The sequence below is a fragment of the Cetorhinus maximus genome, chromosome 11, assembly GCF_964194155.1.
Source record: "Cetorhinus maximus chromosome 11, sCetMax3.hap1.1, whole genome shotgun sequence".
NCBI lineage: Eukaryota > Metazoa > Chordata > Chondrichthyes > Lamniformes > Cetorhinidae > Cetorhinus > Cetorhinus maximus.
Window position 1 is genome coordinate 84,487,867 of NC_135889.1, and position 141,123 is coordinate 84,628,989.

The window sequence follows — 141,123 nt, forward strand, 5'->3', positions numbered from 1 at the left end:
AATCATCTGGGCAAATGGAACGTATTCCATTACACTTCTGACTTAGCTTTTGTGATATCAGGAGTTTGGAGAAGTCACTTGCCGCAGTATACCCAGCCTCAATATAACAAAAATTCTTGTAAAAACATAACTGGTACACTTCTGTCCATTAGGGAAGCGAAGTTGTCACTTATATCTTGGCTGGCATCCATTCCCATATTACATGGTTGACATTTAATGTCCTCTAAATTGGCCTAGCAAGCCATTCAGTTGTGAACATTCACTGCAAAATACAGCAAGAAAATCAGACACGTCTATGATCAATAATAGAGGCATTTTGAGGATAATCTCAGCCCAGTTGACCCTGCTAAGTTTTCTTCTTGATACCTAAATTGGGTTAGCTGTCCCACAGACTTGGCAGCCTGACATAGAATCATAGATTGGTTACAGCACAGAAGGCCTTTTGACCTGCTATCTCCATGCCAGCTCTGTGTAACAGTTTCTGAGCTTGTGCCACTCCCCTGCCTTTTCCCTGTAGCCCTGCAAATATTTTTCTTCACAGATAATTATCCAATTCCTTTTTGAAAGCCACGATTTGATCTGTCTCCACCATATTCTCAGGCAGTGCATTCAATCCTAATTGTTGCATCAAACAGTTGTTCCTCATGTCGCCATTGGTTCTTTAGGTAATCAGTTTACATCGTGTGTCCTCTGGCTCTCGACCCTTGTGCCAATGGTAACAATTTCTCCCTATCTAGTCTGTCCAGACCCCTCATGATTTTGAACACCTCTATTAAATCTCTTCTCAACCTTCTCTTTTCTAAACAGCCCCAGCTTCACCAATCTATTTTCGCAATTGAAGTCTCTCATTCCTAGAACCATTCTCATAAATATTTTCTACACCCTCTTTAATGTCTTCACATTCTTCCTAACTGTGCTGCTCAGAACTGGAGACATACTCCAGTTGAGCCAAAAGGGTTTTTTTTTAAAATAAGGTTCACCATAACTTACTTGCTTTTACACTCTATGGGCTGAATAATACATTCAGGCACGTGGGTGGGAGCCGCACCCGGAAGTGGGTGGCCTTCTGACTTCCGGGCTCGCCATCCTAACAGATAAAACGGCAAGTAGGCCAATTGGGAGTGGAGGGCGAGTTGAGGCCCCAAGGAAGTGAGGATTTCGCCCCATCAACCCGGGAGAGTGGGATGCCCGGCGTCAGAGCTTGTTGGGTCACGGCCACTCATTTAAAGGCTCACCTGGCACAGGAAAGAATCAGGTGATGCAGAAAATGTATTCCACCAGCACAGTTCTTCAGCATTTGTGACTTGGAGATATTTGCAGGCCTTTAAGGTAATTGTGCATCAGTTTAGGCTTTCTCTGACATGTTCATGGTTTGCCACTGATCGCAGGTGGCATTCAACTTGAACATTGACAAGTTTTCCTGACCTAAGCATAGAGAAGTTGTCCAGTTATTGCCTCCAGTTTCCCTCCAGAGATGTCCGAGGCAAGAGAGTGAGGGGAGAGGCAGGGGAGAAGGGTCAAATCAGCCCCTACGTTTGATGGCAAGACGCATAGCCTGGAAGGAGGTTGCTACAGAGGTCAGCAGCGTTGGGCTAGTGCGGCATACTTGAACGCAATGCCAGAGGAGGCTCAGTGACCTGAGGTCGGCCAGAGTGAGTAAGTCCTCAGTTTGTGTATGATTGTGACAAGAAGCTACAGGGTAGCGTTGCGAATGCTGGAGGCATGTGAATTTGTCAAAAGGTCCAAGGTAGCATGATGCAGCAAAGACATTGGTGTTTGCGCTGATGTCTGTGTGCACTTATTGCTTTGATACAGGTGGAGGGTGTGGGGTCGGGAGCCTGTGCAGATGAAGACAGTATCTTGGCAGCCAAGCATTGTGCTAATAATGCAGAGGTGGGATGACGTGAAATAACCTAACAATGTTAATGATTGCAATGTTACACCAATTTTCAAGAGAAGTGTGCCCACAATGCACAAGAGAGAGGCCAAACTGGAGGGGGTGTGCCAGACCTGGTGATACTGTTTGAGGCCATTCGAGGAGGTTCTCATGCTCTCCGTGTCTGAATCCTCCAGGTTGATTGGCAGAGGTGAGATTGAAGGAAGGCATGGGTCTGGTGAGTTTACATATGACTGAAATCAGAAGAACGGGGGATAGGTTAAGTGGGAGGTGGATTGATGTTTTGCAGGATTCAAAGAAAGATATGAATCTTAGTCCGAGGCTAAAACCCAGGGTAACTTCATAGCCAAAAGCGTAAGTGTGTATAGTGTTTGCATTGTCACATCATGGCACACATGACTGTAAAGTTGCTCAGCACTGTGACCTTGCACAACAGTGGAAAGGTTTTTGTAGACTGCTAATGCCATTTCTTCTGTCTCCGGTGCAGGTGAAATCTCTTCTGCTGACCTGAATATCATTGACAGGCTGTCATTCCCCTCCAAGGATGAGGAAGAACCCTCAGACGAAGCACCATCACATCCTCTCTCTAGCCCAAGCAGCAGTGCAGATACCGGCATGCTGGCAGGAATTAGTGTGTCAGGACAAAGACAGGCACAATCTGGTGAGGCCACTTCACATTCGCATGTGCAGCTGCCAGAGAATATGGTGGAACAAGCCTTGGACAGCTGGAGGAATGCCCGGGGTGATCCAGAGACTGATTTTGAGTTGAATGATGAGCTTCTGGAGTCAGCCATGAGGCAGCAGATGCTGGATGTCCAGCACGAGGTCTGTGGGGATTTGGCGGATATACCAGAGGGGTTGCATGCTCTGGCCTGGACTGTGGAGGTGCCCATCCAGGCCATGTGCGCTGTGATCATCCACTCTTCAGAGTGCCAAGCTTCCTTCATGGGCAGACTGGCAACTGTCCTGGAGGGGCAAACCAAACATACTGCAGACACAATCATGGGTATGCACTTCAACTTGCACTTTATCTCATCTTAGGGGCCCATAGCCAGGACAACAGGGGGACTAGGAGCATGGGCACCAAGCCAGCTCCTGGGACCTCATGAGAAGGCAGGGAGGACCACATGGACCCAGTGGCAAAGGATGAGCAGCAGCTTCCACCCTCTGGAAACACCTCTCAGGACACTTCTGATGGGGGCCGCGTCTCCTCCATCCATCTGCTGTTGACACAATCCTTGGCCAGTGCTGCAGTGACAGAAGCTCCTCCTGCCACTCAGCAGTACTTCTCGAGCGTGGCAGGCTGCTCAAGGCCTCTGACACATAGAGGACACCTGCCAAAGTCATCCAGGGTGAGGAAAGTGGATCAGTGCAACTGCAAGCAAGGTGGGGGAGCACTACACCAGAGCACGAGGAAATGCATCAAGAAAACTCCGCAGTAGTCACCAGGTGAGTCACGTGAGTCTGTTTTTTAAGGTTGTTAATATAATGTCTCATAGTTATTATGTAAGTAAACCCTAACCTCGCTGTCCCTCATGCAGAGATTATTTTAATATGTTATGCTGTTGAACCTCTTTAGGGAGATAGGCATTAGCTTTAATAATTTGAAGCAGGGCAGGATGCATTCAATGTCAATAACTGGATAGAGTGAGTGTGTTGACAGGACAGTGACATGAGTTTCCCATTCCACGTGGAGCAAGGTTTGGACACATGCCACGAGGCGAGAACTTCATAAACTATTGAAACCTCTGCCTTATCAAGGCGTCCCTGATGTCCCAGCCATCCAAGCAATCAAGTCCAGACCCTTCCACCTGATCGTCATCACGTACCCTCACCTCATCCTCATATGAATGGCCCCTATCTACCGTCCCCTCTTCCTCAAGGACATCCTCTCTCTGAATAGCGAGGTTATGGAGGGCGCAGCACACCACGACACGTGATGGAGCATGCTGAAAGGTGTCTCCTTATCTGTTAAGGGATCTGGAGCTCCTTTTCAATAGCCCGATGATCTGTTCAACAATGGCCCTGGTGCTTCTGTGACTTTCATTGTGGTTTGGCACATGTGAGTTAAACAGAATGAAGGACTCAAATCTGCTGCCCAGGTACCTGGCACATACTTGCATGACCCATCGATGATCACGGACAAGATGAACATTCAACAAGTGAAAGCCCTTCCTGTTAATAAAAGTGTAGGGCTGTCTAGCTGGAGCCTTTATGGTGATGTGCATGCAGTCAATGGCTCCCTGAACCCTGGGGAAACCTGCAATCGCCGTGAACCCTCTGGTTCTTTTCAGTTGTCTCTGGCCATCCATTGTGAATGAGGTGTAATTTCCTGCCCTTCTGAACATAGCATCAGTGATGATACAGTGATGTGTAGCAGGCTGCGTTATGCCACTGAGGTCTCCATATGCTGCCTGAAAGGATCATGTCACAAAGAAATTGAGTGCAACAGTGACCTTGACAGCTACAAGCATTGGGTGACCCCCAATGCAGCTGGACGAAATTTCCCCTGCCAGCATGTCATAAAGGGATGTGACTGTGGCTCTTGGCAGCCTGAGCTACCTCTTGCATTGTGTCTTGGATATCTGCAGATAGCTCAGTCTCTGCCCATATACTCAAGGGCCTACATAAGTCCTTCAACGCCTCCCTTGGGGATTCATGGTGGTTTCCACCCTCATGCATCATCAGTGCATCCTGGACCTCCTGATGTGCCCCTCTTCCTCTCGCTCTCCTCCTCCTCACTGGAGGTTGTGTCTCCCACAGAGACCACAATCCTCATGTTTAGTCCAATTTGAAGGCTAAGATGATGAACAAGGTTTGAATGGACCTCTCTGCAGGAGGAATAAGACCTCTACATAAGGTCAGTTGGAAATACAAACTTTGCTTCTTGTATGAAGTACTTCTAGCAGTCACAAAACTCCGAACTGCTAAGCTGAAACTCAGGGCTCAGCTGAACCCTTTAAACCTGCCCTAACAACCTGCCTAATAATAAAAATATAAACGGGAAACGCACCTGGCGTGAGATACATTCTACAAGTGTTTTATTGCTCACGACATTTTACTCCAGTCATTTGCCCAATTAATGATCTTAAATACCCCATTTAATTTGAATAAAGCAGACTGGCTCCTGATTTTTAGCCCCACCCAACTGCCATATTATCCAGAACTGGCGTGATGATGTTGGGAACTTGACCTAATGTCATTGCACCCAATAATACGTTGGCCACGGGCGCATAACACTCCTGTTTTCGGAGCATATTATTCTGCATATATTTCACCTACCAAGTGTCTGCCCATTCCACCAGCCTGTCACTGTCCTCTTGAAGTGTACCACTATCCTCTTTGCAGTTCACAATACTTCCAAGTTTTTTGTCACTTGCAATTTATAAAATTGTGCCCTGCATACCCAAATCTAGGTCATTCATGCTCATCAAGAAAAACAATGGTCCTAATACTGACCCCTGGGATATCGTACTCACGGAATCATATCTATTAGCTAACATCCAAGACTCTTCCATCACCAGGCCTGGTTAGGTCCTACTCCATCACTGAGATAGACCCACCAGAGGTGGGGGCATAACAGCAGTAGCGCTGGGAGACCTCAACATTCACTCTCCATGAAGTCGCGGCTTGCAGATCAAACCTTGTGATCACTACCTACCACATATTCTGCCATTCAATGAGGCCAAGGCTGATCAGATACCTAACTCCATATGATCACCTTTACTCCATATTCTTAAATACATAATCTATCAATATCAGATATAATATTAACAATTATTCTAAGTATCAATTGCTATTTGCAAAAGAGTTCCAAACTTCTACCCCTATTTGTGTATGGAAATGTTTCCTAACTTCATTCCTGAAGTGCCTGGTTCTAATTTTTAGGCTATGTCCCCTAGTCCTAGACTCCACAATGAGTAAAAATAGTTTCTCTCTGTTGAATTTCCATCCCTGATTGAATATTAATTTCCCTGGGATGTCTGGCATGCTATCCTCTTCCTTTACCCTAAATACTTACACCAAGTAATTATTCAACATGCCCACCATTTCCTTACTTACATTTATAATACCACCGTTACCAGTTTACAAGGCACCCACATTGCTCATTACCACCCTCTTTTTTTTCTAATGGTAAAGAATTTTTGTGTGATTTTAATATGCCTTGAAAGTTTCTTTTCACACTCCCTTCTTGTAACTCAAACTGTTCATCAACTTTTGTTGTTTTCTGCATAACTTAATATCAGGATCTACGCTTGTATTTTGGCATTTTTGTATGCTTTACCTTTTAGTTTTATGTTGCCCTTACTTCCTTTTTTTGTCCATGGCTGCTTTTTTGGCTAGTAGAGATCTTGTCTCTTAGGGTATAAACTAGTCCTGTAACATTAAATTACTTGTGAACACCTCTTCTGTCTATTTTTACCCATTAATAGCTTTGTCCAGTTCACTTTGGACAGTCCCTGTCTCGACACACTGAAGTCAGAATTGCCTAAATCTTGAATTTTGGATTCTAGAACTGTAGCACACTGAGCCTTTAACAAGATCACCTTAATCAACCCAAATAAAGAATTGAATCTAGGACTGTTTTGGTTTGTACTCAGTATGGTGCATTTATCACATACTTGACGATGAAGGGAATTGTACCAAAGAAAATTTCTTCAAATTTCTAACTACATGGGGGCAAACTGAGCTACACAGCAATATTCAGATGAAAGTGCTTTAGATCATATATGCATCCACCAACCAGTTGTAAAACATATGCTACGATTCTTGGCCAGACCCCAAGTTGTTGGTGAGGCTCGGTTCAGGACTAATAACGTTTTTTTTTAAAGTAGGCAAAGTTTGAGATTCAAGATACTTACTGAGTGAAGAAAGCCACAGGATTCCATGGGTTTAGAACAAACAAAGATAAACTTTACTATACAAGTTCAGAAAGGTAAACACTTTACAATATCTATCTTACACTCCAACATTCAGGGTAAGTGTGAAGTATGTGTGAATTAACAGGCAAACTGTGGTTGAACACACCCCACTACAGAATAAATGCCAAATGCTACCAAAATAGATTCCATCAATTTCTCAACAACCTGCCCAGACATTCGTCACACTGAGTCAAACAATCTCACTGAAACTTCGTCTCTCTCATGAGGGTTCCCAATCTTCACTTCGAAGATCTTGCTTTGAAGTCTCTCCAACTCAGACAGTTTCAACAACGGCCCATCTCACAGGATTTCAATCTCACCCTCTGAGATTACATTCCCCTGGATTTCCGAGTTCACTCAAGCATCAATTTACAATTCAGATCTTTGGCGGTGTCAAGCAGGACACCATTGCTCCAAAGGAGTACCTTTACCCCAGTGGCCCGCAGCACGGAGTCACCAACCTTCGGCTGCCTTCTCGGATCTTCAGGTCTTCTTATGAGCCCCCTTAGATTATCAGGGCTTCTCCCAAGCCCACTTCACTTAAAGTCTGCTCCCCACAGCCCTTTATTTAACTTGTAGCCTGTTTCTCTGATCCTTTCCTTTTACTTAACTGGTACCCGTTTCTGTCCCCTGTGTTTGTACCTTACCTGGGACTTCCTTTTGGGACCTGTCCCTGTCCCTCTCCCTGGGATACTTATTTTCTGATTAAAACTGAATGACTGACTCAAATTGACTGTTCATTGACCCTTGAACTGATCTGGTGACCTTTCAAAACACTCAAAGAGGGTCCCACCCTTGTTACTAGGCAGAAATAAATGTAACAAACAGTGGAACATCCTGTACCTTAAATGTTACAATCTCTACAGACTATAAGCTTACATAGCACTCAGAGACACAGAATGAATGGATTTCATAACGTATAATACATGTATGTTAGGTGAAAAACACAAAACATGGCAGAGAATACAACATTTCCCCACCCCTCATACTAAATATTCCCATTTCTGAGAACGTTACATAATTTCTTCCAAAAGCAAATCTGGCTAACTTAATAAATAATATTTGAATATTGCAATTTGAAATGAAACATCCAAATTTTTTCAGCATTTAGAAATATCAGTCTGACAATTCTAATTATCAATGTGCTGCATGTTGCGTTTACAGTCTTCAAAATAGTCAGAAGAAAACATAATTACTGCTCTCAACTATATCACACCAAGGCATTGATTTAGTTAATGTTTTATTTCATATCCATGAAAATTCAACAAATAGTAAATTGCCTGATCAGGTTACTGTAAGTGTTATACTCATCATTCTCCATTTTACGATGTTTTTTAAAAACAGGTTATTTGTCTACTCTTAGCAATTGCTACATTTGTAATCCAAATATTGAGCTATGAAGGTCAGTTATTTCTTCTAGACCTAACTGCTAAGAGCATAATGATAATCTACATCATTCCTTCAATTTATATAAATATAAAAAGCACATTTGAACATTCTAATAAATGAAGTGCAACAGTAGCTAGCCCCCTGTGTTTGTACAGTGAATTTCCTAATATACAATTATTGGGAAAAAAAATCTGGAAAAAAAACATTGGATATATTGCACATGGTTTTATCTTCATCAGATTCACGCTAGCAAGTGATATAGTTGACTAGAAAGTGCCTGATAAGTTAACAGCATAATGAACAGAGAAGATTTTTATCCAGAATATTTTAAGTATTGAAACATGAGTTTAGCCATGCTAATAATTCATAACCTGAGATAAATTGATTACATTCTTGAGACCTACATTCAAAACACTCTCACAACAAAATTTAATCTGCATGAAAATTCTCTCTAACAAGATTCAAGTAACTGTTAAACAGTAAAACAGTAATATATTTTATGTCTACATAGACTGCCTCCCTAAAACTGAACCAACAAATACACAAAGCATATCTATGAACAGGATGCACTGCACCAGAGTAAAGCCATGGTCACTTTTTATTCATAGGGTCAAATAAAATTATTTGGTCTACATTATCATCTTGTGAAATCCGTGGCATGGTGCCAAATGAACCACAGAGAAGTCTGAAAGATTACAGTTGACAGTAGTTTTGTGTCACAAACATTTTTGCTTTTTTTTTGATAGAATGTACAACTGCAATGCAACATGAAAACTGTTATCTTAACAGCAGTAATTCTCAAGGTCTAATAATTCTTCACATAGCTAATCTGACCTATCTGCTCTGTAATAGAACAGTTTTTGATTTGGCCCCCCAAATAATTTCTGACCTATTAGAAAAAGAAACCATAACTGACTAACACTAATATGTGCCCGCAAAACATGTATTGCACAATCATAGTTCTTTAATATTCACACTCTATCACAAAGACGAAGAGATACCTAATTGGAAACTTGTTCTCCCTGTTCAGGATGGTTATCTGACCAGTATAATCTTAGTAATTTTATGGTTAAATGATCACAGATAAAATTAACTTACATAGACTGCTTTGGCTTCTATAGGTCCACTGTAAAAGGGAGCTATCTGGTTTAATTTTACCTTAAATAAGCTTTTAAAAAACTGACAAAAATAAATGTTTTTAATTCAGCTTTTCCTCCACCTGTTCTCAAAGTGCCAATGTCTTGTTGGGTCACAGGTGTTAGGCAGCCATCAATAACTCACACAAATGACAACTCTTCATTTACAAGCCTTGCCTGTTAGTATTCACAATAATTCAATCTTGTGGAGCATCGCAACTGAGCCTGATCCAACTTGGGACCTTTTTTCCCCCAGCGATTCAATTGAGCCATTAAGGGATCCAAGTGGAAAAGTTATCCACTAGTCTTTAATATTTTATTTTAATCCCTTGTCAATTTTTTTCTTTTAAGTAATGTTGTATACCCAACTTCTATGGTACCCAGAATTATGGGCAATTTTACATCTGATTACAGACTATACAGTGCAAGGAAAACAGAAAAGGGTTACAAAATGGGCAACATTACTTATTGTTAAACATGACATCCAAGGTAAACTTTTTTACTTAGAACAATAATCAAATTTCTGATGTTCACAGAATTATTAATACAGAAATTCTACCAATCATTAACAATTGTGCAGGATTTTTTGATAAAACTGAGGCACTAAAAGTAAAACAAGCAACACAAGTGCAAATAGTGACGGTAGGATTGACATGCTCGTGAAGTCTACTCGACAATTTGTGCCAGTCAGTACCATTGATGTATGACGTTCAAACACTGAAAATCACTGAGCATATTCAGGGAATCAGAGGAGAGATTACATTTAGCTCATTTCACTATGAAGAGGTGTAGAGGTAGTTCAGTTCTGTTCAATACACAAAGTACAGTATTAGCACCCTTGTCATTTAACATAGTCATGGTTTCTTGGAGTGTTTAATCAACTGAGATTAAAAGTTGCAATCAGGCCTTGTACCTACCATGAAGACAGAATTCAGACCTTTTGGTAAAAGCACCTTGTAGATTCCTTTGCAGAATGATGCTTAACTGTGGCAGTGTTCAAACTGTACCACTTTAGTACATCCTTTAATGGGATAGTGCACTGAAGTTAATTCCACACACAAAGGAAGAAGCCAACCACCAGAGGGAGGAAGTTAGTCACTAGCAACCAAAGAGTAACCACCAATCCTGATGAGCTGGAGCAGGGATCTAAAAGGGTTGATGAAAAAAATCAAATTGAACAAAATCTCTAAATTACTGAATTAATTTTGATTTTCTGTACCATAGAAAATATCTATTCATTATATTTCTGTGAAGATTCAAACATCGTAACAATATCACTGTTAGAATGCCATGCTGCATTTAAATTGGTGGACATTTCTAATGAAGTCCTGCACAGAATTTTCCTTCCTCACCAAAACAAAATATCTCCTTTAGAGGTGGCAACACATTACCACGATAAGCTGAATGTTAAAATCTTTTAGATGAAAGTCCTAAGAACACAAACTACCAGAAAGTTTATTAGAAATGTGGAAATTTGTTACATGCGAACATACAAACATACAACATACAAACATGAAGGGGGAGTAGGCCACTCGGCCCCTCGGGCTTGCTCTGCAATTCAGTAAGATCATGGCTGATCTTATTGTAGTCGCCTGCCTACCCCTGATAACCTTTCACCCCTTGTTAATCAGGAATCTATCTCGTTCTGCCTTAAAAATATGCGAAAATCCTGCTTCCACTCTTTTATGAGGAAGAGAGTTCCAAAGACTCATGACCCACAGAGAAAAAAATGTCTTATCTCTGTCTTAAATGAGCGACCCTTTATTTTTAAACCATGACTCCTAGTTCTAGATTCTCCCACAAAAGGAAACATCCTCTTCACATCCACTCGTGTCAAGATCCATCAGGATCTTTAAGTTTTTAATCAAGTCACTTCTTACTCTTCTAAACGCCAGTGGATACAAGCCAAACCCGTCCACCTTTTCCTCATAAGAGGACCCACCCATCACTGGTTTTGGTCCATCAATCAATCAAGGTGTTCTCTTTAGAAAGAGTTTTGTTACATAATTACAAAAGCAGCTACATGGTTTTTAAATTATTTTAATAAGTGTTATATGACCATTGCTGGATCAGCATTCATCAGTTTTCTACTTTTAAACATGGATGAATCCTTTGTAGTTTTGTACAAGTGTACCTGTAGTACAGAACTTGAGTACTACTGAAAAAAGAGACATGCTGTAAAAGCTTTTCATCTTGAACTCATTAGGACAAACACAAGAATGCCAAATTTCAAAGGGAGCAACAATTTATTTAACAATTTAAGGTCATCAGTCAAGCTCACAATGTGGCTCACTTACGCTTGCTGGAAGCTACATATATTCATGCACAGGGACCTGTCCTCTGTAGGCAAAATGGAACATGTTCAGGCATTGTGTCTTTCTTAAATTAAAAAGCATGGTAGAACAATAATCCCCCGGTGTATTTCCCATGGCAACATCTTGACCAGAGCTGACTTGCCAAAAAATCAACATTGTTTTCTCTTGCAGTAAAAATTGTTGCTCCCTTTGAAATTTGACATTTTTGAATCTGTCCTAATGAGAGCAAGACAAAAAGTTTTGACAGCATGTCTATTTTTTCAGCAATGTATATTTCCAACTGACAGGTAAGTAAAGAGAACAGTGAAATTATTGTACAGAAGTGTTAGTTTCAATTTGAATATTATCTGCCACTCTTCATTGTTGAAGCCCTCCCCTGTTGGAAGGTCAGTGGTTAACAACAAAAACTTGCATTTAATAGTGCCTTTAATGTAGTAAAATGTTCCAAGGGGCTTCAGAGGAATATTATCAAACAAAATTTTGCACCAAACAAAAAGATCTAGATAGATCACCAGAAGCTTGGTCAAAGAGGTGAAGAAGTTTAGGTAGGAATTTCAGAGCTTAGAACGAAGGCAGCTGAAGGCAAGGGTACCAATGACAGTGATTAATATTGGGGATGCGTAAGAGGTCAGAATTCAAGGAGCACTAAGAGATTTGTAGATTATAAATATAGAATGGGACTAGGCCATGGAGAGATTGAAATCAAGAAAGAGGTTTTTTAAATCAATGCATTGCTGGACTAAAAGCCAATGTAGGTCAGAATGCACAGGCCATCCATCAATAATAAAATTATTAAATTAATAGTTCTTACTGCAAAATAAGTACATCAAGGGCAACAAAGAATTTAACAGTGCAGAAGGAGGCCAACCAGCCTATTGTATTTGTGCCAGTTCTTTGGTGGAGCTATTCAATTAGTCCCACTCCCCTGCTCTTTCCCCATGGCTCTGCATTTTTTTTTCAAATAATTATCCGGTTGTCTTTTGAAAGTTACTGTTGAATCTTCTTTCGCTACCCTTTCAGGCTGTGGAATGCAGATCAATGTGCAACTCGATGTGCAATCAACTTCTGACCACTAGTAAACCTTTCTCACGGTCCGTGCAAGCCAAACATGAATATTAATCTCTTTATTTTAAAAAAACTGTTATATGTTAGTGATAGGCAAGAACTGGAGATAGTATTCATGTTTTACAGTCGTAATGGGAGATATAAATTCTAATGGCAACATTTTGTAAAGACTCATTACTGTAAAGAATAAAAGAAATTGGAAGTGTTTCATGGTGTGGCACAACTGTAGAATACTTGAGGCTATTCATAAGACACATGACAGAATATTTAAATCTATCAGGTATGATCCATATTTCAAATACTCTAAATGCTTTTTCTACTGATGCTGATGATGTAATTTATTATGCAGGAGAGCTTCTCATAACAGTTAACAACAATCACAAAATCAATACATGCTTCAAGGCAATTTTTCATTTGGGCCTTCTGTAGTTTGAGAAATGTATGGTATGCCATATGTAGAATTATGCTGAGATACATGAGAGCTACAATGCTGATATCATCCAAGTTAAAATGACAAAATTAACATTCAATTACATTTTGTTAATTTTATATTCACTGTGACTCCTGACAGTGCTTGGAAGCCTTATTTGCACATGCACAATGAAAGAGGTGACATCATCAAAACAGTGTCAGGAGTTAGGAGTTAACCCTTCATCTCGAAGTTTGCCCAATACTATTATCTTACAAAATTCTAAGGCAAATTTGGAGATTATAAGGATATGCAGAGAGCCAAAGTTATACTCCAAAACTCAGATGTTTGTCATTCACTTCAATAAAAACAGAAAATGCTGGAAAAACTCAGCAGGTCTGGCAGCATCCGTAGAGAGAGAAACAGAGTTAACATTTCAAGTCCATATGACTTCTTCAGAACTGGAGGCTTATGGACTTGAAACGTTAACTCTGTTTCTCTCTCCACAGGCGCTGCCAGACCTGCCGAGTTTTTCTAGCTTTGGGCCTGAGGAGAGGTGGGGGGCGGGGTTGGGAGGAATTGGGGGGTGTAGGGAGGCCCATGCCAGGGGGTGTGGTGTGGGTTTGTGCAATAGTTACCAAGAGGTTAGAAAAGGTTTTGATTCTTCAAACCTTTTTTGGGTAACTATTGGTGTAACACAGTCAGAACCATCAAAAGTTTGCGATTTAAATCGCATTTTCAGATGGTTTCCAGTGCAGAGTAATTGCCCAAGGGAAATTTGCACTTCCAGGCAATTCCGTGCAAACCTTATCTGTGAACCTCCAAAGGGAATACCTCAGCTCTGAGGTTATGGCCATTATGACTATTTTAAAGTTTGTTTACACCATGCCAGCAAACTGGAGAACAATGCCAAAAATCTTACTGAGGTGCAGACTATGGTGAATATGCTCATGAGCCACAGGAAACACAACATGCTTTTATATTTGATGTTTCAGTATTCAGATTGCAAGAGTGCAACATGCATAAATTAGTTCCTTTATCCCAACTCCTAAATTAGAGCCCACAAAAAACGGGGAATCTATGCTTTTTCATGGGGGCTAGAAAAAATTACAACTATTCAACACTATATATTTCATTTAAAATACAGGATTGTATTAAAACACAGATTGATTTAGTTACGTCACATAAATTAAAACTATCACACAGATGCCAACACAGTATACCTAATAATTTACCAGGTATATCTTAATTTTTAACCAGAGTTGGAAATCCTAATAATATTGATGGATGGTGAACATAAGAACATAGTTCTGAATTAAATTTATTATTATTTTTGGTCCAGACAGTGAGTGGTCTTTTAACAAAGTATCTTAGACGCTCAAAAAACATACTGCAAGAAAAAATATATATTACCTATCGGAATTGTCCTTGTGAAATTACTTAATGGTGGATCCCGCTCTGGTGAACAAGTACTGCAGAAGTCAAAACAAGATGGACATACCAGGCTTCCCGTGTAGACCCAGTCATTCTTCATAACATTAATAGACAGTACCTGCCCTGCTCGACTACATAAATAGGACTTATCAGAAACCCAAATGATTAGTCCCTCAGTTGTACAGGAAACCTAAAGAACAAAACAGAAAGTACTACATAGATCAATTTATCCTCCAAATTACAAAACGTAGTCTGGAAATGTACTTGTTTTGCAAACACAAAAAATAAAATCAAACTTTCTTTGCTTCCCTTTCCTCCTCCTGTTTTTGAAGTGTACTTTTATTTCGCCACAGATGTTACAAAATTATTACTGCACATTTTTTTTATTCGTTCATGGGATGTGGGTGTTGCTGGCTAGGCCAGCATTTATTGCTCATCCCTAATTGCCCTTGAGAAAGCAGTGACAAGCTGCCTTCTTGAATTGCTGCAGTCATGTTGTGTAGGTACATCCACAATGCCGTTAGGGAGTTGAAATGACAAATAAATAGAGGAAAGGTACAAATCACAATTCAACATTTTAAAATCATAAATGCAGGTCTTCCAACCTCAGTGGGCAACGCAAATCACCAATTTCCATTTCCTTCGCTAATTTTCAAATTTACAATGTTAAAACTCCATGATTAATGTGCGTTGAACAGTGTTCCATGCCTTAAATTGCCAGGGGTAAGGACAACAATGGATGTTAGTCAGTGTCGTAATGCTGAATGGCTCAGAAAAAGTTTCCATTTCAAATTTTATAAGGTTTATTTTTTAAATTAGATACTGACTAATCTATGGTGTATTTTCTGCAATGTTCTGTCTTATTTTAGATTTCCATAATTTTTTAAAAACTCTAACAGAAAAGGCTGTTTTAATCACATGCTCAGTCCAGGATAAGTGCCAATCATTTCTTCCTAATAAGAAAAATGTTTTGCAAGGGTTGATCTGTAATCTTCATCTGTAGTTTATAATATTACTTGAGATGTACACTGGGATAGTACAATTTCTATTAACTACTGTGGAATCCATAATAGCACCCTTATAGAATACAGATTTCATTAAAGATAAACTTTACACAATATTCTTACTCTGTTCATTTCAGACACATTATGGCAAGTGTTAATGGAAGCCTCGTTCTTGCTTGAGGGAAAAAAAACTTTATTAAAAACACTCACTCTATAACACCCACTACCCCAATCTGGAGAGCCTGGGCCCTTGTTGCACTGCTGCATAACAAAACGAGATTTCTGAGTTAGGCAGACAGAGTCTGGTCCATATTCTTCAGCACCATAGTTTCGAGAAGGTTCTGAAATGAAAAAAGATTAACATTTTTACCAGCCACTCAAATCTCAACATATGTAGCTACATTATGTTTATTTGCAAGTTAAATCAAAATACAGAGAGTACATTGTACAATAGCTATCTGTTGCTCCAACTATTGCACCTCACTGGGAGTCTATCAGTTAATCTCATGAAATGAAGTAAGTTATGTTCTTGAGCTGCGTTTTTTTTACAAACTATTAATAAAGCCAAATGAACAGCAACTTGCATTTGTATGGTGTTCTTAACATAGGAAAACATTCCAAGGTGTTTCAAAGAAAGATTTTCAATCAAGGCACTGACACATGCCCCATAGAGAAACGAATTAATGAAATAATTACACATTAAATGCCCATACCTGTTAGAGGGATTAAAAATAAAATGAATCTGGATTTACAAAATTCACGGTTAGGTTCACAGAATCACACAGTGCAGAAGTGGCCCTTTGGCCTATCGAGTCTGCACCAACACATGAGAAACACCTGACCTACCTACCTAATCCCATTTACCAGCACTTGGCCCATAGCCTTGAATGTTATGACGTGCCAAGTGCTCATCCAAGTACTTTTTAAAGGATGTGAGGCAACCCCCCTCCACCACCCCCCTTTGAGTTAACAGTGAATTTGGGACAATTGAGGTCTAAAGAGATAACACTTAGCAAAGATTATCTACAAGATGGATATAGGTAAAGGGAGATTTGAAAATATTTTAAGTCCATGTTTTTTTGATAATATAGTAAGTGCACTGTAGCATTTTGCACAACTCATTATGATTTTACCAGCCTTTCAAGGGTATAGTATTAGCTTACAGAAATCTAGACTAGTTATCACATATGTATTGCGCAGACAAAATATCATCAAATTGTAAAGAAAAAAAGAACACTGTCCCAGGTACAGAGGAAGTCACTGATAATCATCAATAAATGAAGTAAGACCAAAGGAACTGCTGCAGCAACACGTATATGTTATGTGTGCTTATGTAAATGTAGCATTAATTGACTATGAACTAGAAAATGATCCAAGGTAATTCCAGAAAAAAAGTTAATGAGTAAAGTGAAAATTGACTTTTTCCACTCAGGTTCAAAAGGAAGGTATCTGAGAATATATTAAAGTGGTTTAAATGGTCAAGTATCCCAGAGTGTGAATGTGAAGAGAAGTAAGATGTTTGTACAGGAACAAAATGACATTTGGAAGCTAGAGCACAGAGAATGCTCAAGTTTCAAAACTATGATAAACAGCCATTACAAGAGAGTGCCCATATCTAGATCAGGTACTAGTTGCTAGAAGACACTAACATGCCACAGTAACTCATAGTACCGAGAGACCACTAAGGTAGTTAGGATTATCAAGGCCTGTAAGGCCATAATTAGATAAAGATTAGCCTACTCATTACAGTACAAAGACAAAGCTCAGAACAAATGCAGCAAGACCTGGACAATATCCAGGCTTGGGCTGTCAAGTGGCAAGTAAAATTCACGCCACACAAGTGCCAGGCAATGACCATCTCCAACAAGACAGAATCTAACCATCGCCCTTTGATGTTCAATGGCATTACCATCACTGAATCCCCAACTATCAATGTCCTGACCAGAAACTGAACTGGACTAGCTATATAAATACTGTGGCTACAAGAGCAGGTCAGAGGCTAGGAATCCTGCAGTGAGTAACTCACCTCCTGACTCCTCAAAGGCTGTCCACCATCTACAGGACACAAATCAGGAGTGTGACAGAATACTCCCCACTTGCCTGGGTGACTGTAGCTCCCACAACATTGAAGGGGCTTGACACTGTCCAGGACAAAGCAGCCTGCTTGATTGGTACCACACCCACAAACATTCACTCCCTCCACCACTGTCACTCAGTAGCAGCAGTGTGTACCATCTACAAGATACACTGCAGGAATTCACCAAGGCTCTTTAGACAGCACCTTCCAAACCAACAACCACTACCAGCTAGAAGGACAAGGGCAGCAGATAGATGGGAACACCACCACCTGGAAGATTCCCTCCAAGTCACTCACAATCCTGACTTGGAAATGTATCGCTGTTCCTTCACTGTCACTGTGTCAAAATCCTGGAACTCCCTTCCTAGCACTGTGGGTGTACCTACACCACATGGACTGCAGCAGTTCAAGGTGGCAGCTCACCACCTTCTCAAGGGCAACTAGGGATGGGCAATACATGCTGGCCTAGCCAGCAAAGCCCACATCCAGTGAATGAATTTTTAAAAATCCTGTAAATATGTCAAGCATGACATCAGCTTGGTGGGATACTTTTGCAAATATGTGCAGCACAAGTTAGCCAAATATTGTAAGGGTAGAGCCTGGTTCCTCACGAAGTTAAAGTGCTCTTATAATAGCCAGAAGTCCCTTCATCTTAATGGCAGCCAAAAAACTGCAAAGTACGGACTTTGTAAAGCAACGCGTTACATGGCACTACCACCATGCTAAACAGATCTAGCAACTCAAGACCTGGCATCCATGAGGCACTATGGGCCATCAGCAGCAGCAAAATTGTACTCAACCACAATCTGTAAACCTCATGGTCCAGCATATCCTCCACCCTACCATTACCACCAAGCCAGGGGATCAACCCTGGTTCAGTGAAGAGTGCAGGAAGGCATGCCAGGAGCAGCACCAGTCATACCTAAAATTGAGGTGTCAACCTAGTGAAGCTACTACACAGGGCTACTTGCGTGCCAAACAGCATAAGCATAAGACACAGCCAAGCAATTCCACAACCAACAGATCAGATCTAAGCTCTGCAATGCTGCCACATCCAGTCATGAATGGTGGTGGACAATTAAACAACTCACTGGAGGAGGGGGCTCCACAAATATCCCTATCCTCAATGATGTATGAGCCCAGCACATCAATGCAAAAGATAAGGCTGAAGCATTTGCTACAATCTTCAGCCAGAAGTGCTGAGTGGATGATCCATCTCGGCATCCTCCAGAGGTCCCCAGCATCACAGATGCCAGTGTTCAGCCAGTTTGATTCACTCCACGTGATATCAAGAAAAGGCTGAAGGCACTGGGTAGTATAAAGGCTATGGGCCGTAACAATATTCCGGCAATAGTACTGAAGATGTGTGCTGCGCCCCTAGCCATGTTGTTCCAATGCAGCATCAACACTAGCATCTACCCGGCAATGTGGAAAATTGCCCAGGTATGTCCTGTACACAAAATGCAGGACAAATCCAACTCAGCCAATTACTACCCCATCATTCTACTCTCAATCATCAGTAAAGTGATGGAAGGACTCATCAACAGTGTTCTCAAGTGGCACCTGCTTAGCAATAATCCGCTCACAGGTGATCAGTTTGGGTTCTGCCAGGGCCACTCAGCTCCTGACCTCAAAACAGCCTTGGTTCAAACATGGACAAAAGAGCTGAACTCCAAAGGTGAGGTGAAAGGGACTGCCCCTGACATCAAGGCAGCATTTGACTGAATGTGGCATCAAGGAGCCCTAGCAAAACTGGAGTCAATGGGAAAATGTGAGGTGATGCACTTTGGCAGGAAGAATAGAGGAGCTGAATATTATTTAAATGGAGAAAGACTGCAGAAAGCTGCAGCACAAAAGGATTTGGGGGTCCTGGTGCATGAATCATAAAAAGCTAGCATACAAGTTCAGCAGGTAATAGGCAAGGCAAATGGAATGTTGGCCTTTATTTTAAAGGGAATGGAATATAAAAATAAGGAAGTCTAACTAAAACTATACAAGGCACTAGTTAGACCATACATAGAATACTGTGAACAGTTTTGGTCCCCTTATCTAAGGAAAGATATACTGGCATTGGAGGCAGTCCAGAGAAGATTCACTAGGTTGATCCCAGGTATGGAGGGGTTTTCTTATGAGAGAGGTTGAGTAGGTTGGGACTGTACTCACTGGAGTTCAGAAGAATCAGAGGTGACCTTATTGAAACATATAAGATTCTTAGGGGGCTTGACAGGGTAGATGCTGAGAGGGTGTTTCCCATTCTGGGAGAGTCCAGGACCAGAGGGCATAATCTCAGAGCCCATTTAAGACAGAGATGAGGAGGAATTTCTTCTCTCAGAGGGTAGTGAATCTGTGGAATTCTTTACCACAGAGGGGTGTAGAGGCTGAGTCGTTTAGTATATTCAAGGCTGAGATAGACAGATTTTTAATCAGTAAGGGAATCAAGGGTTATGGGGAAAAGGCAGGAAAGTGGAGTTGAGGATTATCAGATCAGCCATGATCTCATTGAATGGCAGAGCAGACTCAATGGACCGAATGTCCTACTTCTGCTCCTACGTCTTATGGTCTTATGAATCAGGGGGAAAAGTCTCCGCTGGCTGAAGTCATGCCTAGCAAAAAGGGAGATGATTGTGGTTATAGGAGGTCAATCATCTCAGTTCCAGGAAATCACTGCAGGAGTTCCTCAGGATAGTGTCCTGGGCCCAACCATCTTCATCAATGACCTTCTTTCCATCATAAGGTCAGAACTGGGGATGCTCGCTGATGATTCCACAATGTCCAGCACCATTTGCAACTCCTCAGATACTAAAACAGTCCATGTACAAACACAGCAGGTCCTGGATAATACCCAGCTTGGGCTGACAAGTAACAAGTAATACTTGCGCCAAATAAGTGTCAGGTAATGACCATCTTCAACAGGAGAACATAACCATTGCCCCTTGACATTCAATTGTACTGCCATCGCTGAATCCCCTCCTATCAACATCCTGGGGGTTACCATTGACCAGAAACTGAACTGGACTGGTTACAAGAGCAGGTCAGAGGGTAGGAATCCTGTGGCGAGTAACTCACCTCCCGACTCCCAAAGCCTGTCCACCATTTACAAGACACAAGTCAGGAGTGTGATGGAATGCTCTCCACTTGCCTGGATGATGCCTCCAACAACACTCAAGAAGCTTGACACCGTCCAGGACAAAGCAGCCCACTTGATTGGCACCCCATCTACAAACATTCACTCTCCCCATCACTGATGCACAGTGGCAGCAGTGTGCACCATCTACAAGAGGCACTACAGGAACTCACCACGCTTCCTTAGCCAGCACCTTCCAAACCCATGACCACTACCATCTAGAACAACAAGGGCCGGAGACACATGGGAACACCACCACCTGGAAGCTCTCCTCCAAGCCACACACCATCCTGAGTTGAAAATATATCGCCATTCCTTCACTGTTGCTGGGGTAAAATCCTGTAACTCCCTCCCTAACTTAATTGTGGGTGTATCTACACCACATGTACTGCAGCGGTTCAAGGTGGCAGCTCATCACCACCTTTTCAAGGGCAATTAGGAATGGGCAATAATGCTGGCCTAGCCAGCAACGTCCACATCCCATAAATGAATTAAAAAACAGCTTGTATTTAGTGCTTAAATAAAAACAGAAAATGTTCAAAGTAACCAGCAGGTCAGGCAGCGTCTGTGGCGAGAGAAACAGTTGACGTTTCAGGTCGATGGCGTCATCAGAACTTCTGTATTGCTTGATCCTCGAGATATAATTTTCAGAACCATTTTGGGTCACATGTGACTTTATGTCATTAGCTGCAACATTTCTCAAACGTATATGGAGCATGCTTGAGATAGTTTTCCTCTTTTTTTCAAAGAAATTAAGCAAACACAAAAGCAGACAGGTCAATCCAGTCTGCAATAAAAGCAAAATACTGTGGATGCTGGAAATCTAAAACAAAAATAGAAAATGCTGGAAAAACTCAGCAGTTCTGAAGAAGTCATACGGACTCGAAATGTTAAATCTGTTTCTCTCTCCACAGATGCTGTCAGATCTGCTGATTTTTTCTAGCATTTTCTCTTTTTATTTCAATCCAGTCTGCCTCCAAATTGTACCTTTCACATTGTTCCAGTTTTTGGTGACAATAAAGAAGAAAAACACAAGCTTTGGTTTGAATCAGTTATCCAATGAATCAAAGGTGTGATAAAATTTCCTGCAAAGTTTAACCACGATAGCTGCATACATGAAGAACAAGAAAACGACACTGAAATTATCACAACCAATACATTAATTTGACATCGGTAAAAAATAAGTACTAAATGATCATTGCCAAGATAAAGTTCCAGATATACAAATACAGACGCACACAGTTCTTCATTATTGCTTCAAAATGCTTTCACAACTTGTGCAATAATAAAATGTACGAAGGACAATGTTTCTAACGAGGCACTTGGACAGCTTAACAATGTAAATACAAAGGCTCTAGAAGTATATCAGAAATTTCACAACCCTGCAACAGCAAACACAGTGTTATTATTGATCTGACCATGGCTCAAAGCCTATTAAATAAATTGTGATACGTAACCAACCTGGTTGATTCTGAGAAATCCTGCAATCAGAGCCACGTTGGAATTCTCCACTTATGTACCAGCTGAACTCTTGGCTAAAAGGGCAGTAGTCAGCTATCTCCACTGATCCGCCATAGTACTGCAGCTCTCCCTCTCGTACACCATCAAGGTAGTCAAAATACTGTAGAAAATAAATGTAAGTCATTATTAACTAAATGATCACAATTTTTGCTTTGATGATGAAATTAAGAGCTGAAAGAAATGCAGAACAATATAGTAGATGATGCAAAGGCAGAATACAGCAGTTGTTGGAAAAATTAAATATAAACAGCAAATGCTTTCAAGGACGAGTTAACATTTAGGCAGTGGCCTTTCGTCAGAACTAGAAAATATTACAATTATAAGGTGTTACAAAGAGGGGAGAGAGGCAAATGGAACTCCTTTATTTTTCTTGCCGTCTGTCCATAAGCAGAGGTGTTTTAATTTTTGAAATAGGCTGTGGCGTGTTGGTGATGACGCAGCAAGACGAGATTGGTATAGAGAGACTTGGTCCACTCAACAGGTGATGGTAGGAATGTTCAGGTTTAGACTTGAGGCAGGCTTTGTTGTCAGCCTGGAGCCCTGCTTTGGTGTTGACAGGCTGGATATTAATAGTCGACTTACTTGGAGTCCAGGAATGTAACATTAAAAGTTTTCAAAGGAGCTTAGGTCATGTGATGTTGCCCACTGATATGTCAGTTTCAGATAAACAATCAATCAGTTTCTATTGAACTCCTTTCAAGTGAAGCAGCATTTCACTTGCACTTCCCTCAATTTAGTCTACTGCATTCGCTACTCCCAATGCGGTTTCCTCTAACTTGGAGAGACCAAACGCAGACTGGGTGACCGCTTTGTGGAACACTTTCGGTCTGTCCGCAAGCATGACCCAGACCTCCCTGTTGCTTGTCAATTCAACACACCACCCTGCTCTCATGCCCACATGTCCGTCCTTGGCCTGCTGCAATGTTCCAGTGAAGCTCAATGCAAACTGGAGGAACAGCACCTCATCTTCCGATTAGGCATTTTACAGCCTTCTGGACTTAACATCGAGTTCAACAACTTCAGATCATGAACTCTCTCCTCCATCCCCACCCCCCTTCTAGTAATTTATAATTAAAAAAAAATTTTTTTAATATATTTTTCTTTTCCCATCTATTTCTATTATTTTTAAATTTATTTCCATCCACTGTTTTATCTCCACCTTTTAGTCCATTTCGATCCTTTCCCCCCACCCCACCCCCACTAGGGCCGTCTGTCACTTGCTCATCCTGCTTTCTACCCTTAATGTCACCATTAGCACATTCCTTAGTTAATATCACCACTGTCAACACCCCTTTGTCCTTTTGTCTATGACATCTTTGGCCATCTCTTCCTTGCCTCCATCTATCACTGGCCCTCTATCCAGCTCTACCTGTCCCACCCACCTCAAACAGCTTATATTTCATCTCATTTCTATTTTTCTTTAGTTCTGATGAAGAGTCATACGGTCTCGAAACGTTAACTGTATTCCTCTCCGCAGATGCTGTCAGACCTGATGAATTTTTCAGCTATTTTTGTTTTTGTTTCAGATTTCCAGCATCCGCAGTATTTTGCTTTTAAATCAGTTTCTATGTCTCGGGTCAAAATCCATTGTTCACCTTAGGATGCAGAAGGTGGCTATTAGTGCTCCACAGTTATCACAAGTTTAGATGGCTCTCACTTTGTTATAACTCCAGGCTGAGGAATCAGATTGCTGTCCCCTTGTTTCGTTGATTGTAATGGGTCCACAGTGATAGGTGTGAGATTCCACAAAGTTGAGGGTTGAGCTTTTTCCTGTAATTATTGTTGGGAGTTTCCAGAACTGTAGCCAACTTGAAAATCATGTGACCTATAGCAGCCATGTTTTTGGTCCAGCAAAGTCTATTTTTTAAAATAAGCTGAAAGTAAGGTTTGATTTAAACAGTTTATGATCTCTTTCATGTCTTATGGATATGACAAAGGTTTTAAGCAAGTATAGAGGCAGGTAAAAGATGGAGGGAAGAAAAGCACAAATGGGTAAGTCTGTAATAGGGTGAAAGGCAGAACTGCAGAACTGATTAAATTACAAAAGGGATGATGGTGCAAGGCAAAAGATGATAATGGGACAAGTAAAGAAACAGAAGATGGATCTTGAGCAGCTGTAAATTGCAACAGTAGAATCATTATCTGCACCTGTTCTCCAAAAAAATAGAACCAGTTATGATGATCTGAAATTGTGGAACTCAATGTTGAGTTTGGAAGATTGTAAAGCGTATAAGTAGATTTATGTTGTCTTTTGTCGGGGAAAGAAGAGACATTTGCTTCAGGAAATAGAAGTACCCTGATAGAAGCCAACTGCATTATGAGTTCATAATTTGGAAGATGTTTTATTCAACGGCAATTAGGCTTCAAATATAACATATCTCATTTTACAATGATTTTTTAAAAAGTTATATTCATTTACAAGATCTGGGCATTGCTGGCTTACCATCATTTATTGCCCATTTCTAGTTGCCCTTGAAAAGATGGTGGCGAAATGCCTGCTGTTCCATTGCAGTCTGTTATGATCACAGCCAGTGTTAATTGCTGCATAAACTAAATCCCAGAGGGAAGCTTGGCTTGCGGGCTATAACCTTTTTTCTGTATTCTGAAAACTAGAAGACGACGCACCGATCTCAGCAGTAAGAGGTCTAATACACTTTGGGATTTATAACATTAAAAGTAAAAGGTTTATTAACAACAATAAAAGAAAACTTAAGCACACATGGTTACAGTTACGTAATTAAGGTTAGTCTTATAAAACATTCCCCCAAAAACTCTCTACTTGGCCAAACCCATAAGTAAACACTTTGCAGACAACGCTCCCTTACAGATGTCTACTATGAAATCCAGTAATATTACACAAGGCAAACTCCTGTAGCTTCAATAAAGGCATACCACATGAACTTTACCCTGACCCACTCTGCCAGGGAATCCACTTCGGAATAAAACCACTTGCTGCAGCCCAAGACTTTTCTGACTTGACTAGATAGGTGATTCAAACTGCATCCTCTTTCAGTCCAGAGCTCCAGCTACAGCTCAAACAAGTGGAGATAGGTGGAGAAATACCTTTCTCCCGCCCCCCCCCCGCCATCCCGGCCACCTTTCATTTCAGTTCCATTGTTCTCACACCTCTTTGAAACTCAAACCTTTCCAAATATAAGATATTTCACGTTTCTACCTTGTCCTTGCTTTCGGGTCAATAAAATATAATCACCCCATTATGGTTTACTTATGGAACTCCTGTAAGATGCAAACATGTTTTTTGCACCTCTGACTCCCCTTTCAAGCAAACTCAACTTATCTAAAAATGCAAATATTAGATCTAACCTATTTACTTGTACCTCAAACTTAATACCTCCATCCCTTTTCATGTTTCAAACCCCCCAGACAACCTGACTCCTATCAAACTCTGCCCAGTTTAATTAAATCACACACATACACAGACACCCAGACTTCTTTACAGAATAACACAATATTCCCCAAAATATTTTTAAAAAATTGATCCATTCTCACAAGTCCAAGTGGTAAAGCCCACAATGTTGTTAGGAAGGAAGTTCCAGGGTTTTGACCTAGCAAGGGTGAAGATCAGCCATATAGTTCTAAGTCAGGATGGTGTGAGGGGAACTTGCAGGTGGTGGTGGTCCCATGCGTCAATTGCTCTTGTCCTTCTAGGTGGTAGAGGTTGCAGGTTTGAGAGATGCTGTTGAAGAAGCCTTGGCGAGTTATTGCAGTGCATTTTGTACATACACACTGCTGCCAACGTGTGCTCGTGTTGGAGGCTGTGAACATTTAAAATAGTGTTGGGATGCCAATCAAGCAGACTGCTTTGTCTCAGATGGTGCCAAGTTTCTTGAGTGTTGTTGGAGCTGCAGTCATCCAGACAATTGGGGGGTATTTCATCACACTTCCGATTTGAGGCTCTGGGGAGTCAGGAGGTGATTTACTCGCCAGCCAATTCCCAACCTCTCAACTGCTCTTATAGTCAAATTATTTACGGCGCTGGTCCAATTAAGTTACCCAAGGATGTTGATGGTGGTGTATTTGACTAAGGTAATGTCATTGAATATTCTGAGGTGGTGGTTATCTTGATGGAGATGGTCATTTAAATGGCCAAATAAGTCATGTGACACATCAGCCCAAAGCTGAATATTGTCCACGTGTTCTGCATGGGGGAATGGACTGCTCCATTACCTAAGCAATTGTGAATGAAGATATTCACTGCACAATCATCAGCAAGCATCCTCACTTTTGACCATATTCTGTTTATTCTGCATCTTTTTCCTTTTGCGGAATAGGAGGAAGTGTTGGAAGGATTAGCTGGCTGATTATCAACCCGTTTGAACTGTATCATGAACATTCTTTCTGTGGTCGACAAGTCCTGGAGTGGGACTTGAACCAGAAGCTTCTGGCTCAGAGGCTAGGGTGCTACCTACAGAGTTTCAGGACTTCATTTTGACTATATGATGGAGGTAAGATCATTGATGAAGCAGGTGAAGATAGTTGGGTCTAGGACACTGCCCTGAGGGTTTCTGCAGAGATGTCCTGGTCTGATATGATTGGCCTCCAATAACAGCAACCAACTTCCTCTGCACTCAATATGACTCCAGTCGTGATTCTCCATTGACTTCAAGTAAACTAGAGCTCTTCGGTGCACACTCAAACGCTGCTTTGATGTCAAGGGCAGTGACTTTCACCTCACCGCTGGAATTCAGCTTGTTTGTCCATGTTCTAACAAGGCTGTAATGAGATCTGGATCAAGTAATCCCGGCAGAACCTAAATTGAGCATCGCTGAATCGGGTATTGGTAAGCGTTGCTTAAAAGCACCACAGACAAAATCTCTAAACACATTGCTGATGACGGACTCAATTGGATTGCTCCTGCTTTCTGTGGGCAAGTTCGGTTTTTGTCAGTGTTGTAGCTGTACTGGAGATGTAAGGGAGGGGCAGCACCTCTCACAGGCAGGCTCGCCATACTCTTTGAAGTGGCTCTTCCTGTATTGGTCCTCACCTTCACCCAGCTCGCACCTTTGGCTCTATGCAGCTGTTAGCATACGACAGCTGCCATATTCCACTAAATCGTTTCGATGAGTGAGCCAAAGCAGGTAAGGGTGGTTGTCAGGGCTCCTACCCTCAATGACTTAGGAATTTGCCTACCCTCGTATGTGAAGGCTAATTCCGGTGGACTGGATGGTGAGACCAATCCAAGGTCCAACAGTCTTGAAGGCAGGCCAGCACCATGTTATGGAACGTGTGGAGACCATCAAGATACAGAAGATGCTCTGGCCACCACTGCATCTGGATCTATCACCAGCTGTATAGACTCATCTTGCCACTGGACCAAGACAGGTCAGGATGAGAGAGTGAGAATGACGATGTGAAACTCTCCCTCACCATAATCCAATTCACACACAAGTCATGTTCATCATCTGTCATCCATCAGCTATCTGTCACAAGTCCCATGGTGACGGACGAGTGACAAAACAGCAGGTTTGGGTTCACTGGGAGCTGTAGCCACAAACCTGCACACAGGCAGATAAGGCCATAGGGTCATTTTTCACTGGAATGAAGCAGAAGTGGAACTCAGCAGCCACCAGAGTGACTGGGCAACCCTTTCAGGACCACACTGCTCACCTCCTTAGTCTGAGGAAGGGGCTAAAAAAAGGTGCCCTAAGCATTGTCCGCCTCACCTCCCTTGCCAGCAGGCTGCTGCTGGCAGGGAGCCCATCAACATAGTCATAAGCCAATCTCAAAAAAGAAAGTAAAAGTGACACTGGTCACCATTGGTGCATGAAAAGTGCGCACCCTCTTAGGCAACGCCACAGCCAATAGACCGGAGAGAACTGCTTTTGTCGAGAGAGAGCTGGCTAGGTACAATGTCCAGATCACCTCCCCGGTCACTGAGCCTTGCCTACCAATGGAAAGTCAGTCAAGGAAATTGGTGGTTACACATTCTTTTGGAGTGGCGGAATGGTCAAGGAAAAGGGGAAGGTGCAAAGCTGGTCTTGGCCCTACCTCTCATAAGCATCAAGATTGGTTCAATGAAAATAATGAGGTAATCCAGAACCTATTAGAGGAGAAATATTGCCTTATCAGAGTTTTTCTCAAGTGACAAGTCATCATTATACAAGGACGACACCTACTGAAATATCTACAGGATTGACCAATGCAAGTTCAGAGAGAAGCAAAACACTTTGCTGAATCAGAAAGCAGGCAAATTTCAGTCATGTGCAAACCTCAAAGCCTGGAAGAGATTCTACAATACTCTGAAATCTGTCTACGGGCCCCAGTTTACTTGTTCATCACCAATCCTTGGTGCTGACAGGTCGAGAATGGTTACAGAAAAAGCCCAAATTCTAGAAAGGTGAGCAGAGTACTTTAACCACATCCTTAATCGGCCTTAATCCATCAAAAAAGAAGCAATCAACAGGCTGCCACAGGTTGCCATCAACTGCTCTCTTGATGACTCTTCCACATAGTTAGAAATGATGAACACAATCAAACTCCTGTCTAGCAGCAAAGTTCCAGAAGCTGATGCTATCCCAGCTGAAGTCTACAAGACTGGAGGTCAATGCCTGATCAAGAAGCTCACTGATCTCTTTCAGTGTATATGGGAGCAAGGAACCATCCTACATGAATACAGAGATGCCTCCATTGTCTAAGCAGAAAGGAACTCGCCAATCTTGTGACTATTGTAGAGGAATCTCACTCCTCTCCATCGCCAGCAAAATGTTCGCCAGAATCCTTCTGTATCACTTACTGCAACATCTCGAGGATCTGCTGCCAGAGTCAGTGCGGTTTCAGAAAAGGTCGATGAACCACTGATACAGTGTTTGCAGCTAGACAATTCCAGGAGAAATGCCAAGAACAGAATATGGACCTCTACACCACATTTATTGAACTGACCAAGGCCATGATACAGTGAGTGGAAAGGGGTTTTGGAAGGTAATGGAGAAATTCAGCTCTCCTGAGAAATTCATCACAATGGTTCAACAACTCCATGAGGGCATGTTCACGCGTGTCCCGGACGATGGCAAGTCTTCTGACCCATTCCCACTCATTAATGGAGTTAAACAGGGCTGTGTGCTAGCTCCAAGCCTCTTCTGCCCGTTTTTCTCTTCCATGGTCTCCAATATCTTCCATGATGTGATCCTGGCATTGAAGTCAGGTATTGCGTGAAGGGGAAGCTGCTCAATCTGAGGCAACTCCAGGCAAAGACCAAGGCCTCTTCATGGTTTCCCATTTGCTGATGACTGTGCATGAGCTGCTGGTTCAAAGTTGGACATGCAACATAGTAAGGGCTTGTTCTCCAATATATGCGACAACATAGCGTTGGGAACAGCCAGAAGAAAGCTGAAGTAATGTACCAGTCTGCTCCAGGAAAGCCCTATCTCAAGCCCAAAGTTTCAGCCCATGACCAGAACCTGTCAGCAGTTCACTCATCTCAGCAGCACTCTCTCTCAAACTGGCTATATTAACAAGACACATGCAAGAATTGCCAAAGCAATTCAGCAGACTATGAACATCAGTTTAAGAATGAAGAGGAGTAGGTTTGCCTACCATGCCAAGAAGCCCAACCACTTTCACTTGAGCTGTCTTCAGAAGCTTCTGAAGATCAGATGGCAGGACAAAATATCAGACACAGAGCCATAGTGAGACAGCTGAGCTGGTCATGTGGCAAGAATGACACTCACTTATCAAAGCAAATTTTCTGTGAACAGCTTGAATCTGGGGTGCGCTCTCATGCCCGTCAACAGAAGCACTACAAGGACACTCTGAAGGAGTTTTGATATTGACTTTGAGGCCTGGAAGAAGCTCATCCAGGATCACTGCAACTAAATAAAAAAAATGGTGCGGCCTCCTTCAAAAGCAAGTGCCTATCAGAGGCAGAGAGAAAACGCAAGCAGAGGAAATCCTGAGCCAGCAACTCATCCAAAACTCAATAGTTTGTGGTATCCTGTCCCATTTGCATCAGAACCTTCTAGGCGTAGATCGCCCTTCAGTCACCTACGTACCCACCGGAACCCTACCAAACACCTCAGATGACGAGCATGGTCATTTTCACTTCCAAGGACAAATAAGAGCTATATTGGAAGAGCTTGAATAGAGCTGGGGATATTCTGGGGCTCAGATCTTCAACAAGACAGCCAGAATTTTGTCAGGACATACAATAGTATGACTCTACGTATATCTTATGTTCCGATTCAGGCAGGGGCAAGAATCAAATCTTTTAGCTGCAACAGGAAATGATTGGAAGATACCTCTCACTACGCCAGTTCCAACTTAAATACCACCCCACCTCCCCCAACCAAATAAGTAATTCCAAATGTAAGAATAAATCTGAAAATACATTTTCTTTGCAATTTATATTGTCATACAGCTTAGAATGATAAATTTTAAAATAAACCAATGATCAATTCTAATTTGGAGGCAAGGTCAATTTCAGTTGTGGTGGTTGAGGGTCGAAGCTTTTGCAGCAGTGGCTTACTAAAAACTTTACACACGCGATGCTAACCCAGATGCAAAAATAGAAGGATTCCATTTTACCTGATACTCGGATGGTAGATGTGTTGGGTACTTTTCTAAGTTACATACTGCCACAGCCTTCTGATCCTGTCGACATGTCAACTGTAATGGAGATGCCCTCTGTGTGTCACAATATGGAGTTACACTCTTATTCCTGAAGAGAAATATTCAATGTAATCGCTTTACACAAACTTCTATTTTCAGTTTTCACATTCTATTTTTAAGCATAGAAAAAAAGTAGTACAAACTAATTTTTAAACTTTTAAATTACATTAAATCAATGTTATTCTGGTTTCACTTTGAAACATATTCAAGAGAAATTTTATCAAGGGCAATTTTGGGTAGTTGAAAATACAATAATCTTACATACTAAGCATCAATGTTTATGGAAATGATTGCTTAAGCAGAAGAAACCAACTACAGGGTGACGATGAAGAGTGAAAAAAAGCTACTTTGGATCCCATCATCTTTTAAAAGAAGTCAGTTGATGTATCATGTGACAAATTGGAAAACTGCCCTATTACAGTTTGTTAGAATACTTGTGCTCCATATAATTACTTATAGCTTTTTAGTACTGCAAAACTTTAACCAACGATATCATATCTAACTTTCTTGAAGGCCTTAATTTTAACTCTTACATAATTTTGTTTAAACTAAGCAACAGGAATACACTGGATGTTAGATGATCTTTTCCCAGAGAATATTGAGCCACTGGACTAAATTACTGGTTGATGTGGTAAATGTTGACTCCCTGCATGCCTTCAAAAGGGAGCCGAACCAGTTCTTCACTAGGGCAGAGTTTGCATCATATAAAATTCAAGTATCTTTATGTATAAAACACATGGCCCATTTATCTCCTGGACTGGCTTTGATTGCCTGAGGAGATTGGAGAGAAAGTTTCCAGGGTATTATTTTCCATTATTGTCCATGTGTTTCTGTTTTATTGCGTCTCCTAGGTGATTACAAACCTACAGGGAAGGGAAGAGGGAGCTTGATGTAAAGAAGTGTCTAATCATGATGCTCCTGCTATCATAGTGCAGGGTGAGCTTATTGGAACAGTTGGTTTTTATTTGCCCATCAATTTTGCATGGTCACAAATGTTTCTGAATGGGGGGCAAGGTACTGAATACACAAAAGCAGTCTACCTTTTCTTTAATTAATTATAAAGAGACACTGTGTTGCCCCAGTGTCAACAGACAGGAAGAAAAACAAAACATACCCTTTTTAGAGGGTACAACTAACAAAGAACTGAAACAAAAACAAATAAAACTTATAACCAAAATAACATTCACATTATAACTCAAACATTCCAGTCCCTGTGTTGCCCACCGGTCGCAGAAGGCCTTAAACATACCGACGGATATGGCCTGTTCCTTCTCCAGGGCCACCCACGCATGGACAAGGCCACAGAAGGAAGCAGGCATCCAGATCAACCACCCCAATGGGCCGTGTCCAACCTGGACCTGTGGATGGCCAAGAAAAGGACTCATTCACATTGATGCTGACTGTTTAAAGCAGAGCTAATCTTACTACCTAACAAGCATACAAGATGTGTGCAGCCAGGTGTTTAGAAATAATTAACAAACGCTAAGCTGATAGCTATTTAAGTTTATAGTCCATGGCACTTAAATTGCTTGAGCCTTTTCTGGCTATTGACAGTGATGTCTGTGTTCATAGGGTCCCATTTCCAGTTTTCCCTGAAAGCGAACAAATTTTGTAGTTAGGTATTACAAAAGCCACCCTGGTGTTTGTAAAATCTAATGAATGATTGGTCTGCCACTGTAAGAAGTATTTCAAGTGAGTCAGTGAATGTTTCTTTGTGATGTTCTTTTTGTATTCACCACACTCAAAAGGAGAGTGAGGTTTAAAAATGAGCTGGACATTCCTCGATCTTTAGTATCTTCTTGCTTTAATGCTACTGTAGGAACGAAACCCCTCCAACTGGGAAATTTATGGAACATAATTTCAAACCCACGGGCATGTTTTGACCTCATGATTGGAACTATAAATTTCAAAAAGATACGCTGCAGTCAGTGGTATAGAGCTGGGCAGCAAGGGGTTAATTCGGATGTTTAGTGACTCACCAAAAGGGTTTGGACATTAACTTTGGAGCCAGGTGCTGTTACGTGACTAATGCAATCAAGAAATCTGATTAACCAATACAATGGCACAAAGGACATACCATCAATACAATACACTCAAGGAATTATTCAACCACCACAGGCAATAGTACTGGAATAGGGTCATTAACTTTGGAGCCAGGTGCTGTTACTGTGCCACCTCAAATAGCAGAAGAATTGCTCATACAATGAGAACTGATAATATTCAAAACAAAAACAAAAATACCTGGAAAAACTCAACAGGTCTGACAGCATCTGCGGAGAGGAACACAGTTAACATTCTGAGTTCATTTGACTCTTCAACAGAACATATTTCCTGTTGTTCCAATGTCCCTTTAGTTAATTCCATGCAAAGTCTAGACAAATGTCATCAGCTCCTGCTGGTTGAAACAATGCAGGCTTTTCCATGGAAGATGTATCCAGACGAATATTATCAGTTAAAAGCAAAAAACTGCAGGTGCTGGAAATCCAAAACAAAAACAAAAATACCTGGAAAAACTCAGCAGGTCTGACAGCATCTGCGGAGAAAACACAGTTAACATTTCGAGTCCATATGACTCTTCAACAGAACTAAGGAAAAATAGAAAAGAGGTGAAATATAAGCTGGTTTAAGGGGGGGGGGGAGGGGGGGGACGACAAGTAGAGCTGGATAGAGGGCCAGTGATAGGTGGAGATAACCAAAAGATGTCACAGACAAAAGAACAAAGTGATGTTGAAGCTGGTGATATTATCTAAGGAATGTGATAATAAAGGTACAGATAGCCCTAGTGAGGGTGGGGTGGGGATCGAAATAGGCTAAAAGGCAAAGGTAAAACAATGGATGGAAATACATTTAAAAATAATGGAAATAGGTGGGAAAAGAAAAAACTATATAAATTATTGGAAAAAAAAGGGAGGGGGGGAAATCGGAAAGGGGGTGGGGATGGAGGAGAGAGTTCATGATTTAAAATTGTTGAACTCAATATTCAGTCCGGAAGGCTGTAAAATGCCTAGTTGGAAGAAGAGGTGCTGTTCCTCCAGTTTGCGTTGAGATTCACTGGAACAATGCAGCAGACCAAGGACGGACATGTAGCCATGAGAGCAGGGTGGGGTGTTGAAATGGCGAGCGACAGGTAGGTCATGCTTGCGGACAGACCGAAGGTGTTCCGCAAAGCGGTCACCCAGTCTGCGTTTGGTCTCTCCAATGTAGAGGAAACTCCTCTCACTTCCTCCAAATAAAAGGTGTGGCTATGGGTACCCGCATGGGCCCCAGTTATGCCTGTCTCTTTATGGGGTATGTGGAACAAATTGTTCCAGTCCTACTCCGGCCCCCTCCTACAACTCTTTCTCCGGTACATTGATGATTGCTTCGGTGCTGTTTTATGCTCTCGTCTGGACCTGGAAAAATTTATTAATTTTGCTTCCAATTTCCACCCCTCCATCATTTTCACATGGTCCATCTCTGACACTTCCCATCCCTTCCTTGACCTCTCTGTCTCAATTTCTGGTGATAGACTGTCTACCATTATTCATTACAAGCCTACCGACTCCCACAGCTACCTCGATTACAGCTCTTCACACCCTCCTTCCTGTAAGGAGTCCATCCCATTTTCTCAGTTCCTTCGCCTCCGTCGCATCTGTTCTGATGATGCCACTTTCAAAAACAGTTCCTCTGTCATGTCTTCCTTCTTCCTTAACCGAGGTTTTCCACCCATGGTGGTTGACAGGGCCCTCAACCGTGTCCGGCCCATCTCCCGCGCATCCGCCCTCACACCTTCCTCTCCCTCCCAGAATTGTGATAGGGTCCCCCTTGTCCTCACTTATCACCCCACCAGCCTTCGCATTCAAAGGATCATTCTACGCCATTTCCACCAACTCCAGCATGATGCCACCACCAAACACATCTTCCCTTCGCCCCCCCTGGCGGCATTCCGCAGGGATCATTCCCTCCAGGACACCCTGGTCCAACCCTCCATCACCCCCTACACCTCAACCCCCTCCCACGGCACCTTCCCATGCAACTGCAGAAGGTGCAACACCTGCCCCTTTACTTCCCCTCTCCTCATTGTCCAAGGGCCCAAACGCTCCTTTCAAGTGAAGCAGCATTTCACTTGCACTTCCCTCAATTTAGTCTATTGCATTCGCTGCTCCCAATGCGGTTTCCTCTACATTGGAGAGACCAAACGCAGACCTTCGGTCTGTCCGCAAGCATGACCCAGACCTCCCTATCGCTTGCTATTTCAACACTCCACCCTGCTCTCATGCCCACATGTCCGACCTTGGCCTGCTGCATTGTTCAAGTGAAGCTCAACGCAAACTAGAGGAACAGCACCTCATCTTCCGACTAGGCACTTTACAGCCTTCCGGACTGAATATTGAGTTCAACAATTGTAGATCATGAACTCTCGCCTCCATCCCCACCCTCTTTCCAATCCCCTTTCTTTCCAATAATTTATATAGAATTTTCTTTTCCCACCTATTTCCATTATTTTTAAATGTACTTCCATCCATTGTTTTATCTCTGCCTTTTAGCCTATTTTGATCCCTTCCACCCACCCCACCCCAACTAGGGCTATCTGTACCTTTATTATCACATTCCTTAGATAATACCACCAACTTCAACACCTCTTTGTCCTTTTGTCTGTGACATCTTTTGGTTATCTCCACCTATCACTGGCCCTCTATCCAGCTCTACTTGTCTCACCACCCCCCCTTAAACCAGCTTATATTTCACCTCTTCTCTATTTTTCCTTAGTTCTGTTGAAGAGTCATACGGACTCGAAACGTTAACTGTGTTTTCTCCGCAGATGCTGTCAGATCTGCTGAGTTTTTCCAGGTATTTTTGTTTTTGTTTTGGATTTCCAGCACCTGCAGTTTTTGCTTTTAACTGATAATATTCGTCTGGATACATCTTCCATGGAAAAGCCTGCATTGTTTCAACCAGCGGGAGCTGATGACATTTGTCTAGACTTTGCATGGAATTAACTAAAGGGACTTTGGAACAACAGGAAATATGTTCTGTTGAAGAGGACTCAAAACTTTAACTGTATTCCTCTCTGCAGATGCTGTCAGACCTGCTGAGTTTCTCCAGGTATTTTTGTTTTTGATTTCCAGCATCCGCAGCTTTTTGCTTTTATCTTAGGAAATATGTTTTGACATGTCTGAGTTAAATTATTATAAAAGCTGAGCAGATCTGAGCATCTGAGCTGCAGATGGAAGAAGGGTCGAGTTTGGTCACTTTGACTCAGGCCTACAGTCAACACCGGACAGACTAGTTGTGTTGGGGATTGTAAATTTTAGCCAAATCGTAGTGATATTGGTCTGAGGATTTTGGGGCGAAAACTTGGTGTTTGTTGCCAGTACCTTGTAACTTGTTTCAGCCATATCTCGGTGATATTGGTCTGAGGGCTTTTTTCTTAAGGTTTCAGGGCAGGACGTGGTGTTTTGCCTGTGTTTTTGTAAGTTTTAACCGAGTGGTGGTGACTTTGTGTCGGGTATTGGGAATAGGTTGTTTTAAATTTTGAGTTTTGTACTGTGCGGTTGTGGGTGATTCAATAAAGCAATTGTGAATTATCAGATGAAACTTGTCTCGCTGGTCATTCTGTTCAAGCCAAACACTTGTGAATCTGGTGTCACGAACTTTGAGTGTGGGGAGGGTCTCTGAGGGAAAAGGGGAACCCCTACACTACTAAGGCAGGAGGTAAGCAAAAGTTTGTCATTCTCTTACAAAAGATTTCCTTCATGGTTATGGGATCCAAGATTATGAGATTACCGGAGATTCAGAATTTTTACTGTTATACAAGAAAAATATTATAATCTGGCTAAAACTGCCATTTTTTGGTCTTTCTTCATTTAACATTACTCTTAACAAACATGATTCCTGATTTTTAGCCTGACTCAGTTTGTCAGCACGATGTCTACTGTCAATTGATGAGGGTCATGAATGCACAGTGCAATTCTGTACCAGTTATTGTTCACCCAGTTGTACATTATCCCCAATACTTTATTTGTAAGATCCTATTTCAGTTGGTTGCAAGTAAAGGCTTGCCTATGGCAGGGGAATCTTTCTTTTGAGTAAAAGGTATTGGGAAGCTATGCAAATTATAATTAATAAAGCTAAGCATGCCACCACCCAAGCATCATTAGTCATCATTTTTGGCATTACTCTCTCATTACATCATCCCATTAAACTGCTGAGAGTCATTAGGGGCACTATATCTAAAAATGTATATTCATACATAACATAATGCTCACATCTTCCGTTGTCGGTCAATCCAGAACTTGCAGCTTTTCGTTACAAAGTCACAGCCCATACCTTCACCCCACTCCAGTCTCTCTGCCATGCTGTAATTGGCTTTGTACCAGCTGGGGGTAGTGGTGGGTGGGAATTGTGGTAGGAAAGAGGAAAGAAATTGCTATAATTTAAACTTTTAAAGGAGATTCCACATATTTGTACCATACAAAAACTAAGCCATTTCGATATACCTGAGCTTCAAACTCAGAGTTCCTACAAATTTACCGTTTTTGATCATAATCCACTTTATTCTGGTGACTTGTTCAGGTACCTACATAGAGCTTTTCATACGCCCTGATCATTGTTTGCTCTTTTATAATTAATATCATAGACAGATTTTAAGGTTATAACATCATTACATCAACTTTCTACAAAGCATGGCTGAGTATTAATGGATGCCCGACTGACCTAGACATAAGTAACATTGGAAGACAGAAAAGACTTAGATAATAGGATAGAGTTATTTTTCCTTTTTCTATTTGCTTCAGGTGCCACTCACATTGTGTGATAACCTCAAAGGTAGCAGCATCATATCTCAACATAAAATGGAAAGTCAGAGGAAGAATACCATTCGGAGTCAACCGTATTCATATGTAGACTCTAAACTGGTTTCAGTAATTATACTGTAATTACAGTAATTATACCACATAATTATATTTCTAATTGCATGTTGATACACAATGTTTTTAGCTGTGCATTAAAAGAGTAAAGAACTTGTACGTGCATAGAACGTTGTCATATTCTCATGGTATCTTAAAGTACTTTGCAGCCAGTGGATTGACATGGAAGTGGCTGGAGTCCAATCCTACTTGGACTTCTGAGGGCACTAAAGCCAAACAACTTCTGGCTTGCTCCTGAAAGTGATGTAGCACTTTGGGTTCGTACTGGTTTTAGTGTACTGATTATGTTACTTGATTCCAAAGCCTGGACTAATAATGGAGAAAATCTGGAAATAAACACTGATATCAGTAGAAGTATTTGTGAACCTGTTGGATTGGCATAAAAGTCCAATTAATGTTCTTCTGGAAACAAAACTTGCCATCCGTAGCTTGACTAATCTATGTAACTCCAGTCCCACATGAATGGGGTTGACTCTTAATGGCCCTCTGAAATAGTGCAGCAAGCCACTCAGTTGCATCTAACCTGAACAATGAAGATTTGGTAATAAACACAGGTCTTGCAAATGGCATCAAAGCCTGAGAATGTTTTTTAAACTTGGGTTGAAACTGCATTGCAAAAGTGTCCAGGTAGTCCAATGGATCTGCTGGAGCCTTTAGAAATTGAATTTCTGATAATTACAAGGAAGTACCAATGCTCCCATAATGGCAGAACGAGCTGCTTGGGAAGTGAACGCTGCACAGACATCCTAGCCTGTGAAAACTCTTTTGTTGCTGACCTCAGCACAACAGTCAATCAACTGCTGACGTTCAGATGTGCTGATTGCATAACTCACCTCTGAAATCTGAGACCAGAAGCTACAGCAATACCTATGTCTTAGATACAGATGTGTCAAAAAGTAATCATATTATAAACAAGTTGTTCAATTGTACATCTCTAAATTTAAATCCATGTAAAGTTTGGATCTGCAACTCCTTCAATTTCAGAATTTGTTAAATTGCATTTTATCTTCCACTTATTTGCTTTCTCATGTGATCCAAAAAGATTTGTCACAACCTAATCGGTTGGCTTTCCAAAAGCAAATGAGAGAGAGAAGGGGCATTCTCAGTAAATTGCATCCTGCATCAAGCAAGTCTGAAAAGTAGTTTCATTGTTTTCTAACAACATTTTCTTTCTAATTTAAAATATTCTGAAAAGCCATAAAGCCCCAAGAATTGAAGTGCCCAACACCTGGGGGTTCTGCTTGAATCATCTGCAGAAGGGTCATAAATGCTCGAAACAAGTATTTCCTTTTTCCAGTGTTCACAGTTTTGTTTTTAATCAATATTATTTCAAATATTTTGATTTAATTTGAATGAAAAAGTTTTTCCCTAGTTACTGTACAGTGTAAAAGTCTGTTTACACCTCATTCATCTTACCCGGTATCTTCTAACGCTGCCAAGGTTAACCTGGAGAATACTCTGTTCTGTGTGTGAGATCCTGTCATTGCTTCATTCTGGATAGAAAAAAAAGAACAAAATGTAATATAGAACTTAAAAGGCTAATCAAAGCATTCTGTTGTCCCCATTGTTAGATTTTCTTTCAGGATCCACTCACAGGAGCCTCGGGGCGGAGCGGGAGCTCGCAGGAGCTTCGGGGCTGAGGGGGAGCTTGGAGGAGACGCAGGGCTCAGCGGGAGCTCGGAGGAGACGTGGGGCTGAGCGGTAGCTAGGAGGAGACGTGGAGCTCAGTGGGAGCTCGAAGGAGACACGAGGCGCAGTGGGGGCTTGGAGGAGATGCAGTGCTGAACGGGAGCTCAGGGGCGACGCGGGGCTCAGCGGAGACCCTGGGCTGGGCAGGAGCTTGGAGGAGACATGGGGCTGAACGGTAGCTAGGAGGAGACGGGGAGCTCAGAGGAGACACGGGGCGCAGCGGGAGCTCGGAGGAGACGTGGTGCTGAGCGGAAGCTCAGGGGAGACGTAGGGCTCAGCGGGAGCTCAGAGGAGACCCGGGGCTGAGCGGTAGCTTGGAGGAGACATGATGCTGAGTGGGAGCTCGGGGGAGACATGGGGCTCAGCGGGGGCTAGGGGAAGACCTGGGGCTGAGCGGTAGCTTGGAGGAGACGCGGAGCTCAGTGGGAGCTCGGGGGAGACATGGTGCTGAATGGGAGCGTGGAGGAGACGCGGGGATGAGCGGGAGTACAGAGGATTTGCGGGGCTGAGCGGGAACTCGGAGGAGACGCGGGGCTGGGCGAGAGCTCAGAGGAGATGCTGGGCTCGGCAAGAGCTCGGAGGAGACATGGGGCTCGGCGAGAGTTCAGAGGAGACTCGGAGCTAGACACTGCCACTGCTGGATTTCAAAAACAGAAATCGAGATGTGATATCACAAGATAGTCATAAGTTGATTGGCTGGTGAGTATTGTTGCTTAGGCACTGAGTCTCAAATTACAAATGTTATACATTAAGTATTAATAATAGGAGCAAGTGAGTAGTTGGAATTATTTAAGTAAAGTTTATTATAACTAGTAAAGTATGTTATGTAAAGTATAAAGTATGGTAGGATATATCAGTACTAGTAAGGTTTCCTAATAGCAGCAAGGTGTATTAGTGTTAGTAAGGTTTTTTAAACAGTAACAAGGTTAACTAATAAGAAAAGGAATGACACAACTGCTCCAACGTCAAGAATGCCCACCCTGTGCAATGTGAGAACTGCAAGTCGCTTCCTGTGTCCTGGACAACCATTTGTGCAGAGAGTATAGTCAGTTGCAGCAGCTTGAGCTCCGGGTTTCAGAACTGAAGCAGCAGCTGGCATCACTGTGGTACATCCGCAAAGTCGAGAGCTACATGGATAGCACGTTTATAGATGCGGTCACCCCACAGCTTATGAGTATGCAGGGAGAGAGGGAAGGGCAGACCATCAGGAACAGGCAAGTAGTGCAGGAGTTCCTTGAGTTCCTCAAACCTGCATTCAGTTCTGAATACTGATGAAAGTGATAGTTCATGTGGGGAGTGCAGGCAGAGCCAAGTCCATGGCACTATGGGTGGCTCAGTTGCACGGGGGTGGGGGGTACAAGGAAGTCTGCTACCAGTTCTTTTGCAAAGCCAATAGCACAGAATTTGTATCCAAGCTTTGAAGACGATTCAGATTTGAAGCCCCTCACTTTGGAAGTCTTGCTGGATGTAGTGATTTGTGGATGTGGAGTACTCATTCCTGTGAGAGAATAAAATTTGTAGGACAAGACCAATCATGTAAATTATAATAATTGGTCTTGACCTACGAGTTTTATTCTCCTACTGGCTTGGATGCAAATTCTGTGCTTTTCAATTGTAGATGACAAATTAAACCATAGTGCAACTTCCGAAAAGTAATATCAACTTCAGTATCAAATTAGCATTTACAAAGCAGCATATGTATGCCAATTAGAAGAAAAACAGACTATTGGATTAATTAAGTGACATTTTAATTAATTTAGAATTCACAAAATTAATTGTACAAAGGGCTTGAAAAAAGTTAGTCTGCAAAATAATTGGCTGCATTTTCCGTACTTAAGGATATGCACAGCTTTTCCGATAATGAACCAATTCTCTTCATATCACAACTGCATTTTAGACCACAGAAATTTTGTTCTTATCTGAACAAGTTATCCAACATAACTAATATTTTCATTACTGCTTTGTTATAATCCTACTCACTGCATTTTGACTCTGCCTTTAAAAATATACAAAATTGTTACATCATATACAGCTCAAGTAATTATTATAAATTATAGCTTTGGTGAAAACTTGCTTAACACAAAACTTCAATGAATCTTACCTCCAGCAACCTCTTTTCCCAGTGATTCAGTTCTGTACCCATGCCACCTTGATTCTCAAGTTCCATTCCTTCAAGAATTGGGCAGTTGAAGTGCTTCTGAGCTTCTTTCTGCCCAAGGGATAGTCAGATTTAATGGTTAAGAGTAAAAATAGGTTCTCCAGTTGAATTACTTTATGTATTTTGTTGTAACATACCATAACTAGCAGGGCACTAAACAGTCACCAAGTTGCCATTTTGCCCTAATTTAATTGTGTTCCATTTTCATTCTTTTGTAATGATGATTTATCAATTTAAACAGCCTCCTCACTTTTAAACACATTTTTGTTTGTTATTTCATTTGAGAAAATGATTCAAAACCCTCTTGTACACCATTATTCAGGACCCTGAAAACTCTCTACAGTGAAGCTGTAACTTACATATTCATCCTCTAATCTACGTCTAATATACTGTATGTAATGCTCATTGTATGGTCTCCTATACACTGAGGAAATCAAACTCAGGTTTGCTGAAGTGAGATTTTGAACATCCTGAATCTTCACCTTTCCATTCTCCCCACCCCCAGAACGTTGCTCAGGCTTTAAACTACTAGATAAGTTTATTGACCATTATTTAAATAGAGAGTACTGAGCAAAAACAATATATTTACAGCAATTTACAGCAAACTTTACCATTTGCGCCAACACGTCAAAAACAAGGACAATTCTCTTGTACTGTCAATATAAAACTGATCCTTAAAATGCAGTTTCTTAGTTTTTACATAAGCAACTGCTACTGACTCATCGATCGTCTAGTTCTCAGTTGTGACGAAGGCATTACTAAAAAAATTTAGCCCGTCTTTTCTCTTTACAAATGCTGATCAACATATGGAATTCTAGCATTGTTTTGTCTTAATTCAGATTTTGAACACTTGCAATTTTTATTACTCCTAGTTTCTTTTCTAAATCTCTCATAAGATTGTTACATAGTACCTGTTGCCATATTGTGATTTTATTTTCCATCTTTTAGAAGGTTCAAATATGTATCAATATCAGTTCACAACTACAGATAATAACTCCATTTGAAGCCTAATACATGGCTCATCAGATTCATCATATTTTCATTGATCTTGTATTTAACACCACTTTTTTAATAAAACCTTATCTCTGGTGATTAAAGTGAAGCACTTGTCTTTTTATTTCCATAAGCAAAACTGAATTTTATCTCAGCTTAACCTGATACAATTGTGCTAACAATTAGTTTGTCTCCGACAGATATCAGAACTTGGGGGCCCAGCCACTTAAACATAGGCCACTTTTAGAATGTTTTTAAGTAAGTGACTGATTATGAAATTTTAAAATGCTGCCAGTTATTTAAATTTGTTTAGCCCAAGTCCTTTTTCAAAAAGTATTCATCAGCCTGTCTTTTTCAAATAAATCAATAGCCTTCAGAGAAAGATAATCAAGCCACATATCTTCCAGAGACACTGAGAAAAGTAAAAAGTAGTACTATATAAGAATAGTATAGCATGCTGCTGCCACTACTTGTAGCTATTCCTACCAGGAGATCTACTGTCTTGGTATGTCACACTTGTCGCCTTGAGCCATCATAGCAAAATTATTGTAAATTGTTTATTATTTTCTAACAATGAACTACTAGCCAAGCTTAACTACTGCAAGTTATATAAAAGCAAAATACTGCAGATGCTGGAAATCTGAAATAAAAACATAATATGCTGGAAAAACTCAGCAGGTCTGGCAGCATCTGTGAAGCGAGAAACAGATTTAACGTTTCAAGTCTGTATGACTCTTCTTCAGAGCTAAAGAGAAGTAGAAATGTGATGAATTTTATACTGTTTAAGAGTGGGTGGAGCAGTTGGAGCAAAATAGAAGGTCAGGAAGGTGGGAGCTCAGGAGAGATTGGCAAAGATGTCATGGACACAAGACAAAGAGAGTGTTATGATTTTACGCTACCGATTTGTGAATCAAGGAAAACCAAAAACAACTAGACTTATGCTTATTCTCATTTATGCTTATTCTCCTAATTCAATGTGCTCCTGCTGACTCCCACATTTGTCTTCACATTTTGCTGTACTAAATTTGGTATTATTATTTAGCTTAAAATGGGAACAATCTTAAGATATATTCATTGATAATGTCAATAGCTACATTTTATCACCATGAGAAAGGGCCATTCACTCTTATTATGTTTTTTGTCATTTAGTCATTCTCTACTCATGCTACCACTTTGGTCTCTCATAGGACACTTTATCAAAAGTTTTTAAAAAGCCACTATTGAATCCTCATTATTCATCATGAAAGATTGAAACAAAGAAGAATTTTTTTTAATACTCACAACAACTCGTGAAGTTACAAGGAGGACCACCTCATGGTTAAGCTTCTCGTTCCCCCGTATATCCCATAACCTTACTGCCTTGCGTGCAACTTTGTCACTCCACTGATACAATCCAAGTCTATTCAAATACAAATGAGTAAGTTGTGATAGTAATATCATTCAAGGCATTAAAAAAATCTAAACTGTAGCCAATACAATTTAGAATTTAAAACATCATGCAAATATTTTGGCTTTCAATTAAACAAACAAGTAAATGTAAATGTTTTATCACAACTACAAGATTTATTTAAACAAAATCTCTTATACACTGCATGACAACTAAACAAGTTCTCTCAATATTTAAAAAACACAAAATATCTAGCTTACGATTCATTAAAAGGTGGAAGACCATTTGCCTTTCTTGTAGTTAGAGGTTTTCCCTCATCATCACGGTAGAAAGCAAAAAGTCCTGCAGAGAAGCCCTAAATTGAAAGAGAAAAGAAATGCTTTTTCATGTGTCTCTTCGGAAAAACAAACTGTAATACAGTAAAACTGCCCAACAGAAATTTCTTCCAGTACAAATATTATGGGGACTATAAAAACAGAAAATGCTGGAAATACTCAACAGGCAGCATCCATGGAGAGAGAAATGGAGTTAATATTTCAGGTCAATGACCTGTTATCAGGTCATCAACCTGAACTGTTAACTCCATTCTATCTCTCTACAGATGCTGCCTGACCTGCTGAGTATTTTCAGTCTAATCTATTATTAATCTAATTTATTTCAGATTTCCAGCATCTGCAGTATTTTGCCTCTATTATGGAAACTATACTAGTTAGGTTTCTATACAATTTATTCAGTCTCATCAAAAATAATCATTTTATACCATACGTGAAGCCATCTCATGAATAGAATCCCTTTTCACAGTGATGTATCACACCCTGAAAGACATTGCAGGGCCTGTAAGGTGATGAGGAAACTGTCACAGGGAAGAAAATGACGTAGCCATGTCATTACCAATTTACCAGCCTCAGCCACTTCTGTCCATAATAGCACTGGTGGAAGGTAAAGTCTGTTCTCCACTGTAGGACTGTTATGACGCGGCAGATGGTGTGTGCCAGGCAGATCAAATCCAGGAGGGAAACTTGATCATGCGGTCATAACAATTTTGCAATTTGTACTTTATTTCGAGATGTGTGCCCTGAATTCAATAGTAATAAGGCCACCAAGACGCTAGAGGTTTTTTTTACAAAACTAAATAAAACATTTATTAACAAAAGAAAAGATTTCAAGCACGTACATAGATCTACAAATTAGTACTATAATAACTCCTAATTAACCTGGCTTCCAGTTAGACCCCCGTTAAGGCAACTGTTAAAAAAAATAGATTTTAAACAAATCCAGGCAAGTCACCACAATACCCTGGACAGTAGAATTCAAAGTGTCTTGGCAGAGCCAGGCTATCAGGCCCTGGTGAGGGAGGTAGAGGTCCACGGTGGACAGGAATGAGGGGATGGGAAACCCAGGGGTGGGGTGAGGCCCATAAAGGATGTACCCTGCTCCTCTTGTCTACAATAACCTGAGCAGTGAAAGCTGCCAGGCTTCCCAATTGGCAACAAGTTGCAAATAGGGAACTAAACAAATACTTTGTAGAAGATCTGAACTGGGAGGAGAGCTTGAAACAATATAAGTAAAGCTTTAGAAGCTTAGAATTATTTACTCTGGAGAAGTATAAGGGAGAGATCAGTCAAGCATTCAGGACTTAAGGCAAAGGGCAAGTTGAACCCCAATAATATGCTGAAGATTGCCACATGTTCTCCAACGAGGGGTCACAGGCTCAAGAGGAAAGGCTGAGTTGGTTTACATTTAACCACTTTACACAAAGGATGGTGGCCCAGGGAAGCAGTGGAGGCAGATCAAGTGGCAAATCTAGGAGATAATTCTGGGTGATTGAGTTAATTTTTTGGACTGGTCCAAAGATTTTTCTAGTCCTGCATTTTCCTATGTTCCTCTGGCACAGAAAAGTGCATAAAGTCAATTGAAATTTGTTAATGGACAAAAATTTTGATTGCCATCATTCCCCTAAGAAAATGAAACCATGCAGTTAACCTACCAATGCATGGACAATTTCATGTTTCACTGTTGACAACATGCCTTGGAACTCTTGTGGCTCAGTGGGGATCATACTTGGACACAGGTTCGCATATCCAGCAATAGGTCTGCAGTATTCGAGAAAATGATGCATTATTGCAAATAATATGCAACTTTTCGAATGTTTCATTTTAAAATAATTTAAATTGTTAACATTTATATTGAACTACTTGTTCATTAAACATCTACAGCACATTGGTATTATTGAAGTATTCCATACACTAAGACAGTTCTCAGGCTAAAGAACAGAAGATCATTGGTGTAGCAGAATGGAGAACATTATGTAGTGCATTATGGAGAAATGCTGAAAAGCTCAACAAGTGTACATTTTGTAGTGTCAAAATGCCAGGAAGTAAATATTTTGACAATTACTTTTGTGAACAAAAAGGGATTTGGAATGAAATCAAAGAAGAACATAATCATCGTCATAGTACCATTATATTCTTTTATTTTTATCCGTCTTATGACAACAGGCTGCAATAATTGATTCAAATATGTTTAATCTTCACTACTTCTCATTAGCATTCTCTTTTAGTTTCCCATAATACTTTCTCTCTCTATTCCCCACAACACTCTTCAACTGATCTGTCCAAATTACATCTTCTGGTAGAGCTGGGATTTGTAGTTTAAAGCCGGCTCAGTTACATGAGGACAGGTATAGCAATACAGGAAGGAACAGGAGCCACAAAACAAAGTTTACTGACTCTTGTTTCATTACTTCAGTTGATATAAGGATTATTGGAGCAGCAGGTCAAACAGTTTTGTATGGCTATCTTACTTCAAGAAAAATATATCCTCTATATTTTTCTCCTATCAAATACACTACAAATTCTCCAGTCCAGAATGTTTGGGACCAAGTCATTTCCGGATTTTGGAATTCTCTGTATTACAGAACGACATCAAAATGCTCAACCACAAATGTATGAACCGGAAAATACCACAGATATAAATATTTACCTAAAGCATAAAACAGTGATAAAAATTGATTCACTTATCCAAATACTATATTTTCCATGTTTCTGCTCCCAAATTTTGCTTTGAGTTGCCTGGGTCTGGGCAAGATTTCTGGAAAAGTTATGAATGGAATTTTCCCAGAATTGCACTAGGTGCGGTAGCGGGTGGGGAAAATAGAGTCCTACCCGCCATTTTCACACTGTATTGTCCTGAGCCCACCTCATTATTTATTCATTGCCGGGAAACACAAATTTTCCATGGCGGGTGAGCTCTCATTCGCCCGCTTGCCATCATCCCGCTGTTGCATCACGCCGGCCGCCATCTTTAAAAGGCAGCGGCCAGCAAAGTGCTCATTGCCACCAGCTCACCATCGCTGCCCGAGAGACATGGCCAGCAAAGGAAAATAGACTTAAGCCCCCCGTTTCAACGACGGGTTCCTTGAGCGACTGCTGGATGCTGTGGAGGCCCGCCGGGATGTGCTCTGCCTGCAGGATTGGCAGTAAAGTCACCAACCCAGCTTGGGAGGCCATGGCAGCAGTGGTCAGCGCAAACACCCTGCAGAGGAGGACAGCGCCCAGTGCCACAAAATAATGAATGATCTCCTCCATTCTGCCAGGGTAAGTCACTTTTTTCATTACTCCCAACTCACACACTCACAAACCCATCACACATCCACAGGGCCCACACTCACTGCCAGTACAAGAGACATCACCATTCACTCTTTTTCACACACACAGTCATTGTCCTCATCCAGTCCATGGGACCACTCACCACCCACACAGGCCAGGCATACTTATCATCTGGCCCGACAGGCAATCTGATACACTCCCCCCATCTCTATCCATGCAGGACAAACTGGCACACAACAGGAGGGAAAGGTCGCAGACTGGTGGAGGGATGCCAGAGATCAAAGTTCTGACAGAATTCAAAAACAGAGCCATCCAGCTGGCCGGCGATGACCGGGATTGGTCCTGTGCTGATGGTGAGGTCGGCGCTGCTCCACCAAGTGAGGATCCAGCAGTGCAACATCCAACAGCCAACCATGCTGTGAGTCATGTGTCCTCTTTCACAGGCCACTACCATGCACTAATTATCTCCCCTTGCTTTCGCAGGCACATCTGCCAAACAGCCGACAGAGTCCATGACCCAGGGCCTCCAATCAAGCTCTAAAGAAACCCCTGAAAAGGAATCTGGAGATACCCTCCCTTATGTCCCGTCACAGCACTCACCCAGACCCTCCACCAGCGCAGAGGCACACACCTTGGTGGGACCTACCTTTAGAGTAGCCTTGGGATCACAATCTGGTGAGCACCTCGCACTTTCTGATCCACAGCAGGCGGAGGGAGGGACTTCCCAAGTCCCAGGCACTCGGAGGACTGCTGGAGGCCAGAACGCTGCTGAGTCCAAGACAGATGATGAGCCTCGGTCATGTCACAGGTGCTGGAGCTGCAAAGGCAAGCTAGGGAACATCAGGAAGGGATGTCCGCTGCACTCCTCAGATTGCAAGACACGATGGAGGAGTCCATCCGTCCGTCTTCAGGCTGAGGTGGTAGCACCTGCATTGCAACACACTGAGGTTAACACTGGTAGGATGGCGGCCGCCATGGAGACCTTGGTCCAGAACGTCACTCCCGCACGGCTGTGCGGGCTTAACTTTATCGCTGATGCTGTTGTTGGCCTCCAGCAGTGTGTACGTGAGAGGCGTGCTGGGCAGCTCGATCTCACTCCAGCTACCCCTTCTGCTCACGGAGTCAGCCAGGGGCCCTCGGGCACCCATGGGGAGGAGGATCAGCAGGTGCACACTCCGAGGCCATCCATCCAGGTGACTCCGGGAGTGTCCGGCCCATCCAAATCTCCTCTTCCTGTGACCTCTGCAGCTCCAGCTTCACAGGCTGAGGAGGGTGCCATCGCCACTCAACCGGACCCTGAAAGCAGGCCGGGGCCCTCCAAGTGTCGGCCCTCCAGAGGACACCCACCAAAGTCATCACAGACAGGGTGTCACAGTCAGCAGGCTGCCTCCACCTCTGCTGTGGATTTCCGGTGAGCACCAAGATGTAGCAGCACAGTTAGGAAGTTAGGTAAAAGTAGTTGCACAGCCTGGCCACAGGTGTTGATCACTTGTACATACTGTTCACTATTGTCAATAAACTCCTAAGAATGTCTCTCTGCCCGTGGCTCCTTGTTCTCATGAGCAGTGTTCTTGTCGCTAAGATGTGAAGCCTTTCTGCGCAAGACAAAAGGCAGGTGTCTCAGTCCAGCCTCTTCCCTTGTGCTCTGTGCAGCCTTCAGACCAAAGTGATGGTTCAGCCTCACAACCCCTGGAAACAGCGGTGCTGGTCATTGCTGCCAGAATGTAGTGGACAGGCGCCACAGAGTTCTCTCATTCTCTTTGTGCTCTCAGCACCAATAAGGTGGGGCTGGCCCCCACCACACCAGCATTTGCGACCAGTGATGCTGTGCACCAGCTCCTGAAGGGCTGAGGTGCTAAAGGCGGACACAGCATCAGATGCGCCTAAAGTTTCATAGCTGCATCTTGGAGATGGCCCTGATCATGGAGTGCAAGCGAGTTGCCCTCAGCCAGACAGGAGTCAGACATTCTCAGAGGCTATTTGAAGATCTATGGGGTGTCCTCACTGTATGTTGTCATCCTGCGACTGAACGACTATTAGGGCCTCCACTGTATCTCCATGACAGGAGCATTCTCACAGAGGGTGTTGGCACTGTCATAAGCCAGACTGGAGTCAAATGTTCACAACTGCAATGTGAGGATCTATAGGGACATCTCACTGCATGTCGTTATCATCCTCCACAAATTTGGCAGCTATGAGGGCCTCTCGAGCACGTCTGCCTCGTCTAGCCAGTGCGAGAGACTCATTCGTGTCATTGTCACCACCGAGGACCCCCTCATCCTCATCCCCATCCGTGTCCTGCTCATCAGAGGAGAAGTGCAGTTCCTCTATTTCCTCCTCAGCCAGCTCATCTCCCTGTTTCAGCGTCAGGTTGTAAAAGGCGCAGCAGATGACGACGATGTGTGACACCCTCTGCGGACAGTATTGCAGGGCTCTACCAGACCGGTCCAGGCACTGAAACCGCATCTTCAGCATCCCGATGGTCTGCTCCACTGAGTTGCGAGCTGCTGCATGAGCCTCATTATAGCATCGCTCTGCTGCAGTCTGAGGTTGCCACAAAGGTGTCATCAGCCATGGCCTCTGCGGGTTGCCCTTGTCCCCAAGGAGCCAATCCTGCAGCCTCTGTGTACCCTGGAAGATTGCAGGGATCTGCGTGGGACTCAGGATGCAGGCAACGTGCACACTCACTGGAAACCATGCACACAACTGCAGGATGCATTTCTGGTGAACACATACCAGCTGCACGTTGTGAGTGGAAGCTCTTGTGGTTGATTAAATCCACCGAGTGTAGCAACGGTGACCTGAGCACCACATGAGTGCAGTCAATCGCACGCTGCACCTGTGGGAATCCTGAGGTCAGGGCGAATCAAATGGCCCTTGCATCCTGGCTGTCCCGGTCCTAGGCGAAATGCACAAAGTTGTGTGCCATGGAGAAAGTGGCACCCGTGACCTCATGGATGCATTTGTGGGTGGTGGATTGTGGGGTGGGGGTGAGGTATGGAGCACTTGGTGGCTATTTGGTGCCTCTGCGTTGCATGCATCGGCGGGCATGCTAGGAGCCCAACCCCAATCATATCATGTGGCTGCGCCTGATCTGTCTCAGTTGCACTGGCATGGTCAGTTTATGCAGTGGTTGCCTGCGATGCTGGCCAGAACTTGCCCCCGGACGCAACCCCCACCTCCCTTTAGCAGTCGCCTCCGAGGTTGGCCAGCACTTGCCCCCAGACACCACTCCACCCCACGATAGCGGTCGCCTCCGGGACCAGACATCTGCTCCCTGGCACCCAAGGCCTGTAAGCGACAGGCGAGCTGTGGAGAACACTGCTGCTCGCTCACCTCAGTTTCCCCAAAGTGAAGGCCGCCAAGTTCAGGTCACCTGCATGCTGTTGTGAAACATGTCGGCGTACTTTTCCACCAAAGTGGACGGACGATACAGTGGGGTTCCAAGAGCCTAGCAGGATGGCCTTTTCCTTATATGCTGATGTATTATAATTAGCTCCCCGTCGACTGATGGCAGGAAACGCAGCCCACCATCGGTGGGCTGAGCAGGCGATTGCGACCTGCCTTCACGCCGTTGTGAAGCAGGTTGTGCCATATTTTCTGCGCACACCACCTATCACACCCGCCGCCAGCGGGCTTGCAAAATTCCGCCCTATGTTCCCGAACAACCGATTTACGGACTGAAAAAGTTACAGTATATTTTTAATTTCTTTTTTTAATGATAGAAATTCTTACCTATGTGCCTGAGTAAAAATGAAGTGGCTCCCCCTACAGTGTAGAACATGGGTAACAACTATTACCATCTAAAATTCACTTCTTCTAAATAATCTTCGTCAATTGAGCCAACTCATGGTCAATACCAAAAATTATCCTAGCATTGCTATACATCTTATATCAATAATTTAGCACTAAAACTTAGTATTAGGAATTTCAATGTCCATTTTTTGAACCCTAATCTTCTTTGTTCTGCACAGTCAATTACTGCAAAGTACCAAGTAATGATTTCATATTGATTTTACAAATTGTGGCAAGCACTTTGAAATTGAATGTTTCAAAATCAAGTTCCAATTATTTATATACCAAGGGCTAGTCATAATCGATCTCACCTGTCCAATTCTGCTTCCAGCTGACAGTATGCTGCATAGGCTACAATGTCCTCCTGTCCACAGCGTTCTGTAGTCAGTGCACTCACATAAAGTAAAAAGTCGGCATCCAAGACACCTGGACCATCAGTTAACCCTGCAGACCCACAAGATTTTCCATTTTCACTACACACCCTGCATTGCTGGATGGATCAAATAAACATTAATAAGTCACACTGTAGTGTTCTACTTAGAATTTAATTCCAAAGAGAATAAGGATTACTGTCACACCAAGTTCCCTTCATTCTATTTGAGTACCATTCAGAAAATGTTTTTGACACAGCTCTGTTTCTACTTTTTAATACCAACTCTTGACAAAAAGAGCATGCCATTTCAATAGGGAGAAATGCTCAGATAAATAAAAATATATGTTCCTGATATACTTAAGTGTGAGTAAAGCCTATGGGGAGAAGCCAGGGGATTGGGTCTAGGTAAACTACTCCTTCAGAAGACCAGCACAGACATGATGGGCTGAATGGTCTTCTACTGTGCTGTACACATTCTATTCTAAAGGTGAAAACCATTTAACACACATTGGTTAACCTGCAAATCCAATATAGGTTAAAAAGTGTACTAATGACATGCAATACGAACAAAAAAGGTTGGATGGCTTCGGAACTTTCCATAAAGTGGTCTGAGGACTGCAACAGAAACATGGCAAACTAAAGAGAAAGGTTGCTTTTATTGTGGGTAATTGTCCTGTTCACCCAAGATACATTTTGCAACTTACTGCAACATGAATTGTCCACTAACTCCCAAGTAAAATGAACTACAAAAGTCTTTAGATTCACGGTTTGATACAAAATTTCAAAGGTCTAGATTCTACTCAATTTAATTCAAAGTTGCTAAAGCCAAGCAATCTAATCACCAATTTTTAAACCAACCATTTTCACATTGTTATTTACATTATTCACTCATTTGAATTAAACAATGCAAACGTTTTGATGCAAAAAGTATTACTTAACTTATACTTTATAATGAATGAGCTACACAATTGCATGTAGAGATGAGAGAGCCAGCAACATCAATAGCCTGCAGGCAATGAGAATTAGTTGCTTTGGATGGAAAGGAGCAAGCTGGCACAGTGTCAGAACTTGTTGTAATCTTCCAAAACTCCTTAGATTTTGGAAGGGTCCTAGTGGATTGGAAAATAGCTAATGTAACACCTTGATTCAAGAAAGGAGGGAGACAAAGTAGGAAATTACAGGCCAATTAGCCTAACATTTGTCATAGGGAAATTGCTAGAATCCATTATTATGGGTACTTAGAAAATCATGATGTGATCATGCAGTCAACATGGCTTTGTGAAAGGGAAATTGTGTTTAACTAATTTATTAGAGTTGTTTGAGAAAGTAACAAGCAAGGTGGATAAAGGGGAACCTGCAGATGTGGTGTACAGTAAAGTGCAGCTGTTCATGGGGATTACGTTCCTGCGAAACCTTGCAAACAGCAAAATTGCAAACAATGAACATGCTTTTCAATGGGAGTCAATTAGACAGATTTCACCAATGCGAGCGCAGCACTGGTTTGTGCAATTACTGTGCTGTACAGCAAACAGTGGGTGGGAAGGCCTCTGAGCAATGCAAGACATGCATTGAAATTTTAAAAAAGAGGCAATCCTCATTTAAGAAAAATATGAATCACCTCAAAACTGGCAGACAAAATCAGTGCGCATTTATTACAGCTCTGGATCGAGAGATTAAGGCATTTCCAGGGTAATCTCTCCATTCAGGCTGTGCTTCAGCTCCAACCATTCCAGACACTGCTTCTCGCCCCAGTCAGCCAGGACTAATGGAAGGAATCTGCTTCCAGAGACTTCAACACCATCTCCCCATTAAAACGTGCCAAGATCTCTGCTCCATCATGGCTGCCAACTCCTCAGGGAGAGAAAACGCAGTTAAGCGATCATTGTTCACGCGATGGGCGATGTGGTGTACAAAATACAAAGCATGGGTAAGCGAATACATGAACAAGGAAGTCACGAAAGGTGGGACTTTGCTGTACTTGGGTTTTCAAAAGGCATTTGATAAGGTACCACATCAAAGGTTACTACACAAGAGAACATGTTGTAGGAAATAACATAATAGCATGGATAAAGGATAGATTAGTTAACAGGAAGTAGAGAGTAGGGATAAATGGGTCTTTTTCAGACTGGCAAGCTGTAACTAATGGAGTGCCACAGGGATCAGTGCTGGGACCTCAACTATTTACAATCTACATCAATGATTTGGATGAAGGGACCAAATGTATGGTAACTAAATTTGCCAATGACACCAAGGTAGGTAGGAAAGTAAAGTGTCAAGAGGAGGCAGAGAGCCTGCAAAGGGACATAGACAGCTTAAGTAAGTGGGCAGAAACTTTGCAAATGGGAGAATGTGAACTTGTCCACTTTGGCATGAAAAATGGAAAAGCAGTATACTATTTAAATAGAGAGATTGCAGAATTTGGTGGTACAGAGGGATCATGAATCACATGCAGTTAGAATGCAGGTACAGCGAGTGATTAGGAAGGCAAATGGAATGTCGGCATTTATTGCAAGGGGAACAGAATATAAAAGTAGGGAAGTTTTACTGCAGCTGTGCAGGACATTGGTGAGATCACATCTGGAATACTGTGTGCAGTTTTGGTCTCATTTGAAAAGGAGATATAATTGCATTAGAAGCAGTTCAGAGAAGGTTCACCAACTCATTCCTGGGATGAAGGGCTTATCCTATGAGAAAAGATTGAACAGGTTGAGCCTTTATCCATTGGCATTTAGAAGAATGAGAGGTGATCTTATTGAAACACACAAGATTCTGAGGGGTCTTGAGGGTAGATACTGAATGTTTCCACTTGTGGGGGAGCCTAGAACCAGGGCACACAGTTTATGAGAAAGAGGTTTCCCTTTAAAGACTGAGATGAAGGGAATATTTTTCTCTCAGAGGGTCATTAATATGTGGAATTCTCTTTCCTAGAAAGCATTGGAGGCTGCATCATTGAATTTATTCAAGTCAGAGTTAGACAGGTTTTTGATAGACAAGGGAGTCAAGGGCTATGGGGGGGGCAGACAGGAAAGTGGAGTTGAGACCACAACCAGATCAGCCATGATCTTATTGAAAGGTGGAACAAGATCAAAGGGTTGAATGGCCAACTGCTGCTCCTAAGTCCTATGTTCCTATATTAGTATCATTGCAGTTTCAACCTGAAACAACTATGGGAAGAAACTCCTACTATATTTGGGTGACATAAAAGAGCCAATAGGTGAGGGTATTACAAGGGCACAAAAGCTCTAAAAAAATACTGATTGTAAACATGAATGCTCACATCAAAATGTCTGCTTAACTTAGGTACAGAAGCACCTTCTGTTGCCACAGCACAACAGGTTATGAAGTGAGGAACAGAAGGCCAATGATGAAAACAAGCATAAGTCCATCGCTCACTCAAGTGAAACACTGGGGCACATTTAACTATGGTACCTGTTATACATGATGTTGCAATAGGGTGGTTTTTTTTTAAATGCTAAATATCAGAAAATGTTAGCTGCTAAAACAAAAGCAGGTACAGATATTTTGAGTTAATACCAAGAGAACTAGAAATTATTGGTAGATTTTAATACCAGCCCCTGCTTCCCAAGGTGAGTTCAGAGATGAGAGGTGCCATACAAGAGGGTGTGCAGCGAGTACCCCATCGCTTCCCAACTTCTCCTGATCAAGCTCCCAGTTGGGAAGAATGGAGGATGACCTTCCTGCCTGGAGGCCAATTGAAGCCCTTAAGTAGTCACCTGAGGGTCTCAAGGTGCTGTCGCTGGTATTCAACCAGCGGCAGGCAGGGGACCCAGCATTTGGATACGTTGCTCACCAAACCCTGCACTCGGTGTCCAACTGAAGGACCCGGCATCAAGGGGGGGCCCTGTAGGAAGCCAATCTCCTGCCCTTGCCTCCGACAACCACATCCCACCTCCCAGCCAGTAACCCCCTCACAGTGACCCCCAACACGCCCACACTCATCCCGTCTGAGGATCCATGGCACTGTCCAGCTAAGTGCCTGATTACTTGGTAATTGCATCCGGCCTCCCAGAGAGGAGCGAGGCAAGGTTCCCACCTGTTCTCCAACTGTTGGTGAGACCACAGTCGCACTCTTTAAATTCTGCCCTATATTTCTGGATTCTATTGAGAGTGGATTGGTGAATGATCAATGCAATACCCTTTTTCAAAAAGACAGACAGAAACAAGCAATTACGGGTAAGATTGTTTAATTTTTGTAATAAGAGAAAATTTCTGGAATCTTTGAAGCTAAAATTAGCTTAATTTAGAATCTTTAAAGATAAAAATAATATCTAGATGAATAGAAAATAATTAGAGGCACCCAACACAGATTTCAGAAAGAAAGGTTTCTTGACAAGAATCTTGTAAGAATCTTTGAGGAGGTGGCAAATATAACAGATCAGGAAAATACAGTAGATGTGGTCTACATAAGTTTGCAAAAAGTTTTTAAAAGCATTCACACAGGAGACTAGAGGAAGATTAAGGGCAATGGAATTGGGGAAAGAGTAGAAAATTGGATTAAAAATTTGGAAGAGGTGAGGAAACATGGAATAGGAGTTACAAGCAGTCTCTCACAGTGACTGAAAATGAGCAGCAGTGTCCCATAGAGTTGTTTAGATACAGTGATTTTGATATAGGGCCAAAGAAAGTGGTGTCCAAATTTGCAGATGATACTGAAGTAGGAGGCACAGTAAGTAGGATTTACAGGTGGTTGCTGGGAGTACTGAATGTGCAAAATTGTGGCAGAGTGAATCCAATGCCAATAATTGTGCAGGAAAGAATAGAAAGAAGATAGAAAAAAACTAAAGCAACACTTTAAATGGAGGAAGTCTGGATATGTAGAATAACAGAGAAATTTGGGGATTCAGTATCAAAAGAAAGGCAACACATCAAATAAATAAAGCCATAAAAATATTAATTGAACATTAGGTGTTGTGGCAAAAGACCCAGAACATAAAAGCTGTAATAGTGGCTCTATTTAAAACCATAGTAGAATCAGTATGAGTAGGGTGTGCAGTTCTGAGTTCCACTCTATGGGAAAGAGGTTGAAGCAATAGAGGGGGTACAGTGCAGATTCATTAGAATGATGTTTGACATGAGAAAATACAAACACCAAGAAAAATTGGAGCTGGTTTCATTTTGAGCTTGTATGGTTTTAATCGCCAGTCGTATTTAGTAGCGGCAAATAAAAAAGAAAATGAAAACACATTGTATTTAATCTCCCGACAGTCCTATTTCAATTCATTGCTCTCTCACCCCAATGAATTCCTTTATTCATACCCCAGAAAATAGGTTATTTCAAAAAGCAGCATTACAGGCTTTGGCCCTCTCTCGCCAATGAAGGGAGGATCCATGGCACTGTTCCAGGCCTCGCCCTCACTGAACAAGAAAATTGTCCCTGTTCCTTTGTTTCTCCCTCCCTGATTCCATAAATCATACAAGGGGGCTCAGTCATACACACTAAAATAAAAGCAAAATACTGAAGATGCTGGAGATCTGAAATAAAAACAGAAAGTGCTGGAAAAACTCAGTAGGTCTGACAGCATCTGTCAAGAGAAACAGAGTTAACATTTCAAGTCCAATGAGATTCTTCATGTCAAGAGTCTTATTGAACTCGAAACATTAACTCTGTTTCTCTCTCCACAGATGTTGCCAAATCTGCTGAGTTTTCCAGCACTTTCTGTTTTCATTTCAGTCATTCATACTCCTCTTTCTCATTTGCCCATCCCATCCCACCATCCACATCCCTTTTGGTATTCCCCCTTCCCTCCTCGTCCACTTTGCTCATCCACTTTTCTCCTCTCCCCATTCTCCAAGTCACTCCTGTCCAGTACCATACATCCTTTGTCCTGTTTTTCTTCCTAGCCCACAACCCCACCGAGTTCTCTCCCTATCCATCTCCTTTGACCACTTCTCCTCTATCTCATCTGCTTAAGGATTATTTCTCGAAACAAATTAAGGCTCTCAAGTTGTCCTTTTAGTAAATAATTGGCTGTTTGTGTATTGAGGTGGGGGGGTGGGGGGTGATATTTTAACAGCAATTAAGCCAACCTCCCTTTTCTCCTTTTCATCATTCTCAGCTACTCCACATTGTCTAGACACCATACTGATCTCAGTGACTGTACCAGTGAACCACTTCCTCTGGGCATCAGATTGCTCCAAAATCTTCCAGCACTCTTTCACCAGGCCTCCCGCTGTCCTCTAGCCTCTTGCTATGTGTTACCTCCTTCGTCTACCAGCCTCAAATATTTTTGTACCATCACTCCCACACCTGGGACTTGTAACTCTGCTTTAGTTTCTTCTCCAGCCTCTTTCCCTGTCCTACTATGCGGCATGCCCCCACAAAATCTCATCTTCGTGTTGCAGTGTCTTACTCGTCCCACCGCTTTTTGCTGCTTCTTAACCTTTTTTAGCCCCAGTGTTGCCTCAGTCCTGATCCAATTATCCTGGCCCCCAAATGTACTTGACATGAGGAGTCCACTTAGCTTTACTCTCCATGTGCAGCACCACAGGAGACCAACTAGTTTGAAAATAAATATATTCTCAAAATACAAAACCTTAACATTTGCAAAATAATACATATAGGACTTTTAAAAAAAAATACTGAAGTCAGTTTAATGTCCATTATTATAGGAGTTTTACCTGTAAATGCTCTTCTGGCACTATCACTGGACCACATCTTGTGATCTCAGCACAGGCACCTTGACAATACATGTGCGGATCATCCTTTTTTCTTAAATACTGATTGGTTGCACATGGCCTTCCAAAATACAGATTAACAGTTTAGTTTAGACATGTTAATAATAAACATTAAAGACTTAATAAATGCTTAAATGCAAATCAGTAGCAACTGTACATTAGCAATTATTTCTTTCATTAATACAAACTTTCTATTAAAATTATTTCTGCAAGACAGATGGGCATTGAACACAGTTAATATTTTACAATCGTCCCAAAAAAGTTGCAGTTAATGGTTTAAACACATGAATCTCAAATTAATGTATGCTATTAACATATAAAAAGAAAATATTTTGGATTGAGAATGTTTTTGTGCTATTAATGGTGAGCATGGCAGTACTGGTGATGGATCACTGTCTACTTTGGCTACTCAATATCAGCATCAAGCACTCCCAGGTTAGATACTGCACAGTTAATTGCAGAATAAATCTCTTTCACAACAATGTGCCTCAGCCCTATCTTCAGTAGAGCATCTTTACTAAACAGTTTTAATATATTTCCATTTACCACAGCAGCTAACCTGTGCTTGAGTGAATGCCAATTTAGTGCCGGGGGGGGGGGGGGGGGGGGGGGGGTGGAAAGAAGAAGAGTGCAATTTACAGGAGGAATTCGACTGGAATTGTTAAAACTCATTTCACATGATACCTTTACTGCCAGCAACATATGGAGATCTTTCATTGTTGGTGTGGGTTGGAAATGAACACAGTTCCCAGAAGTGAAAGGTCAGTGTCTAACCAACTGCCCTTCCCAATCCAATTAAAAAATGTTTTTTTCCTAAAGTCAAAAATGTTATAGTAATAAATTATATAGACAACAAAGATTCTCACCATACCTGGTTAGCAGAATTGGGCCAACTACTTTTCGAACTTGCAATGCCTTTTGCAAATACTTAATTGCTTTCGGGAACAGTTTATTCTGATATGGAAAAGAAACAAATAGAGATAAAATACAAGGTTGGTTAACCAGAATTAAATCTAATAATAATTGCATAACTGAAGTCCAATACAAGAAAGGCATATCAAATAAAAGGTCCAATGATTTACTGAGAAGGGAGACATTCTTCAGAATTTTTTTTTGCTAATTTAATACTACAGGTGAGGAAATATTGGCTTTCATGGTTTCTTTTTTCCAACAGAAGAAATTGAAAACCCTTTTTCCTCTTATTCCTAATACAAAAGTAAAATGCTAAATGCACAGACTATGAAATAACTGCATATATTGCAATGCAAATTTATGATTTTTTTTGCTCCTGGCAGTTTCCTAGTCCTAACCGCCTTCTCTTCACTATGAATGTCCACTCTCTCTACACCTCCATCCCCCACCAGGACGGTCGAAGGTCTCTCTGCTTTTTGAATGGAGACCCAAACAATCTCCATTTACCACCACCCTCCTGAGCCTGGCTGAACGCCTTCTCTCATTGAACAATTTCTCCTTTAACTTGTCTCACTTCCTCCAAATAAAAGGTGTGGCTATTGGTGCCTGCATGGGCCCCAGTTATGCCTGTCTTTTTTTGAGGTGTGTGGAACGTTCCTTGTTCCAGTCCTACTCAGCCCCCTCCTACAACTCTTTTTCCGGTACATTGATGACTGTATCGGGACTGCTTCATGCTCTTGTCTGGACCTGGATAAATTCATTACTTTTGCTTCCAATTTCCATCCCTCTCTCTCCTTCACATGGCCCATCTCCAACACGTCCCTTCCCTCCCTTGACTTCACTGTCTCTCTTTCTGGTGAGGCTGGCTACTAATATTCATTACAAGCCCACTGACTCCCACAATTACCTCAACTACACCTCCTCACACCCTGCTTCCTGAAAGGACCCCATCCCATTCTCCCAGTTTCTTGACTCCGATGCATCTGTTCGGATGATGCTACCTTCCACAACGGTGCTTCTCACGTTTTCTTTTTTCCCCGAGCTAAGATTTCTCCCACACTGTGGTTGGCAGGGCCTTCAACCACGTCCAACCCATTTCTCACACTTCTGCCCTCACCTCTTCCCTTTCTACAAGAACCACAATAGGGTTCCCCGTGCCCTCACTTTCCCTCCTCACCAACCTCCATATTCATCATCCTCCGCCATTTCCAGCATGATGCCACCAAACATACCTTCCCCTCCGAAGGGACCGTTTTCTCTGCGACATCCTGGTCCACTTCTCTATCATCCCAACATTTCATCCCCTTCCCACGGCACCTTCCCATGCAATCACAGGAGATGTAACACCTGCCCCTTTACCTCCCCCCTCATCACCGTCCAAGACCCCAAGCACTCCTTCCAGGTAAAGCAGTGATTCACTTGCACTTCTTTCAATTTAATCTACCATATTTGCTGCTCACAATGTGATCTCCTCTACGTTGGGGAGACTAAATACACACTGGGTGGCTGCTTTGTGGACACCTTCACTCAGGCTGCAAGCATGATCACAATCTTCCTGTTGTTTACCATTTCAATTCATCATCTTGCTCCCATGTTCAGACTTCTGTCCTCAGCCTGCTACAATGTTCTAGTGAAGCCCAACGCGAACTGGAAGAACAGTACCTCATCTTCCGATTACGCACTTTACAGCCTTCTGGACTCAACATTGAGTTCAGCTACTTCAGACCATGAACTCTGTCCTCCATTTTGTTTTTTCCAGCTCCCACCGTTCCTCCCACCTCTCCTAAGTGCCAGTCTGTATCTTGTTCTCATGTTTTGTTTTCAGAAAGCACAGACCCTTGTTCTGCTATTAACACATTCTGCTTTCTGACCTTTATGCCACTATTAACACCAGCTTTAATCTTTAACACTATCATTGCCACTCCCTTTGTCTTTTGTCCATGACATCTTTGTCAGTTTATCTCTCATGACCTCCAACCTATCCCTGACCTTCTATTTTTCCCCACCCCACCTCATCAACAGCATAAAACCCATCACATTTCTACCTCTCTTCAGCTCTGAAGTTAAATGGACTCAAAAGATTAACTCTTGTAATGCTCTCCACAGATACTGCCAGGCCTGCAGCGTTTTTCCAGCATTTTCTGTTTTTATTTCAGATTTCCAGAATCCACAGTATTTTGCTTTTATCCCAAATCTATATTTTTCTGGAAAAAGGCAAGGCAGATATCAGCTGGGCATCTTTATTACTTATTCTTTTATTTCAGAAGTGTTCATTCCAAATAACGTGAGATCTCACTCGCACATGGGCAGCCAGTTCGTCCGCAATGTTGCAAAACCTTATCGCACTAACCATAAGGATGTGAGGGATTTTTATCCAAATACTTGAGGAAAACATTGCTTTTGGCAAATTTTTCAAGATTGTTGTTTGAGGAAGGATAACGAAAGAACCACAGAAAGCAGAGCCCAAGGGTTCTAGCTATATTTGTACGACCCAGGATCAGGGCAAGGCTAACCTTACAGGGGCAGGCAATAACTCAGCAGGAGGTGCAATGCACAAGCCCCCAAAGGTTAAGACCAGAGCAGCCAGCTCTGCAGAGTTAGGAGGGAAAACTGAAGTCAAGGTTGCCGGACCCATGAGTCTGAGAGACAGAAAGGGGCTATTAGCTCTCGCATGAAATGTTTGGAAGTGATGTTCCTGGAGCCATGAAAGGAAAGCACGCAACTGAAAAGTATGGTTGAAGTTCTCTGTGCCAATAACAATGCCAGTAAAGCCAGCAGCGGCAGAACTAGTGGGAGTGCAAGTAGTGCCAATCAGTCACATCAGACGAGAAGTCACCACACTTAAGCAGATCAGCATGAAGATTTGACTGGTAATAAGCAATGCTCTAACTCAATCCCCTCTGATGTCTATACTGAACAGGAACATGGAAGCGCCAATTATGAGTATGATTATATCATACCCTCAAGTGGAGCAGTCATTCCAGATCCAGATTCTGATCGGTCTAGATCTTGTGTTCCTCTGGTAAAAGATGGACCACCCATGTGAAATCAGTTTTAAAATGGAGGCTTTACATGTTGCTGTCCAATTACTCACGAAGGTCTCTTTTATGGCCTCAATAGACCTCAAAGGTGTACTGATTGCAAGGCAACAGAGAGAATACCTAAAGTTCAGATGGAAAGGGATACTACGGCAGTTTAGAGCATTACCAAATGGGCTTAGCTCAGGACCTTATGTGTTCACAAAGTTGTTGAAACCACCATTTGCAACTATGAGGAGCAAAGATAATACTGTAGTGGCATATATAGGTGATAGCTTACTTGTTGCCAAAATGAAATAGGGAGCAATGGATGCAGTCAAACGGACCAAACATTATCTGACCTTGGTTTTGTCATATACCCACACAAATCCGTCCTTGACCCAGCATACAAAATTACCTTTCTAGGATTTATACTGCAATCCTCCACAATGCAAGCCAGTCTCACTGACACAAAATCAGAGGAAATATATTGTCTCTGCAAACATTTATTGGCCTCACATCTACCATAAGTATGATTTGTTTCTTCTGTGATTGGTAAATTAGTGGTTGCTTTCCCTGGTGTACAATATGGGCCACTGTTTTACAAAGAGCTAAAAAAGGAAAAAAAAATATGGGCTTTGAAAGAAAACAATGGGCATTTTGACAGAAAAATGATTCTTTTTCCTGCAGCTCACCATGAGCTCACTGGTGGGTTGACGATGTGTCAACTGCAGTTAATAACATTGACAAGGGAACACCAACAATACACATTGCAAGCATTGCCTCGGGATTAGGATGGAATGCATTCAGTGGTACCACACAGTTTGAAGGAAGATGGAATACTGAAGGAACAGCACGAGCAGAAAGAAATTAAATTAATTAATTAGAATTGAAGGCTGCTTTTGTTGCCTTACAAGTTTTGTCGCCTTACAAGTTTTGTCATGTTCACTTTGCTATGCAGCTAGACAATACAACTGCAATAGCATACATAAACAACATAGGAGGAACAAAATCACAGGCAGGTAATGAACTTGCTGGAAAGGGTGTATTTCGAAAGTCATTTGGGTCACTTCTAAACTTTTGCATAGTGTCTTGAATCAAATAACTGATGACAAATTAGAGAATTTCAATGACCAGCTTGAATGGAAGCTAGATGGGATTGTTTTCCTACAGCTGTGTAAGTTGTATGGAAAACCAAATATTGATCTTTTTGCAGCACGTTTAAATGCACAGGTTGAAAACTGTTTCTTGGTTACCAGACTCAGGTTCCATGGCAACAAATGCCTTTTCAATCGCCTGGCAAAGCTTTTTTGCTAAGCATTTCCCCCATTTTGCCAGAGAAGAAGATGCTTACAGAAAATTGAAAGGGAGGAAGCTGATGGTTTCATGATAGTAACAGAATGGCCAACACAGCCATAGATTGCAAAGTTATTGAATTTATGACTGCAAGAACCAGTGATATTCCCAACAATTAAGCATTTAATTTCTCAACCTACTTCAACAATATGCCACCCGCTTTACAAGCATCTTAACTTTATGTCCTGTAGGTTATCGGGGAAAAAACTACAAGATGAGGGCTTTTCTACAGAAACTGCTGACATCATCCTATCTGCCTGGCGGCCATCGACCAGGAAGTAGTACATTACTCACATAATCAGTGGATGGGTATTTGAAGTAGACAATAAATTAAACAACTGCAAACATCTGTGGAAGCTGTTTTGCAATTTTTAACTTCATTATTTCACAGACTGGGGTACAGTTTAATGAACACAGCAAAGTCAGTTTTGTCTTCCTTTGTTGCATTGCCAGAGGAGCACACTTTGGACTCACATCCACTGGTCACTCATTTTATAAGGTGCATTCAGTAGTATAACCTCAAACCACCAGTGTCAAGATATCATACCACAGGGGACGTGAAGCCTGTGCTAGACCACCTCCGAGAGCTTTCATTTGTTTTGTCACTTACTCTTCAAGAATTGTCAATGAAAACATGTATGTTAATTGGTTTGGAGTCTACACAGTGTCAACAGGCCATACATCTACTTGACACAAGCAATATGCAAAAATCTCCTACGTCGTTTATTTTTAAAGTGAATGATCTTCTGAAAACTGGTTGCAAACTTGTGCTGAGAGCAAACTCATCAGATCCATGTTTATGTGTCTACAAACATCTATGAAAATATTTTCTTCACACCGAACACCTTCGAAACATTGAGAGTTTCAAAAGATCACACAAAAAGGTGACTACAGATACGATAGCTGGACAGATACTCCACATCATGATCAAAGCTGGAATTGATGTAAATGTGCCGAAATCTCATTTTACAGGAGCTGCAGCCTCATCTACAGCTAATTTAGCCATGATCCCAATAGCGGACCTTAAGTACTTGAGATGGAGTAATGAAAAACCTTTTCAAACATTTTAAAACAAGCCCTTAAAAGACAATGCAAATACGTTTGCAACTGTACTTTTGCAGGATTAGAAGGTACATTAGTGCCTGCTTTAATTAAGGGACATGCTTGTAAGAATAGTGTTGTTTCAGAATTAAGAGTTGAACTGTTATTTGGTTTTTGAATTGGAAACAACTTGATCCTCAGGAGAAGGAAAATACCTGAGAGGGTATGTTTTTCTTTTCTACATGTACTTGGATTTACAACATATAAACGGGTGAAGCATAGTGTTGGGTATTACTGCCCGTTTTCTCACATGTGCAACAGTCAATGGTTTGCATCAAAAGTGTTTCAGAAACCACAAATTGACCAGGTTTATTATTCATTGAGCTGGCATTGTAAGGCCAGAGTTTTGCTGTGAAAATCTCATTATTTTGAACGAACACCGCTACAAAATAAAATGAAAAAATTAAATGAGAACTTACCGTTCGATGTTTGAGCTTCATTTTATGAGGTACGTGTAGTGGGAGATAATGTGCACTTCACCCCTCTGATGGCTTTTTCATACAACTTTGAGTTGATATGGAATTGTATTGAACTACATAACAGGCCTATATATTTTGTTAAAAGCAAAATACTGCGGAAGCTGGAAATCTAGAACAAAAACACCTGGAAAAACTCAGCAGGTCTGACAGCATCTGCGGAGAGGAATACAGTTAACGTTTTGAGTCCGAATGACTCGTCATCAGAGCTATGGAAAAATAGAAAAGAGGTGAAATATAAGCTGGTTTAAGGGGGGGTGGGGCAGGTAGAGCTGGATAGAGGGCCAGTGATAGGTGGAGATTGTCAAAAAATGACATCTTTTGGCAATCTCCACCTATCACTGGCCCTCTATCCAGCTCTACCTGTCCCCCCCCACCCCCCCAAACCAGCTTATATTTCACTTCTTTTCTATTTTTCCTTTGTTCTGATGAAGAGTCATTCAGACTCGAAACGTTAACTGTATTCCTATATATTTTGTTGCTGATTACATATGCCACTCACTGCCAAGTATGAAAGGGAATTTCAATAGTTGGTACTGATAAGAATTCATAAACTCTGCCCTCACTTTTAAGGCTGGCCTGCGCATGTGCAAACGGGTTCTCACATTATCTCTCAATCCAGCTGCCTCAAAATGAAGATCAGACATCGAAAGAGGTTCTTGTTTAATCTTTCCATTCTTCAATAAAAACATTGTTTCTTTTATTTCACACATCAGTTTGGCTCAAACAACTGGAAAGTAATCACAGGAATGAAAAGAACTCAACCTGTAACATCAAGTAGTACATTGCTTAAAAGCCTACGCACATTTGATAACTTAATTTTATGCACTCCACCATTCCCTAGTGACTTCCTTGGCAGAATCCTGCTGTGTGTAACAGGTCACCACCAGCCAAAGATTTCCTAACTTGTAAGCAGACAGGAACAAACTGGGGAATATTTAATTTAATCAGGAATCTGTTTAGGAAAGATTTTTTATATACATCAGAATGCTTACCAAATTCAATAACTTAAATTAACTTTTCATTTGAAGATACAGCACAAAAATGTATAATTTTTTATATATCTTCATTGATCCAGTTGCATTTATTACTACATTTGATCTTGCTCAGCATATCCAAAGCTTCAACAGGATCTCGTCTTGTACAATGCATGGAACTATGTAACCTTGCCTTTTCAAAAAACAGCTTGCCTGGAAGTTGGTGACGATGCTGTAAAAAGCTATGATTTGTTTGTGCACAGATGTCTAAATACCGTATGACATAACAATTAAACAGCAGCAAAACCTGCAAATTTCAAATCCTGACTTTTGTACATTTTCAAACCATATTATGATCTTGGAAAGAGATCAGTTTACTATAGGATGGAACATGAGGTGACTGCTCCATCTGAAGTTGTACCTGCAGTTTCTGTATATAAATGTCAAAAAAAGGGTATTTTAAAATGACACAATAAATTATTTGCTAGAATGCTTTAACGTGATTTAAAAAGTCAACGAATCCCAGCTTTAATCTTGTCTTTATATAGGAACAGTATAGGTAACAGGATAAACATTTGGCCTAAACTTAACAGGACTTAATATACTATTAACAAAGCTTGCGGCACAGAGACAAAGGTTGAAAAGATTAAAAGCTGAGGCTGCAGCTAAATGTCCAAACCAAGTTTTACATAAGCACAGGTTATGGTTGTATTGTAGAATAAGAATAGAACCAGGTCTTCAACCTCTGAGCATTTAAGAGGTCAAGACCATTGCAGCCATACAGATGGCCTGAGGGTGGGAACTGGTCACTCCAGGACGCGTGTTGTTCTCCAAAGTCAAAGTGCGTTCTCAGAGCCTGAAAGCTAGGTTGTATTATTTGTATAAAAGCAAAATACTGCAGATCCTGGAAATCTGAAACAAAAACAGAAAATGCTGAAAAACCTCAGCAGGTCTGGCAGCATCTGTGGAGAGTGAAACAGAGTTAACATTTCAAATCTGTATGACTCTTCTTCAGAGCTAAAGAGGAGGAGAAATGTGATAGAATTTATACTAAGGGGGTTGGAGCAGGTGAAGCAAGATAGAAAGTCAATGATAGGTGGGGGCTAAGGAGACATTGACAAAAATGTCACGGGCACAAGACAAAGCGAGTGTTAATAGTGGTGGTGATGAATAAAGAAGGTATGATAGTGGCATAAAGTTAAGAAAGCAGAATGTGTTAATGGCAGAACAAGGGACAGCACTCTGAAATAACAACATTAATAACAAGTGACAGATGGACCTGTTTGGGGGTGGGAGGGGGTGAGGTGGTTGGGGAAAAAAAGGATAAAAAAAACAAATGGATCATCCTTTGCCATTTCTGCCAACTCCAGCATGATACCACCAAACACATCTTCCCCTCACCGCCCCCCCCATCAGCATTTCATAGGGACCGTTCCCTCCAGGATACCCTGGTCCACTTCTCCATCACCCCAAGCTCCCCATCCCCTTCCCACAGCACCTTCCCATGCAATCGCAGAAGGTGCAACACCAGCTCCTTTACCTCCTCCCTCCTCACCGTCCAAGGGCCCAAACACTCCTTTCAAGTGAAGCAGCACTTCACTTGCACCTCCTTCAATTTGGTCTACTGCATTCACTGCTCCCAAAGCAGTCTCCTCCACATTGAGGAGACCAAACGCAGACTGGGTGACCGCTTTGCGGAACACCTTCGCTCAGTCCACAAGACCTTCCTGTCGCTTGCTGTTTCAATTCACTATCCTGCTCTCTGCTCTCATGCCCACATGTCCGACCTTGGCCTGCTGCAATGTTCCAGTGAAGCCCAATGCAAACTGGAAGAACAGCACCTCATCTTCCGATTAGGCACTTTACAGCCTTCTGGACTTAACATTAAGTTCAACAACTTTAGGCCATGAACTCTCTCCTCTGTCTTTACCCACTTTTTAATCCTGTTTTCACATATATTTTTATTCATTTTTTAATATTTTTTCCCCAAACCACCTCTCCCTCCCCCAAACAGGCCCATCTGTTACTTGTTTCTATGTTGTTCTTTCACAGACTGCTGACCCTTGTTCTGCCATTAACACATTCAGCTTTCTTAACCTTTATGTCACTATCAGCACCTTCTTTAGTCTTCACCACTACCATTAACATTCCCTTTGTCTTGTGTCCATGATATTTTTGTCAATCCTTAGCCCCCACCTATCACTGACCTTCTATCTTGCTTCACCTGCTCCACCCACCTTGAACGGTATAAATTCCATCACATTTCTACTTCTCTTTAGCTCTGAAGAAGTCATACATACAGACTCGAAATGTTAACTCTGTTTCTCTCTCCAGATGCTGCCAGACCTGCTGAGTTTTTGCAGCATTTTCTGTTTTTTATGTGTATGTCAGTTAATACGAATGGAAGGCCAAATCAATCATTGTAATAAAGCCTGTTATCATGAAAGCAACTCGTGCGTGAATCATAATCAATGTCATTGTTGCCAGGCTGAAAAACCTTTGTTGCAACAGTATCCACTAAGAAATCTACCAACATTATCAATAAGGCCAAAAATCTAAACAATCTGACAGATAACCATTGTAGGAAGATTATTTTAATCCTTGGCATATTTCCCACAATCATTTTGCAGAGATGGCAAGTTGTGAAATATGTGAGTATATCAGTAATATCACACAATATTTTTTAAAGTTCATAAAAGTAGCATTTTGACTAGACAGATGTTTCAGAACACAGACCCACTGGATCAGTAGCCCTCTCTCTCTCTCTCTCTCTCAATGCCTGCTGTGGGTCAGACTCTCTCTCTAAATGCCCGTTCTGGGTCAGTCTCTCTCTCTAAATGCCCGTTCTGGGTCAGTCTCTCTCTCTCTCAGTGCCCACTCTGGGTCAGTCTCTCGCTCACTCTGTGCCCACTCTGGGTCAGTCTCTCTCTTTCTCTGCCCACTCTGGGTCAGTCTCTCTCTCTCTGCCCACTCTGGGTCAGTCTCTCTCTCTCTCAGTGCCCACTCTGGGTCTCTCTCTCTCTCTCTCTCAGTGCCCGCTCTGGGTCAGTCTCTCTCTCTCTCTCTCAGTGCCCGCTCTGGGTCAGTCTCTCTCTCTCTCTCAGTGCCCGCTCTGGGTCTGTCTCTCTCTGTCTCTCTCACTCTCTCAGTGCCCAATCTGGGTCAGTCTCTCTCTCTCTCTCAGTGCCCGCTCTGGGTCAGTCTCTCTCTCTCTCTCTCACTCTCTCTCTCTGTGCCCGCTCTGGGTCAGTCTCTCTCTCTCTCAGTGCCCGCTCTGGGTCAGTCTCTCTCTCTCAGTGCCTGGTCTGGGTCAGTCTCTCTCTCTCTCTCAGTGCCCACTCTGGGTCAGTCTCTCTCTCACTCTCACTCTGGGTCAGTCTCTCTCTCACTCTCACTCTGGGTCAGTCTCTCTCTCTCTCAGTGCCCACTCTGGGTCAGGCTCTCCCCCTCTGCCGACTCTGGGTCAGTCTCTCTTTCTCTCTGCCCACTCTGGGTCAGCCTCTCTCTCTCTCTGCCCACTCTGGGTCAGTCTCCCTCTCTCTCTGCCCACTCTGGGTCAGTCTCTCTCTCTCTCTGCCCACTCTGGGTCAGTCTCTCTTTCTCTCTGCCCACTCTGGGTCAGTCTCTCTCTCTCTCTCAGTGCCCATTCTGGGTCAGTCTCTCTCTCTCTCTGCCCACTCTGGGTCAGTCTCTCTCTCTCTCTCTCTCTGCCCACTCTGGGTCAGTCTCCCTCTCTCTCTGTGTCCGCTCTGGGTCAGTCTCCCTCTCTCTCTCAGTGCCCGCTCTGGGTCAGTCTCTCACTCTGAGCCCGCTCTGGGTCAGTTTCTGACCCTCAGTGCCCACTCTGGGTCAGTCTCTCACTCTCAGTGCCTGCTCTAGGTCAGTCTCTCTCTCTGTGTCCGCTCTGGTTCAGTCTCTCTTTCTCATTACTCATAATAACAGCGAGGGATAGGGGGTAAGAGACCAGAAAGAAAACAGTGCTGGATTTTGTAATCATCTGAAATTAAATGTTATTAAAAGGATGACCAAACACTACTTTAAAAGGGGAACAAACAGAAGAGGCGGACATTCACATCCACTTCCAACCTATCCTGATAATGGTTTTTACTCCCTAAGGCACCTGCCATGACAACTGTTACAATGGTTTGGCTAGTTTTGTATTTTGCCACTCCTTTGCTTGCACATCCATAATTTTTTTTGGGTTATTGGCTACACTCTGATCACATGGTTTTCCAATCAGTTTGTTTGTTTCAATTGCCTTCTAATGAATTATCTTAATTGCTTTGAAGTTCATTGGTGGCCATCTTTAATGAAAACTCGGATGCAACTGAATCATCACAAAGTGAATATTGCTTCAATGTGCACAAAGTGAATATTGCTTCAATGTGCACAATATTACCATAGTTATGATTTTCATGTATATTCTATCAAATGATGAAATTATTCTAAAATCTTTTATTGCGTGACAGTGACATAGCAGCATTGTCACTGGACTAGTATCCCAGAGACCCAGGGTAATGTTCTGGGGACATGGGTTCAAATCACACCACGGCAGATGGTGAAATGTGAATTAAAAAATTTGGAATTAAAAAAGTCTGATGATGACCATGAAACCATTGCCAATTGTTATAAAAACCCAACTAGTTCACCAATGCCCTTTAGGGAAGGAAGTCTGCTATTCTTACTTGGTCTGGCCTACATGTGACTCCAGACCCACAGCAATGTAGTTGACTCTTAAATGCCCACTGAACAAGGGAAATTAGGGACGGACAAAAATGCTGGTCTAGCTAGCGATGCCCGCATCCCATGAACGAATTTTAAAAAGGGTCAATTTTAAACTTAACCAGAAAAATCTCTCCAGTATTGAAAAAATACCCACAGAAATGGTTCTATACTAGCAATCGCTCTCGTGCTGGTTTTTACAAATATTGACAATGATCTTTAACATTAAAGTTTTCTAATGACTAAAATGATTTTTATTTTAATAGTCTGGTTGTTGCTTTCTTACACATTCATTTTGCTCAACAAATCACTTGACATCTTACCGTATCTAGTTGACTTGGTATGCCATTCACTATACATATATCAAGACACTTCACCAAAATTTACAAATAATGAGCCACAGCAATAGCTTAAAAACATCATCCCATTGAATCAGAAAAATAATTTCAAAAATTCCTCTCTTATCCTGCAGATTCACTGAGACATCAGTGCTTAATTACTCAATTTTACTTAAGAACAGAAAATGTCGAGAACACACAGCAACTATGGAGAGAAGGTGGTGTTAATGCAACCCGATTCTAACAAAGGGTCATTGAGACCTAAAATGTTAACACTACATTTCTTTATGTTCCTAAGCTAAGTACTAATCCTTCTTCACTTCCATCGCTATAGCTTACATTTTTGTGTACTAAATTTGATTGAGGGACTCTCAGATTTAATTTTGTTTCTATGAAAAATAATGCGAAGAAATGAATTTCAGGCACAACTTACAACTGAAATATACATTTATAGTTACGTATTGTAAAATACATGGATTTTGTACATACCTTAACTAAGTATTTTTTATCCATGGGTAAACTGCAACATAAAAATAAAAAAGGAGCTATCAATGTTAAAAGTCATTAATGTTAAAAGTTAGTCGGTGATGTTATTTAACAAATTTTATCACATGACAAATTCCAATAAAACAAATTACAATACTTACTATTCAATACTTAAATCATACACAATTTTTATTCTTAGATGCTGATCAATACTTCTCCTGGTAATTCGACTTGGTTCTAAATAAACCTGGTAAATCACCTAGGACAAAAAAGATGGGATTGTTAAAGGAGACATCAATATACAAAAGGAGATTAAGACTGGACCTTTAACAGTTGGGCATATCAGTTCTGCACACCTAACTTCAAATATGACACATGTTCTATTCCTGGCTAATTAAATGAGTTAATATCCTTCATTATCATTTATAAATGTAACAAAGTTATTATTCCAACATAAAAAGCAGGTAGTTACCTTTTAAGTACAGATAATAGATAAATTAATTTTTCCAGATAATTTCTCAATGCTAAATTATCGTGGCTAACATTGCCATCTAAAATACATTTTAAAAAAGGCCACCGAGCACCTACTGTAGTGCTTCATTGCTGATACATTCAAAAATCCAGTCATCTTCCAAATAGGATATGGATTCAGTGGCACAATCATCTTCCTGCCCAACCATCAGACTCTCTGCCTCAATGCAGACTCAGGTTCTCATGTCTGACTTCCTTTCCCCCTAACTTTTCTCAAATTTCTCCCTCAATACACATTGTCCTCAATTGCTTCCTTCCAGCATGTATTGATATGTCAGATCTTCCACCTCACTGGATGCATTATGCCCTATTATTAGATCTTGTTTCTCATGGCACATTGATGTTAGAACAGTCTGTATAGGCTCAAAGACCAGTTTCTGTACTACTCACCCACTCTGTGTAGACTCAGTCTCCAATATCTGTATTAGATCTTCCCTATCAGTTCATGTTGAGTACAGTGTTTGTCAGGCTATTGCATTCACGTTTGGGTCCGGTCAACTCGCTTCCTAGTGCACTCCCTGGCCAAGGTCAGGTTCGTCTTCACTGAATGCTTGGTGCCCGAGTCGCACTACATATTTAAATTATTTTTTAAATGAAGAGAGACTGCAGAATGCTACTATACAGAAGAATCTGGGTGTCCTTGTACGTGAATCACAAAGCATTAGCATGCAGGTGCAGCAAGTTATTAGGAAGGCAAATGGGATGTTGGCCTTTATTGTAAAGGGGATGGAGTATAAAAATAGGAAAGTCCTGCTACAACTGTACAGGGCATTGGTGAGGCTGCATCTGGAGTACTTTGTACAGTTTGGTCTCCTTAAGGAAGGATACACTTGCATTGGGGGCAGTTCAACAAAGGTTCACTAAGCTAATTCCTGGGATGAAGGAGTTGTCTTACGAGGAAAGGCTGAGCAGGCAGGGTCTATACAAATAGAAGTTTAGAAGGATAAGAAGTGATCTTATTGAAATATATGAGATTCTCAGTGGCTAAGAGAATGCTTCCCCTCCTAGAAGAATCTAGATCGAGGATGCAGTTTCATAATAAGGGGTCTCCAATTTAAGATGAAGATAAGGAGGAATTTCTTCTCTCAGAGGAATTCTCTTCTATAGAGAACAGTCATGGAATATATTCAAGGCTGAGTTAGACAAATTTTTATCAGATATTTGATTGACAAGGGAGTCAAGGGTTATGGGTTGCGGGGGGGCACAAGTGGAGTTAAGGCCACAATCAGGTCATTTATGATGTTACTGAATGGCTCAAGGGGTCAAATGGTCTACTCTTGCTCCTATTTCTTATATTTGTATGTTCAGGCTCTCTTAGTGCTTGCTCTGTGCCAGGGTCAAACTTTCCCTCAGTGCCCTGCTGTGCCAGGGTCAGATCCTCCTTTCGTGCCTGCTCTGTGCTAGGGTCAGACTCACCTTCAGTGTCCACTCTATACCTGGGTCAGACTCTCTCTAGAATCACAAAATGGTTACAATGCAGATGGAGGCAATTTGGCCCATCATGTCTGTGACAGCTCTGTGAAGGAGCAACCTGGTGTCATTCCCCTACCTTCTCCCTGTAGCCCTCCACATTCTTCCTTCTCAGATAATAATCCAATTCCCTCTTGAATGTCTTGATTGGACCTGTCTCCACCACACACTCAGGCAGCACATGTGATTCCAAATCCTAACAACTTACTGCTTAAAAAGATTTTCCTCATGTTGTCACTCTTTTCCCATTTCCTTAAATCTGAGCCCACTGGTTCACAATCTTTCAACCAATTGGAGCAGTTTCTCCCTACCTACTCTGTCCAGATCCCTCATAATTTTGAATACTTCTAACAAATCTCCTCTCAACCTTCTCTTCTTCAAGGAAAGTATAGCCACCTTCTCCAATCTTTCTACCTAACTGAAATTCCTCATCCCTAGAACCATTCACATAAATCTTTTCTGCGCTCTCTCTAATGCCTTCACATTCTTCATCAAGTCTGGCACCCAGAACTGGACGCAATATTCCAGTTGAGGCCAAACCCGTGTTTTATACAAGTTTAACATACATGAAGGTCTAGGTTATTTACATATATCAGGAAGAGCAGAGGTTCTAACACTAACCTCTGGGGAACTCCACTGTAAACCTTCCTCTAGTCCATAAAACATCCATTAACCACTACACTGTTTTTTGTCACTCAGATATCTATGTTGCTACTGCTCCTTTTATTCCATGAGCTGTAACTTTGCTCACAAGTCTGTTGTGCAACACTTTATCAAGTGCCTTTTGGAAGTCCATGTACACCACATCAACAGAATCACCCTCATGAACCCTTTTTGTTACCTCGTCAGAAAACTCATGCAAGTTAGCTAAGCACAATTTGCCCTTAACAATTCTATGCTGGCTTTTCTTAATTAACCCACACTTGCCCACGTGACTATTAATTTTGTTCCAAATTATCATTTCTAGAAACTTCCACATCACCAAAGTTAAACCGACTGGCCTCTAGTTGCCAGGCTTATCTTTACAACTTTTTTGAATAAGGGTGTAACAGTTGCAATTCTTCAGTCCTCTGGCACCACCCCTGAATCTAATGAAGACTGTAAAATTATGGTCAGTGTCTCTGCAATTTTCACTCTCACTTCCCTCAGTATCCTTGGATGCATCTCATCCGGTCCTGTTTTAAGTGCATAAAGTCTATCCAATACCTACTCCTTAGCAATGTTAAACCCTTAAAGTGTCTGAACTGCCTCCTCTTTCACAAGATCTGCATAGCATCATCTTCCATGGTAACAACAAATGCAAAGTAATAATTTAATACTTCAGCCATGCCCCTGCTTCCATGCGTAAATATTCTTTTTTGTCCCTAATCAGCCCCACTCCTCCTTTTACCACCGTGTTACTTTTTATATGCCTATACAAGGCTTTCAGAGTTTCTTTTATGTTAGCTGCTAGTCTCATCTCATACTCTCTCTTTGCTTCTCTTATTTGCTTTTTCAATTCCCCTCTGAACCTTATATATCCAGCCTGGTTCTTATTATCCACCAACATCTGCCATATCACACTTTTTCTTCTTCATCTTTATCTCTTTTGTCATCCAGGGGGCTCTAGATTGTTTGCCCTACCTTTCCCCTTCATGGGAATATATCTTGATTGTGCGCAAACTCTCTATTCTGTAAAGGCAACCCATTGTTCAGTCACAGTTTTGCCTGCCCACCTTTGATTCTAATTATCTGGCCCAGATCCATTCTTACCCATTGAAGTTGGCTTCCCCCAGTTAATTATTCTTACTTTGAAGGATTGTTCTTTGTCCTTTTCCATAGCCAATCTAAATCTTATGTTACCATAATCCCTGTCACATAAATGTTCCCCCACTGACACCTGATCCGCTTGGCCCACCCATTCCCAAAAACCATGTCTAGCAGTACCTCCTTTCTCATTGGCCTGGAAATATACTGTAGAAATTTTTCCTGAACACACTCCAGGAATTCTTGCCTCTCTCTTCCCTTTACACTACCATATATGGCTAACTAAAGTCCCCCATTATAACAATTCTACAATTCCTGCACGTCTCTGTAATTTCCTTTCAAATTTGGTCCTGTACATCTTTTCCAGTTGTTGGTTGCCTGTAGAATACAACAAGCAAGGTAATTGCACCTTTTTTATTCCTTAGCTCTAGCCAAATAGATTCTATCCTTGACTCCTCTGGAACATACTCACTCTCCAGCACTGAAATGTTCTCCTTGTTATGGCCAATACAGGCATGAAGATATTAAAAATTCTAAAGGTGTATTTTTGAAAATAGACAGAACAGTTTTTTAAGATGGTTGACAACACATCATATGACTTTGGCAACGTTAGCTCCAGACAAAACCTGAAACTCAGGCAAATACCTCTTTGAAATAAGAGTAATCCCAGCCACTTCTGAAACTCACAAATCCTTTTGTAAGGATGAACTGTAAACCTCCATGACTATGATACCAGCCAATCCATTTTCCTGCCTCACCACAGACAACAGAGACATTGAAATGCAATGGGTGTGAGACAAATCAGAAATGAGTGTCATTGACGTTTCATTGTATTGTGATTGACCCTCATCTCAAAACAGTGAAAGTGTGAAAGGCCACAACCCAGGGTGTGTATTGGCCCAACCCACTACCATATTTGGGGAAGGTCTCTGGACTTGTCTTGGTCACATGGTTAAAGCAGCCATTTTTATACTGGCTTTTAAAAGTTACAGCAGGTCTCCATTATAGCCACAAGATCATATTTCCATATGGTAATCTGCATCTGGCCTGCAACTCACCAATCTTACTTATCACGTTCCGCAGACATACATGCACACTAACACTAACTTATACTTTATTACTTTACTCTGAATGGATCTAACAACTTATTATTTCCGACTCTGGTGCTATCAGTCTCTTTCAATATTGTGTGTACCTTGGTAGTCCTCTTTAATATTACCTCCTGGTTCCCATATCCCTGCTGTTAATTTAAACCCTCCCCAATACACTAGCAAATATTAGCAAGGTAACTGGTCCCAGCTCTGTTTAGGTGCAAAGCATCCATCCTGCACAGGCCCCATCTCACACAAAGCTGGTCCCAAAGTACCAGGAATCTAAAGCCCTCTCTTCTGCTCTGTGCCTGAATCAAAATCTCTCTCAGCAACCCTCTTTGTGCCTCAGTCAAACTCTCACAGTGCACTCTCAGTGCCTGGATCACACACCCCCTCAGTGTATGCTCTGTGGTTAGGCCAGACTCCCTCTCGTGCTCGCTCTCTTGGTGCCCTCTCAACAGCACTCGCTCTCTCCGTGCCCACTCAACAATGCACCCTCTTGTGCTCGCGCTCTCCACCCCCGCTCAACCACGCGCTGTCTCATGCGCGCTCTCTCCGTGCCCGTTCAACCACGCGCTCGCTCTCCCCATCCCCGCGCAACTGCTCGCGCTCGCTCTCTCCATCCCCACTCAGCCACGCACGAGTGCTCCATGCCCATTCAATCGCATGTGCTCAGTACCTGCTCAATCGCGCACACTCTCAGTGCCCGCTCAATCGTTCACTCGCTCTGTGCCCGCTCAATAACACACGCTTGCTGTGCCTGCTCAATCGCACGCTCACTCTCAGTGCCTGCTCAATCGCACGCTCACTATCAGTGCCCACTCAATCGCACTCTCTGGCTCGTCCTCAGTGCCCGCTCAATCGCTGTCTCTGGCTCGCTCTCTGTACCCACTCAATCTCTATCTCCCTTTCTCTCTGTGCCCACTCTGACTCATTCTCCCCGTGCCCGCTGCGGCTCCTTCTCTCCCCCGTGCCCGCTCCGGCTCCGTCTCCCCCTGTGCCCGCTCCGGCTCCGTCTCCCCCCGTGCCCGCTCCGTCTCCCCCCGTGCCCGCTCCATCTCCCCCGTGCCCGCTCCGGCTCCGTCTCCCCCCATGCCCGCTCTGGCTCCGTCTCCCCCCGTGCCCGCTCTGGCTCCGTCTCCCCCCGTGCCCGCTCTGGCTCCGTCTCCCCCCGTGCCCGCTCCGGCTCCGTCTCCCACCGTGCCCGCTCCGGCTCCGTCCCCCCCCGTGCCCGCTCCGGCTCCGTCTCCCCCCGTGCCAGCTCTGGCTCCGTCTCCCCCGTGCCCGCTCCAGCTCCATCTCTCCCCGTGCCTGCTCCGGCACCGTCTAAACTGTGCCCGCTCCGGCTCCGTCTACCCTGTGCCCACTCCGGCTCCATCTCCCCCATGCCCGCTCCGGCTCCATCTCCCCCATGCCCGCTGCGGCTCCATCTCCCCCATGCCCGCTCCGGCTCCGTCTCCCCCTGTGCCCGCTCCGTCTCCGTCTCCCCCGTGCCCGCTCTGGCTCCCCTGTGCCCGCTCCGGCTCCCCTGTGCCCGCTCCATCTCCGCCTCCCCTGTGCCCGCTCCGGCTCCCCTGTGCCCGCTCCGTCTCCGTCTCCCCCGTGCCCGCTCCGGCTCCCGTGCCCGCTCCGTCTCCGTCTCCCCTGTGCCCGCTCCGGCTCCCCCGTGCCCGCTCCGGCTCCGTCTCCCCCTGTGCCCGCTCCATCTCCGTCTCCCCCGTGCCCGCTCCGGCTCCGTCTCCCCCTGTGCCCGCTCCGGCTCCCCTGTGCCCGCTCCGGCTCCGTCTCCCCCTGTGCCCGCTCCGGCTCCCCTGTGCCCGCTCCGGCTCCGTCTCCCCCTGTGCCCGCTCCGTCTCCGTCTCTCCTGTGCCCGCTCCGGCTCCCCTGTGCCTGCTCCGTCTCCGTCTCCCCTGTGCCCGCTCCGGCTCCCGTGCCCGCTCCGTCTCCGTCTCCCCCCGTGCCCGCTCCGTCTCCGTCTCCCCCCGTGCCCGCTCCGGCTCCGGCTCCCCCCGTGCCCGCTCCGGCTCCCCTGTCCCCGCTCCGGCTCCGGCTCCCCTGTCCCCGCTCCGGCTCCGGCTCCCCCGTGCCCGCTCCGGCTCCGGCTCCCCTGTGCCCGCTCCGGCTCCGGCTCCGGCTCCCTCTGCTCAGTGTCTCTCAGTCTCTAACTTACCAGCTCCTTTCCTTTACAAATTCGGTTTATTTACCTGTAATTATTGCTCACCTCTCTCAAATCCGGAACACGGTGTTTACATGTATAACAGGTACTGGTTTCGATGACGACACACATCATGCCGGTTACTATATAAAAGGCCCAGGTCCGGATTCTCCAACAGAGATTGAAGCCGGACGCCATCATCGGGCCGCGATGACGTCGCCGTGCCGGCAATACGCATGCGCAGTGGAGCTGTTGCATGCTACATATGCTGGTGGAAGAGACTGAGTAACAGCTGGGGTGGGGGAGGACACGCTGTCATGTAGCAATATTATATTCCGAAAGAAATGGCAACGAATAACTTGTAAAAACAATCTGAGACTTTAAAAACTCGCAATATCAATCAGATTAGTAAAACTGTTTTTTCCTGGACCTGACTCCCCAAAACCTGTCCACCATCTGCAAAGCCCAAGTCAGGAGTGTGATGGAATACATTTCACTTGTCTGGATGAGTGCTGTTGCAATAACATTCAAGAAGCTCGATATCCAGCACAAGGCAGCCCACTTGAGCAGCTCCTCATTCACTACTTAAAACATTCACTCCCTCCATCACTGATGCACAGCAGCATGTACCATATGCCAGATGCACTGCAACAACTTAACAAAGTTCCATCGACAGCGCCTTCTAAACTTGCGACCTCTACTTCATAGAAGGATAAGGGCAGCAGGCGCATAGGAACACAGCCACTTGCAAGTTCCCCTCCAAGCCACCTGACGTAGAAACATAGAAAATAGGTGCAGGAGAAGGCCATTCGGCCCTTCGAGCCTGCTCAGCCATTCATTATGATCATGGCTGATCATCCAATTCAATAGCCTGCTCCCGTTTTCTCCCCATATCCTTTGATCCCTTTCGCCCAAGAACTCCTTCTTGAAAACATGAAATGTTTTGGCCTCAACTACTTTCTGTGATAGCGAATTCTACAAGCTCACCACTCTCTGGGTGAAGAAATTTCTCCTCATCTCAGCCCTAAGTAGTCTACCCTGTATCCTCAGACTGTGACCCCTGGTTCTGGACTACCCCACCATCGGGAACATCCTGCATCTACCCTGTCTAGTCCTGTTAGAATGTTGTAGGTTTCTATGAGATCCCCTCTCATTCATTGACCTCCAGCGAATATAATCCTAACCGACTCAATCTCTCCTCATATGTCAGTCCCGCCATCCCAGGAATCATTCTGGTAAACCTTCGCTGCACTCTTTCTATAGCAAGAACATTCTTCTTCAGATAAGGAGACCAAAACTGCACACAATATTCCAGGTGTGGTTTCACTAAGGCCCTGTATAATTGCAACAAGGCATCCCTGCTCCTGTACTTGAATCCTCTCGCTATGAAGGCCAATATACCATTTGCCTTCTTTACTGCCTGCTGCACCTGCATGCTTACCTTCAGCAACTGGTGTATGAGGACACCCAGGTCTCGTTGTACATTCCCCTCTCTCAATTTATAGCCATTCAGATAATAATCTGCCTTCCTGTCTTTGCTACCAAAGCGGATAACCTCACACTTATCCACATTATACTGCATCTGCCATGAATTTGCCCACTCACTCAGCTTGTCTGAATCATACTGAAGCATCTCTGCATTCTCCTCACAGCTCACTCTCCCACCCAGCTTTGTGTCAACTGCAAATTTGGAGATATTACATTTAGTTCCCTCATCTAAATCATTAAAATATATTGTGAACAGCTGGGGTCCCAGCACCGATCCCTGCGGTACCCCACTAGTCACTGCCTGCCATTTGGAAAAAGACCCGTTTATTACTACTCTCTGTTTCCTGTCTGCCAACCAGTTTTCTATCCATCTCAATACGCTACCCCCAATCCCATGCGCTTTAATTTTACATGCTAATCTCTTATGTGGGATTTTGTTAAAGCCTTCTGAAAGTCCAAATAAACCACATCCACTGGCTCCCCCTCCTCAACTCTACTAGTTACATCCTCGAAAAATTCCAGTAGATTTGTCAAGCATGATTTCCCTTTCATAAATCCATGCTGACTCTGTCCGATTCTGCCACTGTTTTCCAAGTGCTCAGCTATTAAATATTTTATAATGGACTCTTGAATTTTCTCCACTACCAATGACAGGCTGACTGGTCTATAATTCCCTGTTTTCTCTCTACCTCTCTTTTTAAATAGTGGGGTTACATTAACTACCCTCCAATCTGTAGAAACTGTTCCAGAGCCTATAGAATCTCAGAAGATGACCACCAATGCATCCACTATTTCTAGGGCCACTTCCTTAATTACTCTGGGATGTAAATTATTAGGCCTTGGGGAATTATTGGCCTTCAATCCCATCAATTTCTCCAACACCATTTCCCTACAAATACTGATTTCTTTCAGTTCCTCCCTCTCACTAAACCCTGTGTTCCCCAACATTTCTGGTATGTTATTTGTGTACACCTTTGTGAAGACAGAACTAAAATATGTATTTGGTTGGTCAGCCATTTCTTTGTTCCCCATTATAAATTCTCCTGTTTCTGACTGTAAGGGACCTACATTTGTCTTCACCAATCTTTTTCTCTTCACATAACTACAGAAACTTTTACAGTCAGTTTTTATGGTCCCCGCAAGCTTACTCTCGTACTCTATTTTCCCCTTCTTAATCAATCCCTTGGTCCACCTTTGCTGAATTTTAAAGTGCTCCCAATCCTCAGGTCTGTTGTTTTTTCTGGCCAATTTGTATGCCTCTTCCTTGGATCTAATACTATCTCTAATTTCCCTTGTAAGCCATGGTTTGGCCACCTTTCCTATTTTACTTTTGTGCCAGACAGGAATAAACAATTGTTGCAGTTCACTCATGCTCTCTTTGAATGTTTGCCCTTGCCTATCCACCATTATCCCTTTAAGTAACGTTTCCCAATCTATCATAGCCAACTCGTGCCTGATACCATCGTAGTTTCCTTTATTAAGATTCAGAACCCTAGTCTCAGAACCAACTACGTCACTCTCCATCTTGATGAAGAATTCTATCATATTATGGTTGCTCATCCCCAAGGGGCCTCGCACAACTAGATTGCCAATTATCCCTTTCTCATTACACAATACCCAGTCTAGAATGGCCTGTTCTCTGGTTGGTTCCTCAACGTATTGGTCCAGAAAACCATCCCGAATACACTCCAGGAATTCCCCCTCTACAGTATTGTTACCAATTTGATTTCTATATGCAGATTAAAGTCACCCATAAGTACAGATGTTCCTTTATTGCATACATCTCTAATTTCCTGTTTAATGCCATTCCCAACATCACCAATACAGTTTGGGGGTCTATATACAACCCCCACTAATGTTTTTTGCCCTTTAGTGTTTCTCAGCTCTACCCAAACAGATTCCACAACGTTGGAGCTAATATCTTTCCTCACTATTGCGTTAATTTCCTCTTCAACCAGCATTGCAATTCCACTGCCCTTTGCTTTTTGTCTGTCCTTCCTAAATACTGAATACCCCTGGATGTTCAGTTCCCATCCCTGATTACCTTGCAGCCATGTCTCCGTAATCCTGACTATATCATACCTGTTTACATCTATTTGCGCGGTTAATTCATCCACTTTATTGCGAATGCTCCTTGCGTTAAGGCACAAAGCCTTAAGGCTTGTCTATTTAACATTACTTGTCCCGTTCCCACTATTTTTCACTGAGGCCCTGTTTGATTCTTGCCCTTGATTTCTCTGCTGATCACTTTTCTTATTCCCTTTTCTGTCTTTTGTTCTTGTCCTTGATTCCCCCTCCTCTGAATCCTTGCATAGGTTTCCATCCCCCTGCCATTTTACTTTAAACTCTCCCCAGCCACTCTAGCAAATATTCCCCCTGAGACATCAGTCCTGGTCCTGCCCAGATGTAACCCATCCAGTTTGTACTGGTCCCACCTCCCCCAGAACCAGATCCAATGTCCCAGGAATCTGAAACCCTCCCTCTCACACCATCTCTTCAGCCACATATTCATCTGATATATCCTGCTATTTCTACTCTGACTAGCACGTGGCACTGGTAGTAATCCTGAGATCACTACCTTTGAGGTCCTACTTTTCAATTAACTTCCTAACTCCCTATATTCTGCTTTTAAGACCTCATCCCTTTTTTTACCTATGTCGTTAGTACCAATGTGTACCACGACCACCGGCTGTTCACCCTCCCCCTTCAGAAAGTCCTGTAGCCGCTCTGAGACATCCTTGACCCTAGCACCAGGGAGGCAACATACCATCCTGGAGTCTCGTTTGCGGCCACAGAAATGCCTATCTATTCCCCTCACAATTGAATCCCCTATAACTATTGCATTCCCACACTTTTTACTCCTCCTCTGTGCAGCAGAGCCAACCGTAGTGCAACGAATTTGGCTGTTGCTGCTTTCCCCTGAGAGGCCATTCCCCCCAACAGTATCCAAAGCGGTATATCTATTTTGCAGGGGAATAGCCACAGGAGATTCCTGCACTGCCTCCCTAGTCCTCTTGCTCTGCCTGGTGGTCACCCATTCCCTTCCTGCCTGTGGACTCTTAGCCTGCGGTGTGACCACTTCTCTATACGTGCTATCCATGATATTCTCCGCCTCGCAGATGCTCCACAGTATCCCCAGCTGCTGCTCCATCTCTGAAACCCAGGCTTCCAAGAGCGGCAGCTGGAGACACTTCCCGCACAGATGTGGCCCCGGGCAGTGGAAATGTTCCCAGCTTCCCACATAGAGCAGGGGCTTGGAACTATATGCTGTTCCTTCACCATCACTGGGTCAAAACACCTGAAACTCGCTAACAGCACTATAAGTGCACCTCCACCAGATGGAATGCAGCAGTTCAGGAAGGCAGCTCACCTTCCCAAGAGCAATTAGAGATGAGCAACAAATGCTAGCCTTGTCAATGATGCTCACATCCAATGAAAGAATAAAAAAGTACAATGTAAGAAAGATATACTGAAGCAACATAACAAAGTCTAGCCATCTTTGAAATAATTCCAAGGGTTTTTTTTTACTTCTATTCATCTACTTGAAAGCCCAGTATGTGCATGGAGACACAAAGCTTGTTTTCAAAGAGCTGGCAATTGTTTTCTGATAGAGAGTGGCAATTATAGAATTTTGGGTTCTCAGGTTATTCTTAACACATTATGAGTAAAGGTTCAGATGAAATGGGCCCAATGGATTTCTTCTGAAAATTCAAGGACTTAAACATCTACAGAGGACACAGAAACTTAAAATAGGGCTGGGAGCTACTTACTCCAGGTAGCAATGAAATACAACTTAATTGTTATAGTTAGTAGCAGGCCCAGTACACAGAAGACCAAAGTGATGAAATTTCTGCAGAGTTGGAGGGTGACAAGTGGCAGGGAATTCTTTGTCTCTGTAAATGCAGACTACCCACCTCACTTAAATTACTCACGTTAATCATTTATTCATTTTTCTGCCTTGTCAGATGTCACATAAAGCCTTCTGCCTCAATGAAATGCCAATGTAGGACAGGCTGAATTTGGTTAATTCCTCAGTTGTGTCTGTGCACATGGAGAAGTTGGGCGCTAGGTGATGGCGATCGATATAAAGGAGATGATATTTGAGATATGTGAGACAGAGTCTTTATTACACAGTCATTGAAAAGGCATCATGATTGCAAGACGTGGGTGTGAATGTGATTGTCCCTTGCCTCCCTTGCATGTCTCTCAATGCCACTTGCCTCCAGTGCAAGGGACTCATCATCCTGTCCCATCTGCTCAGCAACGTCTTTTACATTGGATGAGAAGTGGCGATCAACTCTGTCAACCTGATGCAAGGCCTCCTCCACTCAGCAGTGCCAGATTGTGTAGAGCACAGCAGATCACCATAATACAAGAGACTCTCACTGAAACATTGTGCAGGGCTCCAATGGATCAGTCTACACACCAGAATCTCATCTTTAACAGGTCAATGACCTGCCCGATGGTTGCTCGGTTGCAGTGTGAGGGTTCCTCAAAGGCATGCGTAGCCATGTCTTCAGTGGGTAACCCCTATCCCCAAGGATACATTCCTGTAGGTGTATGGTGGGGGAGGGGTGAGGCTGGAACAGCTATGGCAGCGGGGAGTGAAAAAGTATGTTTACGTCATGGTTGTTTCCTTGGAACCACACGTATACCTAAAGGATCCGCTTCTGGTGGTCTCCGACCATTTGGAAGTTGATGGAAGGAAGGTGGCTGGCTGGTGCCTGGGAGCCTTGATGGCCACATGAGTGCAATCAATGACACTTTGCACCGGGAGAATCCAGTGATGGCCCTGAAGCCAATGGATGTCTCCGCCTGGCTATCATGGTGGGTCTGGTAGCACATGTAAACACCAGCCCTCTTGAACAAGGTACTGGTCACCTCCTTGATTCTGCAATGAGCTGCTGCCTGGGACACCCCAATGGATCCCTGGCAAAAGCCAGATTCATAAAAGTTTAGAGCCAAGGTGATCTTCAGGGCCATGGGTGTTGGGTGTCCAGTGAGGCCTGTGAGTTGCTGCTCATCCTGCAGCATGGCACACAGGTCTGTGGTTGCCTCCCTTGACAGTCATGGTCTTCATTGACACTGGCTTTCTGACATCTGCAGGTGGATAAGGTGAGTCCGTACACATTCCGCCACTATAGGCCCATCATTGTGCAGCCGCCTGCTGCCAGTCCCCAAGTACCCTTCTGCACCTTGCCCGGCCAGAGGCTGGCTCTTTTGCTACCACTGCAGTGCAGCCTCTTGCACCTGATTCTCCCTCCCTCTGTGCCGCTCCTGCTCCACACAGGGGTCAAAGAAGATTGATTGCATGAATCCCATGGTAGCTCATCTCTCCCTTTCTCGTGCGCTGTTCTTGGAGTCGAACTCCCTTTCCACTTGTTACTTGCCTCTCAATAAGCACCAATACCCCCCTGTGCCCTTGCTGAGAGCATCCTAATCAGTTCCCGCTGTTATTGATAGCCCATCTCCACAATCAGCCCCCACATTTAGAGGCCTTTGACCACAGGCTGGAAATTGCCTCTGCTCCTCACTCTTCCTCCTTCAAGACATTCAAGAATGAACCAACAAACTCAATATGGCTGACTTCCAGAGGCAGCATTAAGGCCACACCTGTGTTGTCGGCTTTAAACGGTTGGGGAATCTTAAAGCCCACGATCCCCGTACGCTGATCATAAAATGCCAAACTCCGAGTAAAATCCCAGTGAAGTACATGCAAATGATGTGTAACTACCTTATTAACAATCTTAAATGCTGTCCCACTATGTTGTCACATTGGGTTCTGGATGAGTGCATCCCTCCTGATTTTTCGACACACCCCACCTCCTATCCTGCTGCGGAAGGACTTATAAAATTCATTCTACCTGGTGCAGCCGATGCACCCCCGCCAAAATCTGAACATGGCCCTTAATGAGCTTTTTACCTATTTTAATGGCCCTCATTAGCAAATCAAGTGGGTTCTCAGGACTGCCATCCCCCACACCCTGGTGAAGTCGCTGGCACCAGTAACAGCAACAGGAAACCAGCACAACAGTATTTTCACCCCTACTCGCCTCCCTTTCTGCCCCAGGTGGGACATCAGAATGCAGTGCAATATATTTTTGTGCCTTCTAAAATCTCTAGTTATTTTCATTCAAATGTGAAGTGAGAATGATTGCCCCATTCCATCAAGCAGCCCTAGCAAAATTGAATCAATTTTTAACAGAGGAAATATCTCCACTTGTTGGAGTCATATCTAGCACAAAGGAAAATGGTTATTGTTGTTGTTGGAGGCTAATCATCTCAGCTCAAAACATCGCTGCTGGAGTACCTCAGTGTAGTGTCAGAAGATCAGTAGTCGGGATGTTTGCTGATGATTCCACGGTTTTCAGTATGATTCATAACTCTTCAGATATTGAAGCAGTCCTGTGCCTGCAAGCAACAATATTCAAGCTTGGGCTAGGAAGTGGCAAGTAACGTTCTCACCACACAGGTGCCAGGCAATGATCATCCCCAACCAGAGAGAATCTAATCATCTGGACTTGATATTCAATGGCATTACCACCACTGTATTCCCCATCATTAACATCCTGGGGGTTGTCATTGACCAGAAACTTAACTAGGCCAGCCATGTAAATAATATGGCTGCAAGAGCAGGTCTGAGGCTGTGAATTCTGCAGCGAGTATCTCAACTCCTGACTCCAAAAGCCTGTCCACTATCTACATGGAACACGTCAGGAGTGTGATGAAGTACTCGCCGCTTGTTTGGATGTGCACAACTCCAGCAGCACTCATGAAGCTCAACACCATCCAGGCAAAGCATTTGATCAACACCCCAATCGCGATCTTAAACATTCACTCCTTCCATTGCAGTGTATACCAGCTATAAGATGCACTACTGCAACTTGCCAAGCCTCCTTTGACAGCACCTTCCAATCCTATAAACTCTACCACCTAGAAGGACAAAGGCAGCAGATGCATGGAAACACTATCACCTGCAAGTTCCCCTCCAAGTCACACGCCATCTTTATTTGGAGCTAGATCACCTTCACTGTCGCTGGGTCAAAATCTTGGAACTCCCTTCTTAATAGCGCTATGGGTTTACCTATACTACATGAACTGCAGTGGTTCAAAAAGGCAACTCAGCACCACCTTCTCAAAGACAATTCAGATGGACAACAAATGCTGGCCTTGCCAGCAACGCTCCTATCCGATGAACAAATTTTAAAAACGACACTCTCAACTAAGCCTCTCAGCAGTTCTATTTCTTGTTCTGTTTTTGTACTGTTTGACAGATTAATATCTGCGCATTAGGATATATCGGATAGATTTATTAACCTGTATTAAAATGTGTCATACAAGTATAGCATGAACTTGTAAACAATTACAGACTTTTCTAAATATAAAGAAAAATGTAAAATTACATTTTGATTTTGAGTGGCAATCATAAAAATGAAGTGTGAACAAGAAGAATATATTTTTTTCAGTGTTTTATTTGAATATTAGCAAGAAATAAGTGACAGTTAAAGAATTTAGTACAATAAACATTCAGTAATTTTTATTTTCAGTGTCATAAATTATTAAAAATCCATTAGCTATTGGATAAAGGAAAATCTCAGACAACATTGTAAAATGGTTCTTTGGACACTGTCAGAGTCTCTCTGTTATGCCAAAGTCCAAGTCTGCAGTTTTATACTGAGAAGAAAAGGGAAACTAGGCAAAGCACTGACTCAGGGAACCCCCCCCGCCCCCCCCCCCCGGCAACCCCCCCCCCCACCTCCCCCACCGCCTGTACAGGGAGCGCTCAGCACATCCGGGCGCACATCATGCTGGGCGGGCCTTAATTGGCCTGCCCACGTAAATTGGCGGTGCAGACCTAATCGGGGGCGCCGATCGGGTTTACCCCCCTCCTATATGTTACTTAGTCTCTGATGCCTCCTCCAGGCCTAATATTAAGTCAGGCCCAAAACCAGTGCAGTCCAACAGCACTCATCTCCACTAGTCTTTCTGATCTTTACTTCCCCATTTGGCGTACTGATTAGGAGCATGTTCAAATAAAATTAGAGCAATCAACATGGATTCCTATTGGCCTTATCATGGAATGTTTATCCATTTACAGCATACCCCATCTTAACACATTTTCACTTCCTCTTTGGATTAGTGACTCCCAAGACGAAGAATCTAACATCAGAAATGAACATGAATCTGCCCTAGCAGATCAGTAACTGGCAAGCACTTCACAGACATAAGTATCAGTGCAGATACATCCACTGCTGGTGGTCTAATAAAGTTGTGGATTCAGCTGGTGATGCTCCGAGCAAAAGTAGGCAGGTCCAAGAAAAAATGGCAGCAGCTGAGCAATAAAAGAGGAGGGAGAAACTAGAGGTATGCAGCAGTTTTTTTGAGCCCAACTATTTTTTTACTTTACAGTGCTCTTCAGGCAGTCTTTTGAGGATCTACACAGATGGAATTGTGAAGAATTTTCATCAGTGTTGCCCCAACATCGATGCAGGGATGCGAGGTATTTTGGGAATCACTAAGAAATACATGAGAACTCCACAGCAATTTGCAGGGGAGCAGATCCCAATTTTGCTAACAAGACCTGCAGCTCCAATTTTCAAAAGACTCTCACTTTAGGTTTCAAGAATACTAAGGGGATTTTTATTTTTTTAGGAATTTGATATCAGACTTCACACTCTTAAGTGACAGGGTCAGAGAAAATAGTTCCGTCTTCTGCTTCCAAATTCAGGACAGCTAAGTCATGTGGGTATTTACCAACTTCGCTACTGGTGGTGGCAAGAATGCTATCAATAGAGATTAATCTATGCAGAAGAAGTCAATAAACAATGAAAATATTGCACAAGTTATGAGACAAGCACCCTGATTACACCAGCATAAACTCTTCTAATTGGCATACCATGAAAAATACCCTTACACCCTTTGTTTGCCAATCTATTATTAATTATCAATCTGTCAGGAGTTTATTCTGAGGGCCTGTGCCTACTAGGAACTGGTTTGAGACTGCCAAAGGTAATTTCACATCAGATACTGAGATATAACAAAGAGTCTGATCAGGATTAGAGCCTGATGTTTAAACAACAGTTTGCTGGCACTGCCAACCAGTCCATTTGATGGCTTTTCAGATTGATTTTCCCTGAATTAAAAATTATGATTTCTGCATGGAAATGTTACTATATTGACTGAAAGAGTTGCAGAAAGTTGAATTCCAATCTTAGTTGAGTTACACAGATGTACAGAGCACATAAGCCATTAAAATCTGAAACGCTACTGTGATTTAAAGGTGATTAAGTATTCTGGATAGGCTTGAATATCATTGAAAATTATGAACATTGATGGTCTCTGCTCATTGTCAACGACACTGTCATACAAATCTATAGGATTTGCTGGATTTTTTGGAGGAGGAGTGACCATTCCTCCGATCCCTCGACAATAGACTCCGGTAAGCACTCGAGCACGATACATGTGCTTCAATCTGTTAGCATTGGTTCTTGCATATGTTTCCGCAGCAGAATAGCTTGCATCTACAGCAAAATAGGTGCCATTCCCTAATGCTGTGGCTAAAAAGAAAAAAAACTTCTTTAATTGTGCATTAATTTTATATACTAAAGGCATCAGAAATCATAATGTTCGTCTTTTGTAGAAAACATACCAGAATCATAGATTTCTTGCATCCCTAAATTAAGCACTCTTAAATCTGTATCTCCACTAAATCTGCATTTTTTTTAAGCTAAGAGTTTTGGAGCAGTGGGGGTGATTTTAGTTTGATGCAGTAATTGGCTAGGTAGTTTGTAGTGCAGAGGTCTGTTCTAAAATCAAGTTGGGTCAACCTTAGGTGAAAAGTGAGCAAGCACTTTTTCACAATTTCTTCTGCCCATCGGCAAATTTTGCAACATAAATGGAACTGTAAGCATATAAACATCAGCCCCAGTTTGCTGAGTAGATTCAAATTTAAGGTTATATCTTTAAAGAAGAGTTTACCAATATTTTTAATGAAAATAGCTACAAATATTTTAATAATGAGGAAAAGGCTGTAGCTCTGATGAATGGTAAATATCAAAATAATCATAACTGGTCTTTTCAGCATTTACATTTTTTCCCTTTTGACAAGGAAATAGTGTTCCTTACCATTCCTTCCCGCGTAGCTACGGTTAAATCCAAGATGGCTGATTGAATCAAGTGTGTCCTGTGCTGTTCCATGAAATAAGATCCTTTCATTAATAGTGCCAGATGGATTCTTTTCTTCCAGCGATTGTTTTCTAATCATATAATTCTTCCAAAGACATGGGTTTTGCAATCTTTCAATCTGTTCAAGGAAATTTCTTAGTTAATTTTATGGACAATTTAATTTTAAAATTAAACTCCAAGTACTTAGGACCAAAGATGGCTTCTTGTACACATCCACTATCAAAATGTTAAGTCATTTGCTCTCTCCTGATTTGCTAAGTGTTTCCAGTATTTTCTGTCTTTTCAGATTTCCAGCATCTGCAGTTTGTTTTTCCAGCTCCTCTTGCAATCATTCATTCATGAAACATCTGGAAAATATATGAATTCCAACACCACCATATTGCTGGTAACAATGGCCTGAATTTTTCAGGCGGCGGGCGGGCTTGGAGGGAGTGAGCAGGGGTGGTCATGGAGCTGATCGCCGTCCGCGATCGGCTCTGCGCCGCCATTTTACACGGGCGGGCCAATTGAGGCACACCCAGCGTAAGACGCGACTGGTAGTGCTCACCGCTACCTGTGCGGGCAGGGGAAGGAGGGAGAGTCAGGGCAAGCGCTCTTTCGCACATGTGCACGAAAGAGTGCTTCAATCTCCCTGGGGCATGGAGCTGCCTCAGGAAGATTGAAGGGTTTCTGAAATTATTAAATAAAAGGTTTATAAATTTATTTCAACATGTCCCCTCAGGTGACTGTGTCACATGAGATGGGACATGTTTTTATATTTATTAAAAACATGTTATTTATTGAATAAAAGCTTTAGGAAACCTCATCCCGCTCGTGGATGAGGTTTCCTAAAACACGCGAAGGCCGCTTGGGCTTTTCGCCTGCCCGCCAACCGTTAAGGTTTGACGGGCAGCGTTAACAAGTACTTCAATTAACCTCTTAATGGCCTTAATAGGCCGTTTACATATTGGCGAGTGCACAGCTGACTCCGGCATGCGCCCGCCGAACGAAATATTGTGGGATTGCGCAATAACGTCTGGACGCACGCCCGACATCATCGGGCGTCATTTTACGTTGGGCCTGCCCCCACATGCCAACAGATAAATTCTACCCAATGCTTTGTATTTAGTGGCCTGGATGTGGATTTGTGGTTGGTTGGTTTTAACACTAAGTCAAGTGATTAACATTGCACGCAAGTGACACATTGATGCTTTGGAAACTCTTTCTAATCATAAATCAGCAGTCATTTTCATAGGAGGCTTTGAGTGGCACGTGAGTCTCATCAATTGCACTCTGCACATGGGAAACATCAGCTAGGCTATAGAATTGGATAGCTTTCTTTCTGTTTATGCTTGTCTGGCTCCATTGGAAGGAAATAATTTTTTCCCAAAAAGCATCAGTGACCTCCTTAACACAGTAGTAAGCTGGGGGACTGGTAAATGCAGCACCGATCACCCAAGAAGCATCAAGGAGGTTTAAGGTAATGGTGACCTAGACTAGCACATAAGTAAAGCTCTTCATGATAAATGCTGTAAGATTTCCAATTTTTATTCACCACTTAAAATGGTAATGGTAATGACTTTCATTCAGTTGTGTTTCAATGTTGAAATGGAAATTACAGCACTCTGGTATCAATCCTGTTATTAAATCATTGACTTTTCTTTGAACAAGTTTTGGGAGTTGCAGGGTGCAGTTTCCATCGTGATTTTGGCATCACAAGCAGTGAAAATGCATGTGCAAGAAGTGCGCCCTCTGTAGTTGTGGCATAACCAAACTCAGCCATTTATAAAAGGCAGATTGTGCTTTCCTAATCTAATTAAATTTTTTGATAAAGTAACAGAAGAGGTTAATGAAAGGAAAGCAATGGATGTTGTCTCTATGGATTTTAAGAAAGCATTTGACAAAGTACCAGGTAAAAGGCTGGCTAACAAAATTGAAGCTCATGGAATTGGAGGGTCAGTGTCAGCTTGGGTAAAAATTTGAGTTAAGGATGGGAAACAGGAAGTCATGGTAAATGGTTGCTTTTTGGACTGGAGGATGGTAGGCAGTGGTGTTCACCAAGGTTCAGTGCTAGGACCACCACTTATAAATGACTTGAATAACGGAATACAGAGTCAAATTTCAAAATTTGCTGTGGCAGACAATGAAGAAGATGCCAATCAACTGCAACAAGACATCAGTAGGCTAGCAGAATTGCAGATAAGTGGCAGATGGAATTTAATACATAAAAGTGTGAGGTGATGCATTTTGGCAGAAGGAAAAGGGAGAAGCAATATAGACTAAATGGCACAGTTCTAATGAGTGTAGAGAGGCAGGGGGACCTGGGGGCTGGTGCACATAGATCTTTGAAGGTGGCAGGACATATTGCAAGCGTAGTTTGCAAAACATATCGGATCTTGGGCTTCATAGAGGTTTTGAGTACAAAAGTAGAAGTTGCGACAAACATAGAAAATGCAGGAAATATGCAGCAGGCCTGTTGGTTACAAATGTAATAGCTCTTAGTTCCTTACATTTCTAACTTTTCCCAGTTCTGATGGGAGGTCATGATGTGAAACTTCACTTTGGGGCGAATTTTACGGATCCCTGCGAATGTATTTGAAGGCAGTGGGGCCATATAAAATAAAGCGGGTGGCCAGCCCACTGCCTTACCGCCCACTCCTGCCCTGTCTCCCATATTACAAGGGGTGGGTAAGGCGTCAGACAGTCCATGTACCCTTAAGCCTACTGAGACCCTTAAGTGGCCAATTAGTGGTCACTTAAGGACCTCATTCCATCTCCAACACTATAATATGTGTGGTAGGGGAAGGCAGAAGGAAGGCAGCCAGCCTGGAAGTCTCAGTCAGGATCGCATTGAGTTGGGTAAGAGGAGAAAATGGCAGCCAGAGCACAGAGCCAGAAGTCCTGACCCATTTCCATCTCCGGCTATTTTCAGCAGTGTAGGAATTGGGAACCCTACATGCTGCTGTTTACAACTTGCCAGCACTATTCTGAAAGAGGGTATTTCAGAACTTCTATAATTTTCAGCAAGGCGGCAGCATTTTGGAAGCCTTTCTAAATCACACTTGGTGAGTGGATGCATGTGGAGACATGAAGCATGAACTGGAGATGGGAAGAGTCTAAAAGGTGATTCAAAATGTTTCCCTCTTTATACTCCATTGTGAAAGCCTGAGTTATATCTATGTTTACTAAAGTGAGTTATGGCAGTGCTGTGGAAAACTTAAATGACCATTAAATAATGTGGTTGCCAGATTGTTACTTTGTAAACTGGTAAGTTGTCAAGTGAAAGAACAGCATTAACATTGTGAAAGTGGAAATGTCTTCAAATGCCACTGGATAAAGTGCTATTCTGCATTGTACAATATGGAAAGCGTAGCTCCGTGTCAGATCCAAAGCTATTTTTTTACATTATCCCCATGGCTTTCACTAAATTTTTAAAGAACACCTCAGCCATCTGTTTCAAAGCTTCGGCAGATGTCCGAGCTTTTGGCTGTCTTTAAAGGCTCTAATGGATTTTGCTCTACAGGACTTATTTAAAGAGTCATTCAGGGATTTGTCAGTTTGATGGTTCGGCTTCCTTCTGAATTACTAACGGAGTCTGCTCTGCATTGTTTATTTGTACAGTTGTTCAGGGGAATATTAGTTTGATGGCTTGGACTCCTTTCAAACCACTAATGGATTCTACTCTGCAGGGTTTATTTACACGGGTATCCAGGGGAATATCAGCATGTTTAACAGATTTATGAGCTTATGATGAGGATAATGGTTTTAAGTCCTCATCCAAGTAATGTGTGTTTATTTTGAAAGATTTATATGCCTGAATAGGATAATCATCCTTTAAGTGCCTATTCCAGAAATGTTTATTTTGACAGATTTATGAGCTTTCCAAACATTTACAGTTTTTTATAGTGCTCATGAGTTCTGATTACAGTGGATACTGGGTAAATAGATTGGAGGGGTGTTGGTTAAGGGGACCATTGGGGGCTGGGGGTGAGTGGGGTAGGGGGTGAGGGTTAAGGTGTTTTATACCTATCTGCAGTACTGAGTCAATGTCCCTGCAAATGGAGGCAGGCCTTTTACCCTGTCCGCAATGTTTTGGCCTGCCTCTTCCACTGCCTCCCCCAGATGAAAATTCCAGGGCCAGTACTGTCAGGGCGAAAGCAGATCACAACGTCAGGAAAATTCCAGACTCCATGATAAAAATTTGGCCCTGTGATTCCAAGGGCAGAATCTTCTGTTTGGTGTGTTGGGGCAGGCCCCACATGCGGACGCATAAAATGACGTGCGGTGACGTTGGGCATGTGTCCCTGACATCACCGCATGTCATTCTGATCTTCCGTTCGGCGGGAGTACACTGGAGTTGGCTGCATGCCTGCCGAACTGTCAAAGGCCTGATAAAGCCATTAATCAAACAATTAAGCCAATTGAAAAAGCTGCCCGCCCAACCTTAAGGTTGGCAGCTAGGCGAAGAGCCCAGGCGGCCGTCGCATTTCTCATGAAACCTCATCCACAGGCGGGATGAGGTTTCACGAAGGGTTTATAACTTTAATAAATATTTTTGGAACATTTGAAAAACATGTCCCAGCTCATGTGATGCTGTCACATGAGAGGACATCTGTAAATGATTTTTCAGCCTCTTAATTTCAAATGCGCATTATGAAATTAATCTCCCTGAGACAGCTCCATGCCTTAGGGAGATTTCTGTGCTCTTTCACACACAGGCACCGACTCTCCCTCCTCCCGCACAAGTAGCGCTGAGCGTTTCCAGGCGCGCGTCACGCTGGGCGGGCCTTAATTGGCCTGCCCACGCACAATGATGGAGCGCAGCCGATCGTTGGCGGTGATCGGCTCCGCGCCCGCCCGCCCCCTCTCCCGGCCGGCCCGCCCAACGGGGAGAAAATTCTCCCCTACGAGAATGCAGTTGGGAGGATTTGAAATGGTGGCCTCCAAAACACGTTCTTCACCTTTAACTGCTCCAAATCCATTCCAAAACAGGCAGTGTCTGAAAAGAATACTCCCAAGTTCTGATAATATACAGATTATGTTAATATTAATTTATTTGTACTTGCATTGTAGGTGCTACAGCAAAGGTTCGCTAAATTGGTCCCTGGGATGAGGGGCTTGTTCTATGATGAGAGGCTGAGTAGACTGGGCCTATATTCTCTGGAGTTTAGAAGAATGAGGCGATCTCATTGAAACCTGCAAAATTCTGAAGGGGCTTCATAGGGTAGATGCTGAGAGACTGTTTTCGTTAGTCAGGGAGTCTAAAACATGGGGGCACAGTCTCAGGATAAGGGGTCAATCATTTACGACTGAGATGATAAGAAATTACTTCACTCAAAGGGTTGTGGATCTTTGTGGTTTTCTACCCAGAGGGTTGCGGATGCTCCATCATTAAATACATTTAAGGCTGGGGTTGGCAGATTTTTGGTTTCTCAGGGAATTATGGGATATGGTCTACTCCTGCTCCTATTTCTTCTGTTCTTGTATGTTATTATTAATCAACTGCCAACAGTTTATGATTGTTATCTTTGGAACCAGCGTGTATGTGCCACAGATCTGTGTATTACTGGAATATAAATAAAACACCTATCAAACAGGTAATTAATTGCACTTCATATTGGTGATGCCATGAAAGGAGATTATATACCAATGAATATTAAAATATTGAAATACCTTCACGATGTGAATTTGATTCAGTGATCTTTTGATTGATGCCTCTACATCCTGATATTCCTGGGATTGCTGTAGGAGCTGCACAGATTTGTATTGTGATTTTTGCATGTCATCCCAATGGTTTGGAATGTCCAGGACTGGCAATCCTGTAGCTGTATTAAATGAATCACACCATATTTTTGTCATAGTTCATTGCTTAATTGAACTTTCTTTTTAGCTCCAAGAGATGGCTATCAGAATGAGGATATGTTTCCACTTTAAGCATCCAATGCTATCATCAAGTACCTCTAGGTAGGTATAAGACAATTTAGGCATGGGGAAAGGTTTTGTTCAATTTAGTTACAATCACATGAAATATGGCATCTATTGATTGGTTCAATTCATTTGTCCAAGATGTTGTAATCACCAACAGTAATATGTTTGCAAACTATTTTTTTGTATTAAAATAATATCTAATGAATGCATTGCCTAACATCTCCACCTCAAAGCAGTACCACACAATGCTAGCTAGATTATTTCCATATATCACACAAAACCATCCGGAGCCCTTAAAATTACCACTTAGTTCCAATTGATGACACAACTATATGCAGTTTTGCACTGTGAACCAATGGGCACTTAAAACTGAATTGAGACTGGCCAAATTGATTTTATGTAGATTTCTTTATGGCATGCTATTGTCCACAAGGCAAAAGGAGTGTCCTGATCCACAGTATCACCCACGTCATTTCTTTAGAAAGTTTGTTCAAATGAATAAACATGAGCAGTGTAAATAATGTTGCATGAAAAACTTTACCTTCTGCTTTTAAAACCCTTTTTAATTTAATTACATTTCCCCGATTGTCAAATGCAGTTTCCTTCCTGAATTCCACTGTATATTTTCTGTTCTGCAATTCAATCACAGTTTCAGTTTTGTGTTCCTTGTATGCCTTTTCCAGTGTGAAGTTTCTAGCACTGTCAAATGGCACAAACTGAGTGCTATGTTCAAACTGCCATTCCACTACATTGCTGAGGAGTTCCTCATCTCTTCTTTGGTGTTCTTTTTCTTTGAGATTGTTAACCATTTCCTGAATAACAGAATAAGCAGCCGAAACATCCTTAGCGGCACCAAAAACTTTGATCTGAGTCCCAGATTGTTTAAGTTCCAGCTCTATAGCAATTTGCAGATTTCTCTGCAGTGTACGTAATTCTTCATCTTCTTTTGCAGAAAGTTGAATTAAGTAGTTACTGCTAATGATTTTCTCATCGTGTTCCGTTAAAATTAAATGTTCCATCCAAGATTTAGCATTTTCTACGGTTTGCCTGTTGTCTCCACAGACCTCAACCAGAACCGGCTCTATCTGATCTTTGAATATAATATGGCCTTCAGTGACATGCTGTTTCTTCTCTTTACTTGGGTCCCCAAACAACAATTCTGCGACTGCATCTAGGAGTATCAGAAATATTATCCATTAGAACAAGACAGCTGTCATAGAATAATACATAAATACATCATTTTTTTTTAAGTACAATGTTTTGAGACTTACTCTTTGCCTTATTCCAGAGGGATCCTGTTTCTGGAACAATGGATCCTTCATGTTTTTGCAGACTGCTATGAAATTCTTTGAACATTTGAGGTTGAAAAATGACAATACGAATCTTCTGCAAAGAAGTTGGAGACTTTCTGTTTACAAAATCACCAACTGAATCAATCATTGCATCAGCAACTTGGGTAGGATTTACTTGTCCCTGTCCTATTGGAGTGAAAAAAGAATTAAAAATTTGTATATATGATCTGGCCTTCTGGTCACTTTTAAAATAACTCATTACTTAAGAAGTCAACTTCTCTCAGCTCTTCCTGTGCTTAAAGTTAGTTCTTCAATTGATGGTAAGTCTAGGATTTCTTTATTCATCATGCAAATCCTTTTTTTTTTAACTATTTCAGTTCATGACCTATGACACCAAAAATTTCCCAGTTACAATAATAATGCTATTCAGGTGTGAAGAGTAGTTTCATTACTGTATTAATGCTAAACAGCTCAAAGATATTAATTCCAAATACAAGTGATTAAAATTTTACTTCTGATTTGATCTTCTTGTCCTTCTTTTATACCTATTATTTTAACTTTCTTTTTTACATTACCTAAGTATTGCCATTTTAACATTATTCATATTTAAGTTTAAGTACACATTTGGTATTACATGCCTGTACCAGCTTACTGCACAAGATCAAACCGCCATACTGAAACTAGCCATGTCCTTCTTTAGGTCAGTAAATGGCATCCACCTTCTTGTCAGGATCCTGCTCTCAATATCTTGCAAAGGTGCCATTAAGCTACTGCCTTTTTCACACCACAGAGGAGTTGCCTTACAAAAACACTTGCAGCTGCAGAAATACATTTCTTGACCAACTGACAGCTTGACTTAGTTGGTAGCACTCTTAACTCAAGGGTTAGGAAGTGACGGACTTGAGCACATAATACAGGCTAACATTCCTGGTCAACATTCTTACTTGTTAGAAAACAAATCATGCTGTGAATCATTCATTTACTGTTTGTGAAACCTTAATGTGAATAAATAACTTTTTTCTTTGGTTGTATAACTATGTTGATAGCATTTCCAAATGAAGCCATTGGCTATAAAGTAGATGCTGATTATGTGATAAAGTACTATAAAACTGCACAATTTTTTCTTGCATGTATCCCCTTCACATTTTCACTTTCTCACTCTCAATGTTGACTTTCTTCAATATTCCTATTATAAACATGTTCTTGATATCTGGGAAACGAATGCGTCCCCACTTCAATCTTACAGCACCTAATTCATTTTATTAATCAGTTAGCAGAGACCAGCTGAGCACATGGAAGAGTAACATTGTGTACTTATTTCAGGTACTTTTCCTAAGTTTGGACCTGCCTCACCTTTACAACTCTATTGCCTTTACATTATACTACTGAACTCTGACAACCATTTTTAAAAAAAACTAACTTTAAAAAAAAAGAATACCCGAGAAGAAAATGTTATGATTGGTTGAATGGGATTTGGGAGGGTGACAGGAAGGAAGAAGGGAGAATTTTCCTGATATCTTGTGATATTGTAAATCCTGTGACTATAGCCTTTAATCTCATATTTTTTGTCACAATATAATTTCCGCCAATTATCTCCCCATTTTTCCGCTGAAGCTGATTGTTCTTCCTGAAGCGCAGTTTGTGAACCACAGGCAGCCTTCATGTAGCTCCCTCAATTAGCCATATTTCATGTGTGGGCTCAGATGGTTAGTCCTATTTAACTGGAAAATACAATACCCAAACCTCATAGCTCCACACAATAGACTTTACATAAGGGTTGCTGATATACAGTCATAAGTAAAAACTCTGAATCATTTGTCCCCTCTCTGGCCAATGCTGCTGAGGCTGGTTGTAGTAACCCAAAAGTTATCTTGGCTGACATCAGTAATACAGTACTGACTATTAATTAATCTGGATAGTTAGGGCATTTCCCCAAAGGTTTTACTATTACTGGTTCAAACAGGCTGAGCTGGATGCTGAGATTTTATTTCCCTTGGATGGAATGTTTTGTTGCCAACTTTGGCTGTGCTGATAGTGATAGTGCACCTGAGGAAGGTGTATTTAAGCTATAGGCATGAGACACATCTCCATGCTTAAAGTTTCATTATTTCATTAAAAATCATGTAATTGGGGCCAGATTTACTACCAAGAACCGTGAGTCACTTGCTGACAAATCTCTGCAGAAATGTTGCAGCACAGTATTGGTTAGCTCCCTCAACCACAATATCTCTCCCAGCCACCATCTAAAGTTGAACCAGATGTTTTGTAATCTTGCTGTCTTATTTGATCCTGAGCTTGGTTTCAAATGTGATATCCTTTCCATTACAAAGACACCTGCTTCCATTCTTACTTCAACTCTGCTGAAACCTTCATATATGCCTTTGTTATTTCCAGGCTTGGTTACTCTGGTGCCTGTTTTACTGGACTCGCTTCCTCCACCCCATATATAGTCATAACATTTAAACAAATTAAAAGAACAACTTATGCATACCAGTTTTTCCAACCCTCATTGGGATAATAACTATCTTTTGGTTTCATTTATTTTTAATATGTAATGAAACACAAAATATCAACAAATAAAAAAAAGTGAGCAAAATTCAAACCTGTTCCAAGTGCAGGGAAAGCAACTGAGGAGAATTTGTAATCTTCACACATCTGAAGAATTATGCCAACCAAAGCTTTTATTTGATTTGGGTCTCTTTGTCCAACCATGTGAATTATCTTTCGACATCGTAGATTTCCTGGATTTGTTATTATTACTCCGTTGTTTGGCTGTAAGCCTTCAAAATAAATAAAGAATTACCTCATCTGTTTTTTGTATGTTCACTGTCACAGTGAAATAATGGCAGAATTAACAGTTCTGTAATTAATAGTGCAAGTATCCCCTTTCATAATATTGTAACGGCTTTTTACGATGACAGAATGTATAATTTTTTTGATGGCACTGTTCACATTTCATTCAGGACATGGCTGAGGAATGGATCAATCATTTGGGAAAGGAGCAGAGGTAAGAGAATTACAACATAATGAGAAAGAGAAAAGAATTGGGTGAAATGTGTAACAAGTGAAGATGCAACAGGGCACGAGGTCCAAGTTGAAGCAAGGACGGAATGGGCTTAGTTTCTTGTTATCTGGCAACTGCAAGCAGAAATATCTGTGATATGAAGCTGGTGAGAATGACAGACTTAGTTCATCAGGAAAATATGCCATATTTGCATTATTTTATAAATTAGTTAGTTTCACAATTTTTTCTTACAGATACCTCAGAGTGCTCCTTCTCCAAATGGTGTTCTTCGGACTCAGAAAGGAGGCAGTCTTAATTTGAATAGCTTGCAGAGTGAATCTAGTGCATTCTAGGCTTTATGGTCTGCCACCTGTTGTATTTAGGGTAGATGATAGTGATAAAATGATAGTTGTGGGAACTACCATAAACTCAAGTACTGTACCAGGAATGTAAAAAAAATGGATAATGGTTCAAAGGCAAGTGTTATTGCTTTTAAACACTGTTTAAACACTGTTTAAACACCGAAACAAGTGTAAGAATAAGACTGGTGACTTAAGTAATTTAAAAAAAAGGTTATAAACCTTATTTTTAGTACTACGTCCTCAGATTACTGACAAAACAAGTTAATGGGTAAAACCTTTTCTCAAAGGACATTTTGAGTTATTTTGTTGATTCTCCTTCTTGCTAGCCTTGATTACTCTTGATAACGCTTTTCTGACTGCTAATTTTCAACTGCTTTTTTTGTACCTGTTTGCTGCTTGTTCATTAGCAAGAAAGAAAATTGACTATGTTTCCCACTTGTTCAGTTGTGATTTGTTACTATTTTATGAATGTGACATTTGAACCCATTGGCTGTATGGGGGATATGTTGCATTCAAATACAATATCTGTGATGCATTGTCAAATAGAGATGGTGCTCAATATAAAGTGCTAAATTTAACAATCCTCTGGAGACAGGGTGGGAGGCAGGAGGGCTGATAAAATAGTGGCAGAAGGCATTGGGAGGGAAGCCCGATTTCTTCCCACTGTTATAGCATATTCCAAGAAACAGGAACAGCAGCAGCACAGCTACCCCACTGACTGGAGGCAGGCGGCCAAGTAATTCAAATAATTGGCCAATTAGCAGTCACATTCCACTCCTCCTGTCCTCCCCAGGCGTTTTCCTAAATGAGAATGGGATTGTGCGGGTAGGGAGACCACCAGGCATATCAAAGCGGCTTCTTAGTGGATTCCCGGGATGGGCATGGAGTGGGGTTCTTCCTTTATTGTCGCTCCATGGTCCATGGAGGGGGGCTCCCGGCAGCAACATTACCACTGGAGGGTTCACCTCTCCGATCGCTGGGGCCTGTCAGCCTGGCACCAAAACATTTTTAAAAATCCTTACCTGCCCTTCTCCTCCCTACAGAATCAGCAGCGGCCTTCTCTATCAGCGGTGTTGCAGAGGCTGTCGTGCTCCAAGAGGTGGGCCCAATTGAATGAAGGCCCCAGTGGAGGTTGCTGCTGGTAAAATCCCCCTTGGGTCCCATCATCTGCCTGCACGGGCTTGGGATCACATATCTCCCATGGCAGTGTTGATCGTGAGTTAGAGATTCTCCAACATAATCAGCGACAGTCATGTATCTACCAAGGCCCCTTGGCCCCTCTTTCTTCTCATTCCAACAATGCCCCTTTGTGACAGGATTTGAAGACATTGGATCATTTGTGCATTTATACAGATGGCACCCAGCTCTAATTCTCCATCACTACTCTTGACTCCTCCACTGCCTCTGTGTTGTCAGATTGCTTGCCTGATATCTACAGCTGGATGAGCTACAATTTCCTTCAGTTAAACATTGGGAAGACACACTCTTTCTCTTTCACCCTCCTCACACACTCTCTCTCCCTTCTCACACTCTCTCCCTCTCCTTCCTCACACACTCTCTCTCTCCTTCCTCACACTCTCTCTCCCTTCTCACACTCTCTCCCTCTCCTTCCTCACACACTCTCTCTCTCCTTCCTCACACTCTCTCTCTCTCCTTGCTCACACTCTCTCTCTCCTTCCTCACACTCTCTCTCTCTCCTTCCTCACACTCTCTCTCCTTCCTCACACTCTCTCTCTCTCCTTCCTCACACTCTCTCTCTCTCCTTCCTCACACTCTCTCTCTCTCCTTCCTCACACTCTCTCTCTCTCCTTCCTCACACTCTCTCTCTCTCCTTCCTCACACTCTCTCTCTCTCCTTCCTCACACTCTCTCTCTCTCCTTCCTCACACTCTCTCTCTCTCCTTCCTCACACTCACTCTCGCTCCTTCCTCACACACTCTCCCTCTCCCTCCTCACACTCTTTCTCTCTCCGTCCTCACACACTCTCTCTCCTCACACTCTCTCTCGCTCCTTCCTCACACACTCTCCCTCTCCCTCCTCACACTCTTTCTCTCTCCGTCCTCACACACTCTCTCTCCTCACACTCTCTCTCGCTCCGTCCTCACACACTCTCTCTCGCTCCTTCCTCACACACTCTCTCTCTCCCTCCTCACACTCTTTCTCTCTCCGTCCTCACACACTCTCTCTCCTCACACTCTCTCTCTCCCTCCTCACATTCCATCTCCTCCCAAAACACACTCTCTCACACACACAGACTCCAATCACTCACTTACTCAAGATGCCAGTGGGCTCAGCTCTCTCCTTTCTGCCCAGGTCCCGCTCCTCAGCCCCCTCTGACCTTTGGCCCCCTGGCCCTGATCCTTGACCCCTTTACTTCTCGATCCCTGGACCTTGTCTTCCTGCTCCTCGGCTGCCTGGACCTCGCCTTCCCTCTCCTCGGCTGCCTGGGCCTCGCATTCCTGCTCCTCGGCTGCCTGGACCTCGCCTTCCCTCTCCTCGGCTGCCTGGGCCTCGCATTCCTGCTCCTCGGCTGCCTGGACCTCGTCTTCCCTCTCCTCGGCTGCCTGGGCCTCGCCTTCCTGCTCCTCGGCTGCCTGGGCCTCGCCTTCCTGCTCCTCGGCTGCCTGGACCTCACCTTCCCTCTCCTCGGCTGCCTGGACCTCGCCTTCCTGCTCCTCGGCTGCCTTGGCCTCGCCTTCCTGCTCCTCGGCTGCCTGGGCCTCGCCTTCCCTCTCCTCGGCTGCCTGGGCCTCGCCTTCCCTCTCCTCGGCTGCCTGGGCCTCGCCTTCCCTCTCCTCGGCTGCCTGGGCCTCGCCTTCCTGCTCCTCGGCTGCCTGGGCCTCACCTTCCTGCTCCCCGGCTGCCCGGGCCTCGCCTTCCTGCTCCTCGGCTGCCTGGGCCTCGCCTTCCTGCTCCTCGGCTGCCTGGGCCTCGCCTTCCCGCTCCTCGGCTGCCTGGGCCTCGCCTTCCCTCTCCCCGGCTGCCTGGACCTCATCTTCCTGCTCCTCGGCTGCCTGGAGTTCGCATTCCCGCTCCTCGGCTGCCTGGGCCTCGCCTTCCCTCTCCTCGGCTGCCTGGGCCTCGCCTTCCCTCTCCTCGGCTGCCTGGGCCTCGCCTTCCTGCTCCTCGGCTGCCTGGGCCTCGCCTTCCCGCTCCTCGGCTGCCTGGGCCTCGCCTTCCTGCTCCTCGGCTGCCCGGGCCTCGCCTTCCTGCTCCTCGGCTGCCCGGGCCTCGCCTTCCTGCTCCTCGGCTGCCCGGGCCTCGCCTTCCTGCTCCTCGGCTGCCTGGGCCTCGCATTCCTGCTCCCCGGCTGCCTGGGCCTCGCCTTCCCGCTCCTCGGCTGCCTCGGCCTCGCCTTCCTGCTCCTCGGCTGCCTGGGCCTCGCCTTCCCGCTCCTCGGCTGCCTGGGTCTCGCCTTCCCTCTCCCCGGCTGCCTGGACCTCGTCTTCCTGCTCCTCGGCTGCCTGGAGTTCGCATTCCCGCTCCTCGGCTGCCTGGGCCTCGCCTTCCCTCTCCTCGGCTGCCTGGGCCTCGCCTTCCCTCTCCTCGGCTGCCCGGGCCTCGCCTTCCCGCTCCTCGGCTGCCTGGGCCTCGCCTTCCTGCTCCTCGGCTGCCTGGGCCTCGCCTTCCTGCTCCTCGGCTGCCTGGGCCTCGCCTTCCCGCTCCTCGGCTGCCTGGGCCTCGCCTTCCTGCTCCTCGGCTGCCTGGGCCTCGCCTTCCCGCTCCTCGGCTGCCTGGACCTCGCCTTCCTGCTCCTCGGCTGCCTGGGCCTCGCCTTCCTGCTCCTCAGCTTCCCCAGGCCCCAAACTCACTGCAGCTGATGTTCGCTGCACCTCCAATCACAGGTTGTTTCTCTTCCAGATTAGCTGAGTGAGCCTGTCAGCAGCAAAGGTGGAAGAGAAACAACCTGTGATCGGAGGAGCAGCTCCATGCAGAATCTTCCATTCATGCTTACCTGTTTGACAAGCATTTTGAAAACTGGCTCCAGAAGCCGTATAGAGAGGCTTCGCAGGACACATCCGGCCCATGGGCCGTAGGTTGGACAAGCCTGCTTTAAACTGTCATCCCTGTGGAATATCCTATGTAAACCCTCTGACGTACCTTGTCCTTTAAGACCCTCTTAAAAACCAACATCTTTGACCAAGAATGTGGTCAACCCACTTAACATCTCCTTCTGTTGCTCTGTGTCCATTTTCGTCTGATTATGCATCTGTATAGCATTTTGCCATCATATGTTAAAGGCGCAATAGAAACGTATGCTGTTGTTATTAGCACTGAGAGGAGTTGGGGTGTTCTAGAAAAATAGAAGCAAGTCCTAGTTTTTGGGAACATGTAAGTAGGGGCCCTGAGAATATTTGGGATGGGTCCAAGTGTTTGCAAGTGTGGGGAAAAATCTTGGGAACAGGTAGCACTGGTATTATGGTGTAGGATTGAGCACAGAGTGAAATTTCGGGGGGAGGGGGAAATCAAGTCTTGGGTGAGGGGGCTTGGGATCTCCAGTTTGGAAGCATTATCAGAACCACAGTCTAGCTGTAATGTGGGGTGAGATGTAGAAGCCTTGTGTGGAGGATGACTCAGGAGAATGCGACCCAAACTGCTCTTGGCCTCTTTTAAAATATCAAGCACCGTGCTCCTCAGTCAGCCCTTTCCCTGATCCACCCAAAATCTCTTTGGCAGCCCTATCAACATGTCCTCAACAATCGGAAAGCTCCTGATTCTGCCTTATTGCATTGCTTGATACTTTTGCATAAAATCAATGTTTCAGTTTTAGTACAGAAATTTGTTAACCAGGAATATTTGCAGGTATAAATTACATTGTTCAGTGTAGGTAATGAGGCAGCAAAACAAATCTCTACAGTAACTGTACCTAGTTCTTCGCATTTATCTGCCACAGTTTGACCAGCAGCATCTAAGACTGCCTTGGAAACACCTGAAATGAAATGCATAAATTAATTTATAGCAGCATAAAACAATTCCTTATTTTATAACTGATCATTAATTGACCCAAGCACCAATCATACTTGGTACTACACAACAAAATGGGCACAGATGATATGTTTTTTTTAAACCAAATCAACAGTGTCTCTGCTAGTAAATAGGATGTATCATAAATGTAAGTTCTTCCTTCTTTCAATTGTATCCTTTTTTTTAATGCTAACGCTATGATAATTTAATGGTTGCAACTGTCTTGCTGGTCAAACACTATGACCAAATTTTGTTCTTGGCAGAGAACAAATAGCACTCATTGTTCACCTGACAGTTGTCCACTGACTTTTTGTCAGTGGATATTTCCACTAATTCAGTTGTTTGTTTCAGTGTTTCTTTCTTTCAAGGATCTGCACCACCTCTGAACAGGCCAAGAAACAGCAAGGCTCTTCAACCTTTTGGATAGAGGTATCTTAACTGAGGCACACAGAGTCCAAACCATGAGGAATAAACCAGGTTTAAATCGGGTTTAAATCACGTACAAAAATGAAGTACAGATTGGAAATATAGATGGAACTTTTGGAGAGAGATTAAATTGACAGAAAAATAGAATTTAAAAAAATCTCTAACAATAATTTTCTTCCAAGGGAATGAGACCTCACACTTCTAAAATTAATTTTCCAGGGGTAGAGAAGTTGTTCAGCAGTAATTATCATTTATTAAGGCACTAAAATCTCACTTACTACTGAATGCATTAGCTCTAACTTTTTCAGCTGTCCTAAATGTGCAATTAATGGATAAGTATCTCAAGTTTATGCCATTACATTAATTTCAATATCAAGTCAATCGGTGGAGACTGTAACACTACACCCTTTGGAGCAGCAGGTCATCTCAGACGGCAAATTCTGGATTTCCACATTTAACTATGCATGTGTGGCCACCAGAAATAACTGTCAGCTTCACCCTATGGTAACGATGAGTGCCGAATTCCTCACCTATATTAGTACAGTAAAATCCAAGGCACTCTCAGCTGCATAATATTTTGATGTATAAAATCCGTGCAGAAGTTAAAGGTTAAGAAATATATTCCACATCTCCAAATCATTTTTGAACATTGTGCTTCAATACCTGCTTTTAGAGTGAACTTATTATTTGTTGAGTTGACAATGGCATCCGTGGTCTCCTTTGTTATATCTCCTGTTACTACTTGTAGCAAAATTGGTCCTACTTGAATTTCATCCTGGTCTACGGCAGCTGAAGTAACTCTTCCAAATAAAGGTCCTGAAAAGGATAAAAATAGATTGAAGCACCAATATTAATGACGAGCCCATTACTATTTTCTTCTAAAAAAAAGGGAAAGGAGCTGCAAGCATGAGATTGTATTGACACAAGGACAAGGACTGATATGATGCACACGATGGACAATGGGCCAAAGACCCTTGCAGAAAGCCAGTGGACGCCACAAAAAACAGCACAAACAGCTTAAAAGGCATTTCTCTATGGGTTCAGCATGTCTCCTGCCACAATTGCAACAGAATACCCTTAGAATTCCAGGGCTAACAGGTATTACTATAAAAATATAATTTAATGTTTAGAGGTGGTTGATTTCAAATTTGGTATTATGATGCAAGAATTCAACCATAGAATATTCAAAATTTGAATATAGAGCTAAGTATTAGACTAGGAGAAGGAGCAAAACATATTTAAAAATAGTATATGCTGAAAACCTGAAATATCTAAATCAGTTTTGGTACAACATTTATATATATATTATATACATATAGAGAGAGAGAGAGAGAGAGAGTTAGGAAATAGAGATAGTTTAAGTAAGTTATATTGGTATTTGTGGGTGTTAGGAATGAGTTTTAGCTTTAAGGTTTAAGTTTGATTTGTATTTCTGTATCTGTGTGTTAAGAAAAGGCCAAGTTGAGTTTCAGTTTCACTTCAAAAGGTGCCTGCATTTCTAATGAGTGTTTACAACTGTAAGAGGAGTTAAGCAAACATGAGTAGAAAAACTGTGCTGCTGCCTAGCAACAGGGATCCAGAGAGACAGGTCCTTCCCACAGACACACACTAGAAACAGCAGTTTTGAGTTCAGTTTTGAAGACAGCTGCCAGGCAGAAGCAGCATAGAAGGGGCAGTAGCCAGTCCTAAGGGAAAGTTGATTGAAAGTAGGTGCCAGGGAGAGACTGGAGCAAAGGAGACAGATAGCCAGTCCCAAGGCAAAGAAGAAAGTCCCCAAATCCAAGGAAGTGGAACGGGAGAAAGTCCCAAGCAGACCTTCTAGTCAAAGAAAGGACAGGATCCTGGAAAAGGTCCTGTTAAGTGAAGTTGAGAGTGAGGGGCGGAGAAAGACTCCAAGCTTCAAGCTTAAAACTCCAAACTGCAGGAAGCTGAGTCAAAGCAATATAAAGGCTTGTGAGAAGTCAAAAGGTCAAAAGAGGCAACCAAAGGTCTGTAACTCTTTGCTATGGGCATGTGAAACAAAAGGAGAGTTTGAAACCCTGGACGTGAACCCTTGTGGAAGGCATCTGAGAGAAAGTGTCGGTTTGGGAGAAGATTCCAAGGCGACTTCTTGGAAAGTGGAGATTGGAAATCCTTATGCGAAAGATGGAGTTCAGTAAGCTCACTGATAGTAATACTGGTTAGCTCACAGTATAACAGGCATCTAGGGTGGGGGGGGGGGGGGGGGCGTGGTTTGAGGAGAGATCCATTGCATCTGTCTGGGGTGGTCTGTCACTTGGTTTCAGAGTGTGGTGTGTCTGACCACAGGTCAACAATTGGTTTACATGGACTGTGCACTTACTGTGAACATTAGAGTATAAGATAACTTTTGTAACATGTGTTATCCTTACAAATCTGTATATATCTGTAAAGGTACAGCTGTGAGTGAAGGAATAATATCATATAGTTCATCTTTTCTTGTTTAATAAATGTTTTATGCTTTTATTAAAAGTTCATTAGCTGACTCTGGTGACTCTGTTCAGTAAACCTTCTCCACATACCTAAAAAAACAAAATAAAAGTTAGGATCTATCAAGCTGGGTTCCACCCTGGGATCAGGCTTGTTCAGTGGTAACCTCAGCTGGGGATCATAACAATATATAGGTATAATATAAACATTAACATGCTGAATTACTTCAAATAAAGTATCAGTAAAAATGAATTGGGCTTGAAAATCCAACTACATGGAAGGAAGCACAGAAATGTACTCATGTTTCCTGAAATAAAAAGAATAGTGGAATACTTAATCCTTCTTTAGAAAGTACAGGAAGGATGCAATAGACATTTGTATCTTTAATTAGACTATACTTGGATCAAATAATCTCTGGAGGATGGAAGGGAGCATTGAGCTAAGAAATGATTCATTCATCCTCAGTGTGTAAATCAATTTGAATCAGTATTTGAAACAAATAATCACCTACCTGTGGGTCTCTGTTGTGCAGCAACATAGGTCCTTTTCGGCTGAGAAAGAAAAGTTTTTTCGAATTCACGAGACATTGCCTAAGCAACAAAATATTGTTAAGGTTGAGAACAGTGGAGCCAACTTTTGAAACAATTATCTTAAGAAAGAGAACTGCCTTGCATTGCCAGCATGTTTCTGTATTTTCACAGGAATAAAATCATAATTATTGGAACAAATTAAAATTAATGAACAATGAAATAAATACTCAATGAAATAGTAAAATTTTATCATTATAATGTAGAGTAATGATAAACAAAAGCAAATTACTGTGCATGCTGGAAATCTAAAATAAAAACAGAAAATGGAAAACCACTCAGCAGGTCAGGGGGAAACTGTGCACAGGAAAAATTCATGGGCAGAATTTAATGCCCCCATGGGAGATGGGTTCAGAGACAGGGGCAACCGTATGATCAGGCAGGAGGGTGCAAGGTGGAGATCCACTGCCTTCCCACCTCTTTCCAGTTTAGTCCAGGATAAGAAAGCCCCAGGATGGTCTTGTTGCCTGGAGGCCAACTGATGCCCTTAGCTGGCTACTTAAGGACCCCAACCTGCCTCAGCTGGTACTTAACCAACAGGTAGCGGGGGTCCGTATATGCTGGCACATATGCCTGCAGCCTGGTGGTGGGGTGGGGCCTCTTCTGCTTGGGAAGCCCATGTCCAATAGAGAAACCCACTAGAAGCATGGACCACCCGTGGGTGAAGAACCTGCCTAAATACAAACCCACTCCCCAATGCTCGCTCAGCACTCCATGCCTTGTGCTTGCACAGGACGTTGTGATATATCCAACAATACAGCACTACTTCAGTAATACACTGGAGGTCTAGTCTAGATCACCTACTGAAAGCTTGGGGCTGGATTTTCATGGAATTGAGAAAACTTTGTGGACCTTTAAAAATGGCAGATGGGATCAGGATGTGGAGGCCCCTCTTCCATTTCCAACAGATCCAGGGGTGTGATCCCCAAGGAAAGGGGAAGGGGTGTGAGTCACACAGGAGAGAAACCCAAACTCCGTGGGCCATTTGAACTCATTGCTGACTTTGAACAGAACCCATTTTGGCTGTTGCAAATGTGTTAAGCAGCAGTGTGGGAGTCACCAATTCATGGAGTAGTCACAAACACTCTTGAAGAGCGGATGAGGTCTGTTTAAATGTTATGATCTGAAGCTTTTTAAATTTTCCACTCATTAAGTTGTAGAAAACAATTGGTTGATGTTTCCAGTGCCCGTTTAAAAAAAACTCTCTGGATTGTTTTGATTGACAGTCCAGCTGATGTAGCATCTGTTTGTGCAGTATTTGCTGACATTTCCCTACAGGCCATTATTCTTTTACAATGCAAGTTTGGCTGAGTTTCAAAACCTACAATTATCTCAACAGGGGGATCTGTGTTCACAGTTTGACTGACAACTTAAAGAGAATTAAAGGATTAGCTGTTTTTGATGGGAGGAATGAAGAGAAGTTTGTTTTTATAAGATATTAATCAGGAAAGATTTAAAAGATTTGAATTGGTTTCATGAACAGGAGTTTTTTCACTATCAAGTGTGTGGAGTGACAGCTCTCTTCGAAGTTTATTTTATCTCTGCATGGCTCCTGAGGTCTGTCCATGGTGGATTCTGGGAGGGTTGGCATCGAGGTGGAATGGGGTGTGGGTGAGGGGATGAGGACTAGGGGGCCAACTGCTTATATTACAACTGGGACCACATTCCAGAGAACTGAGCCGGGCCTTCTAACCAGCCCGCCTTGGCATTTGCCCACCCCTGTTGCCACCTAGAATCTGCTTCCAGGGTCGGCGGGCCTGACTCTATCCCACATCTGCACCCCTGGAGCAAAGATTGTGTGTTTCCGGGTGTTTTAAGCTGAGGCAGGTCTGCTGATTCGGGAAATTTCCTGACTTGAGTTAACCATCCTGGTAGTGAAAATCCAGCCCTTGATGTGGGACTTTCTTTTGGTCCAGAAGCTAAAGTGCTACCAACAAGACAAACTGAGATACAAGATGGGAGGGAAATTCAGCAAGGACTGATAAAGCTGATGAGTGGAAAGGGTAGCTGTATATATTAAGGATGAAATTGAAATCTAGGAAGCTTATTCAATGCTGACGCACATTTTAACCTGCAACCTGCAGGTGTATTTCACATTGGAGGCATATGAGGCAGAACCAGGAGGACAGAATATCTGATAGGAGACATTATTTTGCCAGTTCAGTATTTTAGATGATGTCCACCTAGGGGAAAGCAAGAAACACCAGTACAGATATCACAGAATCAAGTCCCAGCCCAAATCCTGTTCTGATAGCCCCATGTGGCACTCAGGAACTTTGGGGTCTTAGTCTCCAAGACAGATGAATAAGATAATTCATGTAAAGAAACAATAAAAGGGAAGAATGCTGAGAGGACTATAGGAATATTCTGGAACAGCTTAAAAGAGATATCAGAGCTCAAGAGATGAAGTATCAATACATTGCAGGAAAAGAGTAGCTAGAGAGCAAGTTAGAATTTTATTGGATAATTGGGACGGAACTGAAGATAAAGTAAAGGGTACAACTCTAAAGGGTGTGCAGGAGCAAAGGGGCCTGGGTGCATATGTGCATAAGTCACTGAAGGTTGCAGGACAGATTGAGAGAGCGGTTAATAAAGTACACAGTATCGTAGGCTTTATTAATAGGGGCAGAGAAAACAAGAGCAAGGAGGTTATGTTAAACTTCTATAAGATACTGGTTTAGCCTCAGCTGGAGTACTGTGTCCAGTTCCGGGTGCCACACTTTAGGAAGGATGTGAGAGCATTGCAGAAAAGATTCATGAGAATGGTTCCAGGGATGAGGAACTTCAGATATGAAGACAAATTGGAGAAGTTAGGACTGCCTTCCTTGGAGAAAAGAAGGTTGAGAGGATATTTGATAGAGGTATTCAGAATCATGAGAGGTCTGGACAGAATAGATAGGGAGAAACTGTTCCCACTCATGAAAGGATTGAGAATGATAGGGCACAGATTTAAAGTAATTAACAAAAGAAGCAAAAGCCATATGAGAAAATACTTTTTCACTTGTGAGTAGCTAAGGTCTGGAATGCACTGTGCGAGACTGTGGTGGAGGCAGATTCAATCAAAGCATTCAGATGGGAATTAAACTGTTATCTGAAGAGGAAGAATGTGCATGGCTACGGGGAAAAGGTGGGAGAATGGCACTAAGTGAATTGCTCATTTGGAGAGCTGGTGTAGACATGATGAGCTGAATGACCTCCTTCTGTGCTGTAACAATTATGTGCTATTAGAACATTGCTTTAAATGTGGGATATCTGAATTTTGAAGTAAGTTTGGCAGTGGTATTTAATAAGTTAAAGAGGTTTAAGGCCAATAAATTCAATGAGATGGATGGCATACATTCTAGGACTCCGAAGGAGAACAGGGAGGAAATGTGAGTACTGTCTATTATCCTGAAGGGACCAATGGGCCCTGGCAAAATTCTGCAGCAATGAAAGCAAGAAAACTTTGTACTTTGATTCAGAAGTTGGGAGGGGGCAAATCTGATTCTAGTAATTACAAACCAACTAAGCCTAACAGCAAAAATAAGTAAAATTCCAATGCATAGCGTTCAGAAGTAGCTACCTAGATATAGCTTAAGAAACAGCCAATATAGATTTGGAAGGGGAGATCCTACCATACAAACCACCCTTGATTCCTTTGAAGATGTAACACATAAGTTAGATAATGAAGTCTCTAAAATACACATTGTTTGGGCTTTTAATTCAGTACACTGGCTGTTAGTCAACCAATGCCTTGATTTTAAAATTCTCCATGTTTTCAAATTCTTCAATGGCCTTGCCCCTCCCTGTTTCTGTAACCTCCTCCAGCCCTACAATTGTCCTAGATATCGTCACCCCTCTAATTGTTACCTCCTGAGCATCCCCAATCTTAATCACTGCCCCATTGGTGACAGTGCCTTCAGCTGCCTAGGCCCAAATCTCAGGAATACCCTCCTTACGCCTCTCTGTCTCTCTACCTCACTTTCCTCCTTTAATACACTCCTTTAAAACAACCTCTTTGGCCAAGCTTTTGGTCATCTGACACAATGGGCAGAATTTTAATGGCTCCCAGGTGGCGGGCTGGGAGGCAGCCTGTAAAATAGCAAGGAGCCACATCAGGATGGCTTTCCAACACAGTCCTGCCGCTAGGGAAATTTCTCAGAGGCAGGTTGTGATGCCACTCCAAGGAGGGAGGCAGCCGATTTGCATACTCAAAGGCCCTATTAAGTGCCATTTTACAGAGCCACCAGCAATTTGCCAACAGCAGAGCTGCCCCCTGTTACATAGGGAGTCCACCAGCTTCATGGTGGCAGCCTCCCTGTGGTGGCGTGGGGGCCCATCAGTACCGCAGGTGGCAAGTGCGGACTTGGAGCATGCTTTTTGTCACTCCTGTGAAGTGCACGGGATGTTTCATTACATCAAAGACACTGTGTGAATATAAGTCGCTTTAGTTGTTATAACTTGGAACTGTATAACAAGTTGGTTAAAAAATAGGGAACCCAGAACACTTATCAGTAGATGGGCACTTTTAGACTGCAGGGAGGTGTTGCTTGTATTATTGTAATTTCTAATATATGGGAATAACTGACTTTGGATGATAAACATCATAACTAGCTATCATATTTTCTGATAAGAGCATTAGGGACAAGGAAAGGGCAAAAGATTTATAACAAATGTAGATCAGTATTGCAATTGTTCATACGAATAGCAAATTAAATGTAACACTGTCACTGTCCACATTAGTCAAAATGTGAATCATAAGCATACCATGAGATGAGAGTTTTAGAAAGGAAATGGAATGGTGGTACGTACATGACTTCCATTGCTGAGATCACCCTCAGTTGTATTATATTAAATTTATATTCAGCTTCTCAGGTGCTGAAGCAATCCATGCCAAGCTGCAGCAAGATCTGGGAAACATTCAGGCTATGGCTGATAAGTGACAAGTAACATTCATGCCACACAAGTGCCAGGCAATAACTATCTCCAATAAGAAAGTGTTTGATCACCTCCCGTTTACATTCAATGGCATTACCATCGTAAAATTCCCAACCATCAACATCTGGTAGTGGGGGAGGGTGGGGGTGGGTGGGGTCACCATTGATCTGAAATTTAATTGGACCTGCCACATACAGCAGACCAGAAGCTGGATATTCCACGTCAAATGATTCACCCTCTTATCGCAAAGCCTTTCCAAAATCTACCAGGCACAGTGTAATGGAATACTCTCAGATCAGGAGCGTGATGAAATACTTTGCACTTGCCTGATGATTGCAGCTGCAATAACACTCAAGTGGCTCAACACTATCTAGGACAAAGCAACTCACTCAATTGGTACCCCGTCCACAACCTTAAACATTCACTCCCTCCCACCAGCACACAGTGGCTGCAGTATATACCATTTGCACAATGCACTGCAGCAACTTGTCCAGGCTTCTTCAATTGCATTTCCCAAACCTGCGACATCTATGATCTAGAAGTATAAGAGCAAATGGCACAAGGGAACACTACCGCTTCCTAGGTCTCCTGCAAGTCACACATTATCCTAGCTTGGAAATCTAGCGCCATTCCTTCATTGCCCCGGGTAAAAATCCTAGAAATGCCCCCCTAAAGCATTGCGGCTGTACCTACACCACATGGACTGCAGTGGTCATTCATGTACCACCTCCCATGGGCAATTAGGAATAGGCAATAAATGCTGCCCTTGCCAGCAAAACACACAATGCCTGAATTAATACAGTTATCCCTCATTTAGTAGTATGTTCCTAAAAAGCACCATGCTAAATGAACACATGCTAAACAAGTCACTTTCCCTAAGAAACCATGCAATAGGGTAGGTTATGTTCCTGATCTGTAATCTTTACATTGGAAACTTTTTGGCTACCATGGCCCAAAAATCCTCTTCACAGTATCTTTACAGTGCAGAAGGAGGCCATTTGGCCCATCAAGTCTGCACTCTTGGTCTGAAAGTGCATTCCACCTAGTCCCACTTCCCTGCCTTATTTCCATAACCTTGCACATTCTTTCTTTTCAGGTAGCAATCCAATTCCCTTTTGAATACCACAATCGAACCTGCTTCCACCACCCTTTCAGGAAGTTTGTTCCAGACTCCAACCAGCTTCTGGGTAAAAAAATCTTTCCTCTCATCACATTACTCCTTTTGCCAATTATTTTGAATCTGTGCCCTCTAGTTCTTGATGTTCTCTTGATGTTCTCTTTTTCCTGCCAAAGTGAATCACCTCACACTTCTCTGCGTTGAACTTCATCTGCCACTTGTCTGCCGAATCCACCAACATGTCTATGTCCTTTTGAAGTTCAAGACTTTCCTCATCACAGTTGACAATATTTCCAATTTTCATATCATCTGCGAATTTTGAAATCATGCCCTGCACACCACAGTCTAGAACATTAATGTATATCAATAAGAGCAAGAGTCCCAAAATTGACCCATGGGGAACTCCACAACAAACCTTCCTCCAATCTGAAAAACAGCCATTTATCACTACTCTCTGTTTCCTCTTCTATCTTACTAACCTACTACCATTCTCCCACTCACTGCTTCCCACCACCCACCCACCACGTCTCTTGCTCCTTTCCACTCGCTGCTTCCCTCTCTCTCCCACTCACCACCTCTTCGACCCCCCTCATTCCTTCCCACTCATTGTCCCTCTCCTGACCCCTCTCTCCCTCCCACTCGCCACACCTCTCAAGACCCCCTCACTGCATCCCAGTCGCCACCCCCTCCTGACCCCCTCACTCTCTCCTATTTGACAGTACCTCCCAACACCTTCACTCACGCCCACTCGCTGACCCTCTCCTGACCCTCTCACTCCTTCACATTCACTACCACCTCCTGATCCCCTCGCTCCCTCCCACTTGTTGCTACTCCTGATCCCCGCTTGCTCCCTTCCACTCGCCACCCCTCTCCCGGCCCCCTCACTCCCTCCCACTCACCGCCCTCTCCTGAACCCTTCACTCCATCCAATTTGCTGCCCCCTCCTGACCCCCTAGCTCCCTCCCCTTACTTCTTCCCTTCCGAGCCCATGCTCACAAGGGGTTGGGATAGGGAATAGTGAGCAGGGCAGAGAGTGGGAGAGAGTGAGGGGGTCGGGAGAGGGGCAACAAGCAGGAAGGAACAAGAGTGTCAGGATAGGCAGCAAGTGGGAGAGAGCAAGAGGGTCAGGAGAGGCAATGAGTGAAGTGACGGTGTGTTTAAAAAACAGATGAGCATATGCAGTTTCAACGCAGTTCTTGGCACACGTACAGTAACTGCACTAAAACGAAAATGGAGGCAGCGCCATTCAGGATCAAATCAAGCTGGTTAGGTCAAAATTATTCAGTAAAAAATACATAATTAATGCCTAATTATTTCATATTAATAGATTTTGTTACCCTAATGAACATACAAAGTCATCAATTTTGATCAACATTTTGCTTCACTAATAATAGTTTAATGATGCAAGAGATTTGAAAATAAAGCTCAACTATAATAAATTCATACCTGCAAAGTTGGAACATCATCAGGATGCACCACAAAGTGAACATTCTTAAGATGTTGTGTATGCCTCTTACTACTGAAATTTAGAACTTTTTCAAACATCAAGGTTGCAACAAGCTCCTTTGGAAAACCCAATTTGCCAGTTCCAATTGCTGGGAAAGCAATAGAATTCAACTGTAATGCTTCTGTGTTCTTCAGACAGTCTTTGATTATATTTCTTAACAGCTGGAAAGTAAATTCATACCAAGTGTTTTTATCCAATAACGTAATACTTCAAAAACATGAATTGCTGATTTGGGATTAATATTAGAATGTACATTACCTTTTCTGCATCTCCTTTTCCTTTATCCCAGAAAGGAACAACAACGTGAAAGACTTCTTCACAGTTAAGATTGCATCCTTTTGTTTCATAAATTCTTCCCATAGCATGTTTTTTACTGTGCTTTTCATTCAACAGTAATGCTTGGAGCTTTGGACCAGCTTTCTTTAATAATGCTTGGGAAACTGCACCAGCAGTAAGATCAAAATCCATTCCAATGATATTTACAATGACATCAACCTGGAAATAGAAAACAAACAATTATAATAAAAATAAAATATGATGTTTGGAATGAATGACATTCTCAAATACATTGGTAAAGACTTACTGTTACATGTTGAATATTGCCTTTGTCAACAATGACATTTAGACCTTCTTTTGTTTGGGCTTTATGCAGACAACTTATGCTTGCGTTTTTCATCCTGCTGTCAATGTTAAGCCTTTCTGGTTGCACAGGAGTAAGAAGCAAAAATTCACCTAATATTTTCTGAACAGCACCTGAAACAGCATGAACTGTTTGCTCATCATGGTTTACCAAATGGATCTCTTTCAGTGCACTGCCACCCTGTGAATCAACACAGTGCTCTCTGATTGATCTGACAATTATTTCTGCACACAAAGGCAATGGAAATCCAAATATTCCTGAACTAATAGCAGGAATTGCTATAGTCTTCAAATTGTGGGATTCGGCAAGACATAGGCTTTGCTTCACGGCCTTTCTTAAGCATTTCTTAGCTGTCTCTGCATTAGTTTGCATCCATCTTGGACCAACTGCATGAATCACTTTGGAACATGGTAGGTTACCAGCATCTGTAATAACTGCATCACCAGGCATAAGAGATCCTTGATGGTTAACAATCCATTTACAATCATCTTGCAATATGGGACCTGCTGCTTTTAGTAGAGCTCCTGCAAGACCTCCAATGTGCTCTAGTTCTTCATTTGCTGCATTGACAACTACATCAACTTGAATCTTGCAGAGGTCTCCTCTGTAAACAGTAACTAAAGGCCCAAGAGGCAATTGTACTTTACAGTGAGCCTGCCCCAATTCACCATTGTCTCCAAAGACACCATGCTTAATAGTTTTTAGAACACATTTAAATTTATGCATTACAGTAGTAACATACATATCTTCCTTTTCTTTGAAAATCTTGTTTGTTCCTGGTTTGGTCATTTTCAAGACTGAACTAATTACTGTGGAAGCTGCATCGAAAAGTAATTTCTCCACTTGATAGACATTCTCTTGGGGACCAGATATGACAACACCATTTGCCATATTATTGACTTTTATTTTCACGCCCTTTGGTGGTGCTTGGAAAAGATCAATTTTCTTAACGTCCATCAAAAACTTCAGGACTCCACCAGATTTAAATAGAATGTGTTTTTGAATGATTGTGTTTTTCTTGACAAAATCTGAAAGCATTTCAAAAGCTTCCATGACAGCATTAGAATAGCCAGCGATAATGATCTGCATGTGCCCATGTAGTGGTGTCTCCTCCATTTCAACCTGTTTACTGGGAGAATTCAGCTTCGTGTCCAATTTTTCTTTCAGTTGTGCCCACTCACGCATTCTGATGACATTTAGATCTTCTACGTCAATACACTTGAAACTGAGATGTTTTTTGATCTGCTGTTCTGCTGCAGTTAAAGAAATATCTGTATTTCCTAGCAGCAGAACACAATTATCCTTAATGTCATACACAGCATTGATTCCATTTGATATGAACAAGCAGCAAGAAACCTCATTGGGGTCTAATCTTTGTAGAAAACCTATAAGCTGAGGGTTCATATTGATTTGCTTTTGTTTCATTTGAAGAACTCTTTCCAATATATTACTTTTGGCAGCATAAACATCTGAACACAAACCATGTAGTGTTATTTGACCTGTAGTTGAGTTGAATTGCATGCTGAGGTTTGGAAACAATGTGGAGACGTGCTTTTCAAGGCCAGTGCTCAATAATAAATTATTTTTAGCTGGATTACAAGCAACTGTCTCAGTCACACTTTGTTTTTCCTGTTCCAATTTTTCCGTGACACGATCCATAACTGATTTGAATGCTTGTTGCAGAGTATCTACACTGCCAGATTCTCCAGTGACCATTACTTTTCCCCTTGAAATCTCCGGTATAACAGCAACATTATGGTTCAAATACTGATCAAGATCTCCCCGTATTATTTCCCAGATTTGTTGACTCACGTTATTTTCAATAGTTTTGTACTTTAACAGGATACCAGTTAAATTGCCTAAAGCTTCTTTTTTCCAATTCTTCACAAGTTTTCTCAATGAGCTTTCTTGTCTTGAAAAAGTTGGAAATATCTTGATTGAGTTTGATAAATCTGATTCGGGCAGAGCAATGTTACAGTGGTGCATTGACATTTTGTCATGGATTTCCGCAATTCGCTGTCTATCACTTTTAAGAATCTTCAGGATGTAGGGATCAATATCGAAGGTGAAGGGATCTGGCATTTTCACAACTGGTCTTTTGTTCCCATACAAAGCTGAACCCAAAGACTTGTAATATGGATAGACGTAGATTGGTGTTTTGTTAATAGTGTGTGTTTTAGCCAGAATAGTATTCAGAACTGTAAATAAAACAAACAGAGAATTATGTTCTAGAAACATTTTCTAGGAACAATGGGGGGAATTTCATGCCCACATCCAACCACCATCCCCATCCCTCCAGGAGTGGGTTGGGAGGCGTGGATGGATGGAGAGTGGGAGGAGGAGCGGTGGGTTGGGGGGGGTTGATGTTTAATGGAGCAGAAAGGTGTGGAGTGGAGAGTCCATTGCTTCCCAACTCCTCCCAATTGAGTCTGGGGCAGAAGGAGTTGACGATGACCTTCCCATCCTTAGGCCAACTGAGGCCACTGCGGGCAATTTATGAACACTTATGGGCCTCATCCCATGATAGCTGATATTCTACCAGTGGCGGGGGAAGCCAAGCCATGAGGGCAGAATGCCAGCTGTATCCTGTGACCAATTGGGTGTGGGGGGGGGTTTCCCCTCTTGTTCAAGCACCCTACGCCCAATGGAGGGATCTGCCAGTGACAAGGGGGGCCCTGTGCGAAGAACTCACCCCCTCGCTAGACCCTGCCTGACTGGCCCTAGTGAACCCGCCCCACTTACATGTGTTCTTGGGTCTTCCTCCTCCTGGACCTACTGCAGTACCAGAAGTGGCCACTGCTTTTGGTAGCGCTACTGGTATAAAGTGCTGCCAGCTGCTGACTGACCAGCACCAGTCAGAGGCAGGCCATCGCACTGCAAGGCCCACAAGCCCCAACGCCAACCAAGTAAGTGCCTAATTGGATTTTAATCACACCAGGGCTACCAGGAATGATCGCGGAGTGGTTACCACCAGCTCTTCAGCTGGCCCCACTGCTGAAGCAATTAAATCCAGCCCAATTAGCTTAAATGGTCTACAGATTCTTTTTTTCTATTCATTCATGGGATATGGGCGTTGCTGGCTCGGCCAGCATTTATTGCCCATCTCTAATTGCCCTTGTTCAGAGGGCACTTTAAGAGTCAACCACATTGCTGTGTGTTTGGAGTCACATGTAGGCCAGACCAGGTAAGGTTGGCAGTTTTCCTTTCCCTAAAGGACATTAGTGAACCAGATGAGTTTTTACAACAATCAACAATGGTTTCATGATCATCGTTAGGCTTTTAATGCCAGATTTTTGTTGGATTCAAATTCCATTATCCGCCATGGCAGGATTCAAACCCAGGTCCCCAGAACATTCCCCTGGGTCTCTGGATTACTAGTCCAACGACAATATCACTATGCCAATGCCTCCGCTTCTGGTATGCAAACATTACCTTCAGGATTTTCAAAAGAAACAACAGCTATGTTGTCCTCAGGTATTAGTTCTGTGGTAGTCACATTTCCACATCCATTCCTAGGGTTTTCAAAGTACAGTTTTAACAAATCTTCACTGACTCGAGAAGGCAGGTTCTCCACTATTACACTTGTTGTTATTTCAAGTTGCTCTGCCACAATATTTTGCCGGTTACTCAAAACCTTTTTGGAACACTTTTTGATGAATTCAGTGATGTCTAAAAATAAATTACAAGAATAAAAAATGATTGCAATACTTTTTCTGTCAATTTATCTGAGGATTACGAATAAATAGCATCATTGAGGAATTGAAATTATATCTTAATACTCATAACACTTGTGATTATTAGGAAAACAATTATTTCAGAAAAGCAACGATAGTGAGGCAGTGCTTTAGAAAGAAGTCAATTTTTGGGAATTCTGTGCTCATCAAAGAGAAGCCCATTTGTCCCAGAGAGTATAACATTTTGTGCCACTCTAGTCAGTTTTACATTATAGTCTCTATCTTCCACCCATCCCTGAGATGTTTGTTCACCTCAGTAGCACTTTGTCAACTTGGCACTAAAATTTGCATCTACTGGTTATGAACATGTTCAATATTTCATATTTGATTCTTTAATTAGAACATCTGTGATGTGATGTAATCACACCTTAGTTTTTTTACCCCACCCCCGCCATCACTCTAATATTGACACTGCCCCACTGGATTCCTAACTAAAGATCAAAGGAATATTGGAATCAAGCCACTAGTTGCAATGTGCTAGCTCAATTATTGCTGCAGTGTGTGGTCTGAATCATGATTGATAGAGATTGTTCGCAGGCAAGTGATGGGGGTACGGTGTATTGAACAGTGTATGAGGCTATTGGTTTCATTGGTAGAACGTGGCATTTGAAGAGGCATTACTGACCTTGACCACTTGTGTGAAGTCATTGAACTTCTTGCGACACAGCATCCAGGCCTTTGGGGGGGGCCAAGGCTGTTGATATTGACCGTAACAGCTATCTGGCCCCTCTGCCTTCGCAACGTCTGTCCGAATGTCTTTCCGGCACTTTGTGGCTAAAGGACATGGCTTCTTCTGTTTATCTCCTGCACCAAAGCATCTGACAACCTTGGAGGCTCTCTCCCTCTTGCACCAGAGAGAATTTCTTGCAGCTTAGACACTCTTCTCTGGCCACTTGCCACACCTGCTCTAACCAGACTGCAGTTCCCATTTAAGTAATGCATGCTGACTTTAAGTAGTGCAAGCTGGCTTTAATTGCTTCCAATTTCACAGAAACTAGGCTCCCTCTTGAGACATGCATCCACTCACCAGCGCATTTAGCACTGGGCTGCACGCTACAATCATTTAACTGAGCAGGCAGCACTGAGTTTGCAATCTATCTGCATTGGGAGAAACTGCCATGGGTTAATTGGGCATCATGACCTTCGTGCCTGTTACAGGGGCTATTCAATTTTGCCCCCTCGACCACAGAATAACAAGTATAACTACAGACAGAAAGCCAATTCAAAATTACCTAATCACAAACTTTAGATTGTAAAAGCACAAACTCATCTCAGTTAGCCACGACTTTACTTGTCAATACACACAAAATTCAGCAGAGGGAAGGATTACAACATAACCAGCATTTTGAACAGGGTATCTCAGGAATGCTCATTAACACTGTTGAACAGAATACTGGCTGGTTATTGCGCAAACAGGAACAGACACATGTCTCATCATTTTTTTAATCATTAAAAATGTGAATTTAAAACAAGAATATTTTTAACTGTTTGAAATCAGAGTTCCTAATGATATCGGGCAATGAGCGAAGCATGTGCTGTTGGATATACAGCAATATACAGTAAACAGCCAGTGCTATAATTAACAATATCCTCTACTTGCCAGCACTTTAGATGTGCGGCTTTTGAAATATTAACATCGCAAGGATCATTCCATCTCTGCTGAAGGAGTTTCTTGTGATTTGACAGTCAAATTTAGAGCAGCTTGAGTCTAGATTGAAATTGTAATGGTGAATAGCAGCCTGTGCTCTTTTGGACTAGATCTCTGTTCAATGGCTTCTTTTTAATGCTATTCTCAAATGTCTCGATACAGGGATGAATAAAAGCAACTCTATGTTCTTATCTAAAGTTGCTTTTATATTGATGTTGTGTTGCTGGCTCCTGATATATGAATCTCATAAGGATGCCAGTGCCAAAAGGCTCAAAGTGCAATTTTCTTTTATCCGAGTAAAACTTAGGAAAATATAGACTGAGTGGAGATGAACATCCTACTTCCACTGGCAGAGAGGTCAATAACCAAGGGGCATAGATTTAAAGTCATTGGTGGAAGGATGAGAGGAGACTTAAGGAGATTTTTTTTCACTTAGAAGATAATGGGGCGTACAATTCACTGCCTTAAAGAATGGTAGAGGCAGAAACTCTTATCATATTTAAGAAATACTTGGAAATGCACAAGAAATACAATAACCTACAGGAATATGAGCCAAGAGCTGGAAAGTGGGCTGGTTAGCTCTTTTTGTTTCAGACACAATGGACTGAATGGCCTCCTTCTGTGCCATAAATTTTCTATGTTTCATTTTCCTGGTGGTTGGTCCTAATGAATAAGTAACTTTACATTGGGGTTACTGCTGGGTACATGAGACCCACACAGCAGGAACCAGCAGAGCAAGCAGTGCCCTTCTGGCCAATGGAAAAGTGTGCATGTAATTGATATACACTTAATGGGCTTACAGTTTAGGGCTTCATTCTAATATGCTAAGATGCAGTATTATAAACTAATATATGTAAAAAAGAAATTTAAATTTTTCTGTTGTGAAAAATAAGTTGAGGGAATAAGTGTGCAATTTTGTGCTGGAAATCAGCTCCCACAATCAATCGTCGCATGAAATGTTAATTTGTATTTTCTCTGTTCAGGTGCTGAAGACCTGTTGCACATTCTCAACATTGTTTGTATTTCTATCAATAATTTGGATTGCTTTTTCTTCAAAATGAAAGATGCCTGTTGTACTTCTGTTGCTGAACATAGATATTCTAACTCTGTAACACAGAGTGTGCAGTTCTGGTCACCTCATTACAGAAAGGATGTAATTGCATTAGAGTGGTCACAGTGGGGTGGGGGTGCGGTGGTTGGTGTGTGTGTGTGTGTGTGTGTATGTGTGTGGTTGGGGTGTGTGTGTCTGCCTCTGTGGAGTTTGCATGTTGCCTGTGTGGGTTTCCACTGGGTGCTCTGGTTTCCTCTCACCATCCAAAGGCGTGCTGCTTAGGTGGATTGCCTATGGTTAAATTGCCCCTTAGTGTGTGTGTGAGTATGTGCTGTGATGGACTGGTGTCCCATCTTGGGTGTACCCTGTCTAGCGCCCATTGCCTGTCAGACTAGGCTCTGACTCCCTGCCACCCTGAATTGGATGAAGCGGTTCTGGAAAAGTGAGTGAGTGAGTGAGGTTAGAGAGGAGGTTTACGAGGATGTTGCCAGGGCTGGAAAATTGCAGCTATGAGGAAAGATAGGATAGGGTTGTTCTCCTTGGAACAGAGGAGGCTGAGGGGAGATTTGATTGAGATGTACAAAATTGTGAGGGGCCTGGACAGAGTGGATGGGAAAGGCCTATTTACTTTAGCAAAGAGGTCAGTGACTAGGGGGCACAGATTTAAAGTGATTGGTAGAAAGATTAGAAGGGAGATGAGGAAATCTTCTTTCACCTGGAGGGTTGTGGAGGTCTGGAGCTCACTGACTGAAAGGGTAATAGAGGCAGAAACCCTCAACTCATTTAAAAGGTGTCTGGACACCTTAAGTGTCATAACCTGCAGGGCTACGGACCAAATGCTAGAAAGTGGGATTAGGCTGGGTGGGTAATACACGATGGGCCAAGTGGCCTCTTTTCGTGCCATAAACTTTCTATGATTCTATTCTTGAACGAAATATTAATTGAATGTTAACTCTTACCAACATCCGTTTTGAAAGTCACAACAGCCACATTAATTTCGCTCAACACTTCCAGGCTGAAATTACCATCTTCTTCAGATAGTCCAGTAAAATTTTCGACCAGTAGATTTAACATTTCACACGGGGTATTTTTAGGAAGATTTTTAAGTGCTACAGCTGAGGATTGTTGAGGAGCTTTACCCTCTTCATCATGAAGCCCCCTCGCCATTAATTGAACGTTCTCCACTGTATGGGTTTGTTGGTTCAACACTGCCTGAGCATCTTAACAAGAAGAATCACAACATCATCACAACAAACATTAGTAGCATCAAGACCTTTACTCCTCCAATTCCCATTGGATCATTTCTTTAGTTTTTTTGTAAATTTATAAGATGCAAAACTGATCATTGGTATAAGTTGCATTTGATTTAAAAAAGAACGCCAACATATTTAGGTTATGAAATAAAAAATTAAGTTAATTTGCAGTTTAATAGACGATGGTGCCAAAAATATGTGGGTCACAATTCTGACATTTAGACCAGGATCACAAGCACCAGTGCCATCTGGTGCTGATCTATGAAGTTCGTAGAGTCAGAGTGAGAGTACAGGTAAGCACAAACGCTATTTCAAGTACCTCTGACAACCATCTGCCTGTGCTCTGGCACCCGCCACCAATGAAGGAAGGGGCGGAATGAGTTAGCTAGGTCTTAATTGACCCCAGACATGTTCCCTTAGCCGGTCTCAAATTGGGAACCATGGACCCTTATGGATCTGTGGGAACCTTTCAGGGAATCTGTGAACTAATTTCAATAGGATCTGAAGCTGTGATGGTGCATTGTGGGTGCGCACTGATGGCCGCCCCAGTTACTGGCAGTGTCCCATTAGCAGTGTGTCAACGATATTCTAGCAAAGACAGGCTGGTAAACTACAGACAGGAAGGGAAAAAACCCTGATACACACAGCAGCATTGAGGAAGTGAGTGGGTGGTGAGGGGTTACATCTGAAATGGTACCACCGTGACTAATGCTGTTTGAGTGAAGTATTCAACAGGCATGTTGCTGAAACTATAGGGTTACATTTCAGCTGAAGGAAATATAAAAGTTTTCACGTCATCAATCACATTAATGTTCATAGAATCAGACAGCCCTGGTCAAATGTACCTTACATCCAGAAAATAGCTTGGTGCATTTTGAACTATGGGAGCAGTCAGATGCGCAACAAAGATCCTTGATGCTGTACTTTACCACATTCCTAAATAAAATAGCTTTCTCTTTGGCAATGGGTTAAAATCCCTCAAAAATATAAATGACATTTTCTAAGATGTGAATTCAACTTGAAAAATGATATGAAAGGAACATTGGAACAGGAGTAGGCCATTCAGCCCTTGAGCCTGTTTCATCATTCAATAAGATCATAGCTGAAATTAGTTTCAACTAAAATTGCAGTGCAAATTTAGTATCCACTAAAATTACAGTCAATAACAAGAAATTTTAAAAATGTATTTATTTAAAGAAAACATGGAGGCATAGTTTTTTCGTTTTGGGTCTTCCTAATATTCCGAATCTTGCACCCACCTCCCCCCACCCCAAATCACCATTAATATAGATTTATTGTCACCGAACCAAAATATTTTAAACTGATTTACACTCACGTATTTTCTTCCAAGTTCTGCCTTAGCCACTCAATTCTACGTATTCTGCACTAGTAACTTTCAATCCACAGAAAAACATCATTCTTTTTGTGGATTCTTTTGCGTGCCCTTTGAGCACCCCCCCCACCCCAGGGAAGGATGGCATTAGTGCACCAAATGGGTTTTTGCAACAATCAATGATAGTTTCATGGTCACAAGTTTCATTATTCAGCTATTAATTAAATTTAAATTCCACCAGCTGTGATTTGAACCCATATCCCCAACAGCATTAGCTAGGCCTCTGGATTGCCAGTCCAGCGATATTCCCACTATGCCACCACCTCCTGAGTGAATCAATGTTTAACTTTTGAGAAGAAAATAGAAGTACCTTGTTCTGTTGTGGGTTGTTTTCTTACAGAATTCAGGTCCTGTTAAAGCACAAAAATAATGCCAAGATTTAAAAGGAATCAAAACCATATTTTATATTTACAATTTGCACAATATTCCAAGGTTAGCACTCCTAATGTGTTCCTAAAAAATGGCATGCTAAACGAAAATAGATTAAATGAAAATCACTCTCCCATAAGAAACCATACAAGGGCGGGTTAGGTTCCTGACCTGTAATTTTTACATTAAAAATCAACTGACTGCCTTGAATCTAACTGGCCTAAAGACCCTCTTTCAACTGAATACTCTTATTACCTACCTCCTGCTCACTGTTTCTCACTCATTGCATCTGCTACCAGCTTGCTGCCCCCTCTCGCTCCTTCCTGCTCAACGCATCCATCACCTGACCCCCTTGCTCCCTCCCACTCGCCCCTACCCTCTCCCTCCCGCTTACCTCCCCTCTCGGCTCCCTCCCACTTGCTACCTCATTCACTCCCTCCCGCTCGCTGTCTCTCTCCCGGTCCCCTTGCTCCCTTGTGCCCTCACGCTCACCACTTCACTCTCCCGGCCCCCTCACTTGCCAGTTCCCTTTTCCCCCTGCTCTTCACTTCTCTCTTTCCTTCTCACTCAAGGCACCTCTTCCAAATCTTTCACTCCCTCCCTCGCCACCCCTTTCGCGAGTCCTCACACACTGCGAGAACCTGGGAGGGAGGCGACAAGTGAGGCGATGAGCGGGAAGCAACGAGGGTATCAGAGGAGGGAACCGACCAGCGGGGCAGTTAGTGGCAGGGAGTAAGGAGCTCGGGAAAGGGGCAGCTAGTAGGAGGGAGCAAGGAGGTCGGGGGAGGCGGCAAACAGGATGGTGAGAGAGAGATGGGAAGCAGCAACCGGGAGGGAGTGAGAGGGTCAGGAGAGGGAAACGATGAGTGAGAACGGAGTGAGAGGATTGGGAGAGGTGGTGAGAAGGATGGAGCGGGAAGGTCTGGCGAGGCAGCAAATGGGAGGGAGTGAGATAGTGTTTAAAAGACAGGCTGAGCTTGTGCAATTACAGCGAGGTTCTTGGCACATGTGCAGTGACTGCGCTGAAACGAAAATGGAGCCAGTGCTATTCGGGCAAATTCCATTATTTAGAAACCACGCCAAAACAAAAACGCACATTTAGAATGTGCTTTAAATGGGGGATACCTGGACATATAAACTTACATATTGTTCTGTAGTCAGTTGTGTTGCTGCTGCCCAGTCCGTTCCAGCAGCTCCTTGAGGTAGAGGTCTGACTGTAAAGTGAACTATGCCCCTCTTTTGCAAGTCAATTTCATGAGCCTCTTTCTCCAATACACGGCATCTTGCTGAAGAAAACATTGGGGGGAACAATTGTTAAGATTGTACTGTATGTATATATGTATAATGTGTTGGTAGGAATTGTGGAAATTAATGGGCTTATTTTCCTCAGAGTCTGAAGCAGTATTATCACACGTTGCTCTGTCAACGTGTAGTGACACAATGTAACAGACTGCAGATTGATTTATCACATGGAAGGTTCTAAATATCAGCAAAACTACCAGAAAAGGTGGCATGTAAAGTCTAAATGCTTCCAGACACGTAGGAAACCAATTAATCACTGAGCAAAATTTATCAGGGGTGCCAGAGGACTGGAGAATTGCAAATGTTTACACCCCTGTTTAAAAAGGGGGAAGAAGGAGAAACCAGGTAACTACAGGCTAGTAAGCCGAGTGATAGTGGTGGGCAAACTTATAGAGATACTAGTCCAGGACAAAATTAATTGTCACTTGGAAAAACATCATTAGTGACAATCTATACGGATTTGATAAAGGTAAATTGTATTTGACTAATTGATTGAGTTCTTTTAACGAAGTACAGCCAGTCCAAAGTGAGCTGACTTTAAAAGGTAAAGTGGCTGTACTGCAAAGGCAGTTTGTAAATTGACAATCGTCAGAAATGGGCCAAGTTTCATATTCCAGGATCCACTGCAACTTTTACCTGAATTTTTAAAATAATCTGGGAGTTGAAATGAAATTAATCATACAGACACACAATTGGTTGCCTCCTTGAATACATTAACCAAGAAATAGCTGGAGCAATCAGGTCACACAATTGTATACATTTGTTCAAATTTAAGTGACTGCTGTGACCACTGAATTCCTGTGGCCAAGCTGTTAACAAGATGCACAAAATAATGACTATAGTTTCATGCATCAGCCCCACAGTCCTTGGAAATGTAATCTCAAAACTGTTACAGAAGGCAAAACTCATTCACCAACATGAGGTTGCTGGTAAGGCCAGAAATTTCCCCATCAAAACACCATCATATGTTAATTGATGATTCACGAGTGCAGGATGTGGAATTGATTTAAGACGTTATAATCAAAAGGTTGGGGTGGGGCAGGGGTTGGTTTTGTGTCAATCATTGTCATGGATGTGATCTCTATTCTATAAGAGAGCACTGAGGGACAAAGGGAGAAACCTGCCAGGATAACCACGGGTGGGATTGATCGCCAACACAGATGGGAAAAATTTCTCTGAGTGATAGTCAGAATGAGTATTGTTTGGAATTAAGGAGAGTTAAAGGGAACAGTGAATGTGGATGCTGAATGAAATTGAATGGAGTAGTGCATGTAATCCCTGGTACAATAAGCAGTTAAAGGAACCCTGAGTTGTGAGACTTGAGCATTTTACTTCACCCTGACAGGATCAGGTCAGACTCTGGAATTACAGTATGAGAGGGAAAGTGCGAGTTCACCTACCTACTGATTAAATGGAATGAGCTGATGAAGGTAGTTCAGCAGATGTTACACAATTGCATTTTCAAAAGGTTTTTGATAAAGTATTAGACTTGTTAGCAAAATTTAAGTCCATGGGATTGTTGGGGTGTTGGGGTATTGGGAAAACGGATTTGTAATTGTCTAAGGAATAGAAACCAGAGAGAATGAAAGCAGAAGGAAAATATACAATGCTGTCCCCCAAAGAGTGGTATCTGGCACACAGATCTTTTTGATATATATTAATGACCTGCTTTCGTTCCTCAGCTTCTGCACCAAACAACTACTCATCTTTGGTGATTTCAAACTTCATCTCAACTCCTCATGCCTTCTCTCCTGAGTTCCCCACCCTCTTATCCTGCCTTACTCATCCCCTCCATGTAAACTCACCGGTCAATATTCATGGCCACCTTCCTGACCTTGTCATCTCACATGGTCTTGCTACTCGCATCATGTCAATCATAGGTGAGGCCATCTCTGATCACTTCCTTGTATCACTCTCCAACCACATTCCCCTTCCGCACCCCAAGCCTAATTTCTTCTGTATTCTGCCCTGGATAAACTCCCAATTCACTTACAACTACACGTTCAAAATTCCGTGTCTAACCTTTGGCCCTCTGTTCGCACAACATTTCTGCAGCAACTGAACCCTCACCTCTACCTTTGATAGAAGAGCACAAGGATTAAGAACAGGGGTAGGCCAATTGGCTCCTCGAGCCTGCTCCGCCATTCATTAAGATCATCACTGATTTGATTGTGGCCTTAACTCCACTTTCCTGCCTGTCCTCCACCATAACCCTTGACTCTCTTATTGATCAGAAATTTATCTAATTCAGCCTTGAATATATTTCAATGACCTGTTCTTCACTGCTCTGTGGGGAAGAAAATTTCAAAGACTAACGACCCTCTGAGAGAAAAAAAATCTCCTTGTCTCAGTCCTAAGTGGGAGACCCCTAATTTTTAAACTGCGTCCCCTAGTTCTAACTCTCTCACCAGGGGGAACATCCTCTCAGTATCCACTCTGTCAAATCCCCTCAGGATCTTATGTGTTTCAATAAGATCACCTCTCATTCTTCTAAACTCCAATGGGTATAGGCCCAACCTGCTCAACCTTTCCTCATAAATCAACCCCTTCGTCCCAGGAATCAGTCGAGTGAACCTTCTCTGAACTGCTTATAACGTAATTTTAAAAATTCTTTCAGGGGATGTGGATGTCGCTGGCTAGGCCAGCATCTATTGCCCATCCCTAACTGCCCTTGAGAAGGTGGTGGTGAGCCGCCTTCTTGAACCGCTGCAGTCCATGTGGTGTAGGTACACCCACAGTGCTGTTAGGGAGGGAGTTTCAGGATTTTGACCCAGCGACAGTGAAAGAATGGCAATATTTTTCCAAGTCAGGGTGGTGAGTTTTTTGGAGGGGAACTTCCAGGCGGTGGTGTTATATCCTTTCTTAAGTAAGGAGGCCAAAACTACATACAGTACTCCAGATGTGGTCCCACTAAGGCTCTGTACAGTTGCAGCAACTCTTCCCTACTTTTACACTCGCTTCCCCTTGCAATAAACACCAACATTCCATTTGCCTTGCTAATCACTCCCTGTACCATCATACTAACTTTTTGTGATTCATGTACCAGGACACCCAGATCCCTCCGTATCGTAGAGTTCTGCAGTCCCTCTCCATTTAAATAGAACAAAGAACAAAGAAAAGTACAGCACAGGAACAGCCCTTCGGCCCTCCAAGCCTGTGCCAATCATATTGCCTGTCAAACTAAAACATTTTGCACTTCCAGGGTCCGTATCCCTCTATTCCCATCCTATTCATAAAATAATATACATACTTTTTATTCTTCCTGCAAAGTGGACAAATTCATTATACTCCATCTGCCAAATTCTTGCCCACTCACTTAACCTATCAAAATCCCTCTGTAGAACCTTTATATCCTCTTGACAACTTACTTTCCTACCTATTATTGTGTCATCAGCAAATTTAGCTGCCATACACTTGGTCCCTTCATCCAAGTCATTGATACAGATTGAGAGGCCACTGATCCCTGTGGCTCTCCACTAGTTACAGCTAGCCAACCCAAAAATGCTTTTCCATGCTAACCAATCCTTTATCTATGCTATTATGTTGCTCCCTAGGCCATGAGCTCTTATTTTGTGTAGTAACCTTTGATGTGGCACTTTATTGAATGTCTTTTGGAAATCGGAGTACGCCACATCTACACAATTCCCTTTATCCACTTGGCTTGTTACTTCCTCAAAGAATTCCAATAAATTAGTCAAACACAATTTCCCTTTCACAAAACAACATTGACTCTCCCTGATTTTATTATGTTTTTCTAAAAATCCTGGTCTTCCCTCTTTAATAATAATGTCTAAATATCCTAATCCTCAATAAAACCATTACTGTCTCTCACCCTGGTCATTCCCCTGATATGGCCTACAATTCTCTGAGTTCCACGGGACTTGAAGTGATAAGGCAAGCAACTGGTCTATCCATTTGCTGCCAGACCTGTCCGGTACACGAAAAGTATTATCAGGTCCTGGTCTCATCTGCTAAAAATGTTCACTATTCCAGGATTATCCTGGAATGCAAAGATAATCCCCAGCTTCTTTTCTCTACTGCAAACCATGATTTAAATAGTGAGTTAGTGGGGACACTGCGGAATCACTGAGCAAGCATGAGCTAGTGCACTGATGTCGGGTTAATTGGCCAACAGTTCCCTGTTTTTCTCTCTCCTTCCTTCTTTAAATAGCAGGGTTACGTTTGCTACCTTCCAATCCACAGGGGCCATTCTAGAATCTAGGGAATACTGGAAGGTCAGAAACAATGCATTCACTATCTCTGTAGCCACCTTCTTTATAATCCTAGTATATTACCAGGTTCAAGCAATTTGTCAGTTTACAGTCCATTATTTTCTCCAGTACTGTTTATTTGTTATTTATTTCCTCCAGTACTGTTTATTCACTAATACTAATATCCTAAATTTCTTCATTTTCACTAAACCTTTAGTCCCCCATTACTGCAGGAGGGTTTTTTTGTGTTTTCTATTATGGAAGGAGTAAAGTACCCCTTTAACATCTGTTCCATTTCCTTATTCCCATTATAATTTCTCCTGTCTCTGCCTGCAAGGGACCATGGTTACTCTTGCTGATCTCCTCACTTTTTGTATACATGTCTATAGAAGCTTATACAATCTGTTTTAATAGACTGTATTTTCCCGACTCAATTGAGACGGCATTGGAAGCAAGGAGGCTGGGGAAAATAGGGGGGTGTCAGGTCAGGACAGCTATCCAATGCATTCCCACCATTGAGGAAGTTTCCCAAAGGTGGGCGGGGAACCTGATTGGCTTCCTGCACAATGGAGGTGGGCAGCCAATTAAGATAATTAAGGGCCAAATTAGGGCAATTTTGTGGTCTCGCAAGCATTTTGCACCAGCGTAGTTGCCCCCCACCTTTACTGCACGCACAAGCCACCATCTCAATGGAGGCGGCCTTTCTGTGACAGGTTGTTGGGTGGGGGTGGGTCTTTGGAGCTGGAAGCTCTATGCCCAAATGACAGGGCCATGGGTAGTAAAGATCACACCAATGGCCCAAACATTCTTGCGGAAGGTTTCCCCTCTGCTCCAAGGGGTCTTAACGGCTTTGATCCGCAAAGTTTTGAACTTCATGAACACCTCCATGTCTCCATGTAGAGGTGCCCTTGTGGACCCCGCCCTGCCTCTAGTCAAACACAATTTCCCTTTCACAAAACAATATTGATTTTCCCTGACCGTATTATGGTTTTCTAAAAATCCTGATATTCCCTCCTTAATAATAATGTCTAAATGTCCTACTCCTCAATAAAAGCATTACTGTCTCTCATCATGGCCATTCCCCTGATATGGGGACTCACCTCTAAAAATCTAAACTTTAGCTGCACATCCAGCAGGAACAGAAGATGCTTTTTCAACTCTAATTTTCAGAAGTGCCTAATCAAACTAATCACCGAGATGCCATCTCAAAATGTTAAGCCAAGATTGCTTGTAGAGACCTTCATGTGAGCTCGCCTCCACTAATATGGCGGCAGAGGCATATCCCAAGAAAAGCCCACATCCGGCCTCCTATTCTTGGCCAACTCCAAATTACCTGAAAGTATTTCCTTTGACCTTGAAGTACTTCCCTTGAAGCTCTCCAGGATCTGCATTTTACTTTGATAATTCCTGACGCCGATTGGCCAGGTGCCAGGGACAGATGTGCATGGGCGTTTGTCTTGCATTGCATTCATTGGCGCACCTTGAATGCTTTCCCTGGTGCAGCAGTGGGCTGAGCTGGAAGCTCCCGGGGCCAGATGTGGCCCATGGGCCGTACTTTGCTCAGGTCTGCTCTAATACTAACCTCTCTCCATCGCTTGACCACAATCCTTCTCTATATTGCTCCCCATTTTATAATTTAAAACACAGATTATCAAGGTTATCAATAAATTATACATATATAAGCATAATATGATATTCGCTTCAACAGACAAAAATATTTCATCCATGTTGGAACTAATTATTGGACATTCGCTTCAAGTTTTTAAATTTATTCTTTCACAGCATGTGGCATTGCTGGCTCTGCCAGCATTTATTGCTCATCCCTAATTGCCCTTGAGAAGGTGGCAGTGAGCAGCCTTCTTCAACTGCTGCAGTCCATGTGGTATAGGTACACCCACAGTGCTGTTAGGGAGGGAGTTCCAGGATTTTGATCCAGCGACAAAGAAGTAACAGCGATATATTTCATAGTCAGGATGGTGTGTCGCTTGGAGGTGCACTTCCAGGTGGTGCTGTTCCCATGTATCTGATGCCCTTGTCCTTCTAGGTGGTAGAGTGTGGTTTTGGAAGGTACTGTCTAAGGAGGCTTGGTGACTTCTTGCAGTGCATTTTGTAGATGATACACACTGCTGCCATTGTGCACCGTCGGTGGAGGGAATGAATGTTTGTGGATGGGGTGCCAATCAAGCAGGCTGCTTTGTCCTGGATGGTGTTGAGCTTCTTGAGTGTTGTTGGAGCTGCACTGATCCAGGTGAGTGGAAAATATTCCATCACACTCTTGACATGTGCCTTGTAAGTGGTGGACAGACTTTAGGGATGTCAGGAGATGAGTTATTTGCCGCAGAATTCCCAGCCTCTGACCTGCTCTTGTAGCCAAGTATTTATATGGCTGGTGCAGTTCAGTTTCTGGTCACGGGTAACCCCCCAAGGGATTTAGTGATGGTAATGCCATTGAATATCAAGGGGAGTTGGTTGGATTCTTGTTTCTCCTCCCTCGCTCCCATAAAACTGACATAAATAAACTGATCGAACGAACTGTTTATTGGCATTGTCACCCTGCTGAGAATATCTACAACATTCAGTTCCAGAAGCTGATAGTTTTTGACGAAATTGGATGCTTTGTTCCTCAGTAAATTGCCTGAGTGGAAGAGCCCAGCATACTTAGCGTTAAAACTTGAGTAAAATGTTAAATATTTGCCTTTTACCTCCTGGTGCTCAGCTGCTATCTATTTGCTCCAGAGAACGAGAATAAACTTTACAATCATTGGAGTCACTTTGGAAATGAGTGTTCAGATTTTAAGAAAGACATGGAAATCCCCACCACTTCTTGAGGCTCTTAGGACAGAATCTTCTACTCTCGCTTGTGGCAAGTTTGGACGTGGGAAGGACATGTAAACATGGGGATGATGGCGTGCTAGAACCCTTCCTGCCTCCGCCAGAATTAAGCTCTGGGTAGGAAGGCCCATTGTTGACCATTCAAGGGCCTCATCCCGCCATGCTGGTATTAACCCAGTGACAGGTGAGCTTGTCACCATGCGGTGTGACAGCAGCTAAAACTGTGTGGCCAGCTTGTCACCTCTGGGGGATGGGTCCCATGATCAAAGGCACTCAGTGCCTGATCGAGGGACTGGACATTGGGGAGGAGGGGGTGGCTCTCACACTTGCTGATGACCACGCTACAGACCACTTCCCCCCCGCCCCCCCCCCCGCGATCCCCCATTGGTTACCTGTGACCCTGGGTGGCTCTGCAATTCTGGGGCTCAAGTGTCCGTCCTTCCGGCAGCAGCCACGGCCTCTCAGTGATGCTGTAGGTGAGACTCCCACCCATTTCTCCCCCACCGTCGAAATTCCAGGGGAAACCCCGCCACTGGCTGACGCTGCGAATGTGAGATAGAAACAGACAATGCTGGAAATACCCAGCCAGCAGGTCTAGCAGTATTTCTGGAAAGTGAAACAGAGTTAACTTTTCGGGTTAATGGAAAGGCCTGTTTCTCTCTCCGGAAGATGTTGTCTGACCTACTCAGTATTTCCTGCATTTTCTGTTTTTCTTTTCAACTCTGACACACCCGACCCACCCGGTTTTGTGAATTTCAGCGCAACCATTCGAAATTTACCCGCGGTCACCAAATGAGTTTGTGATATAAACGTTGGGTTTGACTGTGTAACAATGAATTTGAACGAGTTGTGTTTGAAAGTGTGAACTTTCAGTGATTAAAGAAACTCACGCACTTTCCTCACTGGCGAACCGGACCACTGCCTCCCGTTTCAGGAGATCTTCGTATTCTACGCTGCAGTCTCCGCCGTTAGATTTCTTTCTACTTTGGAAATAAACTTGAAGTTTTGTTTTCAAGAGTTTGGCGACGTCTGGACCCCAGTCCCCTTCTATCAGCAGAGGATATGGATAGTCAGCTTCTGTCGCCATTGTCTGCAGCCAAATGGAAACTCTTCCGTCCTGTGCGATGTTTTCTAATTGGTTTCATTTTCGTTTCTCAAGAAACGAACCCATCGTTAAGGGCCAAGTAATCTGAAATATTAGACCTCTTGCTTACAAGCGTTTTTTCTTCTTCTGATATTTCTAAAATTCGGTTCCGGAAAGCATTTTTGAAGGTGACTTATAGGAATTGTATGGCTTGCAAATCACAAATTCAAATTTATAAACGTTGATATTTTGCAGTTTGCCTCCTGCTATATTTAAAAACACATGATGTAATATGTATTTTTTCCCCCAGGGTCCATGCTTCAGGCAGGTGAGAAAAATATTGCCTTATTTCTTAGTTCTGAAGAAGGACCCATTCCTGTCGACTAGGGCCATTTTCTTCATTCTTTTGAGCAGCTAATGAAATAACTGCATTGTAACTGGGCTTCACCATTCTGCAAAAGTTTTTTTTGCTATCACCAAGATACCCACCAAGGAAATAGGATGTAAACAATGCAACCTTTAAGCAGTGACTCTTCTGACAATAATTCACTCCCAACGGTGGAATGTAGCAGTTGCGCCAGCAGCGGGAAGCAATGTGGGCAGAGGAACATCATTTGGCATGAGGTCAAAAATCAGTTTCCCGGCGTCAGGATTAAGTTTTGGAATTTTGTTCTTGAGACATTAAAGGCAGGTCAAGCTTCCCAACGAACAATATCAGGAAGCGTTTTAGCATACACTAGCATGTCATGCTTGCACATTAAAAGGCCACCTCATCAGAATTAAGTTCCCCTGCTAAGTTAAGTTGCGGCCAGCGAGAAATGAGAGCTTTTGCTTTACTACTGTATATAAATGGCGTGCAGCTGGCCAGCTTCAATTCTTCCACCACTTTGAGGTCAGTAGAAGCTGCTTTCGTCTTCTTGGAGGTGACTCATCACTACACCCAGCACAAGGGCAGATGGTTGTGGTTGTTGGAGATCAATCATCTCAATCCCAGGACATCACTGCAGGAGTTCCTCAGTGGCCCAACCATCTTCAGCTGCTCCATCAATGACCTTCTCTCCATCATAATGTCAGAAACGGATATTCGCTGATGATTGCAGAATGTTCATCACCATTCGCAACTTCTCAGATACTGAAGCAGTCCCTGCCAAAAGCAGCAGCACCAGGATGACATTCAGGCTCGGGCTGATGTGTGGTGTGAATGTTAATTGCCACCTAAGTGCCAGGAAATGACCATATCCAACAAGAGAGAATCCAACCATGCCTGCTTGACATTCAATGGCATTACTATCACTGAATCCTCGACTATCAATATCTTGGGGGTGAGGTTACCATTGACGGAGCTGCACCAGCCATATAAATACTGTGGCTACAAGAGCAGGTCAGACGCTAGGAATTCTGCAGCGAATAACACACCTCCTAAGTCCCCAAAGCCTGTTCACGATCTACAAGGTACAAGTCAGGAGTGTGATGGAATAGGCTCCACTTGCCTGGATGCGTGCAGCTCCATCAACACTCAAGAACCTCAACACCATCCAGGACAAAGCAACCGACTTGATTGGCACCCCATCCACAAACATTCACTTCCTCCTCCACTGCCACACAATGGCAGCAGTGTGTACCATTTGCAAGACGCACTGCGGCAACTCACCAAGGCTCCTTCAACAGCACCTTCCAAACCTGCGACAAGGACAAGAGCAGCAGAAGGAATGAAACCGGACAGAACACCTGGCATCGACCTAGGCACCAGAAACAACAACGGCAAACTCAGCCCTGTCGATCCCACAAAGTCCTCCTTACTAACATCCAGGGGTTTGTGCCAAAATTGGGAGAGCTGTCCCACAGACTAGTCAAGCAACAGGCTGACATAGCCATACTCACGGAATCATACCTTATAGATAATGTCCCACCGGTAGGCCCAGCAGAGGTGGCTGCACAGTGGTATACAGGTGGGAGGGAGTTGACCTGGGAGTGCTTAACATTGACCCCGGATCCCATGACGTCTCTTGCCATCAGGCCAAACATGGGCAAGGAAACCTCCTTCTAATTACCATGTACCGCCCTCAGCTGATGAATCAGTACTCCTCCATGTTGAACATCACTTGGAGGAAGCACTGAGGGTGGCAAGGTGCAGAATGTACTCTGGCTGGGGGACTTCAATGTCCACCACTACTGACCGAGCTGGCCAAGTCCTGAAGGGCATAGCCACTAGACTGGGTCTGCAGCAAGTGGTAAGGATGATCTTCACCAACCTGCCTGCCACAGATACATCTGTTCATGACAGTGTTGGTCAGAGTGACCATCGCACAGTCATTGTGGAGACGAAGTCCCGTCTTCACATTGAGGATACCCGCCATCGTGTTGTGTGGCACTACCACCGTGCTAAATGGGAATAGATTTCGAACAGGCCTAGTAACTCAAGACTGGGTAATCATGAAGTGCTGTGGACCATCAGCAGCAGCAGAATTGTACCTGAGTACAATCTGTAACCTCATGGCCTGGCATATCCCCCATCACACCATTACCGTCAAGCCAGGGGATTAATCCTGGTTCAATGAGTGTAGGAGGGCATGCCAGGAGCAGCACCAGGCATACCTAAAAAAAAATGAAGTGTCACCCTGGTGAAGCTACAGCACAGGACTACTTGCATGCCAAACAGCATAAGTAGCAAGCGTTAGACAGAGCTAAGTGATTCCATAACCAACGGATCAGATCTAAGCTCTCATGTCCGGTCATGAATGCTGGTGGACAATTAAACAACTCACTGGAGGAGGAGGCTCCACAAATATCCCCATCATCAATGATGGGGGAACTAGCACATCAGTGCAAAATATAAGGCTGAAGCATTTGCTACAATCTTCAGCCAGAAGTGCTGAGTGGATGATTCATCTCAGCCTCCTCCAGAGGTTCCCAGCATCACAGATGCCAGTCTTCAGCCAATTTGATTCACTTCACGTGGCATCAAGAAACGGCTGAAGTCACTGGATACTGCAAAGGCTTCGTGCCCTGACAATAATCCGGCAATATTACTGAAACTTATGCTGCAGAGGTTGCTGTGCTCCTAGTCAAGCTGTTCCAGTACAGCTGCAACACTGGCATACTGGCATATACCTGGCAATGTGGAAAATTGCCCAGGTATGTCCTGTAACAAAAAAGCAGGACAAATCCAACCTGGCCAATTATCGCCCCATCAGTCTACTCTCGATCATCAGTATAGTGATGTAAGGGGTTATCAACAGTGCTATCAGCAGCACTTGCTTAGCAATAACCGGCTCACTGATGCATAGTTTGGGTTCTGCCAGGGCCACTCAGCTCTTGACCTCATTACAGCTTTGGTTCAAACATGGACAAAAGAGCTCAACTCAAGAGGTGAGGTGAGAGTGGCTGCCCTTGACATCAGGACAGCATTTGACCGAATATAGCATCAAGGAGCTCAAGCAAAACTGGAGTCAATGGGAATCAGGGGGAAAACTCCCCGCTGGTTGGAGTCATACCTAGCAGAAAGGAAGATGGTTGTGGTTAGTTGGAGGTCAGTCATCTCAGTTCCAGGACATCACTGCAGGAGTTTCTCAGGGTAGTGTCCATTGCCCAGCCACCTTCAGCTGCTTCATCAATGACCTTCGTTGTCATAATGTCGGAAGTGGGGATGATTGCTGATGATTGCACAATGTTCAGCACCATTCAAGTCTCCTCCGATACTGAAGCAGTCCATGTCCAAATGCAGCAAGACCAGGACAATATGCAGGTGTTAGGGGGAAATAAAGGGATACAGTAATTATTAGGGGAAAATATAGGGATACAGTCAGAACTTATTGAAGGGAATGGATACTTAGAATATCCAGGCATGCAAAACCTGTTTGCATAAGCAGTTAAAAGTTAAAGGCCAGGCTGGACAGAGAGAAATCTGAACCTTACACATTCTCAGGGCTTGTGAGTATCAGCAAGGCTATAGTGGACGAAGAAGAATGCAAATATGATAGATTGGGTGTTTTGGGAGTCAGACCGGAGCCTTAGGTTAAAAAACAACTAAGATTGAGCCTGTTTACAGCAGATAGGGAAAGAACAGATGGTCCTAGCTTAGGTAGGAGGGAAGGTCTCTGCCTGGGTGAAAAACAAATAGGGACGAACGGTGTATGTACTTGTTACCAGACTTGTCTGTTTAATGTAAACCTATATGTTGACAAGATCGGAATCTGGAAACTGTTCTTATACATGACCAATAATGTATAAAAATGATGAACACTTGTAGTTTAGCAGAGTACTGTCTCAAGCTGTATTGAGATGGTGCTCTCCTTGCAATTGCTCGAATAAACGATTGAAACCTGTAGCTGAGACTCCTGTGGTCTGTTTATCAAAGACACCACAACACAGGCTTGAGCTGACAAGTGGCAAGTAACATTTGTGCCACACAAGTGCCAGGGAATGACCATTTCCAAAAAGACAGAATCTAACCATCGCCCCTTGACATTCAATGGCATTACCATCACTGAATCCCCCAC

General features: G+C 42.9%; 2 protein-coding genes across 7 annotated transcripts; both read right to left on the reverse strand.

The window, feature by feature from the left end:
* Positions 1–8,788: 8,788 nt before the first annotated feature.
* Positions 8,789–79,120, reverse strand: lmln (leishmanolysin-like (metallopeptidase M8 family)). 4 transcript variants are annotated; one of them, XR_013577981.1, is made up of 18 exons: positions 78,970–79,120; positions 72,072–72,169; positions 71,914–71,944; positions 59,397–59,479; positions 58,469–58,586; positions 51,768–51,946; positions 46,041–46,146; positions 44,314–44,408; positions 43,948–44,065; positions 41,617–41,724; positions 39,243–39,319; positions 37,167–37,277; positions 30,835–30,967; positions 22,234–22,393; positions 15,782–15,912; positions 14,547–14,757; positions 10,262–10,490; positions 8,789–10,149 (listed from the first exon to the last, which is right to left on the reverse strand). XR_013577981.1 is itself a non-coding variant. In XM_078552345.1 (17 exons), exons 1-17 carry the CDS (start codon positions 79,102–79,104, stop codon positions 10,390–10,392), a joined length of 1,995 nt encoding a protein of 664 aa, XP_078408471.1. In that variant the 5' UTR covers positions 79,105–79,120; the 3' UTR covers positions 8,789–10,389. The 4 variants fall into 4 exon arrangements, 3 of the variants coding, with proteins under 3 accessions (XP_078408471.1, XP_078408472.1, XP_078408473.1); XM_078552345.1 differs by having other exon boundaries at positions 8,789–10,490; XM_078552346.1 differs by having other exon boundaries at positions 8,789–10,490; positions 78,953–79,079.
* A 9,908-nt stretch (positions 79,121–89,028) lies between these two features.
* Positions 89,029–136,671, reverse strand: LOC144686736 (protein mono-ADP-ribosyltransferase PARP14-like). Of its 3 annotated transcripts, XM_078552348.1 has the most exons (17): positions 136,435–136,670; positions 128,339–128,481; positions 127,137–127,176; positions 125,140–125,400; positions 121,180–121,416; positions 117,691–119,945; positions 117,366–117,602; positions 117,047–117,268; positions 109,491–109,569; positions 107,195–107,347; positions 106,008–106,070; positions 100,379–100,555; positions 97,755–97,961; positions 97,025–97,654; positions 96,229–96,374; positions 90,517–90,694; positions 89,029–89,948 (listed from the first exon to the last, which is right to left on the reverse strand). In XM_078552348.1, exons 1-17 carry the CDS (start codon positions 136,625–136,627, stop codon positions 89,656–89,658), a joined length of 5,514 nt encoding a protein of 1,837 aa, XP_078408474.1. In that variant the 5' UTR covers positions 136,628–136,670; the 3' UTR covers positions 89,029–89,655. The 3 variants fall into 3 exon arrangements, with proteins under 3 accessions (XP_078408474.1, XP_078408475.1, XP_078408476.1); XM_078552349.1 differs by lacking the exon at positions 100,379–100,555 and having other exon boundaries at positions 136,435–136,671; XM_078552350.1 differs by lacking the exon at positions 128,339–128,481 and having other exon boundaries at positions 136,435–136,497.
* Positions 136,672–141,123: the final 4,452 nt, after the last annotated feature.

Excerpts from the sequence above, each read along its gene's own strand:
- LOC144686736 (XM_078552348.1), bottom strand. The coding sequence starts at position 136,627 with ATGGCGACAGAAGCTGACTATCCATATCCTCTGCTGATAGAAGGGGAC. Across the intron at positions 128,482-136,434 it reads CCGGTTCGCCAGTGAGGAAA|CAAGATGCCGTGTATTGGAG; the intron begins GTGCGTGAGTTT and ends TGTTTTCTTCAG. Across the intron at positions 97,962-100,378 it reads TTTCCCTGCACTTGGAACAG|GACAGGGACAAGTAAATCCT; the intron begins GTTTGAATTTTG and ends TCACTCCAATAG.
- lmln (XM_078552345.1), bottom strand. The coding sequence starts at position 79,104 with ATGATGGCGTCCGGCTTCAATCTCTGTTGGAGAATCCGGACCTGGGCC. Across the intron at positions 51,947-58,468 it reads TGCCAGAAGAGCATTTACAG|CAATGCAGGGTGTGTAGTGA; the intron begins GTAAAACTCCTA and ends TGATCCATCCAG. Across the intron at positions 14,758-15,781 it reads GGGGTAGTGGGTGTTATAGA|GTTTCCTGTACAACTGAGGG; the intron begins GTGAGTGTTTTT and ends TTTGTTCTTTAG.